At 36.8% G+C, this 115,570-nt stretch overlaps 2 protein-coding genes across 2 annotated transcripts; both read left to right on the top strand.

The window, feature by feature from the left end:
* The first annotated feature begins 1,647 nt into the window (after nucleotides 1-1,647).
* LOC121423027 (myocardin-related transcription factor A-like) lies at nucleotides 1,648-41,825 on the top strand. Its single transcript, XM_041618298.1, has 7 exons — nucleotides 1,648-1,711; nucleotides 9,002-9,060; nucleotides 30,709-30,784; nucleotides 31,305-31,466; nucleotides 31,846-33,893; nucleotides 34,212-34,320; nucleotides 34,697-41,825. Exons 1-7 carry the CDS (start codon nucleotides 1,705-1,707, stop codon nucleotides 35,503-35,505), a joined length of 3,270 nt encoding a protein of 1,089 aa, XP_041474232.1. The 5' UTR covers nucleotides 1,648-1,704; the 3' UTR covers nucleotides 35,506-41,825.
* Nucleotides 41,826-49,432: 7,607 nt separating this feature from the next.
* On the top strand, nucleotides 49,433-94,640 carry LOC121422652 (4-aminobutyrate aminotransferase, mitochondrial-like). Its single transcript, XM_041617812.1, has 15 exons — nucleotides 49,433-50,302; nucleotides 50,907-51,007; nucleotides 61,428-61,460; nucleotides 63,724-63,841; nucleotides 70,201-70,250; nucleotides 80,391-80,471; nucleotides 82,457-82,549; nucleotides 83,162-83,224; nucleotides 86,880-86,943; nucleotides 87,740-87,888; nucleotides 89,384-89,521; nucleotides 90,465-90,632; nucleotides 91,552-91,698; nucleotides 92,214-92,325; nucleotides 94,171-94,640. Exons 1-15 carry the CDS (start codon nucleotides 50,227-50,229, stop codon nucleotides 94,287-94,289), a joined length of 1,512 nt encoding a protein of 503 aa, XP_041473746.1. The 5' UTR covers nucleotides 49,433-50,226; the 3' UTR covers nucleotides 94,290-94,640.
* Nucleotides 94,641-115,570: the final 20,930 nt, after the last annotated feature.

The raw sequence follows: 115,570 nt of genomic DNA on the forward strand, positions 1-115,570 counted from the left end.
AGGCCCAGCCCAGCCATAAATTCAACTTTAAGTTGTACTCTTAGGCCGATATAAATCACTATTTCATACGCTTCATTTCCACTGGCTCCATTGGCTATCATAACTGTTTTGACAGGCCGGTTTTAACGAGGCTTGAATAGGGCAGCCCCCCAGTCGTGATCCAAGCGTGGAAGACTTTTAATTGGTGGAGAGCTCGAAGAATAAGGGGGTTAGCTTGAGTTACGAAATATGAAACCCGAGATTATGATGATGAATCTCTTTTATCATTCGCTTTGACCTTTGACATGACACTGTATGGTGAAAGGATTTTGTAAGGTGACCCTTTTCCTTGAGGATACCATACATCTGCTACTCAATTTAAAGATCCTCCCATCCATTCCACTGCATGGATATGAGAAATACAAAACTATACTGAAATATACCAATATGGTATTAGTTATGTTGTCAGTAGAGTTTTCACTTTCATTTCCAACATGCTCAATGACAAACTTCTTCAAATTTCTTTTTTTTTCTCAAATACCTTTTGTCATCATTGATCTATTAAGTTATATGTGAATATTGCATGGTATTATTGATATTATATAAGACAGACTTAACTCTCAGCTTTCATTTGCTAAAGAAAAAAGAAATCATTTTAACTTTACCTTCATTTCCCATTTCTGAAAGATATGGGGTTTATGACGGGCTGCATTCCTAGACATTTTGATTTTTTATTGTACGCTTAAAGCTTAATCCATTTTCAGATGATTCTTATATTCTCAGAAACCTTTTCTTGGTTGACAACCTTGTAAAAGGCTGTTAAACTATCACCTTTTGACTTTATCATACCCTTTCATTACTAGCAGCATCCCATCTCTCATGCATCTTCTGCTATTCTATCCTCTGGTACCCTAGCACCCAGCCGCGCCTTACTTTTACACCTCTCTCCCATTTCAGCCAAGCGCGTGCCAACCCTTAACCTTCCCAATTTTTCAATCAAAGCTTTAAATTAACCCTCCTCTCCAATGTTTTACTTTTTGCCTCGTTTCTACCAGTGCTTCTCTTGTTCCCTCCATTATCTTCCATCAAAGTGGGTTTGTTGTGGCGTTGGTTTCGCCCACGTATTCATCTTTACATCAGTAGCGGCACGCGCTGCAGCTTGCCTGTCCTTCTCCAACCTAACTGAATGTGGCACTGAAGCCCGGGAGACGAGGGGGAAAGAAGAGACCAGGCCGTGGGGTGCCAACAAAAGCAAAAATTAACCTATAATATTGACTCAATTATAGTAACTCCTTTCTCTGTGATGTTCTCTGTTTTCTTTCTTTCTCTTTCTGTTTTGTGGGTCTTTCCATAATGATTTCTGGTTATCTTGGATCTTTGTCTTATCATTTGTTTCAAGTTGAGGTCTTGGAAGCCTCTCACTGTCCACCAGTCTAGAGTTACTTTTGGAGTTTGTCGGGTACAGTTCAATATTTTTGTTGGTTTCTGTCACAGATTTGTAAAGATGTTTTTGTCATTCATTCCATCTTTATTTGATTCATTTGATTTCAGATTTTATAATGTGTATGTACTATGTAGTTTCATGATATGTATCATTTGTGCTTTTATTTGCTTTGAATTGAGCTGATTTTTAATTGTTTGTCCTTTTTTCTCTTTCATTCTGCAGTGCTGGCCCTCCGTCTAAAGTTAAGAAGACCGCGAGAAGAGCTAGTTAGTCAAGGCATCATGCCCCGTAAGTATCTCTCATATTCCTCTTTTTATTATCCAGAAATTCAGACAATTTGAAAATTTTAACAAATATGTAGTCCTACATTTGGGATAACTAGGTATAGGCAGCATCTTTGGGAAATGCAGAATCCTTTGAAACTGAATGAAAAGAGAGTAAGATCAGTTGAAAAGTCATATAACACTAATGTTCTCTCTGATGATTGTATCCTCCTTTATGCATTGAATTTTTATCTTTTTGCTGGTATAAGGGATTAGCATCGTGGTAATGAACATTCCAGCTCTATCTACCAGATTGAAAACAAAAATATATATTTTGTGATTGTTGATTTTTAGGAAGGAATTACTAGAACAACATTTCTAGGAAACAAGCAGAACATAAAAGATAAGGGCGATTTGAAAAAGCATAGAAATATAAGAATAGTTTAAGCTTTGTCCCAAGGGGTTTTCACTTGAGATAATTGAATACGAATAGTGTACACCTGTTTGGTTCTGCATTGAGGACGGGATGCGATCCAAGAAGGAGTTAAGACCGGCATAGGTTGGTCGTCTGGTAAAGAAATCATCAGCGTGACCTTGACATTGACCTGGCTTTGCCAGCAGTGACAGTCCATACAGCATCGCACTAAACCCACGGATCCTTTCTGTCACAACACAGTCTTGTATTGTGTCACCCCCCCCTCCTCCCCCTTCACTACTGAACATGCTGCTTCTGTACCTTGTTGTACTATGCTGTTATAATGCAACTTTCAGGGGTTTTTTCCCAACCCCACCCCCAACAATCACAATTAAATTGTTAACCCACACGGTGGATGGAAATGGACATCCCTTTATTGAATTAGATGTTTGCCCAAAAGAGTTAGAGAGTGGGTTTGGCTTGTATTTGTAGTGGTTTGAATTACTTAAAAAGTGTATATTTACAGATAACTTGATTTTTGAAAGTTTTTTTATTCTGCATTGAACATGCATTATTGAAAGGATGTATTTAAGCTCATTGCTTTCTAATTAGCTGGGACTGAAAAGAACAACAACAATGGAAAGAAATTTGTTAAAAGTCTTTGAACTCATGTTGTGATTTGACGAATTGTTTTGGGGAGGGGGGAGTACAGGGGGCTGAATGAAACTGGAATAAGCTCTATCTCCGTTTGGGTACTTTTTCTAAAATCCTAGGATTTCTTATGATGGGCCGGGAAGACCAGATCAAGAGGGAAAAGATCCTGTCGGTTTCAAACGTGAATCCAAGAGATGAGATTCCAGCATCCAAAATAGATAAAACAGCCCAAATACCGGCAAAGACAAGGATAAATCTGTTAAAAGTTTGTTTAGAATGGGAAGAGGAAGTGAGCGGATTAGGGGCAGAGAAAAGGCGTCATTGTATGGGTTGTCATCGCCAATTAGGGGGCGATGTTCGTCGGGCGATGCGTTGGCCGTTGCGTGTCCAGATTGCCACCTGTACCATCGGTGTCAAGGGCTGGGACTGGGGATGGATGGCATACACACGTGTATGTTACAGTGCTACCTCTGTCTTCTGACTTAACCCCGCCCTTACCCTTCCCTCTACCCCCCCCTACCCTCCTAAAATCACTTAGACTTGGGATCCCTGTTTCAGAAGTTGAACATTTGGTGCAAACATGTAACATAATTCATGCATGTACCATGACCAATTATATCTTATATTTTAAAAGCTATTTTATATTAGGTCTCCTAATCAATGTTGATGATTCAAAATAGAAGTATATATTTGAATAAAAATATTCAGAAAGCGCTATGTTGTGTAACATTTCCTCTTTTTGAAAGCAATAATACAGAGAAATGGTATTAAATGCATAGTGTTCTATATCATGCATGGCTGATCTGTTAGATATTACATTGTATAAGATATATTTGATTGGTCAAGATTACCATATTAATCATCATTGATACATTTTTTTCCTTCCCCAAATTAATAAGACATGATTATGCATTTATTATGTAAGCCAGTAGTTTCATATCTTCAGAAGACCAGTGGACAGCCTTTAAAAGTTCAAAGGTCACCTGTTAATCTACATTGTGCATATACTACAGCTCTGAGATTCAAACAACAAAACACATCATTAAATTGGCAACATTGCAAAATTCATTATCATTCAGGTCTTATATTCAATTTTCAAGCTTTTCAACCACCCTACCCTCATCTGTTTTTAGAGATGTTGGGTAGGGTTTTAATAATTAAGATCTAAGACAGCAGTCTAATTATTGCCAATTTAGTGATGTTGATAATGATTGTTGAGGAAATAATCATGTCAGGTTGTCATATTGTTTTTACGACTGTCCATCAATTTACCCTTGACACATAAGAAGTCATGTCTATTTTCCTATATTCTTTATGGTCAAGTCATATAGTATTTCCCCCTAGTCTGCTTTGACGGAACATGGTATGTGCAATCAACACAAATATTCTACCATGGGATTGGCCAATGCTAATTTTAGTCGTCAAAGTGTCACTCAGAGACTTCAATCAACCTGCCAATCACGGAAGTGAATAAATACCAGGCATGTTTCCTGAACGTCACAATTTTAGCAGCGTTACTTGGAAAACATTTTTTTATGGTTCCAAGAAACCTTCAATGTTGTCATTAAATATTTGTAAACCTGATTTAAAGTAAGATCAGAAAAATGTTTAAAACTTTATATACAATGAAAAATATGTAGACATATATTAGACTCGTAAATATAAGAGGGTACGAAATAGTCATTTTTATTCTTCCATCAGCTTGGTGACGTCTCAGTGGCATTTTTCCTAGGAATTTTTTGTTGCCGTTGGGCAACTCTGTGGGATTAGCACCCTCTACATGTATGTCGGCTACGAATTCCGTCTCGCCAATTGCTACACAGTCGACAACCCTTGGTTAGTCTGGTATTAGGAGCTCCCCTCCATTCCTTTGCAGCCTTTACCAAAAATATGTTAGGAGCTGTATTGGTGGCAGGCATATGTAGACCATTGGAAGATAAAATAGAGCATTAAAAAAGACTCCCATTTGTGGGTAATTTGGCAATTATTTCTGTGACAAAGTCTGAAATTCTTGAAAACTTAGGATTAGTAGGGTTCTGAATTCTCATTTGAAGGGGAAAAGTAGTGATGGAGGACTGGGGTAAGGTTCAGGATTCTGATTTTCCATTCCAAGGGTGTATGACAGTGATCAAGGGGGAAATTCGTTACCAATTTTCGGGGGCAACTATTTGAGCTCAGCAGCCAGAAGTTGCCACACTGTTTTACAGGTTACTTTGAACTGTATGAAAATTTCCAGGGCTTTTTTCGGATGTTTCGGTGTAAATTTGCTCCGTGCCCCGAGTATTTTTTCCCTGGTAGCAGTAGATGGCTAGGGTTAGGATTAGTGTTAAGTTATCTCATTCCAAGGGAGTTTGGTACTGATGGAGGATATGGAAAAAGTTGGCAATGTTCTGATATGGATCGAGATCATCAGTGCTAGTTGGGGAAGGGAGAAAAACACTTTTGGTGGTTTCATAAAATGAAGAAAAGACGTGGAAACCAACTTGTGGATAACACTACAATACCAAGGCTTGCTGTACAATGTAGCTGATAGCTTACCTCAGGATCTGTGATAAAAGGAAAATGATGTATTGATGGGTAGTAGCAGGCAGAAAGTGTATTTATTAGCAATGGTTAAAAGAGTAACACGTCAAGAGGGAGGGGAGTAGAGGACCAGTGAGGATACTACTACAATAGGAGGGGGCTCGGTTGCGACAGACGGTGACGCTATCGCTTTTAGAAAGCTCGGTTTTCATGCTCGGCTTTCCGTTGTATGCCTGTGACGTCATCCAGAGAGCAACATTCCTGACATTGTTACGAGATCCTGAAGATGGGTTAGCTCAGATGCTCATTTTCTTCTCTCAACCACTTACTTTCTCTTCCACTTTCTCTCCGTCCCTTCTCTTTCTGTCTCTTCCTTTCTCCCCCTCTCTCTCCTTCCTTTATCTTTCTGTCTCTTCATTTCTTTCTCTCACTCTTTTTCTTCCTCTCTCTCACTTTTTGTTATCTCTTTCTTTCTCATTATTTCTTTCTCAGGTTGCAATATTAATACTTCAAATTCTCCTCTCTTTCTCTCTCTCTCTATTTCTTTCTGTTGTATTTTGTTCTCTCATGCTATCTTGCTTTTTTCTTATTCTTTCTCTATCTGGTTTTTATTTCTTTTTACTTTTCTCCTCTCTATCGCTCTCTTATTTATCTCTCTTTTTGTTATATTTTTCTCTCTTGCTATTTGTGCTTTCACTATTTCTATCTTTTGCTTGTATTAGTACCTGATTCTCGAACTTTCACTTGGTCTAGTATCAGACACTTTTTGCTGATCTGCATTTGCAATTTACCCCCCATATATATAAGATATGTGTTTCCAAAATATGCAAGTTCTGTATTTCTTACACTTTTAAGTTCAACGTTATATTATCATATTCAGTTACCAACTTTACCTTATCATTGGTTGTTTGACATGCAATCTGTATTTTCACTTGACTAAGGATTTGTAATTTTGAGAAATTGTAATTTGAAAATTATAGTAATGGAATTGGTTACACAAAATGGATAGGATGAGAAATGGAATTTGTTTAGCTCCATTTAGTTTACACCCTATTTTGTTTTGACTTTGGATGACGACTTGAAATAGTGTTTATAGATAATAGGTCTTTAGAGTCAGTAGCATTCACCATAATTCATCAAGGGCATTTCAGTCCATGCTGCTTCGTCTGTATCAATCGCCGTTGCTCGGACCCTTGATAGAGAGGCAAGCTGAATATTTGGCATTTGACGTCATCCCTGGTCCCTCATCATTGCTTTCCGTGTCAGTTTCCTATGTGATTTGTAACTATATTTCTCATAAATAGCGAGTCGGTATCTGGTTGAAGGGAACCGCCCCTCCCCCATCATGCTCTGGCCTTCCCTCTCCCGTTACAATATGTCGTATCCTCTTTCATTCAAGCATGGTCCAGGGGGTTTGCATCTTACATTGCCACTATCTCTGGAACTGTCCATCCGTCTCTCCAGCTTTTCAAATACCTGCGGTAGACGGCATTGATGTCATACTTCGAGGACTCTTGGAGTGACGTCATATTGCTAGCTTGCAAGTAGTCAGGTCCATGATGTTGGCTACCCGTTCATCCTTCTCATGTGATGTCACACAGCATACATACCAGAGACATTTCAGGTCCCTGTGCCCCTTCCCCTCTTCTATCATGCCCCCATCACTCCCTCCCCCTCCCTTCCCCTCCCTTTTAGTTTCCAATCACTCCCTCCATTCGTTCCCTCATTTGTCTTACTCTATTTGCTTTTATTTCTGCTTCACCGCCTTTCACATCCCATCATTGTAATTCTTCAATGTCTTTCTGCTGGAGACCCAGAATACACCCACCCCGCCCCCTCGTCCCTTCTTTCCACCTCCCCATCATCTCAGTTGAATTTCATTTGCAATAGATTTCAACGCTTCTAATGAAGTATCTCAAATCCTGAACATCTTGGCCTCACTTTACTTCACCAACCCCCTTCCCCTGCCCTTCTGAAAGTTTGGCCTCTTAAGTATTCCAATGCCTTCACTGGTGGATCGCATGAAAGGTTCATTAACTTTCACTATCCATTTTCATCTTACTCTGTAAGTTGCTAATCATTTCTCTCTTTCTGCTTTATCTTCCATCCCGCCCCCTCCCTCTCTCTCTCTCTCTCTCTCCGGCCTAGTTGTTGCACACTCGCCCAAGTCATCACTCCAGATGATAAATAATAGCCTGATATTAATGACTCCAGCTATGATATCATGATGATGATGATGCACTCTTAGGCATCCCGGCTTCTATCTTCGTCTCCATCTCCTTTTCTCTCTCCGAATACCACACCACTTACCATCTGCAAGGAATCTCCCCTTTATTATTTTGCCATCTCTCTGTCCTCGTCTCTTTGCATATTTTATATCTTCTTCTCCCATTACCCCCACCATCCTCACGCTTACCCTCATGAAGAATCCAATGGCATTCTCTTGTACCCCTTTCGTACCCCCTCATACCCCTCTCATCAGCCCCCACTGTCTCTGGTAATGAATCTTCATGGCATCTGCACCCCCTCTCTACCTTTCTCTCTTCTCTCCTTCTTAACCCGCATCACTTTACATCCATCAAGAATTTCTCCCGCATTCTCCTCCAAGATGTAGCTTCACCAGGAAGAGTTTATCTTGTTGAGGGGAATCTCTAGCGCTACCACCACCAACCACCGGCACCCGCTCCTCCTCCTCACCTCAATCTCCACCACTTGCAGCCGTTGGACAAGTTCTTTACAATCTACCAAAGATAGCAAGTCCCTTTGGAACATCTGCTTACACTTACTTTGGGCTAGAAATTGAGGACCCACCTTTTCTTGCTGCTTATGTCTCTTCCGTCCCTTTAACAAGCTGGATGCCTTTGGTATTAATCAAGCACCTTTTTGGAGGATTGTTGGTATATCCTGGACAGGAGTTGAAAGAATGTTGCCCTGATGTCTTCTGCTCATTGATAATTCAAATCCGTCTGATGACTTTATAGCCATGCAATAACTTATGGTGTGGAAATGTTAGGATGATCATTTAGTTGTATGTTAAGAAATCTTTGGAATATACCAATGTGTATTATCATCACCCATCTGCTCCTGTTGTTCTCTTGATGGGCACTGGTGTCGGCTGTGTTCTCTTTGAAGAATTCAGACAGCCGTTTTAATTCCCTGGACCTTGTGGTTATGTTCTCGTTGAGGATACCATATTATTGGATTACCTCATGGTTTAATGGCTGCCCGTCCTGCCACATCTCTTGATTGTGATGGATTTTAAGATCAGCCTTCATCTCCAAATACCAGAGGAAAGTGAGTAATGGAAGAACAGTGCATCCCAGTGTTCAAAAATATGATGCTAAATCCTAATTAGTGATGATGAAACTGCTTATATCAGCAATATCTGTAAATGTTTTCCATCCAATGTACTTTCAATTTTTAGAGTAAGCATTTATATTTAACTAATCATATGCCTATAGTTTGATGTTGGAAAATAATTGCTATTCTTGCCAAACAAGCCAGTATTTAATGTGGACTTCACGATTCAAGATCAATTCTTGTACTTCACAATACATGCGCAACTAACGTTGCTGAGACGTGAAGGAGTCTGTAAGGGCTTATTTTGTGCCTTGGTATTATGGAATGCACAAATGTATAAACTTAATCTGTTGCATTGATTAGGATGTTGGATTGCCTTGTATAAACCAAAGTTTGATGTTGTTTTAATTCCTTTCTTTACAGCCCTCAAAACCACAACACCAGCATTCCATGAACAGAGACAGAGATTAGAGAGAGCAAAGGTAAGGAATATAATTTCTCAAATATGATTCACATAAAATGATGATCATCATCACAGTCATCACCATTATGATTATCATTGTTGTCTTCTACAACATCATCATGATGGTGATGATTATGATGATGATTATAAACAGCACCACTGTAAACCTGAGGATTCCATGATCATCATTTCCCTAAATTATCAATACCGTCATCATCGTCACTATCATCAAGTCATTGTCATTATCGCATCTTAATCATCATGATCATCAACAATATAACCACCACTAACATCATCACAATTATCATCATCATTATTATCATCACCATGATAATCTTCATTAGCATGATCTCCATAAAAACCATCACTTCCCTAAATCATCAATACCGTCATCATCGTCATTGTCACTATCATCAAGACATCGACATGATCGCATCTTCATCATCATGATCATCAACACTATAACCACCACCACTACCATCATCAAGTGTCATGATCATCATAACTAACCATCATTATCATCATCATTACTATCATCATCATAACCATCATCATCATCACCATCATCACCATCATCATAACCATCTCCATCACCATCATCATTACCATCATCATCATCACCATCATCATCATCATAACCACCATCATCATCACCGTAACCATCTCCATCACCATCATCATTACCATCATCACAGCTGTCAATACTCTCCCTATCAACATGATTTAACTCCTCAGGAGGGAACTTTCTTTCCTATTTGGAAGTATCCACATCCTCTTTATAAACCAAGGAGTAACCAACAACTGGTAACTCCTCCTTGGTCTCACTTCCAATGTTTCTTTTCTGTCCATATCACCCCAACTCCATCAGTCATCGCTACATGTGCTGCTTGTGCTGTAGACGCACACTCGTTGAGCGTTGGCATGCTTTTAGGGTGCTTTCTGGAGGAGGAGAATAAAAATGAGAGAAAAATAGAATTGTATATCCGGTAGTCCATCCTTCTATACACACCCAAATACATGATGTAGGCATCACCACACTTGTATCCATCAGAGACTAACTAGTCTTGTTTACCAGACTTGTATTTCGGTTTGTTAAATGGAATGCCGCTTTTCTTTGTTGTAATATCAATGTTTATAAATGACAAGTGGAGCATATTCCATATTGCTCAATTAGAAGTTGATTAAACAGTGCATGCCACATGTGTCACATATATAAGAATTATAGAGTATAAGTGATAATGGATTAATATACAGGAACTAAGTTCAATCAAAAATATGTAGATTGCTTCATTGTGTAGTAAATGTAGTAAATAATAAATGCCTTCTAATACAGATCAATACAGCAAATGATAAGTTGGAAAGTATATCAAGCACTTGCTGCCCAGCTAAACTATCCCTTCTGTGATTGTGCTTAGAACTTCAATAAAAGTCTTTGAAATAAAATTGATAATTTCAAGTAGTAAATCAAGTCCCACTGAAGCTTGCCAAAAAACACAAGTTGGCTTCATCTGTGTGAAGTTTGAAGGACTCCACTCTGATAGGTTTAGGATTGCAGAACGGGGAGCTTACATCCGATTACTGTAACAATAGTATAGCCCAGAGTCAAGTGCAACAGAGTTTATCCGGGGTATGTTTTGGAGCACCCTTCACCCATCCTTGGGCAACTGCAACTGGTGAGGATACTGACAGATCCTGAAGGACACGACCAAGGAATGCAAACATGCTCTGGGCTTATGTCTCTCCATCTCATTCTCTTCCTTCTTTTCCCTCTTCGGTCTTTACATTCTATCTCTCCTGTCCCGCTTTGCCTTTCCTTTTTTGTCTTTTACACATTCTATATCGCCATCATCATCAGTTTTTTTTTAATAGGAGATGGGGCATGATTGCCAAATTCAGATTGGATTTGGAGCATTTGGGGAGAGCATAAAATAATGTTTTCTCCCATGTATTGCCACACCTTATCCACTCCCTCTCCTCTATAGCTATAGACATCTTTATCCATTCTTTTCATTCACTATGTCTGTATTACTTTTTTGTCTGTATTGCTATTTTTAGACCAGCAGACCATCATCCTTCCTGCGTCTTTCCTTTCATATCTTTCCTTCATAAGGCTTTGATTATCAACTTTCTTTTCTTTTTTGTTGAAATCTTTTATTTCTTTATTATGACCATCTCTCTGCTTCTCTTCCCCCTTTTTCATTGTTTTCCCCCCTTAATTATTCTCTTATTTCTACCCTCCTTTTTTCTCTCTTTTTCTTTCTCTCCTTCTTCCAATGTTTTTAGAAAATTACAGACCTGACTGGAGGTTTGTTTCCTTGCTATTTTGCCAGTTGGATTATATTTTGCTTCTGGGCTGTTTGGATGTATTTTTCTTTGTTACAGGTGGGCAGTTGCTTGTGCTACTGACAGTCATGGATTATGGGACTTAAGTTCGAAGTACTGGTGCTTTATTAATGCAGACAGTAGGTCTTAAGGTCTGGAATGTAGCGTAGGGGTATCTTGTAAAGCAAGGAACTAGTTCAGAAACTTTTCAACTTTTGGAGAATTAATGTCCTTTTGGATTTACATTCATGAAATCAAAAGTTTTATGGTTATATTATTTTCAAAGTTGAAAAAACAACAAAATTGCCCACTATGGAATAGTCTTTTAGCTACTGTAATGATACAGTTTAGTATAGCCAGGCTACATTGTACCAAAATATTGGATTCAAGTATGTAGTGCCTAGCAGCCATTGCACATGATGGGTACTACAGTCACAAGCAGGCACGCAATCTAATGAAGTTCAACTTCAAATGACAGAATTCCACCCTTTTCAAACTTGTGGAAGTTCTAGAGATGGGAGGAAAAGACATTATTTAGGAGGACGGAGCTCCCTTTTCAAGGCCGGTCGGGGGAGTCCAAGCGCTGAAAACAGCGGCTAAAATAATTTGCAGATGACGCACCGAGCAATCGCGATATTTGGGTGGTTAATCACGAGTATTGGCCACCAAAAATCAGGCTGGGACGAAGTGCAGCTGACACACGTAGACTGTTTTTTGAGGCAGGTTTTCCATCTGTGGCGGAATAGTTCACCCCATATTCAAGGAAGAATTCAGTTTATCGTAAAGATTTCTTCAATTTCCTGCAGATGGTGGGGACATCGATTTGAAGCTAAATGCAATCTGCATGTACAGTCAAGTTGTTTATTATGCTGCCTGTGAACTGTTGCTCTTGTTGCGATGGAACGCTTGTACCAGTTGCATTAAAAATTCCTGACTCAATCTTTTGCTTTAAATATGGAAGGATAATTAATTTCTTGAAAATACTACAATCCTTTTCTGGCCATCAATGACATACAAAATCGACTTTACTTTGCACTTCTCTGCTACTATGTTAATGATATATTAATTTCACAAAGATTCAAGGCTGATTAAATCTTTCGACCTAAGTGTAAAACAATGCACAATCCAGTAATATAACCAACAACTTTGATGCAGCTCCTATTCTTGAGGCTTTCGTTTTTGAGTCACCTATTTAACCAGATGTTGAAGTCATCTCTATACTGGATAATTCTATTGCCCTGTAATGAGCTTTATAACTCTGATTGGTTCAACAGAATAAAGGATTGGGGTCGGAGCATTTTGAATTCCCATTGTTTTTGTTTTTTCACAGAGGAAGGGGTTGTTGTTATTAAAGAAATTAAGACTTATGATTGGTGTAATTATATTTTAATTTCTCAATATTTTACAATGACACAATTGGTCTGTGGGAAGTTTGTTTTGATTGTATCATGAGTGTATACCTGCACTGTAAAAACGCTGTTGAAAATTAACTTAAAGGACAAGTCCACCCCAACAAAAACTTGATTTGAATAAAAAGAGAAAAATTCAACAAGCACAACACTGAAAATTTCATCAAAATCGGATGTAAAATAAGAAAGTTATGGCATTTTAAAGTTTTGCTTATTTTCTACAAAATAGTTATATGAACGAGCCAGTTACATCCGAATGAGAGAGTTGATGACGTCACTCACTCACTATTTCTTTTGTATTTTATTATATGAAATATGAAATATTTTGATTTTCTCATCATTGTCATGTAAAATGAAGTTTCATTCCTCCCTAAACACGTGGAATTCCATTATTTTAACATTTTGTGCTTCAGGCAAGGAGGTCCTAATTGTCAAATTCGTAAAAATTGAAATATTGTATAATTCAAACAATAAAAAAACAAAAGAAATAGTGAGTGAGTAAGCATTGTGCTTGTCTGATTTTCTCTATTGATTCAAATCAACATTTTTCTGAGGTGGACTTGACCTTTAATCAGGTTGTGTAAGCTTGTCACAACTATTTTCCAATTTTTTTTAAACAAGTTGTTTTTATAAGTTAAAACTAAAAAGTTTTTTAACAAGTTTAACTTAAATTTGTATACATGTTAAGATTAAATTTAACTTTTAAACAAGTTGTTAAACAAAGTTTGCACTATCGTTTAAAAGGTGACAGTAGTTGTTGAATTCATATAGCGAATTTAGAGTGTATGGCCTGTATAGTATGTAAGTTCATGTCTTTATATCTATAATAGCTGTGACTTTGAGATACAGTTTAATATTGTATCTATACTGGATGGGCTTTCATATTGATCTGAAGAGCGATAGAGAGTGAGCAGTGGGAAGCCAACAGGTGACATACTCAAGACAGACTTGCTATTTCTAGAAGACACCTCCTGACTTGTAGGTCAGACAATGGGCGGAACAAGGAGGCAGTGCAGGGTCTGCCCATATGGAAGTAGCAGGGGTGAATCTGATCTATCCTTCCCGTCCGTGTGGCGTTGGCTGCACATGGAGAGAGCCATTGGCACCCGATTCGTTGGAAGCAAGTCCTGTTGAACTCTTCATTATTTTGTCAGTAACATTATCATCATCATTATCACCATCACCATAATCACTACCTCCATTATCATAATAGCCATCATCATCTTCACCAACACCATCATCATCATTAGCATTCTTGAAGTGACTGCAGAAAACGTAAGCCTACATATCTCAGGACGAGTTATGTCTGCCTTCTCAAGAAACTACCCAATGCAGGACCCATGTCCATTTTACTCTGCACTTCAGAGCTTTGCATCAGAGAAGAGGTTGGGTATTATTAACTTTGAACTACATGATGTGGGTATCGTTCAGAAAGAATAAGAAGAGCGGGGCTTTTAAGCTACTCCTGTAGCTTTACCCAAGTGTTTTGTTACGGATATAAATTGATTTCTCTCCCACAATTGTGTTAAGAAATCTGTCATATACATCTATATGAGGGGGAAACAACTCTGCAACTCTGCGTTATTGTAGCTTCCTATTTCAAATGAAAAGGTTTTAAACCTTGGATGCCACATCATACTTGCTGCAAGTGAGTTATAACAGTAAATGCAGTACTCGTGGCAATATCCTGTATTGATTAATAGCCTAGATTTTTGAAAGACTGGGGCAGGGGGTCACCCCCTTCTGATTTTTTTCAACCAAGTACACATTCTGACCCTGCCCCCCTACCTCTACGGCACCCCAAAAATATCGGGACCAAGGCTAGGGCAGGGGCAAACGAACTCGACTTCGATGAGAGCAGCACAAAGCATTCCGAGAGCTGTGTAAGTCAGCAGGCAAGGTGTTGCTACCGGGAGCCGATCTTAATTCTGTTTCTCATGATTAGGGTCACAGTGGGGCGTTGTGATGGTGTGAGAGACATGATTAAATGTGCTGAGACAAGTGTTGCAGCCGGTTGATTCGCCATGTCATTGTTGTGATAATTTCCATTTTATGTTCCGTCTGTCTATAGAACAGGACAGCAAGTCTCAGGCATGTTCCTCAAGCCCCGCCCCCTGCCCATCCCTCTTGACTTTCTTGAAGATTGTCTTTATTTAATTTGTATACATCTATAGCCAGATAGGATTGCTTTCATTTTATTTGCAGTCATGTCAAAGTTCTTCGACAGTTTTGCTTCATTGGAGGACAAATCTTCAGCCATGTTTATATCCCTATTTATATGTACAATATCAGTCCCCATTGATAGACAATTCAAGAATATCCTTATTAATTTCATTAATTGATTGTCCAGCTTCTCATTTATTAAGAAACAGATGAAAAAAATAACCCTTTAATGCAATGAACAAACACATATATGTCTTTCTTTTTTTTCGTTGTTAGAACTTTGTTGGAATCTCAGATCTCACGTTCAGCAGTATTCCTATCTTCAGTTGTCCATCATATACATCAATATACTTTTAATGCATTTTTGTGTCCACGCTCTTTTGTGATGTTTATTTTGAAAGTTTTGTGATTATCAAGGAAGGCGATACAAATTGACTTATCTACGAATGAGGAGAAGTTAGAAGTGATCACAAAATAATTACCTCCCAAATTGAAATGAAAGACTCTGTCTCGGAATCCGTTTTTATTTTGGTTGAAGCTATGGAGTAGCTGGGAGGATTGTTCAATGTTTTCATGACCCATGCCAGATTTGAATGTCAGCCACTCTCGCCCTACCTCCCTGCCTGCCCCCTCCAAATTGCCATGGCAAATCCTCTGTCGTCGGCCTGTCGCTCCACGCTTATTGTCGCGCAAATCTGAGGCAGTGGGACTACAGGGGAGGGAGGGGAAAAGAGCTGTCATGTTGGTTCGGCTGAATTAAGCATCACTCAGCAGTGGCTCGTGCTGCCAACGCTTCATGGCTGTTAGCGCTTTGCTCCTATAACCGGCCAATTTGAAGAAGAAGGGGGGATTTATCTGAAAGTGAGGCTCGCATTCCATTACAATCCAGTTGAAATGTGTCCATATCTACTTTTAAACATCTGTCTTTTAAAAAAAATGCCCTTCCATTCTTGAATGTAAAGAAAATGGTGTCAGCTCTACAACTCTAGTTTTTTTCACACCCCCCCCCCTCCATTCCCATTTGTATACATGTATTCATATCATCCCCCTTGCTTTCTCTCTCTTTGTGCGTTTGTGTGGGTCTCCCGTTCCCTCCAACTCTGCATCCCATATCTGCATTTCCAAAAAGGAAAATTGGAACCAAAGTCTCTAGGAATACACCCAAGCAGCGTGGCGCTGCCACAAATTCAACGTGGGAATGAATACCAGAAGTGGCATGCCTTACCAATACTATACCAATTTTCCCTCGTCCTCGAAATGAGCCGTTTCCCAATCATTTTCATCTTGCCACTGTTTGCCGCTCTCCGCCAACAGTATTTTGTATCTTTTATCCTTTTTGTCTTATGTTTCTCTGAAATGAAAACCAGGAATGGTCTTCTTTATGCGGATAAGACAGTCCCATAGGTGTCACGATTTTCACTAGATTATGGAATGATCGGTTACATATGCTACCGTTTCTATCCTCTAACTAGGTTGTGTTTTGCATGGGCGACTTGCTGAAATTTGATACTTTTGGGATAGAATATTCTATTGTATTTTTGCTATTAAAGGGATACCAGAAGCATCATAAGACTGGAATTTTGGACTTAAATAGTATTAAATAATCCATGATCAAAAGTGACATTGAAAAAAAAAAGAATTTTGCTTTGAGAATTTTTTTTTAAGTCTTAAAAATCCTTTTGTTTCAATGACAAGGTACATTTCTTTGAAATGAAATTTGATTAGATTAAGCTGAGAACAAAATATTAAGCTAAATTTGATAACGGATACTGTTGCCTTTATGTTGAATTTTATCCTCAAGTGGATGCAATCCATCACATTCTACAATATAAACTATGAAGTCTTGTTGGCCTCTGAACCATCCCAAACCAGAGCGACCAACCCTTACATTTTTGCCATGATTATCACCATTTTTGCAACCAATTTATGGCATCTTTTTTCTTCATAAACTCCAAAATTCAAAATACAATTTTAAGTATCATTGAATACAGTTTCTTATTCCCAGAGGTTGGTAGGTCTGGATTTACGCGTCATTTTGAGAATTTCCCTTTTTTTGGTTGGAATTCCTACTATTTTCCAATATGACTTGCTTTTTTTGGGGGGGGGTTGCGAAAAGTTGTCAGGTCTGCTAAACCCTCACGGCCACCACCATGTCCATCAAAGATGTATCAATGTTCCATTACATATCACTTTGTCTTGTCATCATATTGAAAAAAGAGGCAAGCAGCAAGATAGGCCATTCATCCCAGATTACATCCTAATATTGTTTCACCCAAGTCAGGAATGCTCTAGAAAAGCACCCCCGAAAGCCTATGGATTCCTCTAAAGCTTCAAACTCTTTCTAAGTATCATCCGTAGGGCTAAAACCCATTCTTTTTGCGCCTCATCTCTGCTTTCATTGTATTCACGGTTGCTTGTTTAGTCACTAGTTAACTCTTTGATTTTTCTTGTCAAGTTCGGGAGTTTAGATGAGATTGACTTAAAGTGGATGAAGTTTTAAAAGTTGTTTATTTCCATTATTTACAAGCCTACAGCATCAAATGACAGTCAGATTCATCTTCCTAAATTTGGTGTTTCTAAAATCTTACATACATATAATAACACATATTTTAGCATTTATGTAGCGCTTTTCCATATCAGCATGCTCATAGTGCTTTACAATATAAAACAACAAAGATTAGTTTTGCAAGCTTCAGGTGATTACACTATACAGGAAGAGAGGATGTTAGATAGAAATAGGTTTTTAGTTTGTTTTTTGATGATTGTACTGAAAGACGTGAACAGAAGTTCCTTGGGAGACATTGCCAAAACTCCTTCCTTACCTCTCATATTGTAGATCTAAAATTCTATCATTTCACTAATAAGTTGGAATCATTCATGTGGAATATTCTTATGACACTTATAAAGTATATCCTTGACGACCCATTCAGGGATTCTTCTTTACCTTTAAGTTGACTCTACCCTGACTTCTTGACTCGCTAATGGAGTGTAGATCTGTAGGGAGGGAGCGGTTATATAGCCCAACCCGTTGCTAAGAGCTTTTGGGGTTTGGAACTGGTAGTGACCGTGATCTTTTCTGCAGTGCTGGTAGACTATGCGATCAAGCATTTTGTTCTCTTTTTTCATGAGTGAAAAATATTAATGTCTAATACTTGTACAAAATTTTATTGGTGTGTGAGGGTCGTCTTTGCAGAAGTTCCTGGCGTACCGGTGTCGATCGTTCCCTGAAAAGTATTTGAGATGTAGTCGGAAATATTTTCAAATATGAATACTGCACTAGATAAAATTTACACCCAAGGCAGTGATTGACTATGATGGGAAAAGTTGGAAAGGAAGGACACAACTTTAGAGCTTTGGAAACTATTTCTTTATGGTTTTAAATATATTGCCATCTACTCAAAGACATGTCTTGCCTATATAAATATGATTGATCATTTTTTTATCAAGATGTTCTTGAAAGAAAAAGTGATTTTCTTATCACATAACATAAAATTTTGACACTTTTGGCTTCTCATAATTTTACCATAGAGTTAGACCATGGTCTAAGTTAAACCTGCCTTCAGAATACAGGCCAGTGTGCTAAGAAGAATATCAGTTGGTTCATGCATAGAGCTGTAACTCTATGGTTCATGTTTAAACAGATATCACTCTTCTTTCATCCAGAAGACCGATCAATCACAATTCTTTTCATCATACATTATTTGTATAATGCCTTGACAAGCATCCCCGTGCAGCTAGTCATTCTTGGTTCATCTGTAAGTCAGGTACGATCGTTCGACCGTACCTGGCAGGGATTCTCTGACATTTGCTATGGCATCATCCGCTCCTGTAGAAACTCTGCTAATTAAAGATTAAATGTATATAGAGGAGAGCACATTGTAAAATATTTGGAAACCTTAATACATTGATCCATCAGTGTATCACTGGCAGTGTGAATAGAATGTTATAGCCTTCAGTATATTCTAGTTAGAAAGAAAAACTCTCCCGATTTCTTGCGAATGTTGAAAGAAATTGAATACAGGCATCGTCTAGACTAACGTCGGCATTATAATAAGTGTCCAAACAAGTTAATATCATGTATGAATGTGTATCACTCCTGCTCATAGCACTGCTGCAAAATCCGGATAGATAATATTTACGTTTCCTTATGACTCTAGAGCCTGTGGACATAACCATTCCTCATCTAATATGTGTGAAAACAAAATCAACACTGAATCTTCCTGCTCAAATCAGATAATGGGAAGTTATTATTAAAGGACAAGTCCACTCCAACAAAAAGTTGATTTGAATAAAAGGAGAAAAGTCCAACGTGTATTACACCAAAAATTTCATCAAAATCGGATATAAAATAAGAAAGTTATGACATTTTAAATTTTTGCTTAATTTCGCAAAACAGTTGCACATCCTGGTCGATATGCAAATGAGCAGACTGATGACATCAGCAACACACTTTTTCTTTTGTATTTTATCATATGAAATATGAAAAATTTTCTCCTCATGTCATGTAAAACAAAAAATTATTCCTCCCTGAACTTGTGGAATTACCATTATTTTGACAGTTTATGGTGAAGTCAAGTTTGTTTCTATTGCCAAATCTCTAAAAATTGAAATATTGTATAATTCAAACAAAAAAAACAAAAGAAATTGTGAGTGAGAAACATCGACTGTCTCATTTGCATATCACTGAATTGTGCATATAACTGTTTTGCGAAAAATAAGCGAAGATTTAAAATGTCATAACTTATTTTATATGCGATTTTGATGAAATTTTCAGTGTTTAAATGCTTGTTTGATTTTTGCCGATCGATTCAAATCCACCACTCTCTGGGATGGACTTGACTTTTAATGGAACCTTGATATTCCGCTGGTTTTCCAGAAAGTCAGATTTTTAGGCCTGCTACAGATTTGAACTGTGTTTTATATAAAGGCAAATGTTAAATAATAATCCTACCCTGAAAACTTTGTACACTCCCAGTCCTTCAGATCATTCTGAATTTGAAATCTTTACTCTAATGCCATGTCTCCATAGAATGAAGACTTGAGTACTTGTTTCGGGAGTGAAGAAGGGTTCATCTCTTTGATAGACCCAATGATATTCCTGTCGGGGTGATACCCACCATTAGTTTGACACGATATAGGGAAACCCTAGATGACAGGAACGAGGGCTCGGCTTTCCAGTATGGGCGAAACAAATAGCTGAACTACAAACTTACACCACCATCGTTGTTTAGCCCTAATCAAATTATCCGGCCATCCTATAGAAGGGTAACATGCGTGACCTTTCCTGAAACTATGCGGCAGCGGAGCTCATCTTCAACTACCATTGTTCATTACCATTGATTAGTCTTGACTAATCAGACTTTCATGGTTTCATTGTCCTTTTGAATTACTGCTTTGGATAGGTGATGGAGCAAGGATTAGAAAACGAGTGTGCAAAATAAGATCAAAGAACTAGAAAAGTGTCAGCACGTTCGTCGCTGCATTGTGAGATTTACAGATCACTCTGCCTAAGCTTAAGTTATTGTTACTATGGAAATATATCTGACTTGGAGAAATTTGACTGAAAAGAAGAAGAAGATGTCTTTGTTTTGCATAATCTGGTCTGACATATTACTCTGACTGGGGTGAATATTTGGCTTATAGAAGATCGACTTGTGCAAATCAACCTGTATAGTGTCTGCTGAAATATATCTTCTGGACAATGCCAAAAAATATCTACATCTCACTCCATGGATGTGGGACCTGTCTGTCTCTGATTCCTGGTGGCCATTTCATAGAGCTGTTCGTAAGATAAGAGCGACTTTAAGAACGACTGGTGATCCTTTCTTACGCACTTAGCCATCGCCAATGAATATACCATTTATCACAAGAAAGGATCACCAGTCGTTCTTAAAGTTGCTTTTAACTTACGAACAGCTTTATGAAACACCCACCTGGTTCTTTTTGACAGTCTGCCATGCTCTCAAATGATCATGACTTGGTCAGTTTATGAAGTGAAGTCAAACTTGAGAAAAGTGGAAGTCGGTTGCACCAAAAGATTGATTATTTTATAGAATTACCCTTCCTTATTTGCAGAGTTTGCCTCTCAGAACCTCCAAGCAGGCAGGTTCAAAATGAATTCCAAAATATCTCCTCCCAATCCACTCATTTGTTTCAAAATGGCTTCATATCTACTATGGATTACTTGTTGCATTAACAAGACCTTCTGTAATGAGTATATGTTTCATATTTGCTCATAAAGTCTCATTTTACAATGATAAGGTATTCTTGTTTCTATTTATTACAATACACAATTTGTGTGGATCGTTGTGGCCCAGTGGATTAGTCTCCGGACTTTGTAACAGAGGGTCGTGGGTTCAAATCCCAGCCATGGCGTAGTTTACTTCAGCAAGAAATTTATCCACATTGTGCTGCACTCAACCCAGGTGAGGTGAATGGGTACCTGGCAGGAATGTATTCCTTGAAATGCCACAGCGCTGTATTGGCTGCGGGACTAAAGCCAGGGTAATAATATCCAAGTCCTTTGGAAGCGCATAGAGCTGTTATTTGTAATATGTTATGCGCTATACAAGAACTGACTACTATTATTACAATACGGGCTAATCTGGCATTGGACTGTGCGGAGCCGATACTCCCTCAGACACAATTCTTGGCCCATATTTTGAACTCCAGTTTAATTATAAGCCTCAAACATTTCTCTACACATTATGCTTCATGAGAGTTAAGGAGGTTCTTTTTTATGCTTTAATGGTGGAGAAAACTTTTTTCTATCATTTCAAGATGGTTTGCACTTTTGAGTGCCAGATATGCCGATAAGTTGGCCATGTACACATAGTTAGAGAGCTCTGCATCACATTAAGCTCCCGGTTAGCCCACTTTAGTACATGATTAAACCAGAGTTCATACACAATGCAGGCCAGTGAGTGCAAACCAATATTGTGTTATGATTATACTGTTAGTTTATACACCGTCTTTCATGTCCTGTTCGTTTGCCATAGCATCAACCAGCTCCTGCCCCCCCCCCCTCTCCTAAGTTTGTATCATCAACATGGTTTCGTCATCACCCGATGGTCGGTCGGCCAGCAAAACTCCTCACTGGAATGCGCTGGATTGGATGACAAATGAGAAAAACGGTTGGTGTGTTTTGCTGCTCCCTTCTACTGGTGCCTAACTTTACATGTGACTTTGTGGCTTAGTTTTCGCTGCTCCCTGCCTCCTCAGGATTGGAAAGAGGTTTAGTGTTTTTGAGGGGAACGAAATACTCTTCTAAGCTATCCAATACAATTGTATGTACATGTAGGAAATTGTGCTCCTATTCTTCTGCAGTACCCTAATGAGCGGCTAATGTACATTAAACCTCGTGGAAATCAGTGCTGTTTATCAAAGGGTGACAACTGTTAAACAGGGGTGCATTTCATGTAAAGAATTGTCAGCGACTTTAGCAGACAAATGTTATAAGCCACTGAAATCCTGGTATCTGATTGGCTCAGAACAAGTTGATCATTGAAAATTAATGACTGTTTGCTTCATGAAACGCTCCCCAGATTCAGAATGGACATTGAAAACTGTGGCTCAGAACAAATTGGTCATTGAAAGTCCATGACCATTTACTTTGTGAAACACTGCTGATTAACAGTAAACATTGAAAACTCTTAATAGGTCTATTTTTTTTCATTTCACTTTTGTTCTTAATTCTTTCAAAATGTTTATAGAACTGAAATATTTCCCTCAGTACCCCTTACATAAGTGGCTCTGACTGTCCTCAACATGCCTGTTCCTTGTGAACTCATGGCTAGCTATTGCATAATGTAGATTGACAGAGCAGTTCTGAATCTCTGCTTGACCCAAGACACCTAAGGTCAGGAGAAAAAGAATTAGATGCACAGCTTGTCTTCCTATTCAATGCTGTAGAGGGTAATATAGAAGCACCAGTGACAAATGTAATTATGCAAGATGATTCGGGGAGAAGCTGTAACAGTTCCTGGTGTCATCCATGAAACTTGGTTTAATGGAAGTAGAAGATGCAGAGGTTTGGAGATAAGTAGATCACTGACTTCCTTTTTCACCTCCAACAATCTTTGGAGCTGGGGTTAGAGTGAGGATGGCAGAGTTGGGAAGATGGTGGAATCTAAATTAGAGTTTGGGTAAGGGTTAAAAGGATGTCAAACAGAGAATTGTTGGTTCCCCATTCTTAACAAGATGGTTTTCTTATTCTCAAGTTCAATGTGTGTGTTAGTAGTCATGTTTAACCAAATTCTTTGGTTTTTTCTAGATTTAAAAAATGGAATAAAAATGAAAGTTAATTTTCAGTTTTATTGTGTTGTTCCTGTTGTACTTGATCAAACTGGTATTTTTCACTAATAGGTAATTTCTTAGGATCAAAATGAGAAATACATGATCATCTTTAGTGCAAAGTTTTAAATCCAGCACTGGCATACTCTCTGCCCTTACTCATAAAGATATAAACATGCCATATGCCCCCTTATTTTGTGCCTTTTGAGTTAGAGTGGTTTCAAATAGGCTGTCAAGTTGTTTGAATGTTAATGATTTAAAAAAAGGACTTTTCTTTTTTTGTTCCTTGCAGAAAGAAATTAACACTTTGTAAAATGTTATCAATTTAGTGATTTGTAAATTGTTATGCAATAGGGGTCATAGTTTTAAACATTTTATCAAGTACTCTAGTTTAGCTATAAAGTCATAACTTTCAGGTGATTTAAACGATAATGACAAAATTTCTTTCATCCAGGGTAGTCTGTTGTAATTATGAGTCATTCAAACTCGTCCAATTCTACCTTTCCCCCTGTATGACCTCTCAAACAATTTTGTAATTTGATTCTTTCCGCATTTCATACTCCTTCATTTCAATCCTCAGAAGGAGGAAAAAATACTGGTAGATAAAAGAGGCATAGTGACAAAAGCCGCTATTGTATCTTGAACTTCCTGTTTGAAGGAATCCAAGCGATTTTGCCTGTCGCCATCTCCCGAAACTTGAATCTTCCCTCGAAAAAAAATCGATTAGATATCTGGATGGAATTGTGTTCTTTTTAGTAGTAGCTTATTAATGATCAGACTCTGCGCCATTCCGCAGAGTTCAAGAAGTTAAGAGAAACCACTTCAGGTATTCTGCTAGAGAGACAGGCTGGTAATAAGAGATGCCCAGAGAGAGAGAGAGAGGGGGTGGTTGTGTTCATACTCTGATCATGTAACTGGTTCTGTGAATGATGAGAGATGCTGATAGGAGATGCCCAGAGAGATAGAGGGGGGGGGGTGTTCATACTTAGGATATTTAACTGGTTCTGGTATTAAAAGATGCCCAGATAAAGGGTGAGACAGTGAGAGGGTGGTCATGTTCATACTTATGACATGTGACTGGTTCTGGAAGTAATAGGAGCTACCCAAAGAGAGTGGTGGCTATGTTTCTACCTTGGACATTTAAGATGTTTCACTGGTTCTGAAAGTCATAGAAGATGCCACAGAAATAGTGAGAGAGACAGGGGGTGGGGTAGTTGTGTTCATACTTTATACACTTTACTGCTTGTGGAAGATGTCCACAGAGAGAGAAAGGGGGTGGTCACATTTAGCTGGTTCTGTTCAATTGATGTCATTTGGATTGAGAGCAATGTATGCATGGATATCTAGGGATGATGATACAGCTTCATAGCAATAACAACGACATGAATGATACGATTATTGAAATGCCTTTTTCAGATCAACCAAACTTTTGAACATCAGGAAATGTATTCAATCCACCATTCCTGAATAATCCAAGATGATTCACGATATTTAGAACTTAGTAGCAGTGCTTATGAACTTAAAATGCCTTTATTTGAATGAATAAGCCCAGTTTATTCATCTCATTATAAAATATGTTTGATGATTATTTCAAAGAAAATCAGGCAGGTTTTAAAGGTACACACATGTTCTGTTCACAACTACAACTACTTATTGGACCCTTTAAGTGCATGAACTTCTTTGACGGATGTGAAAAGGGTCGGCAGATGCACTTGTAGGCTGTAAGATGATCGGGGTATCGGAGCTCGCGCCAGACCCGTCAGCACTATATTGTCTTTCTCTGCCACAATATTGGTGCTCTGCCTCTGACGGGACCCTGGGGACGAAGAGGGAGGGGGGGAGTGGGGTGTAGCTCGTGCTTGAATCCAGTCACTAGGATGGCTATATCTAAAGGTCATTTAAGAGTAAGGTAGTGTCTGAATGCCCGAATAATTCTGCTGAAATTTTGCAAAATGAGTACCTGTTTGGTATTTTTTAAAGAGTATGAAACTTGGTTTGCCCCGTTGCGTTGATTTCTTTATTACCATCTTCATTGTATGAATTCTTTATGTTTGAATTCAGATCGGAAGGCTAGATGCATGTAACTTGTAAGGCAATTAAAGGCTACGGGCTGAACTCTTAAATTATGCAGCTGAAAGCTCGTGAAATGAGTACCTGTTCAGTATCTTTAAAAAGTATGAAAATTGTTTGAACTGTTGCATTGATTCATTCCTGTCTCCTCCCATCTTCCAAATTTTTCTTTTCAGATTTCAAGTTAAAGAAAAATATACACTCAAAAACGTCTTATACACTATCAAGACAATTGATATGAAAGTCTACAAGGCTAGCCTTTCTCATATGGCCTATCAGGGGATTTTAAGAAGTAGGTAGAAGGAGCAAGAGGAATCGGTCACAATGTGGTGATACCGAACATGCCCTTTGATAATGTAACATTGAAACATGAACGTGTGTAAACTTGGCAGGACTGGTAACAGAATATGGGTTCATCCTGAGTCTGATGTCACTGCACATTAACTGAATACACATTGTGAGTGAAGAAGGGTTTTGCTACCACTCATTTCCCAATTACAACGTGAACTACGTCCTGTCAGCTGGCATTGAACACCGATCCTGAAGAAACATGACGAAAGAAAGAGAATCTGGCTTTCTCCATCTACTGTTAAGATTGGATGACATACTCTCTTAGTCTGCAGGCAGAAACTTTTGGTTTTTGCTAAGAGCATACTACAGAGTTGACTTGATTTACTCTTATGATGCATGACCACACAGGAGCCTCTAGACAATACCTTGTGAGTCTTGACTGAGGTTATTATTATTTTCCATGCCATGCAGGGACTGAGACAAGACTAGTGTTGAGCCAGTTAATGGACGATGTCTCAATCAATTTTGCCTTCTTGAGTTTGAGCAATTGCTAGTATTCTCTTTTTTATTAGTAACTCAATTTCTGATTTCAACATGTCATATCAAAGCACACCAAACTGTAACAAATGAAAACTAAGATATTCTGATCTTGGGAAAGAATGAAACCAACATTGCAAATTATATATCCCTTCTTCAGCCATCTTGTATTAGCACCTCTCTTCCTACCCCCACTGCCCTGAGCGCCATGATGGCCCACTGTGTGTGCATTAACTGAAGACCGCAGGAACTGAGCAAGCTGCTCTTCTGCACAGGATATCTGTCCTAGTTGGACACCACAAATTAGGTTGAATAAGTCAGGAATGAAAACAGAAAAAAAGTGCCTGGACTAGTATCTTTAAGGACATCACAAATTGCATTTGCTTCTATAGATACGACTAATAGCATCTTATCACATTAGATAGTTCTGTCATGGTCTATTTCCTACAATTGTTCACACCGAACCTTTGTGTTCTCAATGTATTGCTGTGTCCATAGAGATAATTTGGACCTCCCAGCTCGTCTGTCTTGGCAGCACCAACAATTAACTATACATGTACATGCTCAAATTTGAAGTCAATCACAATGCCCCATATTGCTTGCCTTTCTCATTTTCACTCGTTTACTGAGAACACAGTGATTTTCAGTCAAGTGAGAGTTTTTATGAAGGATTTCTTATCAGGCAATTGATATAGTTTGCACAGAATCATATCTCAATATTTGCCCTTGCATTTCAAGTAGGGTATAAAACTTGACCCTCAGATATTGTGCTTTAATATTTGAAATCCTTAGAAACCACTGGCTATGGCTACATACATGTAAATACTCTTAAAAGTTAAGATATGTATCAGGATGAGTGGGAAATAGCAAGAGAGATGGAAAAGAGCAAGATTGATGGATGGGAGGAGAGAGGGAGAAATCAAAAGGAAAAGGAAAGAAAGGAGAAATGAAATTTGGTAGGGTATGGGGAGGGTGGCATAGACGGCATCATCTAGATATAAACTCTGATGATAGTGAATATGATGGTAAATTTTTAAAAGAAAAGGGGGATCCAGAAGTGGAATCAAGCAGATGAGTGGAAAAAAAACAGGCGAGAGCGAAAACTTATTCCTAATCTTAGAGAGAACGATGAAAAATAAAAGGAGAAAAATAAGAAAGACAAGTGAAGATAGGGAAAGTTTGATTAAAGAGAATGAGAAAGTTCATTAGCAAAGAAAAGATTTTAGGGAGAAAAAATGAATACAGGAGTGGAAAGTGGAAGACAAGTTGAAATAAAGGGGAGGAGAGTTTCATGAAAGAGAAAATGGAATAGCAAACAACACAGAAAGAAAAGAGCTAATGCGAAGGACAAAAGAAAGAGATAAAGAGAAGAGGAGTAAGATTGGGGTCAAGGGATAACAACATTGGATGTGTAGGTTTAAGAGAAAAAGGGGGTTAATCCGTTGCCTATCAGCAGAATGTTCTGACTCTCCCGATTAGTCGATCCATGATCGACCACATCAAGAGATAAGAAAACCATCAGGAATGTTCTAATATCTGCCCCTTTCTCCTGTCTTCTTCAACCTGTGACTGGAGGCAATGTCAATGCTGGACCACCAGGGGTGGACCGGACCGCATCAATTGCTCCAACATGTCATTCTCCTCCAGATTTTCACCCGTTTTCCCATCTTTTCCGCTCATCCCAGTCAGCCAGCCTGATGACTTTTGTCTGTGGCTCTCCGTCCATATTTTGATGGTTTATGCCCAGTGTCTCCATGTTGTTTCATGTGTGTGTGTGATGTAAAGGAAGAAAGGAAGATTCCTGTCAAATCCCATCATCGCATCCTCTGACAAGAGATGCAGGAAGTCTTCTTCATTGGTGTCAGTCACAAATATTTTCCTTCAAAAATCCTTTTTTTCAACCTCTCATTCTTTCTGAATGAGAATAAAAACTTTGCCTATAGTATAAAGTTGAATCTTTAGAGAATACAGAAATCTGTTTGACTCAGGAGAAATCCAACTTAGAAGAGGTATAACAAAAGTTTTGCATAATCTGGACACATAATCTAGAGCTCGGTGATCGATGGTGGGGTTGATATAAGTGATCATACAATGTAAATCAATGCAACCAATCGTGGAAATCAGCAGTCAAAAAAAATTACTGTCGACTTGGGCAATTATTGGACTCATGGAAGGCTTACTTATAGGGAAAAAATACATGGGGCGGGGCTATTAAGCCCCCAAAATTCTCAAAAGAGCCATGGATTGGAAACTAACAACAGGGACCCTGAAAATCCCCATTCATCGCAATGTTAAATGTCAAGTCCACCGTAGAAAATTGCTGATTTTAATCAAAAGAGAAAAATAAAACAAGCATAACGCCGAAAATTTCATCAAAATCGGATATAAAATCAAAAAGTTATGACATTTCGCTTATTTTTCACAAAACTGTTGTATGCACATCTCAGTGACATTCAAATGAGAGAGTCGATGATGTCCCTCACTATTTCTTTTGTTTTGTATTGTTTGAATTATATATTATATTAATTTTCACAGATTTGACTATAAGGACTAACTTGACTTCACCATAAACTGTTAAAATAATAAAATAATGGCAACTCCACATTTTCAGGGAGGAATAAAACTTTGTTTCACAGTGAGTGGGTGACATAATCAGTCTGCTCATTTGCATACCGACCAGGATGTGCATATAACTATTTCGTGAAATTAAGCGAAAATTTGAAATGTCTTAACTTTCTTATTTTACATCCAATTTCGATGAAATTTTCAGTGTTATGCTTGTTGGATTTTTCTCCTTTTATTCAAATCAACTTTTGTTGGGGTGGACTTGTCCTTTAAAGCTTGTTTCATGTTGCATATTTAGGCAGTAATTTGTGAAAAGTAGCCCTAGAATATAAAAAAATGACAATCTTTTGCCTGCTTACTTACGCAAGTTAACCTGAACATTAGTTTCACCCTTTTTCTTATTCTTCGGAAACCTTGTCCTCTATGAAGTGATCCCACTGGCTGGTGCCATAAAGGGGAACACCACACCAATATGTGCCCTAGTTGTAGAAAATCCTTAATACTACGGATTAGATGAATGAGAAAGTGAAAGCCCTTATAGCCTGTTAGTTAACAATATCCACATGCCCGATATCATAACTCTGATATGATGTGGATATTATCATGTGGATATCATTATCCAGCAATGGTTCCCAAATGGAAGATGAAAGCGATATTGAGCTTGGAGAGTCTTCCAAGGTTTAGTAGAAGAGAGTAGAAAGCTGACTGGGAACTTTGAGATCATTACTGTAAAGACCTTTCTTTTCTTTTTAATTCCTTTGTATTGTTTCAAATGAGAACCAAGTATGAATCACCGTTTCATCTGTGTGACATCAGAGACAGTCTGTTTTTTCCTTTAATTGTATGACTTGTTAATATTGTGTTTTTGTGTGTGCATGTTAAGCCAATATAACATTTAATGACGAAAATTAAAAATTTATGGAAAGCTTCAATTTGGCTTTCCATAAATTTGTGAACAAGGCAAACTGAAAGCAGTTCATGCACTGTTGCTGATTGGGAGATCATATACTGTCAGAGAGTACAATATAAATCAATCTACTAATCTCTCTCCTCGCGTTCATTTCTTCATTTTTCCATCAACCATAACTGTCACAATCACTACTAACATACCTTTATCTCAAAAGCATTCCATACACATGCCACCAGAAATATCCAAGGCGGGGTATATATAAAAAAAGAGGTGTATATTGATGTTGGGATGATGTAATTTCCGGAGCTATGACGTCCTCACCTTGGTACATTTGAAAGCATGGTTACACCGTGAGAGCGTTTTAAGCATGCCACCCATACGGGACCCCTTTATGTCTATTTACATAACTGGTGGTGTCAGATAACTGATTTGTTGTGCTTGGCTTCAAGATAATTATGGAAAGAAAAATTGTGGTGAGATAAAAATGATAAAACCTAAAATAATGTGCTAATCTGGATGAGGCATGAAGACCTAAAGACTCTATCTCCTTGTTTCTTTTTTTTGTTCTTTCTTCTCTCCCCCCCCCCACTCCTTTCCTTCTCTGCCTTTAGATTTGCACCCCCCCCCACTCATATCCTTCTCTGCCTTTAGATTTGCCCCCCCCCCTTTGTCTGTTTTGCCAATCTTCATTACATAATTGTTTCATCATTAGCATTCTTTAATTTCATTTGTCTTTCATTCCAAATAACTTTATGGCATTAGAGTTATTTTCCATTTCATTTCTTTAATCAGACATCTAAATTTAGTTATTTCCCTTCATACCATTGATAACCATTTAGTTGTGTAAAAAAATAAATGTCTCTCTTTGGGCTTTGTTTTAGATAACCCCTAGATACATTCAAGGAAATTTGTTCATGCATTCAACATGAAACTCCTGAAATTTAAGTCTAGCTTTTGAGTAAAGAATCGTCTGTATTAGAATCGTTGGACTGTGATGATTTCATTATTCTTACCTGCTTTTATAATCACAACATGCCATTTTTTTATCGATGATGACTTTCAATTATCAACATTATTTCTTGTATTTCTTCTCTTTGCCATTGTTCAGGTTGGAGATAGTCTACAGAGGAAAATGAGAATGAGACCAGACAAGGCTCAGCTTGTGCACCAACACATTCTAGAAGGTAGAGTCAAGGATCGCATCTTCTTGGGTGTGGTCTGGGAGATAGAGGTGGTGGTAGTGAGGATGGTGTGTGGGGGAAACGGGTGTGGTCTGGAAGATGGATATTGTGGTGAAGACGGTATATGGATGAAATTAATGTAGTCTGGGAGATGGAGGTGGTGATGGTGGTGCTGGTGATGATGGTGATGATGATGATGATGATGATGGTGGTGGTGGTGGTTTTGGTGGTGGTGGTGGTGTTGGTGGTGGTGGTGATGATGATGTTAATGATGATGATGGTGATGATGATGATGATGGTGGTGGTGGAGGTGAAGGTGGTGGTGGTGGTGGTGGTGGTGGTGGTGAAAATGATGATGATGATGATGAGCAAGATCATATAAATGGCTTGCAGTAATGCTTAATAGGGCTAGTGACCCCACAAAAGGTTTCATGTTTTCATGCAAAGGACATGAAAATACAAGGTAGGACTAAAAAAAAAATCCCTTTTAAAAATATCCAATCACAATCTTTTACTCTTGCAGATACCAATATGGAGCCCATGGTTAGTGCCACACATCAGCGACTAAAGAGGGCCCGGATTGAACAGGACCTGGACTGCAAGATCAAGAACAGACCCGGTCCTCTTGAACTCATCGAAGGCAACATCTTGAAAGCAGAACATTTTGTGGAGCAGGCTGTCAAAGGTAATAATAATAGTAACGGTAATGATAATATAGGGTGCTTGTATAGTGCACATTTCCACCTTGTCAGGTGCTCAAGGCACCCTGACTTTACCCCAGCTAAGCTTGTTTACTGATTCCAATACATGAAAATTCAGGTATGAATTGCCTGGTTCATAACATTTAGAAACAGGTCAATATTATAATACATTGATTTCAGTGGGGCTGTTATGTATTCATTGGGTTATATCTTGGGCCACCATGAACCGATTCCCACCTACCTAACTATGGTATAGAAAATGCTGATTTGGAAAATTTATGAAGTTACACTTCCGTACGCTGTATGTTGCAAGCTAAGAATGACATATTTCTAATTATGGTTTGTGTATGATTGTATTTTCAGATGGCAAGGTCAAGTTTCTGAAGACTAATGAGATGGATACGTGTGATGATTCACCTTATAACTTTGATGAGGACAGTCAAGAGGGGGGTAGCGATGAACCCATGTCACCCCCTCAGCTCTACTCCCAGCAATCTGATAATCCTCCAAGCAGTGTAGGGAGTATACCCTCACCCCCGGACTTTACTTCATACTATGACCATCACATGATTCCTCCTTCAATAACTTCCAGCAGCCCTATTCAAATTAGGATTCCATCGACCACCCCGACGACAATGTCGATGATCACGATAAAGCAGGAGCCAGGTGTCACCAGCCCCCCTCCGATTGTCAGCATGCCGAACACAGTCACGTCATCGTCGCCGTCGAGCAGTAAGAGCGGGTCGTCATCGTCCTCGAGCTCAAAGAATTCTAGGAAGAAACAGACGAAGAGGAATAAGCCAAAGGAGATAAAATTCCACGAGTACAAGCCTCCTAATGAACAGGCAAATAAACTAGCGATTCCACCCAATGCCAGTAACCCTTATAACTTGTTGTTAATGCAGCAGCAACTGCTTCTGCAACTTCAGCTGTTACAACAGCAGCATCACCAGCTTATTCTACCCAATGCTCCAAACATGAGCACGACGACATCCAGCAAATTATCATCAAACAGTAATCAGGGGTCTCAATCTCCAAGCAGTACCACGGTGACGAGCTCGTCCTCACCGACACCTCAAGATAACAAGGCTAATGTGGCCAACTGCACAAAGACAAGAATCCTCTCAAACCTTGAGGATATGAAGGTTTCAGAGTTAAAGATGGAGTTGAAGAATAGAGGACTTCATGTATCTGGCACAAAGCCCCAGCTTGTAGAGCGGTTACGCCCCTATGCGGATGTGTCTATGTCACCCGTAGCGACTGCAAATTCCTCTAATCAAGATGTCACGTCATCGTCAACATGTTCAGGAACAAGTGGTACCAAGGTCACAAGCTCAACTGATGCTGGTCAAGAGGTTGCGAGTGAGACTAGCAGCGCAAGGGCATCTATGAGTTCACCGCCAGTGTCTCCTCCTGACTTCAAATCTCCAGTCTCTGTAGCCACTTCTGAGATGTCTGACCCTGCTTCTCCCGGCAGTGCCTTTGATCCAATGTCCCCTTCCACATTCCAGATGGCACCACCTCCATCGGTCACCACCAATCCCGGTTCAGTTGTCTCGGCATCCTCACCCCCCAGTGTTTTCAGCCCCAGCTCAGAAAGCATACAGAAGCAGCAGGTCCAGACCAATGTGCAGATGCTGAACTCTTTCCAGAATCAAACCTTCCAGATGGAGTTGAACGACAGCAACTCTGTCATGGAGCAGGTGATGGACATGTCTGCTCAGTTGGCTTACAACGATCCGGCGGTCAGCAGCGATATTCTCCGCAAACAACAACAGAAGATCGAAGAGCTCCAGAGGGCTCTCAGGTTATCACAGCTCCAACTGCGCCAACACCAGACAAACTTGCAGTCACCTATCCTGAGTCCACCTCCTGCTCCACCACCTCCACCGGCTCATACTGCAGCCCCTTCTGGAGCAACTGGTGTATCGCCCAAAACGGGTTCTCCGATCAAGCTTGCAAGCATCAATCCGCCTCCACCTCCCCCTCCTCCAATAAGCATGCCATCCATCAACAATCCTCCAGCGACGACCATTTCAACGGCCATCAAACCACCACCCCCTCCCATAACAGCAGTTCACATCAAGTCCCAATCCCCTCCGAAGCAGTCCTCCCCACCTGTGTTCCAACCTCCAGACTTTGCCACATCCTTGAACCAGCAGCAGAGGACCTTTACCTTCACCACACCCTCACCCAACGGTCAACCCTTCCTCTTCTCAAAGACGACTCAAGAAGTCAAACCAGGGGCATTGTCTAATGGACTCTTGCCTGGACAGAAGTCGTCGTCTTTGCCCAGCAGTCCGACCGATCCGGATGCAGTTCTGGGTATCCCCAGTGGGGCCAGTCTACCGGCCTACAACAGTCCACCACCTAACTATGAAGAGGCTGTCAGACAAACCAAGGAAAGAAAGGTATGTGTAACACTCCAACCTTTTTACACTCTTTCTTATTCACTGGGGGTGGGGTGAGGGGAAGTAAAATATCGGCAATCGAAAGATTCTTAGTGGATATGTCTTCACTCTTAAACAAAACTTTGCAGAAATCAAAATATAGGGGTTTTTTTTAATTACTGTAAGATGTATCCATGACTAAAAACTTGTACTTCAAAATTAATGTACACTGTACCATTACCATGTTTAAACTAAAATTGTTTATTTTAGGGTGTATATTGATTATTTTATTTATTTCAGTAATATCATTCTCTCTAAACTTTCCTGTGTCTCTTGTAGGCTCACCTCGGCTCCCTCTTGAATCCTATCAACACGGAGACTGGTGAACCAAGGATGACAAAGAGCCAAGACCTAGATGATCTTCTGGAGGTTCTGGTTGATCATGGATGTAAGTACATCAAGATTTGGGGAAAAAAGAAAAGCAGATCAACTCTGAATCAGATTCATGTTTATGAATTAGGCCTGATTAAATCTTTTGGTGTTGTATAAATATATGGCTATGTGAATGCAGTATTTTTTTAATCAATTTAGTACCTGCAATTAAAAAGAAAATTAGAATTGGTGAAATCTTTCTATCATTACTGACTCATTATTTCTCTGTTCAAATATTAAAGGATGTATTTTATTCAGTTTATTTATGTATTCTCAAGTATGAAAATATTTATAGGAATATGGTCCAGTTGTGGATACTCTTCATATCTTTATTTATATTTTTCTCACTTATTCTCCATAACATTATTTATGTTCTTTATTTCTATCTTCAGATCAAATTCCAGTAACTCCCAAGAACAAGGATGTGATAAACTTGAGTCATACAAGACTCCAGACTCACATCTCACTCCCAAGTTTCTCCATGGCCACGACATCATCTAGCCCAAGATTCTCACAGGCAGGAGTGCTGAACTCTACATCCACCAGCCAACAAGGAATACCACAGAGTCAGATGCCCCATCCCCCTCCACCACCACCTCCCCATCCTCAGCAACAGCCGCAACAACAACAGTCTCAAGAGCAGCAGCAACAACAGCCTCGGCAGCAGGTGAAACAGCAGCAGCAGCACAACCATCCAGTTGCAGCAGCACCCATTGCCATCCCTCATTCTTCTTCTGCTCCTTCCCCATCCCCAATAGAGCTACCGATGGACGTAGACACCGCCGACATGACCCTCAATGCACTGGATGTCGGGAAATCCCAGCCGAGTGTTAGCAAGGAGCAGCATCTGATGTCCTCAGCGACTATGGATGACAAAGACAACGCCAACATCCTCTCGTTTGATATACCGAGCATGCAGGTGGACGGGGACCGAGACAGCTCCACGTTCTGGGCATTCGGAGACCACCCGTCGCCCAGTGCCGGGATGCTGTGTCCGCCATCAAGCAGCGATTCAGACATGAACTGGCTGGATGTTATGATGTCATCGTCTGGATCGGGGCTCACCCCTGTCAGTGTGACCCCACCTACAAACATCGGTGCTGAAGGGTCTCTTGGAACACCACTAGGCAAAGAACCTTTCTCGCTCAATCTTTTTGATTTGAATGATGACGCTTGGGACAATATACACGTCACCGATTGATGACGATGTAAATTATGCTCCAATTTTTTGTACCATCCCAGAGATCTTTACAAGCAAAGCATGTTCCGTTGATCATCATCACTGTACAATTGGAACCATTGGCAAGAGAATGTCCCTGAAGACATCACTGACAGTTACCTATAGTCCAAAGAGGTTAGGAGACATTGGGCAATTTCAAGTTCAGTGTTGACCTTTTAGTGTTGGTGTTGGGTAATTTTTACATAAGCACAGCACCAAACATGAAATGAAGTTGGTCCTGAAAAGTCACTATCGAGGTGTTGAGCGGTCGATGTCGTAATCTGGATCATCTGTGTAAACTCAAAGTAGGGTTTGGAGCTAGGAAACGCAATCCAAATTGTGTTTCTACCACAAACAGCGGAATTGAAATCATCCATTGAATCTGTGAAGAAAAGTATATTCTTGTAATCTGATCTCTGGGATCTCAAGTCTATTATGACATTTCCAAAGGTCCTTCATCGCCATGTTGTCCACTTTTTTTACACCCAGTGCAGGAATCCCCAAAGTCCCTCACGTTTTAGAGGTGAATTTTGGAAGAGATGCGTTGCAAGAACTATTCCGCGCTGGTTAGAAAAGTGTTCCGAATGACAATGCCGAGAGGAAACCTGCAAATTTTATAACGATTCCATGATTGTCATATCCTCATTTTGTGTGATGAATATCTGTAAGGTGTCTTGAAAAAACAAATTGCAGTTGCAATACTAGTATGGTGGCGAAATGTACGCCGTTGAATGGAGTTTAGCTTGTTTAGGTGCCTGGACATGTCAGTGTCAATATACCAAGGAAAGTTCGATTGAAGGAAGATTTGGGGAACTGATACAGCTTCCACGATTGTTGTTAAGAAGGTGAAGGATTCAAGTATTGACTATGTGGAAGCAGAGCATGAATATTTGAATGTATGATACAATGATTATATTTTTGAAAGATGGTGTCTGCAAAGTGTGGAATTTCCCCTGCTTCGGATGAAGGTGGGTGGGGGGAATAATTAAGTATTCATCACATTGAAAAAGAGACTGATCCTATGATTCCTTTGAAATTGTATTTGTTTATTGCTGTTCAGTTTGTCTGCTTGGAACTATGCTGCTACGCAACCATAGAACATAAATGTTCTCAAGGTATTGTCAGAATTTTCGGTGTCGTCGGAGACCTGGAATTCTAAAATCTTGCTACGTTTTGTGGCCTTGATGTTTGTTTATGTCTCAAAGTTTCAGATTTTATTTAGTCACATGTAGCTCTGTGCAGTGAGTGGACGAGTAAAAAAAGAAAACATGTGCACCTCAGATTTTTTTAGATAGTATTTATTTTTGTGGATTCATATTTATGTTCATTAATTAACTCATACGAGGATTTATGTATGGAGTGATATGTTTTTATCAATTTGTGTGGCAATATACCTTTTTAGTTTTCTTTTCGTTGTCATGATTGAATGATATTGTGTTTTCTTTCTAGTGCTTTGTTTTTCAGTTCAATTTTTGGAGAGTATAAGTTTGAAAACACGATCATTATATTTGTGTATTCAGATTCAGTAAAGCCTGCTTAGGCCTCCTTGCGTTACTAAATTCATGAAGATGATGCGTCATATGAAAAAGACGGTTTTTACGTTCGGTGCTTGGGATTTGTGCTTTTGAATTATATTTGACATAGCAAGATGTATGTTTTTTGTTTTGGACTAGATTCATATTACTCTAAAAAAAAACATGTCAGATATGAGCCATATAATATACTAGGCCTGTAAGAGAAGTCTGAGACTGAACGATCATGGTGATGAAGAGAGGGCGCTCTATAATCAGTATTATGTACAGCCAGAATTAACAAGGATTCACATCCGGGCCATGTTTCATAAACTTGTTATCAATATCAAATTACATATTTTGCTGTAAGCAGCTACTGAACTTGTAGGATCTGGAAGACAATATATATATATATATATGAATTTGTCTTTAGTTGTCGATAACACGTTTTAAAGACCTGGAGGGATGTTTCACGGATATTAAAGTTTCACTTAGAATCGCACTCAAATTCCAGCTGCGTGTGGTATATAACGCATCACCGCATTGGTCAGATCACGGTAAGGGGATGCGCACTCCTGCGCATTGATCAATGATATTTCGCATTCAGTAATATCATGTGTGTGCCAACATTTAAGCATGACTTAAGTCACAATCTTTGTGAAACACCCCCCAGTTTGGCAGTCTGAAATCCATCTCAACCGTAGAGTATTTGAAATATTTTGTTTACTAGGTTCAAGATTTGGATGCAACAAACCTGCTTTACGCAGAAGAGAAGATGGTACCTAATTTGACTTTGCGTATATGTCATTCCTATAGAAGATATGACATGAAGTGAAAACTTGTTTTTAACCATAATTCAATTCTTTAAATATTGTTCCCAGACCTAGCCAGTCAAAAGTGAACAACAATTATTGCATCATAACATCCAAAACTAAGTGTGCTCTCTTTAGGGTAAAAAAAGTATTCTACAGCTCAAGCTAGCTGTATTTGACTTTGATCATTGTTAAATCAGTTTCCATGGCAAAGTTATTTAAGTAATTGCTTAATTGTTGGGTCATTCTCAAGAAAATGTCTCACAAGTCTAAATTTCTGGCCCACAGCTCCACCCCAGCAAAAAGTGTTTATGTTGGAAGCCAGTGGAGTAGTATGTTAACTCGATTAGCCCAATGTCTTGGCAATAGAAACTAGCTCAGACCTTAGTTGCCTGTGGATTATTTGTATTTCCTATTTGAAATTTGAATCAACCATATTTTGCATAGTGTAATAACAGAATTAGTCCAGAGACATGTAGAAGCACTCTTTATTTATTGAGAATTAGACATACATGCTCTGATGCCAGTGTCGCACCAACGGAACTGACTCCAGGGCTCCGTAACACAAAGGTTTGCGATGAATCGCAAATATGAAAGAACCACACTGATTGGTTCCCGGTCAGTATTTTTAACTGAATACACGTATAACATTGATCTTGATTGATCAGTCCATTTAGCGATTGATCGCTAATCTTTGTGTTATGGAGCCCAGGACGAACAAATCTATTGCGTTATTACCAATGACATATTATTGGTCTGTTTGGAGTATGTTTCTTTGGTGCGACTGTAGCGTTGTGGCTTTGTAGTTGGTAGCATTAAACTGTCTTTTCTTACAGGCCTAGTAGTTACATGTACTAAAGGCTATCTCCTTTTTTCTTTCCATTGAACTGTTTTAGACAAAAAGCATTCCACCTCCTCTTAAAGAAGTGCGAGGTCACCAACATGTTCTATCAATTTCTTGTGTTCTATTCATCTTTTTTTTTCCTTCTTTTGATTTTCCTTTCTCTCCAAGATGCTTTAATTTGGAATGTAAAAGTTAAAATCAGAACGTACTGGGTTTCTGCCAGAGCTTGAGCGCATTTCAGGTTTGCCTGTGGATTATTTGTTTTATTTCCAGTTTTGTTGATGAAAATATCAGAAATATTTCTATTTAATTTATCTTCTCTTGAACATTTTTTCCAGTCAAGTAGAATACACTAGATTAATGTAAATAAGAGCGAGTATACAAATTGATTATTGATATTTACTATTGGCCATAATTAATATAATTGTAGAGTAAGAATTTGGGGTTGTTTTGTGTAATATGTTGTTGTTAAGCATTTAACGATGTCCCCCATTATATATTAAAGGTGTATATGTTGTTGATATGAATTGTGTAAAGTAAACAAAAAAAATCTGTATGAATATGTACATAGTATTTCTGTGATATAGCGAGTGTGATTTTTCTAACGACTTATGAAGGCCTACCATAACCTGTAGATAGTTGGGTGTTCAAACGCTATGCAAAACATCACGACGTGAATGGGTTACTAAAGTGAAACAATTTGCAGAGTTGTATTGTGTAATGGTCTTCCACAGTTCATTGGGATATATTTTGATTGTCAATTTTCTTGTGTGATAATGTAACATAAAATGTACAATTTGAGAATTGTGTAGAAAAATTGTCGCTTGAATGCACTTTTCATTTGAAACCTAATCAAATTGAATTAAATATAAATTGCATCTTAGATGTATGGAATTTGCATCTTTTCCATTTCTTGTTTCTCTCTCCTCTTCTCTCTGTTGCTCTCTCTCCTCTCCCTCTTCCTCTCATCCATCCGTTCTCCTCTATATCTCTGTCTCTTTTTCATTTGTTAAAAATATATCTGTACCTGGTAGAACTCCCTCCTTAAGTATCAACTTAAAGGGTAGTATAATGTGCTACGTGTGGTATTCAATGTCAACCTCTCAAAATGTCATCTAGGTTTCCCTGGGATATAGAACGTGAAATATGTTGGAAATATGACATGATTTTCCATACAGCATGGCATTTTCCAAGGCCCCAAATAAATTCACAAATTACAGTATTTTGAATATTGAACGTAAATTACACCCCCCCAAAAAAAAAAAAATCCTTAATTATACATTGTGTTATTCAGTTAATGCTCTAATAGGGTATCCTACTCTGGGCCGTAACACAAAGCTTAGCGATCATTGTTGCCAAATTTTTTCACGATAGATTGCATTGACTACAAAGTACAATTAATTGCGAAAATCAAGTGTATTATTAATTGCTAACCTTTGTGCTACAGGACCCAGATTGGTGTAACAAGTGACACAAGTACTTGTACCATTAATTGTAACTGTAGGTCAGTGGGAGACTACGTACAAAGAGTTACAATTAATTGTAGATATCAAGCATATCTTTTTTGATGTGATACCCCCATCTCAGACCTCGAGTGGTATTCTGATAGCCATGGTTTAGTTAAACCTGGGGGGGTGTTTCACAAAAATTTAAGTATGACTTAGAGTCACACGTAAATGCCGAGTTGCCTGCATTATAAATGGCATGACCGCGTTGGTCAGATCATGCAAAGAGGATGCGCACTACTGCGTATTGATCAATTAGATTCGCATAGTATTTCAGATATACGTCAACATTTAAGTACAATTTAAGTCATGCTTAAATTTTTGTGAAACACCCCCTGGGTCAACTTAGAGTACACTTTTATGGAGTGCCACTTGTCAGCTTATTCATCAATTAATATTATTTTCCTGCTGCAATTTTTTTTTCAAAAAAGTAATTCAGCTGTTAAATGAGAAGAATAGGAAAATACACAAACATGATGACTTTGAGTTGTGAAATAATTGAATTTTAACTGATTTGTGTATTATGATTGCCATGAATATGGAACAATGGTGATGAAGTCCAGTATTCCATAAAAGTGTGGTTTGAAATTCTAGTTCAAACTAGGATTAAACCTAGGTTTAATTACCATAATACCATCTCTTCATGGGAGTTTTGTCCACTGGAAGATATTATCAAACAAGAGAAACTTATTGAGAGAGTAATTCTATCAAAAGAAGAAGCCGCAACGGGAGATGTGGGATAATTTCCAGGATTCCTATTTGTCTTTACCTACATGTCCTACTGTATTTCAGTTATCCCAGTCCTGTCATAGCTTAAATATTTGTATTGAACTTTCAATTGTCGTTTTAGTACTAAGAATGACTGTCCTCTTGATATGAGTATTAACTTAGAATGCACAGGGGCATAGCTAGGAAGGAAGGGGAACATGCACCCCACCCAGACACCACTTTGGTTAGGGGGAAGGGCAAATAAATATGGGAAACGAGATATATGAAAATGAGAAATACCTTGAATGTTTCCACTGATGAACAACTCACCATCAGTACCAGAATTTCAAGGAAGCAAGATTTCAGCACCAGCCAGCCCCGCTATTCAATGTTTGTCCCAGACGTTTCTCTAGATATGCTACTGGAGTGCTGAATTATCTAAAAGAATATCCTGTAGTATTTTATGTTTCAGTTACTACATAATTACATATATCCCCCGCACCAAAAATATACTTTAAAAAAATAAACTAAATCAATAAAGGAATTATCATGAAACAAAATATATCTTGTTATTACACCCCCATACTTTGATTTAGTACATTGGATGTTACCTTGTACTTCTTTTGTTTTTATTTAATTTACATTGAAAATTACGATCCCTGTATGTGATATGTGTGTATCAATTTATTCATAGGTCTCTTTATATTATGCATCCTCTGTACTTGTATATTATTTCGAAAAAGGTGACAACTCCTATTTCCTCCTGTAAATTGACTTGAATATTAGAATTTATATGATTGGGCTTAAATATGGGATATTTGGCTAAAGATTGATGATGTAAACCATGTACAGACTAATCTCACTTAATGTCACACAGCTGTGGAATAGTCGCTTATACAATAAAATGCTGTATGCAAGTTAAGGTTTTTTTTATCGTGTTTGGGATTTGTTATGTTTTGTTGAGGTTGAAAAGAGAATGGGGATGATGGTAATGATGGTAGTTATTATGATGATGAGGAGGAGGATAATGCTGAAGATGATGTTAGTTTGTTGGTGACAATGATATGATGATAATAATGATGGTGGTGGTGGTGATGATGATGATGATATGATGATGATGATGGTGGTGATGATGATGATGGTGGTGGTGACGATGATGATGGCGATGATTATGATGATGATGAAAATGATATGGTTATGATGGTGGTAGTGGTGATGATGATGATGAAGATGATGATGGTGATGATGCTTATGACAATGATCAGTTAAATTAAGGCCTATATCATTTAGCTTTATGGTGATGTTTAAATTTTAGATAATAAAATGATATCATTACATTGTAATGATTGTAGCGAGAGGATTGATTTTGGAGTATATAATAATGATGAAAGGAGAATGAGAATAAAACTGAACAGTAAATTTTGTGAATTTATGGCAATGAGTTCTTTAGGTTACAAACAATTTATTATTTATTTGTTTATTCATTCATTTCTTATTTATTTATTCATTCTTTTCACATAAAAAAAATTATCCTGAGTCAACATTTGTTGGTGTTCATCAGATCCCTTGTGATGAACAATAAATCAAAACATTGCATAAATACATCCAGAGTTACTACCAGAACATAATACTGTTGAACAATACAAAGCAAAGATAGAGAAATGACACTGAATATGGGTAAAAACAATTAAATACACCTTTAGATGTGTCATTTATTAGGAAGTTTTCAAGCCATCAAAAGTATTGCTCTGATTTACCGAAAATGATACACATGCATCTTAGTCAGGAAGTGTTCAAAATAACACAGCTATAAAATGTTAGGCCCCTCCAAGGATCACATATCAAATCAACCATGTCAAAGTTGATGAATAAAAGGAAATAAATGTGAACAGCGCCCCCATCTAGACCTTGCATCATGGCTCCATGAGTTCCAAAATTTGTTTGTTTTATGTCAATTTCTTACTCATAATTATATTTTCATAATGCCAACTTTCACGATGAAAATTGTCAAAGATACAAGGTGTAAATCTTTTTCGTTGTAAATCTTTATCTTTGAATTATTAAACTAGTGATTCAATTGCGATGTTTCATTTTGGGAAGGACATTTCGCCAAATTATTAATACAATTCGTGCAAAATAATAAGATTTCAATACAGTTCTGTATAATAAATCGGATGCGAGATTTCCATGCAGATTATACAAATTTTTATGGTTGGATCGCCTGATACAACGTTAAGACAGCAATAAAATCGAGAACAATTAAACACAAAATCATCCAGGAACATTAATACTCATATTGATTTATTGATGACGGATAAATGCAAAAGCTTAAAGTTAGAATGTGGGTCAACTGAAACAAGGACATGAATTATTTAAAGGTAGTCATGAAGAAATCAAATTTATATTTCTTTCTGAAGGGATACATATCAATTGTGATTTAATCATAATTGAATAATCATGGAATGTTTCACTCGGAGATTTCGCTTCATGATTTACTGGCGGATCCAAGGGGGGGCACAGCCGGTCCGTGCCCCCCCCCCCCTTGTGTGTCACAATTAAAATTTTTAATCTAAAATATTATTGCAGTTAAAACAAAAGTGTGCCCCTCCCCTCCTTTTTTTTCATTTTTTTTTCGTGGACGAAATCCCCTTAATTTTTGGTTGAAACCCTCTTTATTTTCGCTTGTCAAATTTTTCCTCAGGAAAATGTCCCCCCCCCCTTCGAAAAACCCTGGATCGGCCCCTTCCCTGAGTAAAGTCTTGAAAGACCAAACACAATTGAATTGGTTTAAAGATCACTGGCATGTTCTGGCTATGAACTTCGTTATTGGATTTACAAAGATAATTATTTTATGAAAAGGGGGCGTGCTATGACATATTTACATACATGTTGGTCATTAACTTTGAAGTAGAAACGTGGATGGTATATATAATGAAAATTTGAAACCATTCTCAAACATTTATAATTTTTATTATCAATGTTAAATTTCGCTTCTACTTTGTTTTGTGGTACACTGGTAGCTAATGCAATTAGTATTTCACTATTTTAAATTAGGGAAAAACGAAATGGTATAAAATTGTCAAATGTTCAGACAATGAAAAGGATAAGGGTTACTTAATAGTTAAGTATTTAAACTTATGCGATATAATTCTAACATCTATTATTATTAGGCCTATCATATTAATCCTCAACCCCCCCCCCCCCAAAAAAGAGGCCTATATCTATAAAGAACTAACAAAATTAAAATTTCAATACGTTTATTAATATTATGAATATTTGTGTTTGTATGCCTAAATGGCCATTCGAAAAGACCTATCAGATTTATCGGTAATATCAGTTCCTGTTCAAGATTTTATTCATTTTTGTTCTTTTATATATTATGTTTAATATGAATTGTCAATTATTCGGGGACATTTTTTTTCCTTTTATCCATAAACATTTTGAAGTTCATTGTTCAGGACATGCAGTATAATAATTATGAAAATCTTTATATTTGTGTTATCAGCGTCAGATTCGGACAGTATATGCGATATGGACAATAACAAGATACATACAAAGGTAATTTATTTATAAGAGAAATAGCAAGGAGGTCAATACTGATCCTTGTGGTATACTCAAACAAGAAACATTTAAGGAAGAAGATATACAACGGGGACAAAATAAAGCGTGTTGCAGTGTTGCACGTATTTATATGATGATAATTTTTTTGTTTTAAATCATATTTATATCTTTCTCATATCACATGTAAAAAATATATATATAACATGACATCATTAAAACTTAATTGTTTCAAGTTTGCACATAAACATTTTAACATGGTGAGAAAAGGAATATATATGAATTTCAAATGTAAACTTAGAATTAATCTGCTCACATTTCTTTAACAACTTATAATCACGAAGGGATAAATACAGAACAGAATCCGGGTACAACAGCAAAAATCTAAATTACGGAAATAAACTTATAATCTGTATATAAAACTCAAGTTAAGATTCTCCATACTCTTCAATCAAACTGATTAATGAGGAAGTTATATTAATAAAAAAAACATACACACAACTTAAAGCCAGACCCTTAGCTACACTTAAACCCCTACCCCCATAAACGACAAATACTACAAATAAAGAATAATAATGGTAATAAATAATAATAATAATAATCCGCTTTTATATAGCGCTTAATCCATCGGAATGACGTTTCTAAGCGCTTTACAGATATATTAAAGAGAGAAAAAAAACCTAAGTGGTGGAAGACTGTGAGGCTGATTCGTCAAAGTGCTCCCATTTTCTTAAATGAAATGCCATAGTAATGATAACGATCATGATAACGATCATGATAATTATAATCCTAATCATAATAATGCTAATGATATTTGTATGTTGTTTTGTACTATTGTATCAAGCACAATTATTAATTGTAAATTGTCGGCCAAATTCAGCCATCATAAGGCTGCTTTGAGAAATGATTTATACCGAAATAAATAAATGAATAAATAATGAATAAATAAATAAACAAATAAATAAATGAATAGATAAACAAATAAATAAATAAAACCATTTAACCCCGAAATTGGTCAGTACAAAAAATAAGAGTATAATTCATATAATCCGCTTTTATATAGCGCTTAATCCATCGGAACGACGTGTCTAAGCGCTTTACAGATATATTATTACCCCGGTCATCGGACTCAATCAGTCATATATAGATTCGAATAGCTTTTTACGCTTGAGATAAATGTAAGCCTAAAGCCCTATATGTAAATGATAAGAAGGAAATAATTATGAAAATCAGGTTTTAAATGATCGCACATGACTGTCAACGTTTTCATCTTTATTTTTGTATTCTAACTTTAGAACTATTACTTTATCAGAAATTAAAGATTGAAAAAAACGGGCAATTAATTTTCTTTTTCTTTTTTACACTCACTGCCGAAGCAGAATATGAAGGTAAAGAAGAAAAGACGCTGGTGTGTATATAGTTTGAGCATATCGCGGACAATAGCAGATAAACATTCATAAGAACAATACCTAACATGGGCAGCGATTGAAATCAAATAAAATACTGATCACAACATCAAATTACCAAACAAATTACCGTGGCGGCGCTGGCCGGGGTATAAGGGGCAACACTAGCATACGGGGGGCAGAGGGGGCAGTCTGCCCCCCCCCCCTGACGAGTCACAACCCATACAAAAGACATATCCCTGCATGCCCCCCCCCCCCGACGAGGTTGAAGGCTTGAAGACCTTTTTTTTGCCTGTGAATTTTTTTTCGGGTACGATTGAAGAACTTTTTTTATTGAAGACCTTGATGGAAGACCACTGAGGGGCAACCAATCCCTATATATTTTTAATTAAAGAAATTGTCAAAAATGGAAGATAAAAATGGAGGGTTTAAGAATTCAAGATCTGCATATAGGTTTTTTTACTGATTTATTTATTTTTGCACTGCCTTGCATTTAAAAAATAATTTTGAGATTTGATTTGATTTATTTATTTATTTCTGCATTCACATCAATATCAGAATTACAAAATACATATACAGTGCGTCCCAGAAAAAACGAAACCGAGATTTAGCGATCATTTATCATTACTTAATCATAAATAAAATAGACAAATGACCTACCAATTTAAAGCTTAGAATCTCCTCTTTCATCTGATATTACTTAGATTATTTCTCATTCACGCATGAGTGAGCAAATGCAATTTGAAGAAAGGATATCAAAAACTCATTTGGCGGGGTATCTGGGTTTCAAAAAGAAAACCACATTTTTGAAAAGTTCAATATCTCCTCTTTAATTTGATACCTAAATTACAGAAAATGGTCACGAAATAACAAAGTTCTGGTCATTTGAAATAAGGCTTGAATTTCAATAATTTCATAAAATGAAGAGGTTCTCCAGGATGGCTTTCAAACTCTCTCGACACTCTGTTTTGTTGACGATCAGCCATGCATTAAATCTTTTGTTCACCATGCGAAAGCTTCTGTGGGAAACCGGTGAAAACACGTTTATCTCATAAAATTATGGAAATACAAGCCTTATTTCAAATGAACAGAACTTTTTTATTTCTTGACCATTTTTTGTAATTTTGGTACCAAATTAAAGAGCAGATATTGAACTTTTCAGAAATGTGGTTTTCATTTTGAAACCCAGATCACCCCCGCCAGATGAGTTTTTGGTATCCTTTCTTCAAATTGTTTTTGCTCACTCATGCGTGAATAAGAAATAACCTAAGTAATATCAGATGAAAGAGGAGATTCTAAGCTTTAAATTGGTAGGTCATTTGTCTATTCTATTTATGATTAAGTTATGATAAATGATCGCTAAATCTCGGTTTCGTTTATTCTGGGACGCACTGTATATACAATATTTACAAAGGTAATACATGATTATAACAAAATAATAACAGTCGCATAGTATAAATATTGTAAATAAATATTCACAAAAAAAAAGATGTGTCATATATTTTTTCAAAACAAGATTATAAATGAATGCAGGAGACCGCCATCGTGAGCGATTAGGCTTGATGATGATGGAGGCCTCATAATTAAAAGGTACGTAATAGTTCTTCATTGATCAAGTGGGTGCTGTGCAGGTGTAGGTGCGGCAGAGAGCAGTTGAGATATTAAGTTTAAGAGGGGGCTGCGTAAGATGTAATAATGTAACGTTTAATATTAGCTTTCAAGGAGTAGATTGTTGAACATGATTTGATATTGTCTGGAAGATTGTTCCAAATATCGGGACCGTAATGTCGAATGGATTTGTGGGTTATTAATAATTTGGGGTTAGTGAGGTGGAGGTTTCCAGAAATGCGGGTTGGGTAGGAATGGACAGACCTGTTGAATCTAAACATATTATTAAAAGACTGTAGAAGTTGATTATTAAAATACTTAAACATAAATATAGCAATTTGAATCTTATTAATATCAAAGATTTTTAATGTTTTGAGTTTGTGAAACAACGGGTCAGTATGAGCCAAGTAATGTGAGCCTGTACACATACGGATAGCTCTTTTTTGTAGTTTAAATATAGAGTTTAGTTTAAAAGAGCCACAGTTTGCCCAAACGATATTGCAGTATGATATATATGGAAGAACTAACGAATTGTATAATAAGAATAAAGTTTTATAAGGAAGAAGGAATTTTAACTTTGAAATGATTCCAATACTTTTTGAAACGCACATTGTAACATGGTGTATGTGTTGGTTCCAAGACAGAAATTCATCCATAATGACACCCCAAAATTTTGAATTGGTTTTCTGTTCTAAAGGCGTGCCGTCAATGTTAATGTAAATCGGTGTGTTGATATTATGAGATTGATGTCTGAAATACATAAAATGTGTCTTTTTTGTATTTAAAGAAAGTTTGTTGGCCTTAAACCAGTTAGACACCTTGTACATTTCACGATTTACTACATTGTTTAATGAATTAAGGTCTTTATGAGAATAAAATGTATTTGTATCGTCAGCAAATAAGACAAATGATAAAATAGAGGAGGTTTTTATAATATCATTAATATAGAGTAAAAATAAAAGAGGACCTAAAATCGAACCCTGAGGAACACCACATTGAACTAAAAGAGAATCAGAGTCATTATTATTAAAAGTGACATATTGCATTCGATTATTCAAGTAATCTTTGAACCATAAGAGAGATTGGCCTCGTATTCCATAATGATTGAGTTTGGAGAGTAAAATATCGTGGTTAAGAGTATCAAATGCTTTACTTAAATAAAAAAAATACCAATTACATGTTCTTTATTTGCCAAGGCATTACTTATTTTGTCATAAATTTGAAGTAAAGCTGAGTCTGTTTAATAATTTTTCCTAAAACCATATTGATTCGAATTTAGAATTAAAATATTGTGTTTGTTGATAAATTTGTAAAGTCTTGTGTATACTATTTTTTCTAGAATTTTTGATATTGTTGGAAGTAAAGAGATTGGACGGTAATTACCTATTTCGTGAGGATTGTCTTTCTTAAAAATTGGATTTACTTTAGCCATCTTAAATAAATAGTAATCTATAAATAGATTATAGTAAGTAGTCAATCAATTCGTTCAGGAAATTTCAAAGTGTAATTATTTTTAGATCATTTCATTATATTTCTTTGAAGAATGAGCAGGCCCAATCGTGACAATGATGATGAAGAAATGAACAATCTTCTTCTTCTTTTTGTTTCCCTTCTTCTTCTTCTCTTCCGCTCCTCCACTTTCTCTTCCTTCCAGCAATAATAGCACGTTGTCTTAGCCCGTCCCTCTAACAAGTTGTTAAAAGTTTTGAACAATTTTTTTTAAGAACTTAAAAAAAAATGAACAATAGTAGTAACAAAGATTTCAAACAGCGTTTTTATAGTGTGGTAGGTTGATAAGTTCATTGCACCATGGACCTATTCCGTAATAGGTCCATGATTGCACAAAATCTGATCCTTTTTTTTCAGTCACCAAAATAACCCACACAAAATGTTGATGATAGAATTGACTTCTAGGGCCCGATTCATAGAGGTCTTAAGATTATATGGTAAACACTCAACCAAGCCAAGATGGCCAAATCATATATTCCGATCATATTGCACTCATTCCATATTTTCATCCAGGCACCTTTTCTGCCCCCGTCCCTCCCCCAACGTGCGAGCGCGCGCAATGATTTGGTCACCTGACAGTATTATGATCAGCTGTTACCAATATACATCTCTAGCTCTATGGCTGTTCCACAGCTCTCGGTTATCGGTAAACATATTCTCTGCGAGTTGATTTTGGTATTCGTTCATGCGGAAAGGTTTATCCATGGTTTCGTTCGCAAACAACCGCAAATTGTGGACTGGACTGGAGCTTTGTCGTTGTTTTTGGATGACGGATCGCATCACCAAGAGCACAATGCGCTTATAAAAATTTAGATTATTTAGAAAATTTAGATTATTATTGTCTACGTGTCGTAGACATTCTCTCAGTCTCAGGGCTATATTGCCTTATTGGTCATCGTGTGGCTATCGGCTATACCGTATATTCTTGCCAGGCTTGTGTCATCTCGCTGTAGTTTCGGGTTTGAAACTGGGCCAACGCCAACGGTCGGTGCATCTTCCATGTCTTCGCTGGGAAGCTGTTTTGGAATCCTAAGACTTGGACAGTGAATTAGCTCTCATCCAATCTTGTATCATCTTTCTGAAATACCTATTTTGATCATATTGATCTGGATTGTGTAATCATAAAATACTCAGTGACAGCGTACAGTTGTAATTTTTGTTTCAAACTCAGCAATTTTTTTGACACTGACAGCTTTGTCGAGCCTCTGTTGTTTAATGTTGTTAGAGTGAAGTAAAGTTGGAATGATGGCATTTTTCAACAGACTGAGTCAAAGCGCAAGGAATGTTGCTGGAACGAGCATCAGGGTATCAACCCCAGGTATGTGGAAATTTATTTTCAATAGTGTACATTTTTTCATCTGCCCAAATTACTGTTTTTGTATAAACTCAAACCGCCATTGCTTTTCTTTTTCATCACGTAGATTTACTTTTAAGTTTTATCAGACAAGCATGAGTTTGATTTATAAATTTGTAAAGTCTAAAGAGTCAACATGGTCAAAAGGCTTCAGCTCTCAATTATGAAGAAAGTCTTAAATTTTTAAAATATTTTCTCCTTTTTTAGCTAGGGGCCATTAAATATATCGCTGTACATATGCGTGACCAAAAAAATGCGTTTATAGGGGTGTTTTTCAGTTTTGGATGAGGTCCACACGTGGACTCGTTAAGGGTATCAAAACACTGATTTTCAAGAAAAAGGGTGGTTTTGAAAGACTGGTCAATTGTCAATCAATCCTCCGCCTTCTCCTAATCATCATCGTCACCACCATCATTCATCATCATCATCACCATTTAACCATACTTATAGAAAAGAACCAAATTGAATCTACTATCTCTGTGAAGATAAGATAACTTTTTCACTATGTATACATGTATATTACACGACATAGTCTACGTTGAATAATTTTCTTCATTTGTGGTTTCAGTTCGTCACAAGGCCTCGGCCAGTGCTGCTGCACCTAAGCTGATCCCTGATGAATATGACGAGCCTCTCATCAAAACCCAGGTTCCCGGGCCAAAGACACAGGTAGGCCACATCAACATCTCTTGCAGGATTCACACCCCCCCCCTCGCCCTTCCATTTTTATGAGAATGATCCTACGTGGAATTCCCAGGTCCAGTGCTGTATACACTACAGACCTATAAAAATGCAGGAGCACCGGAGGCCATGCCTTGGCCTCTGGCACCCTCCACTAAAGCTGGTTGTGATGCCCTCTTCATTTTGATCAAAGTTGAGACCTGGGCCTCGTCTTACAAAGAGTTATGATTGATCCGATCAAACGTAACTATGGAAATTCAATAGTGTCATAATTTTTTTTTCTACAGGAAAATTGCACAATGTCTTTTTGTAAACAAAGAGAGCACAGCTTAAAGAAAATAATGAATGCATGAATATACATCATAGTTAAAAATATTTTGAACAAACATGCATAATAGATGTTGATGTTGCTGGCTTTCCATAGTTGCAATTGATCCAATCAAATGCACCTTTGGAAAGCCAGCAACGTCAACATCTATTAATATGCATGTTTGTTCAAAATATTTTCCAGATATGATGTATATTCATTGTTTTCTTTGTAATTCAGTGTGTTCCCCTTTGTTTATTTTCTTGTATAAAAAATATTTGCAAATTTCCTGTATAAAAAATTATGACCTTGATGGATTTCCATAGAGTTATTTGGCCCAGATATGTGCCCTTTATTAATTTGCTGCCAAGGAGTGTTTTTTTAAAATAATCTTTTGAATAATTTCATATCCCTTTAAAAATGTTCTTGGTGCCCCCTTATACAAAATAAATGACCTTCATAGTGGCCTTGACCCTCCAAATTCACCTCTGTTGAGACCTGGGATTCATATTGTTATGTTTGGAAAATTTCAAAGGTACGTGTGCATAGACTGATTGTAAAGCCTGAATTCACAAAGATGGTTTCAACTGTTGGTTAAAGACTTGTTTACCAAACCATGGTTTTGAATGAAACCATCTAAGTTGTGAAATTTTGCCCAGGAGTGAGAGTACTACTAGTACCATTAAAAGTAGAATACCCCCGAGGGGCCACTTACAATGACGAGTGGATACCATGCGCGACCAAAAAACACGTAAAAAGTATGTCTTTTCAAGATAGGGCATGTTACTTTCGTAACGTGATAAGGGTGTCAAAAACACAAAAATAATCAAAAAAGGGTATCTATTTGCTAGGAAAGATAAGTGTTTAGGGTCAGATTTGCAGGGATGATAAAACAAAATCAAAATGTTTTATAAAGGATGCCCTTTTTGCCCCAACACTACGTGTTTAGAGTCCGATTTGCATGAGCTGTACTGTGGAAGGTGGGGCCGTACTAAACCAAATGATGTGTAAAGGTAAAACTGACGACCGACGGACCCGTGAAAAAAATAAAATATCGCTGTTTTTGTTTAGGGGTTCATACTTGCCAAGAGTATCATTTTGTTTCCAATACTTGTTAAGGGTAGGGTTTAACACGCCAATACTTGTTAAGGGGTGCATTTTCAGAATATGGAAAATACGTGTTTAGGGTGCTTTTCGAGACCCCATGGTCGTGCATGGTATCTACTCGTCAATGGAAGTGGTCCCCCAGGAGAATACCTTCATCATGCTTGCAAGTTTTTAATCCAGTAGGTTTGGTATTTAATTTTTTTAATTTTTGGTGGGGACTGTAACATGTATTCAGCAGAATATTACAACAAAATTTCTGAATTCATAGCTGAATAAATGAGAAAAAAAAATCGTCTTGCAGATCAACAGCTAGATACATGTATTTTGATAAGGGAAAAATGTGCAGTTGAGTGAAAACTGTTGTTTGTGGAACTAAAGAACTCCTCATCTGAGTCTTAAAATGATTGACATGTTATGTTCATGTAGACCTTTGTCCCATGTTAAAAATTATTTTGATGTGCTCTCTACATACATGTACACTCACGCAGCAGGCAGGAATTAAAGCCTGGGTATAGCTTTGGTAAAGGGTCAATAATGTGATTGATAATCGAATATCATCTAATATGACAGTCGTACTGAAGCATAGAGACCGTTAGATATTTTTCCAACTGCACTTCTCTGAGAAAATTTCAAATATTAAATTCTTGGATACATGTATATAGTGCCCTCTCTCGGCGATGCTTGTTTTAAATTAAAAAAATGGGCATTCAAGCACTTATCTTATAAATTTAGTGATTAGATATCCAAAAGTTACAGACAAAGAACATATCTTAAAAGTTTCAGCCCATTCCATGATTTGGAATAGGATTTAATTGCAAGACAAAAACACACAGATATTTTAATTTGATCGGGTGACCCGATGAAGTTAAATTTCCATGTAAAATCGCAAAGTTTCTCCTGTAGAACAGATTTTCATTTCATAACCTCCACATCATAACTGTTATAGGGCATATCCATTCATATTAGCTAGCAATGAATTGGAATAGTGATAGGTGCATTTTGGTGGATTTACCAAAGCTATACACAAGCTTTAACACATTATGTGGACTTGGAAACAATGACTGCACGGCCGTATATTATCTGAAATCTCATTTCATTTTTCACAATGGATTTTTAATCGTTTAATGGGTCCAGTTAGAATGGATTAGGCCTCCCTACACCATTGAATAGAGTCATCTATGAATGCCCAGTATTTCCTCCAATCAATATCTGATTAAAAAGTATGGATGAAAATTTTCCTTGTAAACTTGGTTAGGAAATATTTTGTGTAGCATAATAATGCACAGGTGCATGTATCATACATAAGTACACAGTAACAGTTTTCACATAACTATACACTGATGAATACCTCAGGGTTCTCACAGTCATGGAAAATCCTGGAAAATTTTGTGGTCATGGAAAGTCAGGGAATCTGAAAAATTTGTGAAAAATCATGGAAAAGTCGTGGAATTGCATTTACCCCTTGGCTATGGCAGCTTTCCAGTTTGTCATGTCGTGCAATTCTCATACTCTGCTATTATAATTGGTGTTCATGATTTCCATTTTTCCCAGTTTTGTGACATCCCAATTTCTACATAACCCCCTGGGACGTCACAGGGTCATGGAAAGCAGCAATTTAGTCATGGAATTCTGTTTTCAAATTTCTTTGGAAACCCTGATACCTATTATTCAAACAGATCTAGGTATGTGTACATTCTCCCAAATATTTGATACCATATTTATGTGGTAGCCTATGTGTTAACGCGTGGATGATCAAGAGGTATTCTTTGCAGCGATGTTAATTTTGACTTGTGCCAAATCAAGGCATGACTGCAATGAATGAATCCAGATGCTTTCACCGAAATTAACTTGAACATTGATACTAGAATGTGTTTATTATTGAAACACTTTTAATGTGAATTACTGAAAAGGTATTTTGAAATGAGTAGGATTTATACATGTAGCCTATGACATCTGGATTCATTGATTGAATGATTTGCACTGACTCGATAAAAGGCCTGAAAAAAGTCTTAATTCAAAACGGAATCCCTAATCCTGCACCTTACGCCCGGGGGGGGGGGGCCACTTACATTGACGAGTGGATACCACGCGCGACCAAAAACACACGTAAAAAGGATGTCCTTTTCACGATAGGGCACGTTTCGTACGTAACGTGATAAGGGTGTCAAAAACACAAAAATTATGAAAAAAGGGTATCTTTTTCGCTAGGAAAATTACGTGTTTAGGGTCGAATTTGCGGGGATGATAAAACAAAATTAAAATGTTTTATAAAGGATGTCCTTTTTGCCCCAACACTACGTGTTTAGAGTCCTATTTGCGCGAGGTGTAGAAGTTGGGGTCTTACTAAACCAAATAAGGTAAAGCCGACGACCGAAGGACCCGTAACAATAAAACATTCCTGTACTTGTTTAGGGGTTCATTTCTGGGAATATTTGCCAAGAGTATCGTTTTGTTTCCAATACTTGTTAAAGGAGACACACGAAGAAAATTTCACGAAAGTGATGATTATAGACAAATTATATATGGATGGAAAGGTATTGTCTTTTTATACACAAATATGTCACTAAAAAGTCTTATAGATGTCGTGGAAATGCAAGAAATGAAATTATTAGACACCCTTCTCAGCCCCCCAGACCGACAATCACGCAGCCGAAAACGGTCGAGAATTATGACGTCACACAATCGACGTGCTCATCATCTCTCTGTGCATCATGCACTGAATCACCTTACTGACCTGTTCAATATCTTCCGAATTTACCGTTTTCTTCATGTAATGTGATATTCAATTTCTGTTTTCGACAACTTCAGACCAAACGTGATTCAGAACTGTGTTCCTTTGCCCGTTGTTATTGAATTGTGGACTGTAAAGACCAATTTTGTCCACTGCAGTCGTCATTGTGTTGCTCCACTCCAGTCAGTAAGTGAGTGAGTCGCTGCCCAAATAATATAAGTAGAGAATCTAATCAAGAACTTGAAAATCAAAAGCAGCAATTAAGAAGTAAGATTTAATAAATACAGGACTGAATAGAATCTCACATGAAAATAAAAAGAGAAAAAAGATCTGATAGGAATGGGGAAGGAACATAATTTAAAAAAAAAATCCAGAACCAAAAAAAAATCAAAGAGTTTCGAACCAGGATCCCCGCACTCATAAAAAAAACTTTGTGCATACAGATTTGTCCACAGACCATGTTATTATATGGTCCGTGTTCATAACGATATATGAACAAAGTGCGTTCGCTGCAGTTGCCTCGCAATGCTTCGGCAATCCAAGTGCAATTCCAATCATTTCGCGATCATGTATTGCCGTGTTTTTTTGTGGTTCCTGAACTTGCTACGTAATTAAATTTCATAATTTTTATTCAGTTGTGAAGACGAATGTCTTTGCTTTATATTGATAATAATATCAATGTGGTGCAAGCATGATTTCTAAGTGAAAATATGCTTTGTTTATTCACGTATATTTCTTGAAAACAAATAATTTTTTCTAAGCTAAATATCGGTTACCAAAATATGTTAAATGTGCATTTCATTTTACTGTTCAGAAAATTCAAACTTTTATCTATGTAATAAGACCAATCTTGAGAGGAATAAACTATTCTAAGAGCAAAAAACGCTGATTGGAAAGATCGTCTTCAATGGGCTGCTGTCAGCTCAGCTGCTCACTGCTCGTGGTGTGACGTCACTCAGCTGGAGCTCGCCAGAAGACGGACGAAGGCAGAAATATGCCATGAAAATAAGTCATTTTTGAGAGCTGATTTCTGCAAACTCTAATCACTATTTTAAAAGGTGAAGTTATATATCTGATTAGTAATACTTCCCCTTTACAATGATGACCAAAAAAAGTCATTATAAAATACTTTTGATTCTTCGGTTGTCTACTTTAAGGGTAGGTTTTCACACGCCAATACTTGTTAAAGGAGAAATATATTGATTATAAATGTGGTCTTATTATATATCAATGGAAAGGTAATGATGTGGGGATCATCAGTGGGTCAATCAAAAATACCGAAAATAATACAAAAAGGTGAAAATCGCCGATTAAAAAATGCTAAAATGCCCCTCCGAAATATGCCTCGCATCGGTCTCTGAATTGACTGGAATTTGATGACGTCACTGTCTGTACGAGAGGCGTGATTGGCTCTCCCAAGTGAAGCTCCACTTGCATGCAAAACCTGTTGCGTGGGTACGTACGTTTTCTCCACACTGTCAGTGAATACTTCCATCATGAAATGAAAGAAAACCCAGAATTTTATCTAGATTCGGATTTTCAAATTGATGATTTTAAAGATGAAGAGAATGATGATGAAGTGAACAACACAGTGACGTAGTTCGAGGTAAATTGGGGGAACTATGAGTATGCCGATGATGATGATGAAAATTCAACTTGCCTGACGATCACAAGTCATGTACATGCCGATTCGCTACCAACTCATGCAGCTGCTGCTACAAGTGCTAGCCAAATTAAATCCATGAAAATGAATTACCACATCCAGACAGAGCCTATCATAAGAAGGAAAATAATGATATAACTGTACTTACAAACAAGTGAATAATCCGAACCTGAAGGCAAATCAACTCAACGAATAGCAGCAGACGATATGCACCGACGATAAACTTCATGTGGCTGGGATAGATTGTCACTCGTTCTGTTAGATGTAATTTGTAACTCATTAATTTGACAAAATTACGAAACTCGGGGAATTATTTATATATATAAAAATATAGTACATCTCTTTTTATTTTTTGTATTACGATAAAACCTGTTTTGAAGGAAAACGCTGAGGTAAACTAAAATTACATGTAAAAGATCATCCCCATCTCAAACATGCACGTATTCCTTCCTTGCTCGCCTTGCTGATTGAGAGCTGTGCAACACGTGCATAGATCTATTCTCTAAGCCAAGGCGAGCAAACAATACGGCATGTGTTGTTGTGATGGTTTGTTTACAATCACATAATGCTACACATGATGGGATGATCTTTTACAACTAATTTTACCTCAACGTTTTCCTTCAAAACAGGATTTATCGTAATTCAAAAAATGATAAGAGATGTTACTATATTTTTATATTGATAAATAATTCCCCGAGTTTCGTAATTTTGTCAAATTAATGAGATAAAAGTTACATCTAACAGAACGAGTGACAATCTATCCCAGCCACATGAAGTTTATCGTCAGTGCATATACCATATCGTCTGCTACTATTCGTTGAGTTGATTTGCCTTCAGGTTCGGATTATTCACTTGTTTGTAAGTAGTTATATCATTATTTTCCTTCTTATGATAGACTCTGTCTGGATGTGGTTATTCATGTTCAGCATGAATTCAATTTGGCCCGCGCGGTGTAGCTAGCACTTCCAGCAGCATGAATTGGTAGCGAATCGGCATGTACATGACTTCACTTGTGATCGTGTTGCAAGTTGAATTTTCATCATCAGGATCATCATCATCGGCGTATATTCCCCCAATTTACCTCCAACTACGTCACTGTGTTGTTCACTTCATCATCATTCTCTTCATCTCCAAATCATCAATTTGAAAATCCAAATCTAGATAAAATTCTGGGTTTTCTTTCAATTCGGGATCGAAGTATTCAGTGACAATGTGGAGAAAATGCACCCTTGCAACAGGTTTTGCATGCAAGTGGAGCTTCACGTGGGAGAGCCAATCATGCCTCTCGTACAGACAGTGACGTCATAAAAAATCCCCAATTTCGCGGACGTAATTCTGCGTGTTTGAAGCATTCAGAGAGAGAACTTTAAACTATCAATTAACTGAGTTTCATCGGTCTCCATGATGAATGATGTACACCATCGTGTTCTCCTTATTTTCTCCTTTATTGTGATATATGATTCTCCATTTTTACGATTTTCAATAGAATATGAAAATTACGTGTTTACTGTTTAGGTTGCTTTTCAAGACCCCATGGTCGCGCATGGTATCCACTCATGAATGGAAATGGCCCCCGGGACCTTACACCAGAACCCACATCTTCAATAGCCTAGTGCATAGTGCTTGTGAATATGGAAATATCCTGGTTTATGGTACCAGTACCTGTATGTCCAAACATATGAAATCCCTGTGCAAATCTATGCCATCTTGACAAAATCTATGTTAATGCCTAATGGTGTCCTAGCAGCCTGCCTTTCAAACCTTGTTTAGGGTGGTTTTTCAGGAAGATTCTGAGAGACGCTGTAATGGAAGGGGGGGGGGGGGTCCATAATACTTTGGATCATTGGATGGCATCTTGCAGACAACATGTCATGTTTTTTTATACTCTTTCATTGTTACATGTATAATTGATGATGAATTCAAGCTTTGAAAACATTCCGATAACAACAGGCATTACTGCCCAGAACTTAGTTCAAATATTCTCTTATATAAACCAAAACTTCTTTTCAATATTCCTTGCAGACAGGAAGAAGTCTAGTTAATGTAGAAGAAATTGTGATTGATCCAAATCTACTGCAATATTAACTTAGTAAAAATATTGATATCTGGTGACTATATATTTATTCAAGCTAGGATCTCAAACAGAAGGTTTGATTTGATTTATTGTTTTCTTCTGCATTCTTAACATTCGTATGATTTTCATTACGTAACAAACATATTTGTATGATTTGTAATTGATTTTGGTATGAATCATAGAGAAAAAAAATAAAAAAGTCATTCTTTACAAATATGATCTAATAAAAAAGGAAATTCAAATTTACAGAACTTTTTTTTGCAGGAGAAGGATTGTCATTACAAGCAGATTGCAAGATCTTGTTATATTTTCAGCGTATAGAAGTTTACAAGAGTAAAAGATGACTATCGTCATATTAGGTTGTGTGTATTTGTATATCTGTACATGGATATAATCTCCATTTTCATAGACATTGCGTTGTCATGTTTTATTTTTTTTAACATTTTTGATTATCATTATTGTTAAAATCATTTATATAATTTTGTTCATGTTATTTTATTATATTGATTCAATAAAAAAAATGAGAAAAAATGTTATTAATGGTCACATAATTATGACACAATGAATTGAGAATAGTAATGGAGGCATACATGTACATGAACTGTATTCTTAATATTCGTATAATTTTGAAGTCTATAAATTATGTTGAAGTCTATAAATGCCAGTTTCTCTCCTCTCTTCATGGTTTGGGAATCCTGGGAATGGAAATGTAGGGAGGACAGGTGAGCAAACAAGCGCTTCCATTAGCATTGATCTTCCTTCCTTCCAGGGTTCGTCACAACCCTGGTATTTGATCGGGGTATGGGTGGTGAGTGGGCAAGGGGTATAGGGGGCACATTCTCCCCCCCCCCCTCACCCAAATCGACTGCCATTTATAATCTTGTTGTTGAACCAGGCTTCTTGGTATTATTGATTACCTTTACCGCAAATACTGGAAGAATGCTGTAGCAGCAGTCAAGCTTCCAGCCAATACAGGTCTATCTCTCTCTTGTCAGAGCTATATTTATGCTTTTATAAGTTTAAAGAGGTAAAATTCCTTGCCCTACTGTTGAAATTGATGCCTGAATTTGTAAGCTCTGGTATCATGAATCTTTTTTAACATTGCAAATGTTGAATTAGTATTATTTGATGAATTAATTATTCGCTTATGTATATGTTTGCTTTGATTAATTTATATAATATTCTACATTTCTACATGTATGTATCTCAGTTTACTCTCATTTTTTTTATTTCCATTTTTTTTTCCTGGGGGGCATATTGGCCCTACAAAGTTACATTAAATAGCCCAGGTAATTTGCACAGAAAACAATAAATCTTTGGTCTTCCACCTAGCTAGGATACATTGCACTCTAGCCCTCTCTCTCCCCTCCTCTTCCTATCTATTAGCGATCAGGGGTGGCAATCTGGGGGGGGGGCACAGTGCCCCCCACTTTTTAAACAATGAAAAGGTGCCCTTTCTACTCAAGAAAATTGCCCCCTCACGAATGTGTTCTTAGCACCTTGCCCCTTTCGACTGGGCTTTGTGGCGTGCGCCTGTAATCCAAGCTATGTGGGTACAAATTGATGCAGAGGTTCGAGCCCTGGTCACGTCTTTCGGATGGTGACAGTACAGGTCGTAAATAATCATATCTGATTGATGTACGTCTGACAAAACCCAAATATGCACACACACCTTTCACCTGAGAAGGATCTGTTTTATATGTTAGCAAGGGCCCCTTTGCATTTTGATAGGTGCCCTTTCTTACATGTATATCAATCCCCCCTTTTCCCAAGAAAATAGCCTCTCACAAAAGTGCTCTGTGCCCCTTTTCACATGAGAAGGGCCCATTTTATGTGGTAACAAGTGTCCCTTGCTTTTTTAGAGTGCCCTTAATTTTCTTCAATCAGTGCCAAAAATATGTTACTACTTGTGAAGGAAATACTTTTTAGAATAAACCTACGTGCCTTAAGCTTCATGAGTCGTGTGAGTGGGGTAGATAAGTCATTTTTTCTTTGTTTTAAGATAGTGCTCTTTTCGAAAGAAAAGGTGCCCTTTTTTCCCCTGTGCCCCCCCCCCCCACTTTCAACTTTGCTCCATTGCCCCTGAAAACCTTTGTACTGTCTCTGTAGCATGGAGTTAACCCCTGCCCCTGGTTATTTAGAGTTTCCCACAATGCTTCTCGGAAAATCCTCCTGCCCTTGTTTGCCTGGATGTACTTTGCCAGTAATTTACCAATAATTATGCACCAAAACTTTTGAAATATCTACCCAGTTTTAACACTGCTCAGTACTCAATACTTGTTGTTTTTTTAATCTAAAAGTTTTATTTTTCACGCCATTTTATTTTCCCTGTTGTAATTGTAAAGCCAAAAATAATCTATAACAATGTAAAATGTATTTTCTTTATAGAATACACGTACTAAAATTCTGTCTGGAAATAATTGCTTTAAATTAATGTCAAAACTTCATACTGCTTTTTTCTATTTTGTAATGCAAATAATGACCAACTTTATACGCCACTATATCTTCTCTTTTTATCATCCACAGGAACTCCTGCAAAGAATGGACAACATTACAAAGGTAGGTTTACATCATTCACTGGGGGAAAAAAGAGGAAAATAAAATGTGAAACAAAATTACATTTAGGTGTATTTATTGTCGATTGATCAGTGAGATTATTTCGTAAGATTGCCAGATTTGGTATATTTTGTACATGTAGGCCTACATCAGTGGCGTACCCAGGATTTTCCAAAGGGGGGGGGCAAATTCGTCCGCAAAAAAAGGTCTTCAACCACTAATAAAGGATTTCGTACTAGAAAAAAAAATGACCAGCAAAAAAAATAAATAAAAAAAGATCTTCAAGTTAAAAAAAGGGGGCCACTTGTGGCTCGTCAGGGATCATTTGTGACTCGTCAGGGGGGCAGGGGTACGTCCCTTGCATGGGTTGCGACTTGTCAGGGGGGGCAATCTGCCCCCCCCCCTTAGGTACGCTTGTGCCCTACATGTAATAAACATAATGAAATGAATGAATTTGAAAGTGAAGGTTAGTGGACAAAGCAGGGGGGGGGGCAGTTAAGTGGCCTGTGGTTGATGATTATTAATTTTTGCAAGCTTGGAAAACATTCTTTATTGTCATGTGTATTTTACATTTATTCTTGTTAAAAATTTAAATCTAGTAATCCTCTACCATGTGGTAGTGATGCAATACATATCAGTCACTTACATGTACATACAATGTTTGGTGCTAAACTGCTGTACTATCCCAAAGGGAAAAAAATTATCACATTTATTCTACATGTGATTCATCTACAGAGCATTTGTCGCGAATGTAAGATTTTCATAGATGTACCTCAAAGGTTGATCCATTATAATAAAATGGAAACAGTGCAGCTAGAACGTACATGTTTGAGCGCGCCTGTAGATCTGCATGAATAGGCCTATACGTATCGTGTGAACTATAGTATCAGCCTATACATGCATTATAAAACTGCCCTCAATTTCCATTTATTATTGTGATTAGAATATTCTTTTTATGTACATTGATGCAGGTCTGTGCATGGATGACTGAGTGAGAGTGCGTGAAATTCTACAGATTTGTTTTTTCTATGCTATACCATACAATTTTCTTTTGACCTAGATAACCTCTGCCAGGATGAGCAATCAAGCATTGACCTATATATGAAATGCCCCTGTGGTTTTATTTTTTTGTTATTTTTCAGGGACAAGGCTCTATTTAGACCTATGTTATAGATTTGTTGCACCATCGTTTTTATATCAATGTGGTTTTTCTTTATGGACAATTGCATTGCATTCAATATTCCTGACCGATTTTATATTCTCAGTAGCAAAATGTGATTATTTGATTCCGTGTTTGATAGAAATCTGTAGTTCTCGGACAAAATACTAGTACCCATAAATTTACTAGAATCTGTTCAAGTCTCGAAATAACTGATCATTATTTTTCATTCAGCCCAGAGGCATGGGGACGATTTTCTAAGAGGTGGGGCTAGTAAAGAAAAATTGGGACAAGCATAAAGTAAGATTTTCACTCCAAAATGAAGGTGATCTTAGTCAAGAAATATTTGAGAAACCTACAACCTTAGCAATACCCTGCATTTTTTTTTTAAATTGCATTTACATGTACCTACTTCTAATGAGATGGTATTTTTTTTTGGGGGGGGGATATTTCAAGTATCTTGCTTCCGTATAGGCAAAAATACCTGGTTTTTCTGATCAGGGTTGATCAAGGTAAAAGATATTTTGAGTGACAATGCAGTGATTAAGGATCATGGATTTTAGGTAATTTGGAACAATTTAGAAAGCCTTCAAAGAATTATGAAAAAAGTATATTCCCCCATATTTTTGTGTAAAGTTTTATTTGGAAGGTTAGATATTAGTATCATACAGCATGTATTTGCAATTCTAATGTTGTTTTATTTTTATACATGTCTGTTATTTTTTTAATTGATGTTGATAAACACTGGTTCTGGTAAGAACAGAAAATATAATGACTCACAATATTGAACAAAACTTACTCAGAATTTTGAAACAATAATTTTTTTTCAGGAAAACGTATAGTAAATAATTACAGGCTAATGAGTGAGTGAAGATCAGATACATATCACTGAAAAGTGCCCGACCGTTTATAGTGTAGTCCCATATGCCGTATCATGTGTTAGCTACACCAGGAAAAGCATGTAGTATTAAATGTAATTTCAAGCAAGCCTGAATTATTTTGTTTAAACATTGATCAACTACTTCCCATCGAAATTATACCAGAACTTGAACTTCGCTTTAACTTTGTTAAAATGCTAAAAATCTGATGTATTTATTTATTTCACAGAACACAGGAACTATCCAGCTATTTGCAGACTACAAAGCAAGCAAGGGGAATTTTTTAGTAGATGTTGATGGCAATCGCTACCTGGACTGCTTCAATCAAATCTCATCCGTTCCTCTTGGTATGTTTATTCCTTTTTATTTCTTTCAAATTTAATCAGAGATTAATATACTAAAAAAGCAAAAATATTAGGCTGGTAGGCTGCATTTGTGATTCCCCTTTCCAACGCAATATAACCTACAGTAGGCATATTTAATTGATGGAAGACTTAGGTAACATGGATCCCCCTCATTGCATTGATGCCAAATAGCGACAATGCTTTGTTGTTGTTCATTATTCCTATTCCGCAATCAACTGATTTTTTTTCACCAAAATAATACATAGAGTTTGTAGACCCTGCTCTGGCTCCGTTCCTCATTCAAATTCTCCAAATTTGGTAGGAATGTTCCTCAGGACCCCTAATTGTGCGGTTACACTTCGTAATTCCGAAGGCTCGTAATTCCAAAACACGTAAATTACCTATACCGCGATGATTGTCAATCCGAAAGCGCAAAAGGGTTTGTTAATCCGAACATTTGTGGCATTATTCTGAAGGTTCGATAATCCGAAAAACGAACTTAAGGTTTGTTGTTCCGAAGTTTCGTTAGTCTGAAAACGAAATAAGGTTCCTTAATCATTACATTTTCGGACGAACGAACCTTCGGAATTACGAACCTCATTTCGTTGTCAGATTAACAAACCTTCGGAATTATGAACCTCATTTTGTTTTCGGACGAACGAACCTCATTTCGTTTTCGAACCTACGAAGGTTGGGAATTACGAACCTTCGGAATAACTACATTAACCTTCGGAATATCCGGACCTTCGGAATAACGAAGGTGTGTGTAATTGTGCAACCTGCATTCAGTTTTCCAAAATCACTCATCTATACGTGACCATCCAGGTGCCATTTTGTAAATTTCAAGTCCAGTACCATTCTTTATGCTTCCACACCCTGCATGCTACAGATTTTCTGACAAACTGCTGTAGATTCTATAAGAGTTGCTCTTTTATCAGCAAAACATGTTGTGCCCTTCAAAAAGCCACCTTCATGCCCTAAATTCAAATTCGAATAGTCTTCATTCAAAAACTTCATATTTATTGAAATGCAAAGTCGGAAAATCGTAAAATAGCTATAACTTCCTTGTTTCCATTCAATTTGGTCTCAAATTTTCATGGTTTGGTAATGGTATCATCCCCAAACTTCAATTGTGTTTCACGCATCAGTGACTGTTGCTTTTAGAAATAGCGCCCTCTAATGTTTTGAAAATGTTTATCTTTGAGTGGCCCTTTCTTCGTCATGCAAGGTCAAACCCGCACCATTTTCTTGGTTTTTGGTTCTTTAAGATGTCCTTTCAAGTCATTGACAAAATATATACTTTACTATTAACAAAATATCTTAAAAATACTCCTGAAAATCTCAAAATTCGTAAAAAATGCGCAATGACTTCAACTCGCTCATACGTCTTTATTATTGAAGCGAAACCTTTTTAAATTGGCAGATATCAGGATTGATGTGTACCACAATCGTTCGTCAACCTTTTTGACAGGAACTGACAAAGAGCTGACATCAGCTTTAGATGATCGCGAAAAACCTTCATTTTTAATGTATCACTTAATTTCACTTTATATCCCATTTTCTTCTGCTGTAATGCTTGCGCACAAATAAGGGTCCTAGCATTGTCATCGCAGTGAAATTTCCTTTCCATTGATACTAAATACGACATAGGTTATGACAGAAAATTTTAAGATAACATGTCATACTATACAATGCACACTTTATCAACAACAGAATTGTACACAACATCAATGGAAGAAATCAGTGACACGAGGAAACCTTACTTCACGTATAAATTGTCATAGGAGTTAGTATCATCTAGAGCCTCTCTCTGTCTGTCTCCTTGTGTTTCTTGCCCTCTAGTATTTAATCACATGTGTCAATGCATGCACATCGTTCTGATACGATTGCAATTCTAGTGATAAATTGAACTAATGATCCAATCAAGAGTTTTCTATTTAGAAAAAATGGTAGAAAAGGGGATGTTTCATATGATATTAACATTTAAAATAAAAAGAATAGTGTGTGACATTGGCTCTCCCACACTTCATCCATGTTGTGCTTATAACTGTTTTCTGGAAAATATATAAATCTAAATGATGTTTTTTATGGTCGTTAGTGCTATGCTTGGTTCATTTTGCTCTATTCCTGTAAACCTACCTCTCTTTTTTTTCCTATCAATAGGCGGTTTCAAACCGCCTCGATCACAAGAATCCCCGTTAAATTACGAGAACTTTTTGAGGCTAAAAAATACCCGTTAATTATTCCTGCATTCACACCGCCCCTAAACACATCCTTCGGGATAAGTTCCCGAAGTTACGAGCATGCGCAGTGTGGTCTGATAAGCAGGCAAGGCGGGAGATTCAAAATCTCTAGCCCAGCAGCCACCCACGCCGCCGCGTCCAACGACACGCGTGGATAAAAGTTCCCGTAATTTGCTTTCACATCGCCAAAATACCTGCGACCTTGGAAAAATCCCCACGAAACTTCTCGTAATTTCGCCAAGTACCTACTATTAAGCGGGTATTGTCTTTCGGGGAGATTACGCGTAGTTTGCTTTCACATTACCAAAATACCTGGTATTTTCTGATCGGGGTAAATTTCCTGATCAGAGAATACCTGGAACTGGCGAACTTCGAGGCGGTCTGAAACCACCTATTAAAACACAAATTATTTCAAGATATAAAAAAATGACTCATGATTATAAAGGTGACACGAGTGATGGAACCTACAATAAATCAAGGTAACATATTTTACAGGGCCACATGATTTTATTAATTGGCTTCCCTTATTTTCATTTTCAAGTAGGTAGATGATTTTGTGTATTACCCTGTTCCATTTTGGTAAGGCATTGTCAGAGCTGCCAAGTAGTACTGATTTTCAGTATTTAGTACTGAAAAATGAGAAGAATACTGATGGTTTCATGTAAAATACTGATTTCTAAAGTTGCAGTTTATGTGTTGTCCTATGGTATTCCTGTGAAAATACTAATTTCCTCACCTAAATACTGATTTTCAGCCTTTAAAATACTGAAATATTCTTGTTCAGGTTGGAAGCTCTGCATTGTACTGGCATACTGGGTGAATGTTTTAATGATATCATGATGACCTGTTTTTGTATGTATATAGACATAAATGAAGAAACAAACTAAATATTATTTCACTTACCAAGTACAACAAAATCCTACAGGGATTGAGTTGAATAAAGACCGATATCAGTCTTCTGAATTTAGCACACATGTAGAGCACAGAGTAGTGGCCTCCTCTTTATTTGAGACTTGTTACCAGTCTCTATCCTGCCGCCTTGGAGCATCAAATCTGATGTGATTAAGGTGTAATCAAATTTCGTTCAGGGCACCACGGTTTATAATGCAGTTATCTGCCATAATGAACAGGCTGGGTATAATTTCTTGGGATCCCTGGGAATGTGAACGGCCTTCTTTGTTGAAATAAAAGTTAAAGCTTGCTACATGCATAGAGAATAGCTTCATGCTACATACATGTATGATCTGAATAAGTAAAATTATGATAACAATAATGATGCTAGAAATAATAACGTTTTATTTACCCAGGGTAGCCAATTCAGTTTGAAAACTGCTCTATCAGCATGCCCTGCATAACATGATATATGTTATTATTATCCCTTTTTAATCTAAATGCTGAGCACCCAGCCACAAGGCAGACTGAAGGTCCCGTTTCTATAAAGTCTTTGGTATGACATGACTCGGCCGGGAATTGAACACACGACCTCCCATTCATTAGGTGGACACTCTACCGCTGATCCACCATGCCTGGTTTGACAGTCTGAAACATGTATTAACTGTTTCCTGAAGATAAATCTAGATTGATAAATCACTGTTAATTGAAAAGCTTAAAAATTACTTTATGTATAAAGTGAATAAAAAGATGCAAAAAAAGAAAATTGAATTTGATTTGTTTGTTTGTTTTATTTTATTTCATAAACACTTTGCAGTGCTCAGTATTATTAAAATGAACACAGCTAATATTGCAAAAAGTTCTTTTGCAATAATAATGCAAAAAGTTCTTTTTGCATTTAGATGAAGAATTATTGTCATTGCTATGATAACATAATTACTTACATCATACATGTATCCTTAATGCTATTTTGATGAAAAATGTTTGTCTGTTGTCATTGCTCTATGATAACTTGATTACTCAATTAAGCTTACATAAATCATTTTGTACTCTTCATTATGAAGAATAGAACTTCTATTGTAATTACGCAGTTGCGTATAATGTGCCAGCAATAATCATTTTGATTCTCATGAAGAATCTCATTTTTAGTGTAATTACTCCATTGCATAAATACACCTATAATGATTTTATTTTTCTTCTCTTATTGGAATCCTCAAGGCTACAATGTTCAATGCACAGAGTTGAGAGCAGGTTTGGTTGGACATAAGGATGACGCATGTATACTGATGCATACAGTACTTTACTAGCAGTAGACAGATATTGACCGAATGTCAGGCTGTCCAAACAAACCATATTGGTTGAGTGCACCAAGAGAATAAAATATATATTTAAAGGGGAATGTAACCTTTGGAACAAGTGGGCTTAAGTGGAAAGAGAAAAATCAAAGAACAAGATCAAAGGAAGTTTGAGAAAAATCAGACAAGTAATGAGAAAGTTATGAGCATTTGAATATTGCCATCACTAATGCTATGGAGATCCTCCCTTTGGCAATGTGACAACAGAGATGCCAAGTTCAAAGACCAGCTATGCGTGAGATTTTCTGTGAATCTGAGTGAGATCACAGACATTGTGTACAATGTATATGGGGATAGGCTGTGATAGTTGCGTGAGACAGATACCCTTTTCATAAACCTATCCTCCAATTAGCCGCCTAAGAGTAATGCGGATAATTCAATAAAAATTGCGTTCATAAACTCTGAAAATAAGCCGCATTATTTCTACGAGCGCCCGTCCTGAAAAAGGCGGATAATCGCCATGACAACTGGACACGCCCCCTCCGATGCGGTTGTATTGGAAAAGGGTGACCTTGTGACCGCACCATGGCAATTATCCACATTATTTGGAAATGCGTTCATAAACTCAAAATCTTATCCCGATGCTGCTATTATGCGGATATAGCAGCATCAGAGTAATGCGGATAACTCTTGTCCTCCTCCAATTTTACGACCAAATTATGCTGCTATTAGCGCCTAATTCATTTTAATTGGGTTTATGAAAGGGGTATTAGATTTGAGGGGATGAACAAGAGTCCAAAATGCTTGAGTCTCTTGGTAGCTCTGTGACAAAGATGTGTGATGTCACATATGTGAACTACTTTTCCTGTGATAGATTATAATCCTCCCCCCCAAAAAAAAAATGTATCTTGTTGCTCTCTTATGGTGATACAAACTCTTAATCCATAATGTATTCTTTGAAAATCTGTATTACATGCCTTGATATAGAAAGAATACATGATCTACTGATAGATGTGATATAAGAGGCAGTTTATATAAAGTGAAATACATATATAAAAGTATAAATGGGAAAGATGTTTACATGTGATATCACACATCTGTGTCGCATTGCCAATGGCAGAATCTACATTACAATAATGATCTATTAAGTTTTAAATGCTCATAACTTTCTTATTGTTGATTCAATTTTTCTCAAACTTTAATGATCTGTTTCTTTGATTTTTCTGTTTTCACACATGATATCTTGTTCCAAAGGTTTCATTTTCCTTTAATAGGCAAAAAAGAAAATATGTGGATGATTATCTGGTACTTTGTCTACTCCCTGTATCATACAGCTAATAGCGATTGCATACATTCGTAATTCCGAAGCTTCGTTATTCCGAAGGTTCGGATATTCCGAAGCTTCGTTATTCCGAAGGTTCGTATTTCCGAAGGTTCGTAAGTCCAAAAACGAAATGAGGTTCATAATTCCGAAGGTTCGTTAGTCCGAAAACAAAGTGAGGTTTGTAATTCCGAAGATTTGTTAATCCGAAAACGAAATGAGGTTCGTAATTCCAAAGGTGCGTTAGTCCGAAAACAATGATTAACGAACCTTATTTCATCTTTGGACTTACGAACCTTATTTCGTTTTCGGATTAACGAACCTTTGGAACAACAAACCTTATTTCGTTTTCGGACTAACGAACCTTGGAGCATCAAACCTTATTTCGTTTTCGGAATTACAAAGTGTCACCATAGCGATTGATAGTGGGGTTGATTTCTTTGATTGCATTGATTATTGTATATGATCAATTGTACAAATTATCAGTCCGGTGACCAATCACTGTTTTATGCTACTTGGGCCATGATGATCAAACTATCAAAACTCTTACAGTTGGCTCCTTATTTTTTGATGATTTGACTGTTGATAAGTATGTATTGTTTTCTTTTCTAGGGTACAACCATCCAGCTCTTCTACAAGCTGTATCAAATCCAGATCTCGCTGTAAGTATTCTTTTAAATATTTTTGCCTGGAAGAAGGCTTTTGAAGATGTGTAATACCCCTGGTGTTAACAGCCTTCTTGCTGGTCATGAAAACAGTTCATCATCTTAAATTCATATTCTTCTTTTCCCCATCCTTTATTTTACTTACCTTCTTTTCCCTCATCTATCTGCCTTTCATCACCATCGATTTAGAGTTAGAGCTAGAAAAATTTCATGTAGTAGAGTTTGGTTCTCTCAAGTGTTTTTTGGGGGGGTAACCAAATTATGTCTATACATGGGTTTGATTCCATGTCATGGCGTGTTTTCTTTCAGCAAGAAATTTATCCACAATGTGCTGCACTCAACCCAGTTGAGGTAAATGGGTACCGCCAGGAAATAATTCCTAAAAAAGCTGTGCGCTCCGGAATCGGTAGACTAGCTTAGCCAGGGTAATATAGGAGTATGTGCGCTATACAAATGCTATATTATTATTACATAACATGATTTTGTAAGGATTTTTCCTAAGATTTAATCTAGACTCCACAATGAGACTGCATGAGAATATAGGAGCACACAGCACATCTCAACAGTTTAGATGAAAGGAAAATATATTAGAAATAGACAGGTCCTGGCTCATGCATGTATCTATATTTGATGATTTTTGTAACTTCTGAGAAGATTATACAAATTTATATCTTTCCCAATTTGTCCAATAGATCATCTTCTTCTTTCTCCTCTTCTTCTTCCCCTCCCCTTTCTCCTGTTCTTCATTTTCTCCTTGCTTCTCTTCTATTTCCTCTTCCCTTTCTCACTTTCTTCTTCCTCCTCTTCCTCTTCCCTTTCTTCCTCTTCCTCTTTCTCTTCATCCTCTACTTCCTCTCTCTCCCTTCCTCATCTTCCTTTCTTTCTCTTTTCTGCTATTTACCCTTCCTTTTCCCCATTTCCTCTTCTTCTTCCTCCTTCTTCCTCTTAATCTCCATCTTCTTTTCTTCCTCTTCATCTCCGTCTTCTCTTCTTCCCTGAAGTTTGCTTCTTAATATCCTGAAGATTCTTGTAGAACATTCTGATTCTGTGTACTCCTCTGCAGTCCCATAATCTTGATACTCACCAGTTAATTCACAATAACCGCGCAATCCATTCCCCACTCTTGCTGACACAAGTTCTAAAGGTAACAAAGCCTTTAGCCTTTATATACATCAGTGCCCTTTTTGCACTTACCAGTCAGCACAATACTTCCAGTCCAATCAGGGCTGATCGATGTTAGATCTGTTGTGTGTCTACACCATTGTAGAAAATGAAATGACATATCGTGTTGCAGTCGGCTAAATGCATTAGTGTTCGGCGCAGTTCTACCATTTTTACCCAATCTCTGCCATTTTTATCTTCCTTTTTTTGGGTACCTGCTGAGTCTGTACTATTTGTACATTGCTTAGAGATTTTTCCTCCTTCAGGAGCCGTAGCCTGTATTTCTGTCAGACTGTCTTTCTTACTCCTTTTTTCCTGTTCCCTCTTTCTTCTCTCTATCCTCTCTCTCTCTCACCCTTCCATTTGTTTTCTTCACCTCAGATCAGAGTAGCAATTATAGTAATACAGGGAATAATTTTTGCTTTACAAATTTGAATAGCATTTTTGGTCATTTAAGAGAAAAGCTGTCAACTAAGTGATGTACAGTCCTATGTAAACATATGCTATACAAAAGACTTTTGATATGCATAGCAGTCTTTCAAAAATGAGGAGAAAATTGTGATGCGATACCAGGAAAATTATTCCCTGTAATATATTGGAATAGATTCTGCACTATCCTTTTTGACTATGACACTCTTTTACCAATATCTCGTACTTGTTTCCATTTGACATTTTCTTCCCACAACACATAATTTAACCCTTCCCCTGCCCTTTCATATGTCTCTTTTTTTCTCTATTTTTTTCACCATTTTCTCTTTTGTGCCATTGTTCTTTTAAATCTCCTCCAATCCAGTTGTCATTTGACATAGCACCTTTTCCTTTTGGTTCAATAAGTACTTAAGATTTAATACTGGTACTAAATAAATACTTTAATACTAAAGCTTTAGGCCTATCCACCCTACAATCTTCAATACATCCAGTTAATTTGGTAACTAATTTATGTTATTTTCATCCATGATCCATCTTTAATACAGATTGGCAAAACTGTATTCTTGCTCTTTCCCAACTTCAAGATAAGTGAAAGTAGTTGCAGTAAACACTGATTTCACAAGAAAGTCTGTGATACCACGCTTAATTGTCACTATATCATCTAGGATCTAGATCTGGTACAGTTACATAAACTGAACTTTGTGAAATCTTGAAATCTACGCTGAAAAATGTTCACACTGAAGATCAACAACACAGATAAGCGCACGTGGGACAGTGTATTATTATTGCTTTGAATATCGGCCAGACCCGAATTCCGTGCCTATTTGCTAATTTCTTAGCAATTACACAATTTTTTCCAGAATCCTTTGGCACATATTCTTTATTCATACAAACAGACACTTTGGTGGTCATTTCATTGGATTCTGTACGAACTCATTTTGATATCTTTACCACAAATGGCATTTATCTTTAAACCTATATGTGATTGTGTATGTAATAGAAAAAAATCTACAATTTCTTTCAAGGAATTAATTTCAGATACTCCTCAGCTTTATCCTGTAGTGCTAAGTGATCCTTATTTTTTAGTTCTCTCAAGAATTTATTCCCTCAGCCCAGACCTGCTTTTCTGCAAACATGGATCCATGTTCAAACAAGAATCCATCATCCCTGATACACATATAGAAGGGTAGAAATGTAAATGGAAGCAGCTCCTTTCTGTTCCTTGATGATGGAAAGGGTCAGGTAGACATGACCTTTGTCTGGAGACCTGGGAGAAAAAATACAGTTTCTCTCACGATGGTGAACACAGTACAGTGAAAGCCTTTAAAGGAGACACACGAAGAAAATTTCACGAAAGTGATGATTATAGACAAATTATATATGGATGGAAAGGTATTGTCTTTTTATACACAAATATGTCACTAAAAAGTCTTATAGATGTCGTGGAAATGCAAGAAATGAAATTATTAGACACCCTTCTCAGCCCCCAGACCGACAATCACGCAGCCGAAAACGGTCGAGAATTATGACGTCACACAATCGACGTGCTCATCATCTCTCTGTGCATCATGCACTGAATCACCTTACTGACCTACCTTACTGACCTGTTCAATATCTTCCGAATTTACCGTTTTCTTCATGTAATGTGATATTCAATTTCTGTTTTCGACAACTTCAGACCAAACGTGATTCAGAACTGTGTTCCTTTGCCCGTTTTTATTGAATTGTGGACTGTAAAGACCAATTTTGTCCACTGCAGTCGTCATTGTGTTGCTCCACTCCAGTCAGTGAGTGAGTGAGTCGCTGCCCAAATAATATAAGTAGAGAATCTAATCAAGAACTTGAAAATCAAAAGCAGCAATTAAGAAGTAAGATTTAATAAATACAGGACTGAATAGAATCTCACATGAAAATAAAAAGAGAAAAAAGAGCTGATAGGAATGGGGAAGGAACATAATTTTAAAAAAATCCAGAACCAAAAAAAAAATCAAAGAGTTTCGAACCAGGATCCCCGCACTCATAAAAAAAACCTACGTGCGTACAGATTTGTCCACAGACCATGTTATTATATGAACCGTGTTCATAACGATATATGAACAAAGTGCGTTCACTGCAGTTGCCTCGCAATGCTTCGGCAATCCAAGTGCAATTCCAATCATTTCGCGATCATATATTGCCGTGTTTTTTTGTGGTTCCTGAACTTGCTACGTAATTAAATTTCATAATTTTTATTCAGTTGTGAAGACGAATGTCTATGCTTTATATTGATAATAATATCAATGTGGTGCAAGCATGATTTCTAAGTGAAAATATGCTTTGTTTATTCACGTATATTTCTTGAAAACAAATAATTTTTTCTAAGCTAAATATCGGTTACCAAAATATGTTAAATGTGCATTTCATTTTACTGTTCAGAAAATTCAAACTTTTCTCTATGTAATAAGACTAATCTTGAGAGGAATAAACTATTCTAAGAGCAAAAAACGCTGATTGGAAAGATCGTCTTCAATGGGCTGCTCGTGGTGTGACGTCACTCAGCTGGAGCTCGCCAGAGGACGGACGAAGGCAGAAATATGCCATGAAAATAAGTCATTTTTGAGAGCTGATTTCTGCAAACTCTAATCACTATTTTAAAAGGTGAAGTTATATATCTGATTAGTAATACTTCCCCTTTACAATGATGACCAAAAAAAGTCATTATAAAATACTTTTGATTCTTCGGTTGTCTACTTTAAGAACTCCAGTATTGTACATATTATATGGATTTGAATCATTGGCAACGTTCTCACTACCTTCCTAAAACTAGTTTAGTGGAAACTAGTTTAACGTGTAGTGAGAATGGTCAAAGCGTTCTTCCAAACAGGTTCATAAAACCTCCTTGCGATATAATTTTCAAGGTCTTTGCCTCATTAAACTGGTTTTGGCGTAAGTAAGGACACAACCGTTCTTCGGGAAGTGATCTTCGCACTCCACACGACAGGTGTAGAATGCCTTCGATGCGGTTTCGAATTTCGCGTGAAATTTGTCCCCACACTAAGAACGTTTCCATCCGCAAAGCAATCTTCCAAACTGGTTCCCTGAATCGGTTTTCCAGTAAACAGTTTTAGAAAGCGTAATGAGAATGTCCTCATTGAGACATTTCTGCAGTTGCATTTGGCAGGGAATCAGGATATGTTCAATTGCAAATTCAGCTTTGAAGTCCCAAAATCAAGCATAATTGGGTGTTTCAAGTGAGTTGAGTTGGAATTACACACAAGGCATTTGATCTTATTGATACTTTTCCCCACTGTGTCTGATGATAATAAGATGATATCATTATCAATTCTTGAGGCACTTTACATCTTGGGGAAAATGATAATTTGCAGTCTGTTTAGTAATAATTCAGTGTTAAAAAGTCAACATTTTTTTTGTTGGGGGGGGTTTCAAAAATACCTTGCTGAATGATATAATAGAATGGTCTCTTATTGAATTTTTTTTTTTTGCTTCATCTGCTATCTAGTTCAAGTTAGGATGATTCGCAGACGGTTTTAAAATAATACAGTTCAAAAAGTTGATTAAACATTGAATTTTTTTAGGTTTCAGAAAAACCTGGTTAAAACATAGAATGATAGAATAGAATAATCTGTTATTGAAAAGATTTTCTTTTTGCTTGATCTAGTCATGTGCAGGGCAAGATGTTTATATTGATTTGTGCATTCAGATGAATCCAAGCAGAATGAATTGTATTGCGGTGAGCTTGTACCGACACATAAAAATACTAATGTGAAAACATTCCAAACCACCCAAGGACAAAGCTTTTTCTGATCAAATTGAAGTTCGCGAAGACCGGGTACATTTTTTTATTCTGATCTGGAAATTTACACTGATCAGAAGACAAGTATTTTTGGCGGTATGAAAGAAAATTACTCATAATGTTCTGCGACAAAAAAAATAATAGGTGGGTTTCAAACTGCCTAGGTCACAAGAATCCCCATTGAAGAGCTAGAACTTTTTCAGGTAAAAAAATACCAGATGATTATTTCCACATTCGCACAGCCCCCTTGAACATACCATTTGAAAAAAAGAGAAGTTTTTCAGGTTAAAAAATGCCAGATAATCATTTCACATTGCCCCGAATCATACCCTTTAAAAAAAGTTATTGAAGTTACAAGCATGCGCAGTATGGTGTGATAAGCAAGCAATGCGTGATATTCAAACTTGCTAGCTCAGAAGCCACCCAAGGCGCCCGGGCCCCAACTCCACGCTTGGCTAATTTGCAGACGGTTTTAAAATGATACAGCGCAAGATGTTGATTACACATTGGATTTTTTGAGGTTTCATAAAGACCTCGCTGAAACATGAACGGTAGAATAGAATAATCTGTTATTGAAAAGATTTTCGTTTTGCTTGATCTAGTTTTGAGTCATGTGCAGCGCGCCATGTTCATGTTGTCATGTGTATATTGGTTTGTGCACTCTGCTGTTCATCTTTATTCATATGAATCCAAGCAGAAAGAACTGTATTGTGGTGAACTTGTAATGGCACATATTGTGAAAACATTCCAAATCACGGAAGGACAAGGTTCTTTCAGATTGAATTGAAGTTCATGATCATAAAGCTGAGCATAAGTTAAAGGACAAGTCCACCCCAACAAAAACTTGATTTGAATAAAAAGAGAAAAATTCAACAAGCATAACACTGAAACTTTCATCAAAATCAAATGTAAAATAAGAAAGTTATGGCATTTTAAAGTTTCGCTTCATTTCACAAAACAGTTATTTTAACATGTTGTGTTTCAGGGAGGGAGGTCCCATTCGTCAAATTTGTAAAAATTGAAAATATTGTATAATTCAAACAATAAAAAACAAAAAAATAGTGAGTGAGTGACATCATCAACTCCCTCATTTGGATGTAACTGGCTCGTTCATATAACTATTTTGTTAAAAATAAGCGAAACTTTGAAATGTCATAACTTTCTTATTTTACATCCGATTTTGATGAAATTTTCAGAAATGTTTTGGAAACAGAAAAATCAAAGAATAAGATCAAAGAAAGTTTTGAGAATAATCAGACACATAAGGAGAAAGTTAGGAGCATTTGAAAATTGCGATGACTAATGCAGGGAGATCCTCCCATTGGCAATGCGACAAAGATGTGTGATGTCACATATGAACAATTTTCCCTTTGATGGACTACAAAATACCCCAAAAATGTCTCTCTTTTATCTTTCCTATGGTGAAACAAACTCTTTATCCATAATGTAGTCTTTGCAAATCTGTATGATATGTCCTCCTATAGAACGAATATATGAGCTACTGATGGATGTGATAAAAGAGGCAAGAAAAGCAATGGGAAAGTTGTTCACATGTGAATTCACACATTTTTGTCTCATTGCCAATGGGAGGATCTACATTACAATAATGACCTAGACTTCAAATGGTCATAACTTTATCATTATTCATTCAATTTTTCTCAAACTTTCGTTGATCTAGCTATCTTGTTCCAAAGGTTTCGTTTTCCTTTGATCAGAAGTCTCTATTAAAGCACTCTACAGAAATACAGCATAATTACATGTACCCTTCTTTAGTATAGCTGCCATTACCAAGGAGTTACCGGCAGCGCTGTTACCAGCACTGTTACGCAGTGCTGCGTTTCAAAGAATAAATTCCTCCCAGGTACCCATTCCCTCTATTCATATTTTGCCTCGGGTCGGGTGTTCTATTTTTCCTTCCAGTTCAAATTTCATCTGATACTTGTGCGGGTTTGTCAGTGAAAGCTCTTATGATAATAAGGTTTGCAAACATTCATGATATATACCATGTCTTTGACAGACTAGGATCAAAGATCAAATCCTGTCTGCCTCTATCAATCGATCTGCTTTGTTGTATAATGGACCTACTGGTTGTATGAACCCTGAGCTGAAAAGGCAGTCTGAGAACTGCTTTAAACCAGACAAATCAAGCTGAATGTGCCAGTACCACTTTATGTGCATGAGGACTTGAATTGATCATATTTATTACAAATGCGCAGTTCTAATGTTAAAGGTCAAGTCCACCTCAGAAAAATGTTGATTTGAATCAATAGAGAAAAATCATACAAGGACAATGCCGAAAATTTCATCAAAATCAGATGTAAAATAACAAAGTTATGACATTTCAAAGTTTTGCTTATTTTCTAAAAAAAATTTATATGAACGAGCCAGTTACATCCAAATGAGAGAGTCGATGACGTCACTCACTATTTCTTTTGTTTTTTATTGTTTGAATTATACAATATTTCAATTTTTACGAATTTGATGATCAGGACCTCCTTGCCTGAAGCACGAAATGTTAAAATAATGGAATTCCACATGTTCAGGGAGGAATGAAACTTTATTTCAAGTGACAATGACGAGAAAATCAAAATATTTCATATTTCGAACAATAAAAAACAAAAGAAATAGTGAGTGAGTGACATCATCAACTCTCTCATTTTGATGTAACTGGCTCGTTCATATAACTTTTTGTGTGAAATGAAGCGAAACTTTGAAATGTCACAACTTTCTTATTTTACATCCGATTTTGATGAAATTTTCAGTGTTATGCTTGTTGAATTTTTCTCTTTTTATTTCAATCAGGTTTTTGTTGGGGTGGACTTGTCCTTTAAGTTTACATTACGTACCCTTGCACATCAGAGTTGTCCATAAATTTGAGAGTTAGGTGGTGATTGCAGATTCTTTGCAGAAAATGCCACAATGTATGCACTTTACCGATTCCCATAAAATTGGGCAAACTGGATGGTGTTTCCATAAAGCTGTTCGTAAAGACAATTTTGCGCATGACTGGAACCTGTTCTAAGGTGCTGAATCAGTTGCATAAGGATATATCATTTAGCACAAGAAAGGGTCCCCAGTCGGCGTAAAGTCATTCGTAACTTACGAACAACTTTATGAAACGGGCCCCTGATATGATCTTGGTAGAAATACTGTTTTGGTTTTGTTAACCCCTCCCTCCCCCTTCATTTATTCCACTCTCTATTCCTGTTTTAATACTTCTTACATACCCTTTTCCTCTAAATTTAAGTATGGGAAGCCAAAAGTATCAAAATTTTTATTTAGTTGTACGTTTACTGTGCTCTTTCCTGATTCATCGATGGTGAAGACAATCATTTATTTATACTTCCTGCACAATTATGAATGATTTGAGAGCCGAATGAGCTGTAGTATGATATCTCTACTGTTAGTGATTATGTAACAATTGGCTGTCCATACTTAAACCACAACTTTAAACCCGAGTTTAGTTAAACCTGACTTCAGAATATGGGCCAAGCTGTTCTCTTTTTGTGTGTGATATATTATAGGGCCCTCTGCAGTCTGCACCAGCCCGAGTTTTCATATTAGTGCACTACTTCTGATCCGGCAAATTATCCCGATCTGAATAATCTCGAGATTATTTGTAATGGAGACACAATTATCACACTAGTTTGCTGGATTTATCTTGAGATTGCAATTCCAAGTCAACTTGGGATTGTTTGCAAAATAGCGTGCTATTTTACGAATTATCCCGCTAATAATTCACAGGTGCAGATGCACTTGGGATTATTTATTCACGGCATCACACCATAATGCAACCATGATGCAACAATGTCTCGCTTGAACACAAATCGCTCTTCTTGCGATGGTGGTTTCTTGAATCTCAAGATTGATTGCAAAGAGGGCTGATCAGGCTGAAATCTCGAGATTTAGCAAACTCAGGCTTTTGCTGCACCGCCTTTTGAGCATTTATTCTATTTCACATCACATTGCTTACTTTGATTCACAGATTCTTCTCTCAATAGACGCCTAATTTTCCACAAGCTTTTAGTTTCATTTAGGCTCCCCACTTTAATTACATTGGGTGATTTCAAGTTCAGTGTTATCCTTTTGGTGTTGGTGTTGGGTCAATTTTTACACGATTATAACACCAAACAGAAAATGAGGATGGTCCCGAAAAGTCACTCACTAGTTGCTGAGATGTCAATAATGTGATCTGGATCAGTTTTACAAGCTCTGAATGGGTTTTGGAGCTAGGGGAAGCAACCAAAATTTCAACACTACCACCAACACCAGGGCCAACACCGAACTTGAAATCACCCATTCTGTACTTCATGTCAAATACTCAAGTAATATCAAAACTCATTTGATAATTTGTTTTGTATGTACACACTTATGTTGTTTACTGTAAAAGTGGAAGGATTAAAGATATTAGAATAAGATTTTAAAAATATAATGGAATTTCATGACATATGGAGAAACAAAAAAAGTGTAAAAATCATGTTTTTCTTCAATGAATTTTGACACACTTTAATCGAACCGATTGTCTACTGGAACAAGAAATCAGTTGCTTTAATAACGTTTTTTTCTTTAATTTTTATGTGTTTTTTTTTAAATCAAACCAACTTGATATATCAGGGAACAGGAGACTAGGTTGACCTTCCCTTATAGTGTTCATCTTTTTTTTAAATGAAGAATACTTCAACATTTGATTGAAAGCTTTGATGAGTCATAATAACAAAATATGTATTTTTTTCTCTTTGTAAAACTATTCTCAGACGTCAATGATAAACCGGTCAGCCCTTGGAGTCTTTCCACCCGGGGAATATCCTGGACGGATGGAGGAAGCTCTGCTATCTGTAAGTTAGTCGGGGCAGATTAGAGGTCATAAAAAAATTACCTTGAGGGTGTGTTCAATGCTGAGTTTCAAATTGAGACAGCAACATGAATCATGATTGAAAATTCAATTACAAAGCACAAACATGATAAGCTGTGCATCGTTAATTGTCAAAAATATGAAGCTTTTGATATTTTGATTGTCGTTGAATTTACCTGCTTTCATTATAGCGCAGCTTTATTGCACAGTTTGACCCATCACAAGAAAGGTTAAATCTGGCATCTACTTGTGTATAGGCTTCCACAGGAGCAGCAAATTTAAAGACGTTTTTTAACTCAATCGTGTTCAGTGTCGCATTTGCAATGCTGAAGGTCATATAATCAGAGATGATTGCGTTTACAAATGCATCTTTTTCGACGTTTTAAATTTTCCTTGGAATCATGGTTTAAAAAAGTTTATGTTTACGACTGGGAATGGAAGACAGTGAACACATCTTTCCACGTTTTGTAATCACATTTTCAGTCATGATTCATGTTGCTGTTCAGATTTGGAAACCGATTAAACACACCCCAAGATAAATTTTGTATTCTGTCTTGTAGAATACACATGCAGATCAACTTGTTAATGCACATATACTTGGAGTTCACAGTACATGTATGTGCATAAAAGAAACATGCAAAATACAAAAAAGTTCAATAAAACTCTTACTGCATGAAACGTGAAATGCATAAAATTATTTAATTGAATTCATTCCAGAACCAGTCTCTTTTTTGTGATAGTTGCGGCAGGCAAAACATTGAATTAGAATTTAAAAAATGCTGAGCTATTCATTATTTCAATTGGCTATCAGAGTAACACAATAGCAATTCCAACTGATCAAATGTTTAATCAATGGTTTTGTTATCGGGCATGTCATGTGTCTGGTCAGGAACAATGCCCCAGCTTGGAAAGCCCCCTCTGGACTTTGACTCATGATTGCTTCAATGATGTTTATAATTTGATCAGAATGGATTGATAATGAGTATTCTTCAACATTTTTATGGCGTCATATGATTTATTCATACGTGTAATGCTCCTGGGTTTCAATGCTGTATGTTATACATCTGTTGAGATAAACAAAATCCATTGTGGTTATTGTTAGATTGATAAAGTCGTTGTACTTTGAAATTGCCTTTGTGTGAAATTTGGTACAGGTGTTTAAAAGTTCTACGAAGTATGAAATACAAGGTACAGGTCCATGAAATATCATCTAGCCAACAGAGAAAAAAGAAAATGGGTGCTAGGGGGCAACTTCACCCTCTAAGTGCCCAAGAGAGCCGTGGGAAATGAAAAAAAAATCCTCAAAATTCTCTATTCACTGAAATGTTAATGCTTATCAAATGTTGTAGATATAGGCAGTAGGTTGTGAAAAAGTGGCCCCTATAAATAATCTTTTTTGCCTGAAAAAGAGACCTGGCAGATTATAAAAGAGCCCTAAAAATTCCCTATTCACTGAAATGTTCATGCTTATCCAATGGACCCTGAAATTGAGAATGATTTTTTTTACCTGCTAGCTAGTTCATGTTATTGGAAATTATAAAACTTTTTTTCCTATAATCTGGGTAGGGTATGGGGGAAATAGAATAATGTTGTCTGAATTACGTTAAGGGTCCATTCTTTCAATTTATATTCTTCTTTTTTTTTGAGGAGGGGTATTTTCAAAATAGATATAAAACTACAGTGAATTTAGTTTGCTTTGTTTAAGGTAAAAATCGTTTACAAGAATCATTATGATTTAAAGTGTATTCTTTTTCATATGATAACCAGGAACAATCTCAATAAATTTGACTGATACATGCAGTGATGTGGTACATCTCTATATCCTAAATTACCCATCTATGAATGGATAAAAAAGGTCAATAGACTTTGTAGATTTTGTTTGACATAATTAAACCTGAGTAATCTTGTGTAAAGTCTATCTTTGATATTGATGATAAAATTTTGATATGATTGACGTATTGTTTTTAGATCGCACCCAAGGGTTTAGAATGCGTTCAGACGATGATGTGCGGATCGTGCTCAAATGAGAACGCGCTCAAACAAACTTTCCTACAATATAGGGTGAGTGATAATAATCAATAGTCACAGTTTTATGATGATAATAATGATGTGAATAGTAATTATATGATTGTCCCAACTATCATCATCATGTTGATGATGTTAGTGATGATGATGATGATGAAGATGATGATGATGGTGATGATGATGATGATGATGATTATGATGATGATGATGAAGATGATGGTGATGATGATGATGATGATGATGGTGATGATGATGATGATGATGATGATGATGGTGATGATGATGATGATGATGATGATGATGGTGATGATGATGATGATGATTATGATGATGATGATGACAATCATAATTATGACAGTGATGATGATGTTGATGATGACAATGGTAGTTATGATCGATAATGATAGTCATAGTCATGATATTATTGACAATGACAATGATGATGATGATGAGTGGTACTAATTTTAGTGATTTAACATTGAATTCACATTGAATGATTATCATAAAAATAGACATGTACATTACTATAATATTTATTTGTTTCTTAAATCATTTTGATTTAAAAACTGCACTAGTATACTTGATCAAATTAAATTAAACTAGTAGTTGTAAAAGTAAATACATGTGTTTGTTTATTTGTTTTGTTAGACCAAAGCCAGAGGAGGAGCAATGCCAACACAGGAGGAATATGATTCAGCCATGCATAATCAGGTGAGAAAACATTACCAAACAGGAAAGGTTTCACAGGACAGTCAACTCTAATTTAGAGACCACTTAAAGGGGAAGTTCACTCCTACAAAATCTTTTTGGTAAAAATAACAGAAAATATAATGAGAAATATTTGGGAAGGTTTGAAGAAAATCCATTAAAGATTTTAAAAGGAATTAGATTTTTTAAAGTTTTTGATGTCACATGCGAGGAGCTTTACATTTATTTTGAATTTTAAAAATCAATGAAATGTCATCTTCTCAAAAATAGTTTAATTTGGTTTTATTGTACCTTTAGTGTATCAACAGACAAATTGTTTCACACCCGCTCATGAAGGAAGACAATTTTTTGTCAGCATGAACCTTTTAAAACATTGAAATTAATGCATTTTATATTGCTTAACATATGGGGCAGCTGCTCGTCTATGACGTCACAAATAAAAGAAAACCTAAAATTTTAATAACTTTTTTTAATCTTTAATGGATTTTCCTCCAATAATTTTTTATTATTTTTTTCTGCTTTTTCTTAAATAAATTTTTTGTCGGGATGATCTTCCAATCTAATGTACCTGTACGACTGGTTCAAATGGATCTTTTCCTATTTTCCCTTGAATATATATTTCATTTTTTTGGGGGGGTGTAGAGTCTGCAATATGGGGAACTCGTCTATATTCCATCCCATGACAGTGTGATTTGCTATTCATCACAAAAGTGCAAAGACCCCATCAAGATCATTGATGTATGCGTTTATTGTTCAACATGCCCACCATCGACCAATCAGATCTTTTTAAAATTTGCAATGACCGCCCATCTTTGTGATACTGAGCCCTGGGTGCCTATTCCTACCACTCCCTATTATAATCAGTATTCTAGTAACTTGCAAACAAAGACAGCTTTATTTGGGTGACCCCTTCTTTTAAAGGGGAAGTTCACCCTGAAGAAAACTTTGTTGTGAAAATAGCAGAAAAAATAGTAAAAAATATTGGTGAAGGTTTGAGGAAAATCCTTTGAAGAGTAAGAAAGTTATTAGAGTTCAAAATTTTGGATTTGTGACGTCATAAACGAGCAGCTGCCCCATGTGTTATGTAATATAAAATGTATGAATTTCAAATTTTGTATGGTTCCTGATGACTTAATTTTGTTTTCTTTTCATGATAGGGTATGAAATGATTTGTCTATTGATATACAAAAGTTACAGTGAAAACCATTTTCAATTTTCTGAGAAAATGACATATTGATATTTTACCATTCGCTATGTAGGAATGCTGCTCGCATATGACGTCACAAATCAAATAATTGAAATTCTAATAACTTTAATTATTTGATGAATTTTTCTCAAACCTTCGGCAATATTTTTTATTATTTTTTCTGCTATTTTTACAATAAACTTTTTGTCAGGGTGAACTTCCCCTTTGAAGAAGTAGCAGCTTCTGTCAAATTGCTGGGCATGTTTTATTCTATCTTGTTTACTTTATCTTAAAGTAAATCTACTTAAATTATCTGAGTGCTTACTGGTGTAAGATATGCTTAGACTGAAAAAAATTTGCAGTCTGAAGTGACAATGGGAACTGCACAATCCATTGAATGTCCTACATACATGTAGCATAAAATCTGGGTTAAATCTACGTTACACTTTGTTCATGTTTATCAATCATGCATCACACATTAGAGCATACATGTATACTTACTTTGTGCTTGGGTTCCCCTGTTATTTAAAGAAAAAAAAAGTATTTTGTAACTTTAGATAAATTCATTTGGGACCAAAAACCAGTGGGGATATTTTCTTTAAATCAAGATCAAATTGGGCAAAATAGGTGACTCCATGGGTGGTGTGTAGGGAATAAGTTTGGTTACCAAATTTTATTAGCATTTTTGGATATAAGAATTAGCTCCCAACTACATTTTGTACAGTAATGTAAAACAAAATCTGCTATTAAAAGAGAAGTATTTTCCTGTAGCAGTTTTTAAAAATGTGGAGCAAATTGCAATCGATAACAGAAACATTATTCTCCTTGGTGAGCCCTTGTGATTGAGCTAAAGAGCAGTGCTGTAGTCAAGACTAGACGAAGACGAAATATACTTGTCTGAAGACTGTGCAAGACCAGTCTTGAGACCTCCAACAATGCTATTATATGAGAGCCTGCTTAAAAGCGACTTCCTAAACTTCAACCTTGTAACAAAGAGTATAAAACTCAAAATTGGAGAAAAAAAATTATAGCATGGAGATGTACATTAACTTGGGCTGGTCATTAAGTTACACATATCTTGATAAAAACATGGAAGGTGAAAAATATTAAGGGCCCTGTCTGACAAAGACTTGCGTTTGATCAAATCAGCCACAACTATGGAAAGCCAACAACATCAAATTTGGAAATTCATATTTGTTCAAAACATTTTCTAGATTTGAATGTCTATTCATACATTCATAATTTTCTTGAAAATTCAGTGTGCTTCTCCGTGTTTACCAAGATCATTGTGCAAATTTCCCGAAAAGAATTGTGACGTGGATGGATTTCCATATATAGTACTTGAGGTTGATCAGATCAATCGTAACTCTTTGTAAGACAGGGCCCTGCTGAATTGGAATTCCAAGTTTACTTGATGTTAAAACGTAGGATTACTGAAATAATGTCATTTGTATTGTGACATTTATTATAACTATACTAAAAACCAAAAAATAGATATTGTTTTCACAATAAATACTAATGTGTATACCTGCTCTGTACTGGCCTCACAGAAAGGTTGTTAGCGCTAACCATTCGCTAATAAAAAGAGGCCCGTGATACAACCGGTAATGTCGCAGCTATGCCTCATGTGACAACAATGCATTATATACATCTTGGTTCAATATTTGGCATCACAATCCGAAAGATGTGACTGGGCCGACTGTTACTGCTCTTTTAGCTCTAAGAACTTTTCTGTGCGGCCGCGCAGGTGGATTTTTGCTTGTAAATTTTTTTCTGGGACGAAATATCCATCATTTTTCGGTTAAAATCTTTATCTTTTTTTTGTCGTCAAATTTTTCCTCAAAAAAATGTGCCCCCCCCCTTTTGGGAAATCCTGGATCCACCCCTGTGCAGTTGGTACTAGTTTTTAAACTTGGGGTGTGTTAGGAGTGCGGGGGTGTATGGGTGGGTGTGTGTGTGCTGATGTGATTATTGTTGGCCCAACGATAAACCAGGAAAGTCTCCCTGGATGACCTCAGAATGGTTGTTATTTGTCCAGGGTAGCTGTTTGCATTTCTTTTTCTGAGAACAATGTCTCAGAATGCTGTATTCTGAGATATCCGAAATCTCTCCATGTTATGCGGAATATTTGATCACATTGCTAAGACTGACCTTACAGTGTGCAGAGCGATGGCCTAGATTTTTTGTTTGAAAAGATTAAATTAAAATACATGAATTAAAGGAAAATGAAACCCAGAATCTAATACAGCATGATATCATTAAAATATGTAGGATAATCAAAATTAATCTTCTTATACCCCAGTCCGACTTTCCGGTATGGAGTACCACCTCTTCAAAGTTGGGTTTCTTCAGGTTCGAAGTCTCCGGATGTAATTCAGCCTAGAGCCTGCTATGATCAGGAAATAAACAATACTCCTATTCCTTCTTGAACTACTAATATTTTGATATGATAAATGTGCTTTGATTTTTCAGTTACCAGGTGCGCCAGATCTGTCAATTTTGTCATTTAATGGTGCTTTCCATGGTAGAACTATTGGTGAGGATTTTTACAATTCCTTTTCAAGTTTCATCTCTTTCTTATGTCATTTAACCCCCCCTTCTGTTATATATATATGTTTAAAGGGGTACTCCAGGCTGAAAAAATAGTTTTATTTAAACAGATATAGAAAAGTCAGACCAACTAAACACTGAACATTTGATCAATATCAGACAAGAAATAAAGTTATGGCATTTGAAAGATTTGCATTATTTTGGGTGGAACAGTTCTATGAATGTATTCGGGAATATTCAGTGAGCAAACTGATGATGTCATATCCCCACTTGTTTTTTTTTGTATTTTTGTAAAAGTGATGACAGTAGCCTATGTACAAATGTTCTGTTAAAAATTATTGAATTATTCAGTTTAAATCTTGTATTATTATTATTTTTTTTTGGGGGGGGCCTTTAAAAATTAAAATATATTTTTATTTTGTTAGTCTTTTGTTAAGAATGTGGTTGTATTTTTTTCTAATTATCAGATTTTGATTACATTCTAGTGTTGGTTATCACTATATAAAAGCTTGTATTCTTTATTTTGTGCTCAAATTAAAGAAAGCCTAATTTGTCATAAAAATTGTATACATTGCATGTTTATTTTTTTTACTTGGCACTTATCTCATGCTTTGATGCTCAAGAAAGCCATTATAATTACGATTGTCAAAATTGATGATAACTTTAGAACCTACCTTTAAGATTAGTGTTACTTTTTGCCATCCCTGGTTAAATTGGTAGTGTCAGAGGATTTTTGTAAGATTAACTAGAGTTGATGATGAAACTGTTTTATATGTTTGTAGGGATGCTGTCTTTGACCCACTCTAAACCAATCCACAAGGTGGACATTCCATCCCTTGACTGGCCTGCATCAGATTTCCCAGCTCTCAGGTATCCACTACACCAGTATGAACAGGAGAACAGGGTAGAGGAGGATAGATGCTTGCAGATGGTACGTTAGCTCTTTATATGTAGGGGAAGGCGGGGTAAGTTGAGCATAGGGGCAAGTTGAGCCATGGTAATTCCTATGGTAATGTATCTTAAAAAACAAACAAACCATAAAAATCGATTGAAATGCAGGCTGAAAGGAGCAAATTTACATGACTGCTCTTTTCCTTTTACAGGATGTTAGTATTTATAGAGAATTAGCAAGTGAAAAGACTTTAAACAAAAAATTGACATGCTGGTTCTCCCCCATACATTTTGTACATAGTTTTTGTGGCTCAACTTACCCCAGAAGGTGGCTCAAACTTACCCCATATATGGGGCAAGTTGAGCCATTTGACATCGTTTTTTTCAAAGGTCACGATGACTTTCAGTGTGGGGATAGAAAGTTATATATAGGTGGAAAATATTTCAGAAGAATTAAATTTCAAGGCAAGGTACTTATTTCGACAAGATTATTAATCATATCAATTCTAACATGCAAAAAGCAAAAACTGTCACAACTTACCCCGCCTTCCCCTAATTATACAACTCCCTGGAATGTTCTGTAATCCGATTGGTCCAAATCAGATCACATGATATTAAGTGAATCACACTATTGCATCCAAAATGTACTATCCTGCACTCTAACGTCATACCAAAAGTACTATCCTGCACTCTTGTGTCAGAGTGCACGATAATGCGAGGTCTGGGATTATCTAGAAATATCTAGAATTTAGATCAAATATAGCATTCTGGGCAACTCAGTAACATGGGGAAGGATGGGGTTGTATAAAGCAAACAATGCATGCATGCTTGTGCATTGAGGATCTAAATAATGAACTCTGTGCTCGACTCGCCAAATGGATATACCGCACTCATTCCTGTAGTGCTCGGTTCGGTGTATCCATTGGCTCTTCTCGCACATCGTTCACTATTTTGCCCTGCATGCACGCGCTTACTTGTATTATTTGTATAATACCGAATAGGTATGAGATTTCGCATAAGATGAAATAAAGATGCTCTATTCAACTTTGCAACGCCTCATTGAATAAAGTACTGTGTTTCTTTCTTTCACCAAATGTGAAATGTCGCATCATTGTTTAAATAAGAATATTCTTTTATTTGTGTTGTACAACGGTTCGGAAGTTAGTTAAAATTGGAACAATATTTGATTTTCCCCATGTTTATTTAATGAAAACAAGAAAGTATTATTGAAAGGAAAAAGCTAAATCCCACAAACGCGCATTGTATGTGCAGCAGCAATGCGCATTTAGCAAGTAAGCCCTACGCATATTGCGCCTGCATTTATCACAAGCTTGTGTCTTTATTCTAGGTGAGAGATAAGATAGCGGAGTATGCAGCTAAAGGCAAAACTGTTGCTGCTTGCATCGTGGAACCTGTATCAGCTGTTCAAATTCACCAAAGCAGAAAATAGATCGGTTGTGTCTTCTTGAAGAAAGATAACATAATAATGAACAGTCACATTGATTAATCGCCAGCTTGTTGTGTCTTTGCTTTAGGTGAGAGATAAGATCGCGGAGTATGCAGCTAAAGGTAAACCTGTCGCCGCTTGCATCGTGGAACCCGTCCAAGCAGAAGGGGGAGATCACCATGCTACACCTTACTTCTTCATTCAACTCCAGAAGATCCTTAAAGAGGTACCACTTTAGGGGGCCATTTCATGAAATCTGTTCCAGTAACAAATGTGCAATAATGGTTAAAAGCTACTGAAATCCTTCAGTCCGATTGGCTGATAGTGAATTTGTTATAGAGTTTGTGCATTTGTTATGATAACAAGTCTTTATGAAATGGTACCCAGTGCCCCAGATTCGGAAGCCAGGTTTAACTTAAACTATGAAATCAGTGCTGAAGTTATGAGAATTCAAAAATGTCAGAATTTTGTGTATGTATTGCATACCATATTTCTTCTGTTTTTTGCATTCGTTCTCTATGCATGGATGGTTAATATGAATATAAATATTCTAGTTCTTCTCACACAGCTGAGTGATTGGAGTGTGAAATAAGCTGATGAATTCTTAGAGACTCGTATCACATTTGGCTTTCCATAGTTAAACCACAGGCTTAGACCAGAGTTTTAATTCAAACCTGTGCTCGGAATACGAGCCAGGGACTTTTTTATCATTCTCTCATGGATGCTCCTCATCCCCCAAAACTTTAGGATGTTCATATTTGTACCACCAAACATTTCTCAACTATTACATGTATGTATATAAATTCTTCAGTGGCATAGCATATTGTTTGCAGACCACTTATTTTTCTTTATGGGCTGCCTAAATGTTAAGAGTTTTGCTCTGTGCTCTAAATTGACAGTTAGCATCCTTCCATTTTTCAACATTTATACAAAAAATAAAAATAATAATATTGTAGGGATACATGTAGTTTTATTAAAAAATGACTCATTGCAATAATACTATATCTTGGCTCTCATATCTGCTTGCAAAATTAATAGTTTTAGGCATTGTGACACTTGGCTCACAACAATAATCTATTTCCTCAAATTGAATTCTATAATCTCTTGTATTTGAAATGCAATAATTGAATAATCAGTGGGTTTTAAACCTGAAAATTGAAAATTTGTAGGCTGGAGCAGCATTTGTGGTGGATGAAGTGCAGACGGGAGGAGGTATAGCTGGGACTATGTGGGCCCATGAGCAGTGGAACCTGCCAGAGGCACCTGACGTTGTCACGTTTGCCAAGAAACTCATCACAGGGGGCTACTACTACAAGCCAGAGTTTGCTCCTAAGCTGGTAAATTTCAATATTCATTGAAATATTCATTGAATAAATTTGGGATGATTTTTATATTTAGATGATATTTATTATACTATATTTACAGAGATGCCAACTTCAGAGACCAGCTATGCAAGATATTTTCTGTGACTCAGCGTGAGATCACAAGCACTGTGTGCAATAGGCTGTTTATACATGTATGCGTGAAAGAGAAACTTGAGGGGATGAGAAAGAACCGCACAGAAATGTTGCTAGCCTAACAGAGCACTAAAAGTAAGCCCAGTCACATCTTTCAGATTGTGAAATCAAAACGTTCATTTCTATGTGTCAGTAATGCATTGTCGTAACATTAGGCATTCGCTGCCACATTACTGGTTGTAACAGGACCTCTGTTAGCACACTGTTAATAGCGCTTACGTTTCTGCGTGGTCAGAACAGATTGGACGTTGATGTGTGGAAGTTTCCTTTCCCAAAGCTAACATAGAGGGCCTCCTGAATCCCAATCCTTAGCCCAATGCCAATCCACTCATCGTCCAGCCGCTGTGTTTGGGATTGCGAGTTAGGAGGCCCTCTATTGGGGGAAAAAAGAGCTTCCATACATCAAAGTCAAATCTGGACTCTCGTCCCCAAGGTGCAAGTCTCACTCATGATGCATGAGACCTGGGGAGCGTTTCATAAATATTTTCATCCGACATGTTGTCAGATCTGACATCTTTCCATGATTTTGATTGGCTGAGAGGCACTGTTCCTATGGTAACTGTCAGATAAAATGGGACTTGTCGGATAAATCGTCTGACAAGTCCTTTCATGAAACGCCCCCCTGGCATGTCTGTATTTGAAACAATCGCAAGATCAATGGTAGGACACAGTAAATGGGTGTTATTTGATGATCATGGGACCATGAACCGATTTTTTTTTTTGTTTTCTGTTTTTGTAGGCGTACCAGGTGTTCAATACTTGGATGGGGGAGCCAACCAAGTTGATAATGCTTGAAGCGATCGTTGACACCATCAAGAAGGACAATCTCCTGGAAGTGGTCCAGAACTCTGGCAAGATCATCTTGAGTGGACTGGAGGAGCTGCAGGTCAGAACCGGAACCTGTCAGAACAAGGGTCCCGTAACACAAAACAACACAACACAAATGATCGTAGAACATTTTCTATGATTGATTCCATAGACTACAATGTACAATCAGTCATGAAAATCAAGTGTACAATTTATTGCTAACCTTTGTGTTACGGACCCTGGTTTTGAAAGTATGTGGGTGGGTGTGTGTGGGGGGGGCTTAGTTGAGCCCTTACAGGCAGTATCAATCGGATGTGGTTATTTACGTTCGGGACCAACTTTTAACATCATCATCCAAAAATTGTATATTTCACAGTTAGCTTGGATTTGAGGCTTTATATATATATTTGCATTTCCCAGTTTAAAGGCATTGAAATACAGTATTTAAAAGAGTTACTGGATGATTCTACATCGCTAGTTTCATTACGAAGCTTGATGATATAGAATATACCATATCCAAGAACTTTTTATAAATTTCAAGATACTATTGTATAACTTCTCTAATCTTGTTATAATGATTTGACTTGATACTAGGCCAAGTACCCTCAGTTCCTGTCCAGGGCGAGAGGGATGGGCACCTTTATTGCTGTTGACATCTCATCTCCGGAGACTGCAGGTGATATCGTAACCAGAGGAAGGAAAGCAGGTAAACACACCATTGTGTGCTTTATAGATTCCATCTTTTTAGTCCTTTAAGGACAAGTCCACCCCCAAAAAGTTGATTAGAATAAAAAGAGAAAAATCCAATAAGCATATCACTGAAAATTTCATCAAAATTGGATGTAAAATAAGAAAGTTATGACATTTTAAAGTTTCTCTTTTACAGGTGTATGCACATCCTGGTCTGTATCTAAATGAGGAGACTGATGACGTCATCCACTCACTATTTCTTTTGTATTTTGTTATATGATATAGTCTAATTTTCTCCTCATTGTTGAGTGAAACAATGATTAGTTCCTCCCTGAACATGTGGAATTAGCATTGTTTAATACTATATGGTTCAGTCAAGATGGTCCTCGTCAAATTTGTAATAAATGAAATATTGTATAATTCAAACAATAAAAAACAAAAAGAAATAGTGAGTGATGGACATTGACTGACTCATTTACATGTAACTGAGTTGTGCATATCACTGGTATGTGAAAAATTAGCGAAACTTTAAAATACCATAACTTTCTTACTTTATGTCAAATTTTGATGAAATTTTCAGCATTATGCTAGTTTGATATTTCTCTGTTTATTTAACATTTAACCTTTAAAACCATGCCTTGTCTAGGATTCCTCCCCCATTATGCAGTGGTGCTCAAAAGTTAGTGAACCCAAACCAAAATGAACATATTTTAAGTGTTCAAGTTCTGCCATGTTTTATATAGTTGTGAAGTCGGGTGATAAAATATTAAATTCTTTAAAGTTGGTTTCTTGGGACTTTGCTGAACATTGTAGTGTTGTTGTCTACATTCAACACTCAGTTTGAAGGAGTGCGTTTTGTGGCGGTGTTTGCCAACTCATGTGCACAACTGTATTTCCTTGAGCTGCGAACACGGATAGATATAGGAATTGTGTTAATTAATTATCAATGAGTTTGATGTACAAATGATCTACCATTCATTTTGATTTTGGTAACGAGAGGAAGGAAAACAAATAATCAATACATATCTTTTGTTTTGGGGCCCGTTGAAAGAATTTATAAACTCCAGAAATCAATTGCATCTTGGTTTTGAGCTAATCATACGTGCTTATTTTAGGCAATGCACTTGATTTTTGTTTTTAGATTTCATACAAAACCAATGCAAGTTGATTTGCCAGGGTTTTTTTTACTCTGATCCTTCAGGAATGTGCTCTTTGTACGCACACAGATCATCGTTCTTCATCGTTGAAATGATGTCAAGCTTAATTCTTGACTGTAACACTTGAATACAACTATATAGTTGATTTTCTGCCATGTATGAATATTGTCAACCAGTTTATAAAACAAATAATCACACCCTTTCACCTGTGCATTTGTAAAGAGACCCTTACATTTCAAGGAGTAAATTAAGTATCAGTCATGTGTAAAAACAAAGGTAAAATTTTGTCTCTGGAAAGGACACTAGCAACACTTGGTCTTAAACCCTTAACCACGTGATTAAAAGTCTGTACACTTGGATCATGATGATAAAGGATATTTGTATAGGGCATATATCCACCTTGTTAGGTGCTCAAGGTGCTCCTATATTACCGCGGCGAAGCACGGCAACAGATTCCGGTGTTGTTTTAGGAATTTCTTCCTACCTATTTACCTTACCTGGGTTGAGTGCAGCACATTGCAGTTCAATTTCTTGCGGAAGGAAATTACCCCATGACAGGGATTCCAACCCACAACCTTCTGTTTCAAAGTCTGGAGACTAATCCACTGGGCCACAACGTTCTCATGACATGTCAGCAACCATCCCAGAGTGTTTGGTTTTCGTCAGATACTGCTATTTATAATGATATTTTTCCCCCTCTTCAGGTTTTATCTTGGGTACCTGTGGGAAGCAGTCTCTTCGTCTACGCCCCGCCCTCATCTTCCAGTCTCAGCACGCCGAGATGCTACTGGACGAACTAGATCACATCCTGTCCGAGCTATAGAATGGTCTGATGTGAACATCATCTGCGTAAAAACAGGGATTGGGGATAAATTTTTAAAAAGGCCAAAGAGGAGAAATTTTATTTATGCTCTTGATGACGTCTTGTTAAAGATGTTTCTGATGTGGACATCTTTCTGTACCAAACCAAGGATTTGGGGTAGGGTTAGAGAAAAGGGCAAAGATGAGAGATGTAACATATCCTTTCAGATCTGTAGACTATTCTGGTAGGGACATCTTCTGTATCAACCAAGGATAGGGATTAAGAAAGGTGCAAAGATGGGAGATGTAACAGATCCTGTCAGAAACATAGATGATTCTAATGTGAACATATTCTGTATCAAAACAAGGCTTGGGGTAGGGTTTAAGAAAGGGACAACGACGGGCAATTGTACAGATTCTGTCAGAACCTGAGACGATTCTGATTTGGAGTTTACCTCATATGCCTATTCATGACTTTGTAGAAGATAGGGGTAGGGTTCAAAAGGGTGATACAACATTTGCTCCTGCAACAATCGCTCTGGGTTTTATTTCATCTAGAATTAAGAGTTAGGGTTGCTAAAGGGTTTTATGTTGGGATAAGGGTTAAAGGTGAATGAAACCTTTGGAACAAATAGGCTTGTGTGGAAACAGAAAAATCAAAGAATAAGAATAAAGAAAGTTTGAGAAAAATCGGTCAAATAGTGAGAAAGTTATGAGTATTTGAATATTGCAATCACTAATGCTATGGAGATCCTCATATTGGCAATGCGACAAGGATGTGTGATGTCACTGATGAACAACTTTCCCTTTGTTGGACTATAAAATACCCTCAAAATGTCTCTTTTTGCTTTTTCTTATGATGATACAAACTCTTTATCCATGATGTATTCTTAAAAAAATATGTATTACATGCCCTCATGTAGACAGAACACATGATTTATGGATAGATGTGATAAAAGAGGCAATTCTAGTGAAATATATACTAAAGTAATGGGGAGAGTTGTTCACAAGTGACATCACACATCTTTTTCGCATTGCCAATTTGCTATCTCCATAGCATTAGTGATCGCAATATTCAAATGCTCATAACTTTCTCATTATTTGTCTGATTTTTCTCAAACTTCCGTTGATCTGTTTCTTTGATTTTTCTGTTTTCACACAAGCTATCTTGTTCCAATGGTTTCATTCTCCTTTAAGTTTAGGGTAGGGTACAGTGTTAAATCCAAGCTAGTCACCGGTAAGTGTGGAATTTGTAGCGGAACAATTGTCCCCTGATTATGTCATGGAACTCTCAGAGGAAGGCCGAATTTTTGGAGGTGTTTTTGGTTTACTAATTGCATCCTTTTGGAGCTATAGATGAATTAAATGTTGTGTTTTCAATAAAGGTTTAAAAGCAAGGGGTTAATGGTCAAGGGTGGAGGTAAGGGGTCAAGACGGGAGAAGGCATCATCGGAAGGTATCGCTGGATAACTTTAATCGTACAATGTCGGTGTTGTAAGATTGTTCTGATGTTAAATTCTTCTGTTTCCAAGTTGTTCAGAATGATGAATGTTTATTTGATTTCCTTTTGAAAAGAATGGAATTCACTCTTTTCAAAGAAATGGGATAAAATCTGAAAAAAATGGGATCATGTAATACATTGTGGAATGTAAAAAGAATTTCATATATTCAAAAGCTGAAATCACGTACTTCAAGTGCACATCTGTATTGAGTCAAATGAATGCAAACATGGTTGATATTACTATATTTTCATATATCATCGATACATGTAATTTTTTTGATGCAGTGGAAATATTTTTTGTAGATAGAATATAAAATGCATATAAAGAAAAACAAAAGAAAAGTACTATGTATTCTTTATGCACTTCTATCCATGAAAGCAGATAAAATCATGAAAATGTTGAATTAAACTTGGAAAATGAACATTTGAATTTTTAGACTGATTATACTTGTGCACCTTTGCTGAAATGTAAATGTGAAACATGTCAACATCTTATTTTTGTATTGACTATTACTAGTGCATTTATCATCTGAATAAAAATAATTATTTTGATGATTTTCAAATTGACTGTAGAATAACTGCAAGAGGAACTTGCATTTTAAAGATAGATACATGTACCAGTGTACCAGTTCTGGTAACGATCTCAATATGAGTTCGAACAGAAGCCAATAAAATGACCACCCAAGTGTTGGTATGTATGAATAAAAAAATATGTGGCAAATGACTCTGGGTAAATGCTGAGAAATAAGCACATTCCATAAAATGTCAGGTATTTTTTCATGAGAAATATTAATACACTGTCCCACATGAGCTTTTTTGTGTTGGTTATCAGAATTATTTTTTTTCAGCTAAGGTTTCACGATTTAACAAACAGAAGTTCATTTCGATGTACCAGGTCTAGATCTAAAACATTAAGGTGGCAATTAACCTTGATATTAAAGACTTTTTCAAGAAATAATAGCTGGCTGCAACTTATTTCTCTTACCTTTAATATTTGATTTGAATAAAAATGAAATGTTTACAGATTTCCTCAAGTGAGACCTTAGCATCTTGCCATAATGGTGGTTTAAGTTTTGAAATGTAAAATCATGAAATATAATTAGGAATATTCATGATGTGTTATTTTATTTGATTTCTATTAATGTACAAATTTGTTATCATTACTTGTGCTTTTTATAATTGAAATGTGGGAATATCATTTTTATATAAGGGGGTGCTTGGGGAGGGGGTACTCTGTTGGCCCCTTCAGTTATGCTAGTGGAAGTTTAATCAAATAAGCTTCCAAACATTCTGTCCTTTGATAACATTTGTGTTTCAATTCCTCTGGAGACATCGGGTTGTGATGATTGGGTCTCTGGTTGAGAATGAGGATTAGGATCTGTGTCATGTCTGAAATTGGGAGAGGGGTATGTGGATAGTAATAATAATAATAATAATAATAATAATAAAACATTGCTTATATAGCGCATATAACGATGATAAAATCATGTCTCTATGCGCTTAGAAAGAAGAATAGAAAGAATGGAGAAGAAAGAAAAGCCTGTTCACAGAGGAGCAAATATGTAATCAATTAATGGGTACATGTATATCTTATTTTACGAAAAGGAATGTCTTCAAAAGGGACTTAATTTTTTTTGTTTTTTTGGATAGAGCTACAACATGTTTTTGTTCCCTAACAGGTCAAGGTCAAGTGCTCACTAGTTTCCATACTGTTTTGTATTTCATGTGCATACGGGGATTACTGGTAGATTAATTGTGTCATGGACTGTTTTTACTTTGCTTCAAGGTCATGCATGCGGCAGCGCTCAAAAAGGTCCACCATATCAAATGAGATGAAATAGAATGAGGTGGTTTTGTAACAGTCTACAGGAAAACAAAGTAATACATTCCTTTCTGCAGTACAGTCTACTATTCTTAGTCCAGTGACACAGCATTTGTTTCTGCAACAATCGCTCCAGACTTTATTTTTCTAAGATTTAGAGGTAGGGTTGCAATAGGGTTTTATGTCAAGTTTAGGGTTAAGTTTAGGGTAGGGTTACTGTTAGTGGTAACTCCCGTAGGAACTCGGCAGGACAGCATTTTTTGCTGGTAAACGCCAAGCTGGCATATAACCAATTACCTATGAAACGTTTACGTCTAGGTTAATCAGTCATAGTGGCTGACGTTATAGACGACAGATATCACTCTCGGGCCTTTTTATCAAAGTGGAGACAATGGCAGAGTTGGGATTCGAACTCACAACCTTGCGATTATGAGTCCAATGCTCTAACCACTGGACCACACGACCCGAGGGTGTAGTGGTAAACCCAGGGTTGAAGGTGGAATTTAGAGCATAGCAATTGTCACCAGATCAATGTCACAGAACCCCTAAATCTTTTGATTATTTTTATTATAATAATACCATTGTGATGTAGGATTTCCTATGTAATAGGCTCTTTGTATTTCATTTTTATTCTATCTTTAACATCTAAGTCTGCCGTCTGTATTATTTGTAAATGGATATGTCATATAGTGTAGAATGATTTCCAGGGCTCCGTAACACAAAGAATAGCGATCAATCGCTAATTGAACCGACCAATCAATATCAATGTTACACGCGCATTTGGTTTAAAATACTGACCAGGGACCAATCAGTGCAGTTCTTTCATATTTGTAATCCATCGCAAATCTTTGTGTTACGGAGCCCTGATTAGTTTTGTAGTGCATGGGAGTGAATAATTGTATACATAAAGAAAAAATGAATTTTCATTCTGTTGTATGCTTCTTTCACATATAACTGAGGCATATTATAAGGAAGATACAAATCTGTAGCTACGCAACAAATCCTCCACCCCCCCCTTTATAAAGCAATAATTGTTTGCCCTTTAAACGTTTTCCGGCAGTTATTCACAGTGATTTTTATTCAATTCAGAACCCCCCAATATTTCTGGTGAAAAGAAATAATGCACATACTGCTTTACTGTATGCTTGGTATATGTATCATTTTATGGTATTCTAAAAGCGAACAAATAATATAGCATTCAATCAACAAAGTTGAACTTCAGACATATTTTAAACCGTGTGTAGTGAGTTGAGAAATGGCATATATTAATTGGATCTTGGAGCAATAATAAAAATATATTGTTGCCAAATATAAAATTAGTATCCATTCTATTTATCAATGCAAAGAAAATATATTCTGAATGGCTAATTTGGGAATTCTGTGACTAGATGTGCAAAATGCCAAGGTCATCGAAAGGCTTGTTAAAGTGACTTTTTCTTCTATTTTTTTTATCGTCTTCCTAGTACTAAAGATATTCTTTAATTCAGTATTTTGCTAATCGCTCTATGGGTATTTCTTTTGAGAGTATTAATCACATATCTTTTTTGTACATTATGTATATACCGTACCTATTTTCCTAAAATTTGAAATTGATTTCAGCGGCATTATATCATGGGCTTGTACATAAAAATTATTGTGATTTTCATTGATTCATGTAAGACTATAATTATATCCTGAATAATATATACCTTTAATAATAAAAAACAACAACCTTATAACAACATTTGAAATAAATACAAATATTTGATTTGAAATTGATATGAATTAAGTAGTTTTTAAAGGGCAAAATATATTCTGATAATGAATGTATTGTTAGATATATTTTTGATGTATAACATCTAAAATGAATTGCATTTATATTAATTGGTTTTTAACTTAAAAGTCAGCTGCTTTATGTTTGTTTTGTAATGGAAGAATAAGGATATACCTTTTGGGAGTGGGAAATTATTGATTGAGAAAAATATATATATTAATTGCATAAAATGTGAAGTATGTTTATTAACATGAAGTGTAAGAGATATGAATCTTTGTTTGCAGTTAACAATATAGAACTCCTTTTTTACACAAAGTAATTAAAACTGCTAGTAGTTATATTTTTCCCCACATTGAAGACATGAGGATATGTAATATATCATATGAATTGTGATTTAGCAAAGACAGAGGTTCTAATATCAGGGCGTTTTATTTTTACTATTGCTTTCGAATGAATAAACCCTTTTCCTGCCTTGTTTACGATAATATTCCCACCATTCTCATGCAAAAGATTGCATTCCATGATTTTTGGTTCACTCTTTTCCACTCCTCCCCCCCCCCCCCTCTCTTTCCTTCCTTTTCTCCTCTCTTCCCCTTTTTTCTTCCCTCATTCTCAGTTTCTCCTCATGCCTCATTCCCCTCCATCTCCTTTTCTCCTGTCTCTTGATCTGCCCCCTCTCTCTTCCTCTCCCTCTCTTTCCTTCTTTCTCCCTTTCATATATTTTCCCCTTCTCTTTTCTCCCCCCCCCCCGAATCTATCTCTTTCTCTTATTCTTCCTCAGTTTGGTTAATAAGGTTGATAATTCTGATTGCAATGTACACTGTTCTACTACTTTGGAAGAAGCAAACTCACTTGTGCTGTCACATAAAGAGTATAATCAACGAACATTTTGTGTGAAATTTCTATACATCTAATACTCTGAATGCATTTTTTTCTATTCAATGATAATAAAGGCATTCTTATGTACTAAATCTTTTTCTACAATCTGTTTTATTCTGTTATATTGTGAAGTCGAATCTGCATGTTAGAACTTCACCTCATCAAATTCACCGCAATACAAATAGAAATTTCGAAACAACCCGATGAACAAATAAAACAGACAAACCCAAATAATAGAATGTGTACAGCAGCAACAAGATACGTCCATATGAGCATCAAATTGTCTTGGCGTAAGCTGGATTCTTGAATGATCAGGTCTTGAAAGAGTGCTATTTGGTTAAAGTAATGTGAATGCTAATATGTCAACTTGCTGTTCTAATCTTTATAGAAGTACACCCTGTATTGTGAACGTTGGGGAAGTTACAGAAAGGGAAGGTGGTAGAGAGAGAGAGAGAGAGAAAGCAAAGGATAAGGACAGAACGTGAGATAGACAAAGAAGATGACGAGAAAGACAGAAAGTAAAACAGAAAGGATCAGGATAGGGAAAAGACAAGGATGAGGGACATTATGAAAAGAGGAGGAAAAAGGATAGGGGAAAGAGAGAAGGAGGAAAACACGAAATGGGAGATAGGATAGGAAAAAGATTTTAAATGTGCTCGTAGGAGAGCGCGTGTTCCATTTGATCAGGACCTGGGCCTGTTATTCATTTACTTATTAATATTGATTAATTCATTCATTATTCATTTATGTATTTATTTATTTGTTTGTTGATTTGTTTTTCAAATTATGTGGTCTGCACGCCAGAAGGGTTTTGTGGCATGCAGACCGTCAATATTTGGTACGAAGAGATTAACCGCCGTTAGAAATAATTTTCTTCAGGCTGGTGTGGGCATTTGTATTTGGCTCGATTAACAGGTTTACTCGTTTTGTTTTTTATGTTATTTTTTATCAACGTGTATCAGCACCTTACACGCAGGATAGGCCTAGTAGTGGGTATAGAGGAATCCGACTCCAGATCTCTGCAAATTAAGGCGGCCATCACGATTTTTTTGGATGAGTGAATGATGGTTGATCCAGGATTTCGAAAAATAGGGGCTCAATTTATTTTCATTTAAAGGGATGCAGATGACAAACTTTAGCCCATTTTAATGTCTAATTCTCAAAACACATATGAGGCGCCCCTTAAAGGGGAAGTTCACCCTGAAGAAAACTTTGTTGTAAAAATAGCAGAAAAAATAGTAAAAAATATTGGTGAAGGTTTGAGGAAAATCCGTTAAAGAGTAAGAAAGTTATTAGAGTTCAAAGTTTTGGATTTGTGACGTCATAAACGAGCAGCTGCCCCATGTGTTATGTAATATAAAATGCATGAATTTCAAATTTTGTATGGTTCCTGATGACTTAATTTTGTTTTCTATTCATGATCGGGTGTGAAATGATTGGTCTAATGATATAAAAAAGGTACATTGAAAACCATTTTCAATTTTCTGAGAAAATGACATTTCATTGATTTTTTACCATTCGCTATTAGGAATGCTGCTTGCATATGACGTCACAAATCAAATAATTGAAATTCTAATAACTATTTAATTATTTGATGAATTTTTCTCAAACCTTCGGCAATATTTTTCATTATTTTTTCTGCTATTTTTACAATAAACATTTTTGTCAGGGTGAACTTCCCCTTTAAGCTTAAGATGCTAGTGCATTATAAAATTATAAAATTATTCATTAGCCCTATAATTTTCCAAAAAGCTGTGCGATTTGCAAAATCGGGCTTTTCACTAAACCCGACAGTTCGCGACGAAAATTTCGTGCCTTGAATGGATATGGCACTGCATGAACTTGGCGATTACGTAATGCGCACTCAGGCGGACACGAGCGCACAATGGCGGGAAAATCTGAATCACTCCCGCAGAATAGAGGTACAGGACACGAATAAGCGGTATTCACTCACATGAATAGTATTTGAATGTATTTCGTTTAACCAGAGACTGACATACAAAACAAGTTGTGCTTGATGTAGTAGCGGGTTACATTATTGTAAAGTAAATATTATAAATCGGAGGAAACCTACCGATATGGGCAATTGATGTCGTCAAAAACTCTCAGTTTTATTTTCATTTGTCAAGCGATTGACGCCTGCCTGCAGTGTACAGCATGCAATAAACAACAATAAATGCATGGACTTTGTAGAGGTAAGAGAAATCAGCTGGATTTTTGCCTTTATCATTGGTACAAGATGATACACGTGTAGATCAAACCGAGGGAAATGAGTGTAGCGGTCGACTGTCCTCGAGAGCAGGTTTATGAAAAATAAAATAATTATACTGATTTTTCATCATTTTTTACACTGTTCTCTAAGAAGTCTCCAGGGCTACAGACTTCCCTTCCAATAATTTTTGGGAATAAATAAAATACATGAATAATTTGAACTTCTTAAAATCGAGCGCATGTTAAGAAGTGCAGTGACTCATGAAGATGATATCTCACGAAATAAATGATGCGAGCGCGAAGCGCGAGCTGAAAGTTTCTTATATTCACCACTTTTTAAATCGCTAAGACAAATCGTGAAACTCGAATCACGAGAAGAGTTATATATGGATTTTTAGGAATAGATAATTTATTTATCTCAATCAACAGCCACTGTGAGCGCGAGCGAAATTTTGAATCTTACTAGTATATCACGACCTGAAAGATTTGTGTTTAACTTTGACTGATATTGTTGGGAGGTAACAGTGACTATGTGAGAAAAAAAGTGAAAAGACTGTTTTGGAGTACTTGAGTAGGATAGTTTTGGTAGTATTTGCTATACATTTTTTTCCAGTTTTCAAAAATGGGAGGGGGGGTGCCCCCGTGCCCACAATCCCTTGGTGTCGCCACTGCAAGAAATGACAAATAGAAGGCAAAATACTCATGTTTCCTGACCAACAAACATTTAGAATGATTATGAATCTATTGAATCAGAAATAAATCATTAGATATTTTGCAAACGTAGGTAAATTTCTTCCTGCTAATGATACCCTGACTGATTTTTAGAGATTTTTTTTCAGCAAATTGTTTACCGTTTTAACGATAGTTGCCAGTGAGCACAGCAATTATTTCTGAGATGTTGTCCCCCTAAAAATAATAAATATACAGGAAATCATTATTGGGAGGCGTCAAGGCGACATAAAAGTGACAGAAGTTTAACCCCTTACTACCCCCCCCCCCCATTATAAAAATGAATTGTCATTTCTTGATTATCATTTTCTTCTCGATCGGCTGTAAAATGGAATAGGCCTGAAGATCTAGACCATCCATGACGACCAGACCCTCGAAGCTAGACTCCCTTGAGCCCGTGAGACCCTGGAGGGAGCAAGTGATATTCCATGATGACGACGACTACGTCGACGACCACGACTTATAAGATCATTCCGGTACTTCGGTCACCGATGTACTGCGGTGGATCGAGCAGGCCGCGTGGAGCACCGTGAGAGATTATGAACTGGTGGTTTTAATTTTCGTGATGAGATGCGATCAGGGCTTCGTTATAATACTAATATGGTAAAATTGACAGTATGTGGTAACAACAAATAAACTGGTAGAGTTTCCGGGGGCTGGGGCTGGAGACCCCCTCCCCCCACCCCTTCCCCCCAAAAAAGTTTCTCTTAAATTTGACAATAATATTGTCATTTTCAACAGTAGGCCTACAGAGTTAAGCGAATTCGCTTTGATGTTAATTGCAGATTTCGTCATTCCTACATTTTTTCAAAAGATTTGTGGCTCGCTGGTAAGTTTTTCAAAATTATACATAATGTGGAAATTTCAAACTATCAATGTTTTGGCTAATTACGCTAATGATGGTATCACATAGATCTGTGTTTCGATTGGCTGATGATCTCTGTTATCATGGTATTTACCAATTAGCATAGTTGAAATATAGTAGGTCTAATGACTAATTCATCCAATGGGGCAATGTCAACTGGACTCAATCATGTACACATATGGAGTCGTGGAGGGAGGGGGTAGGGGGCAAACACCTTCAGCAATCTCTGTAATCTTCATTATTTGTTAGTTTTTTATTTTGTTCTCTTGTAGCCCCCAAATAGTGCATCATGCATAACGAGCAGTGCAAATCATAGAAAATCATAGAAATTCATTATTATTATTAGCAATTATCGTCAACACAGAAATTCATTCATTCTTGAAGTGCTTATATTATTAAGAGTGAATAAAAATCACGAATTGTCCCTTGCCCTATTTGCAGTATCGATATCCCGCTGCGGGCAAATAAAACCTGTATTGCGCTCAAGCAAAAATACTTGTTCTCCTAAATGTATAATATACTTGTTCTCCTAAATCTAAATTCACGATTCGTGATTCACCAGTATTCCCTACCCCAAACCACCTCCTCTCTCCCGGCGTCCCCCAAAATGTCCCTCTGATATGCGACTAATTATTGCTTCAAAAAATAAGAATTATTCTCTATGAAATGTATAAAACTAGGAAGCTCACCTCATCTAACTTTTATTTAAAAAATGTCATTGTTCTCGCTTCAGTGGTTTTGAATACATAGTCTATTGTGTAACAGTGGTGCTTTTCAGGCCATTCCAAGTTTGCATGCATGCAGCACTACTGTGTGATTTGCACTTTCTAACATATCAACCCCCTTTGACCACTCTGACCAAGGAATTCCCTGATTGCACCAGGGAAATCTCCATGATCTAACCAGGCTCATCAAATCACAAACTTGACCGTTCAGAAGGGCAAAAAAAATTGACAGTCCATTTCTTGTTTGATAACGGGAGATGCACAATGATTTAGACAATGGGTCATGTCTGTTTCATTCCTAATTCATGACTAATACTGAGTTTTTGTTTTTATTACTTTTTTATTTAATAAGCTACTGTGGTAAAGTTAGTTAAATATAACTTTTTAAAAGAAAGAAAAAAAATCGATTTTTTTTTCTTTGGTAAAGTTCCTTTTCGCAAAGGGTAATTGGGTAACTGGTGGATTCCCCTTTATTTTTCAGCTTATTTTACTCATCCATCATTCACATTTTCTTTCAAGGTGGTGCACTGATTCCCTTAGTAATCATCAAACAAACTTAATTTTTTATGTTTCTTGTCCTTCTGAACATGCCCAAGTTTATGATTTGATGAGCCTGAATATGATTAGGGAAATGTCCCTGCTCAGATCCTGGATGTAAAAATGCCTGCATAGACAATGCAGATATGCATCAATGCTGCATACGTGCATGGAATGGGCTAAAGTTCACCACTGTTCGTAACAGAATGTGTATTCAAAACCGCTGAAGCACGGTCAATGAAATTTTCATAGAAGTTAGATCATGAAAGGAGCTTTAGCAAATGACAATATAAATGTCGAAAAATATTTCGGCTTCAGTGAGCACCATTCACTTTTGAAAAGTTAGTTAAAAATGATTTGCGCAGAACCTTGAAATAGTTATGCGAACAAAAGTAGTAGACCTTATCATGAAGAATATGTGAAATATAGCTGGTAAAATTGATTCGGAGATATATCTTACCTTTTTAAACTTCGAAGAGTGCATTGCGCCCCACCCCACTCCGTACACACCGAGCCAGACCGAGGCCATTGTGACGATATTTCCTTTACACTGAGCTGTGATTTACATGAAATGGCTTAGGCTTGATTTCCATTTTGTTAATCACTGTCAAGCTTTGAAAAAGGGGATAAACAGGTATTAAATGTAAAATGAAATGTAAATCCACTTTAAATGATAAAAACTTAGTGAAAAATGTTTGAGATGTCTGATATAAACTTTTGTTCAGAGTCATATGTCCTCAGATCCAGCTGGCACAAAAAGGTAAATCTTGTGCTTACTAAGTGTTGAAATTTCAATTTGGGTGGCAAAATGAATACAAAATGCTTGAATGTATCCTTTTTATTTCAATTAACTAAAAGTGCAAGGAAAATGTATGAGAAATTTTCGCAGGATAAGATTGATTTCGCCCTTTCCCCTTGTCACAGCATGAAAACGAGCATTTCTGCGCAAACAGATCTCTGCGAGCTTTACAAAAATGGACAGTGCTCACTCAAGTGTAACATTCTGTCAAAACTTTTACTTTCATTGGATAGATGAGACCCAACCCATGATTACATGTGAACAAATTTACCCACATGTTGCATATTTTTCAATTCCCAGGGCTTTTTCAAAGTGTAAACTTTTTATTGATACGCACTGTATACTGTATGTGGATAGCCTGACTTACATCAAACTAAATCCCTCAACAGTTCTGCAACTCAAGTTTGAGATATAATTCATGATTATTTATGTAAATTTATTCTTAATATTGGAAAAAATAGGATGTAAAATTTATTGTGCAATACCCAAACCTCATTTTTTTATTAAAAAAAATGTGCAACGTGATCATTTGTATAATGCTCAGGGGACTAAATTTCTGTTCGGATTTAAAGTTTTCACAAACCTTAAATGTTTATCAAACGATGAAACCAACATATTAAAAACGTGTTGATCGTTAGGACTACACTTTTAAATGCTTCATATTTATCAGGACTGCACTTCCCATGATTACTCTAGCAAAAAGCTAACTTATGGCAATAAAAATTTATTACCCATATCAAGTTGCGGAACGTATTTGAGGGATTTATATTTTGCATCAAATCCCCGGGGGGGCCACTTCCATTCACGAGTGGATACCATGCGCGACCAAGGGGTCTCGAAAAGCACCCTAAACACGTAATATCCATATTCTGAAAATGAACCCCTTAACAAGTATTGGCATGTGAAACCCTACCCTTAACAAGTATTGGGAAAAAACGATACTCTTGGCAAATATTCCCTGAAATGAACCCCTAAACAAGTACAGGAATGTTTTATTGTTAAGGTTCCTTCGGTCGTCGGCCCGGGTCGTCGGCTTTACCTTATTCTTTGGTTTAGTACGACCCCACTTCTACACCTCGCGCAAATCGGACTCTAAACACGAAGTGTTGGGGCAAAAATGACATCCTTTATAAAACATTTTAATTTTGTTTAATCATCCCCGCAAATAGACCCTAAACACGTAATTTTCTTAGCGAAATAGATACCCTTTTTTCATTATTTTTGTGTTTTTGACACCCTTATCACGTTACGTACGTAACGTGCCCTATCTTTAAAAAACATCCTTTTTACGTGTTTTTCTGGTCGCGCATGGTATCCACTCGTCAATGTAAGTGGCCCCTCCGGGATCAAATCATATTTCTCATTTGTCATTTGGCAACTCTCAATAAGCCCTCCTTACAGTGACTGAAATTAAGATTTTCGATTTGTATTTTATAATGTTTAGAAATTAACCCTAAAAGGACTGGGCTATTTGAGATGTATTTAGGACGGGGGGGGGCATGATGCCCCCTTCTGATCTTGGCCGTTGTTCGCGCGATCGCGCCGAAATTTGTCACGCACATTCTTTTCCACATAAACTACATATTTATTATGAATAAGATATGCAAATTTATTCATGAAAAAACATTATTTGCAAATTTAACACCCAATTTCACTTATTTTTTTTTCTCCAGATGCCATTTTTAAAATCCAATTTAAAGCTTTCCACACAAAAAAATTGCGAAAGGGAATTTTTCCTTATGTATTTCTCTGTTTTTTATTTCTTGTGTATTTCTTTGTTTTTTATCTTTCGTTTTTCATGTTTTTTTCGATGGGAATAATTACAGACCATTTAACAACTAAATTAAACCCTAAATTAATTAGGCAAACCAATTAGAATGAAAAAATAATCGCCATTTTATGAATTTCATATCCCATAGACGGCTTTGTACACCACACAAAGTATAAAAAACAAGCCATTTTCTGCATGACATCGTCTCCTAAAATGTCACATGGCGTCGCGATGCTATACCCTTATGACGCGAATTTGTCGTAACATTTTGGGGCGTCATCTTTTTTTCGTTTTGGAAATACCGCGCGGAGCGTCGGGGGGGGGATCATGCCCCCAGTCCTTTTAGGGTTAACAGAGGTGCATTGCAGTCGAATATCTGCGATATGTATTTGGCCTTGCACACAGACACACGTTATAATTGTTACTGTAATATTTCTACTGGAAAGAGCGTCCCACAGTTGGTTTGTTCACAGTGTGGAACACAATTGTGAAATTGATTTTTACATTGTTTTATTTGACCGTTTTCACAGTGGGAAACACATTCACACAGTCCGTATTGTGAACACACTGTTGGTAGATTTGAGAATTCTAACAGTGTGAATAACATCTGTGTGACACTGTGACCTTTCCATTAGGACTTTTTCTTAATTAAATAATATTGTTTTTCCTGCTTTGTATTTATTAATCGTCCTTGTACTCTTCAGCCTTTACTCCCCCCCCCCCCCTCTTCTATCTTTCTTGCCTAATCTTTCATTGAATTTGTCATTTTCTGTAACTTTCATTCCAAAGATTGCACAACCCCCCCCCCTCTTACCCCCTCATTCATCATCATTCTCACAATCATACACACCCTGACTGGTTTAATATGCCCCCCCCCCCTTCATCACATACATTCATTTATATTAGTTCGGTTTTATCTTTATTTCCTGGGGCAAGGAGGGGGGCTCTTTGTTTTTAGTTTAACGTCCCAGTCTTTAAACTCCGGACTATTTTTGGAGTATGTTAGCGTTATTCTCCTTTTCCAAAATTATGTACATTACACTTCTCAAACATCATCGCTTTTTTTCCTTACCCATTCGAGGAGAGGGGGTGGCGTTGTTACATTCTTTATCCTTTTCATTCATTTGCGTTCTTAGAATAATTCTCTCTTTTTTTCTAAATATGTACATTACACTTAAGTAGATACTTTTTTGGGGGGTGTACATTTGTTATCCTTTTCCATTTTCCAGCCAAAAGCATTTTTTAATCAGGTTTACTGCTTCGCTTTTTTTCATTAACCATATCATTATACATTTAATCATAATTATACAGAATTCCCACTTAGTTTCTTTTAGAGGGTTTGCACCAATCTACACATTAATTCTACCACTCCACCCCTACCCTCTCTACCCCCCCTCTCTCTCCCCCCTCTCTCTCCCCCCTTTCTATAGTATGTGTTTTTCTTTCGTAAAATATATGAAAAATGTGAACTTCACAAAATGTGTTTAAAATTATTGGAATCTGATAGACTGATTCATATTAAAGCCAATAAAGAATCCGCCTCAATATATCTACACGACTATCGCAATTGGAAGTACTGATTACTCTGTCAAACAACTGAAGCCCCAAAACAATTCTATTCAATTTAGATGATTAAAAAAGATCAACTACAAAACGTCTGGTTTTAAAATTGATTTACCTTGGACAATTATTCGATTTCAACATATCTCTTTTTTGTCTTCATTTTTTGAAGTTCATACTTTTTCCAAACTAAAAAGTTTTGCACTTTTTGTTTGTGTTTGAAGTTTATCATATCAATACTCAATATACCATAAGAAAAAAAAATCGCTCATTCCCCGTTCGCATTGATACCGAGCTTTCATTCTTTAGCAGTTTCCTTTATTCGGATTGGAAGTATAATACATCTAGATTCTGGTCAGAATTCACGTGACCACAACAAAAACACAATATTTCAAACAAAACAAACAATGCAAACCTTTTCATGTAAAATGAATAAACTAGTTTATTTCAAGCAGTTCGCCACCGTTTTCCTGGAGAAGCTCATTTGATTAAGACAACTTGTGTTAAAATGGAAGGAGGGGTACTTGACCTTTTTCATGACTAAGAAAAAAAGGGGAGAAGAAAAAAAATGAAAGGGAATGAGTGCATTTTGTATTTTCTGATTATCTAAAAAAAATCTATTAAAAACACGAACTTTGTATTAGAAAGGTCAAAATGTTTGCTTGCTCGCTTTTAGATTCTTTTTTCTGTCCGTCATCTGGCCCCCTCAAATTCTTTGGCTCATTATGCCACTGATTTAGACCTTCCAAATATTCCTCCAACGGAGAAAATAGAAGGGATCGTTTGGGTTCTAAATAAATGGGCTAATCCAGGAAAATGATGACGATTATGAGAATATAGGGGCGGCACCACTACCGACTTAAAAAAGAAGGTAATTCAAATTTAGAGGGCCAATATTGATGGCATTGGTTAATATTAATTTGACATTCGGTTTTAAAATCTGAGCTGCAAGATCCCATTTGTCACCCATGTCTGTGATGTGTTGTAGATAAAAAAAAAAAAACCCTTGAAATACTGCACCTGAAAATCATTCAGTGACTCAAAAAGTGAAAAATAAGGTGCAACACCGTCTTAAATTTAGTCCCAAGCAGAGATATGATTTTTAAGTGACATATATTTTGGAAGAGTACGAACAAATTTGATTTTCTCTCCTTTAATTTTCTTTCTTTGTCCATATGAACGATCTAAAATACAACACACATCAAAGTCCATAAATTTTGTTTAATAAAAACATTGATTATGTTAACCAATGTCTATAAGTATTTGAAAAGAAAATTGCCAGAATGTGGATGTGCAATTCGTGACATTTTTACTTGTACCTCAATTCTATTCTCGATATCCCTCAAAGTTTTGGCAATGAATGAACGCAGAAAAGGTTGCTTTTCAGATTAATTTATTCAGCCATACATGGTTTAATTGGTAATAATAATAATAATAATAATAGGCATTTATATAGCGCCATCTATCTAGAAATATTCTATTCCGAGGCGCACAAGAAAAGAAAGAATGAGAAAGTTTGGATGAGTGTCAAAGTGCCAATAACTAATACTGTTAGAAAAGATAAGATTTCAGTTTGGATTTAAAGGTCTCCAGTGATTGTATAATTCTTAAATTTAATGGCAAATTATTCCAGAGAGAAGGTGCTGAGGCAGAGAAAGCTCGTGCACCATATGCTACACGTGTCTTGGGAGTCTTAAGAAGTTGCTGGTGTGATGATCTCAGGCTTCTAGCTGGTGCATAAGGCATGACAAGGTCTTGTAGATATTTTGGTGCCAAACCATTAAACACTTTCCAAGTGAGAAGTATTTTAAATTCTATACGCTTCCGGATTGGCAACCAATGTAACTTTTGGAGAATTGGTGAGATGTGTTGATATATTGATGTACCAGTTAAAACCCTGGCAGCTGTATTCTGAGCATAATGAAGTTTATTAACATTGTTATATTAAAAAGAAGAGCATTTCCAACATCTAATCGAGATAGTACAAATGAGTGTATAAGCATAGCAGCAGACTTATGGTCAAGGACTTTCCTCATGCTGTTAACATTATGAATATTATAGTATACTGATTGACATATTTTCTTTACTTGTGCATCCATAGACATATGTTCGTCAAATACGACACCGAGATTTCGAACTGATGACAAGGCTTTAATCAAGGAGTCCCAAACCTGTATAGTCCGGTCCTTAATCAAATGACTTTGTGATTTAGAACTAATAATCAACAAGTCTGTTTTACTTTCATTTAATTTCAACTTATTGTTTAGCATCCATGACCGCATATCATCTATTGTATTTTGTAAACGAAGCCTGGCAGACAACTCACTAGCAGGGTCAGTTGGATCAAATGACACATACAACTGTGTATCATCCGCATACATATGAATGTCTATGCCATGTTTATGCGCAATTTTTGCAAGAGGACTGGAATAGATGGCAAAAAACAATGGCCCGAGCACTGAACCCTGGGGCACTCCAAAAGGAAGTTTAACAGGAGACGACATATTTTCACCAATCTTGACAACCTGTGATCTATCATGAAGATAAGATGAAAACCAATCAAGAACAACTCCTTCTATGCCACAATATTTCAACCGATCCAATAGCAAATCATGGTCAACAGTATCAAATGCTGACGAAAGATCAAGGAGAAGGAGGAAAACAGCCTTCTTGTCATCAACAGCACGAAGAATATCATTTGATACACGAACCAAAGCAGTTTCTACCCCATGACATTTCCTATATGCAGATTGGAAAGGTTCAAACAATTCATTATCCAAGAAATAGTTGGTGAGAGGCACAGCAACAACCTTTTCTAATATCTTTGACACAAACTTTAATTCGAGACAGGTCTATAGTTTTTTAATTCCTCTGAGTCTAACGATGGATTTTTCAAGAGAGGAGTGACAAGCGCTTGCTTGAAATCATGAGGAAAATTACCAGTTTCAAGAGAAATGCTGATAATTTTTGTGATTGGTATGATGAAGTTATCCATACACATGTTAGGAATTGCCTTCTTATTCTGGTAAAATTGCATTTTCAAGTTCTCAACACTAAATTTGGATTACTTTATTTTAATACAAGGTGATTTCAAGTTCTATTTTTATGTAGGTGTTCTGGGGCCTGTTTCATAAAGAGTTGTAACTTTGTCATTATGGCAGCTACCATGGCAACAGGGCTCAGCAGCCAATTAAAATCAAGGTTACCATGATGGCAAAGTTACAACAGTTTTAACTCTTCATGAAATGGGCCCCTGGTGTTGGCTGATTTTGAGATCAGCACAGCACCAAAAAATAAAACCAAGTGTCACTTGGTGTTGAGACATCAAAGTGATCTCGGCCATTGTTATAAACTCTGACAAAGTGTTGGAGCTCTGGAAGACAGCTATCTTTTGCTTCCGACACCAACACTAGCAACTAAATCGAACAGGAAATCACCCAATGTATAACGCCCATATGTTCTCATAGAGGTCCTTTAGCCATCGTAGCCCAGCCCCCCCCATGGAATGGTGCCGCCCCTGTAAAATAGAATAAAGGGTGGGGTTGGTGAGAGGTCGTAAAGGAAGGAATGAAAGAGAGAGAGAGAGAGAGATGGTACATAACTACAATAATCAAAACGAGAGAGCAAGACTATATATTAAATTTCATTATTTTAATATCTCCATTTACAGAACAAACTGAAAAATTCCTTCTTTAAAAATCTTGACAGACAGCCCAAAAGATTCACTCAAGCAAGGAGTCCCAGAGCAAGTGACCAATATCAATGGGGCAAACCCTGACCCTCACAAAATGGCTGCTACCCAGTCTGAGCTGTAGCCTTCCCGCTAGACCCACACAAATCCATGACATCACCACTAAAAGACTCCTTTTTGACAGCGTACAAAGATGCGCACATGACATACATCAAACAATACATGCCCCTGTCCAAGCTAAAGTGCTTTTAATTGTGATTTCTAAGACTAGCCAAGAGTACACAAACAATAGATTGAGATTCTTCTTACTCCTCATGTTATGAATTTCATTCATGCCTCAGAAATGTTTCATGTCTATTTTATATTGTATAGTACTTATATTGATGAAACATATCAGAATAAATAGAAGACAGTAATTTATCTAAAACTGCAAGGACATGCATTTGCAAGAACAAATCAAGTAGCATACAATATGAAAATTTCATCTCATTACACAACAATTATTAATGCACAGTTATAATTATGCAATTATCAACATGATATGCACAATCAATACAGTCATCATTTGACAGACGCATTTTAGGCTTTGTGGTTGTCAGGGAAGAAATATATTGAATTTAATTCCTTTGATTAGACTCATGTTCTGAGTTTATAATGATAGCTCATGTGTTGCTAATATTAAGACCTAGATAAAAATGTACATATGTTTTGAATATTTCAAAAGCAAGCGTTGGAAACGTTTGATACCCCTTTAGAGTATAAGATCAGGTGGTTGCCATATTTTGTTCAAGTGTTAGAAATATTTCTTGGGTAATATAGCTAATACTGTGCTTTATCATTGAAGAGTGTAAATGTACAGATACACAGGAAGTGTCTTTTAGTGATAAGAATGTGTTGATTTATGCACTCATCTGTTATTGAAATTCTATGAATTACTTTATAGAAATTGTACAGTTAGTTCTAGTAACGGTGGGGTATATTGGGGGTTAATTTCAGTAATTCAGGGAGAACCACCTAAGCTAGAATAGGCCACAGATATTAGTATAACCAGTCGAAGTTAAAACGGAGGGACGACGTCGGTGACGAGATAACGACCCCAGCTGCCGCCGGTTCTCCGCCGACATGATTGGTCAAAATTCATGTCATCATTGGGGGCTCGATCTCGTCCACTAATTCGTTGAAGCCACATCTCTCCGATCAGGGGGTTACTCATCAAGGGGCAACACTGCGGAAGCCGAGTGGAAGAGACATCGCAAGCTGAGGAGGCCAGGAACTGAACCGACCACCAGGGCCGAGTGGCGCATGTCAGGCCAGATGAGATGATGGGTTCAAGTTTCTTTTCTTATCAATATTCATGAATATTTTCAATTGTTGAAAAAAAATCAAAAGAAAGATTGAAGAGATATGATTAAATCTTTTAATAACTGTATTCATCAGTTTTACGTATTCCTTATTTGGTGTCAAGCAGCAGTAGGTGAATAAATTTTTTTAAAAAGTCAAACCAACGTGACAGTGGTATACCAAATAAATGTTCATGTCACTAAATCGTTGCCTTTTATAGGAGGTACTCATGGTATATTCGTTGAGGCTTCTCACTGGATATTGCATCGTCTTGTGGAAAGAAACAATGCCCGATATGGTATTCGTGAACAAGGGGTGGACTGGAAGACGGTGCCGATGAGAGCGACGATGCTGACTGTGATTCTGGTGAAGGATTGTGAGTTGCGTAAGCATAATCTTGAGAAACTGTCTGGTATTGATGCAATTGTGAAACAATGCCTTCACAGGGAATATCTTCGTATTGGGCTTCGTTTAGGAAATCAATTGGATCCCCATCCGGACCATATTGAAAATCACTTGGATTCCTCCCCTCGAAAGCAGGATAGGCATATTCACCCACGACGCCTAGTGGCTCAAGAGAAACGCAGATTTCGGTGTTAGGTAACCGTCATCTTCTTGGCGTCGCTGTTTCGTTCAGAATATTTTGGTCTTTGTGCATTCTCTTGGCTTGAACTACCCTGTCTGGTTAATCTACTGACAGCCATCCATAGGAAAAATATCAGCGCGGTGGAACCACAGATTATGACGAATATTGCTAATATCCGAGAGTTTCCTTGAAAGAGCCTTGCTTCTGAAGGTATTGTTGGATTAATAGATAATTGGTGAGTGGAATAACTGCCGATCGAGCTGTCGCTGATTGAAATCTCTTCAAATGTGATCAGAGTTCCAGTCGACACGGTTGAGGTGGGCACTGATGTGGAGTGGACACTTGAAAACAGATGTGTGAAAGTGTCCCACACCCTTGCAATGGTGTCACCTATTAAAACTTCGCACATTACAACACTGAATGATCTTTCAAGTCGGTAGTAAGAATTCGTCTCTCCGTCGAACGTCATGTTTTCCAGTAATCCGACTCTCTGACCATCGACGTACCATGAGAAAGTTGGCTGATACCCCGTC

This window comes from Lytechinus variegatus, chromosome 10 (genome assembly GCF_018143015.1).
Source record: "Lytechinus variegatus isolate NC3 chromosome 10, Lvar_3.0, whole genome shotgun sequence".
Classification (NCBI taxonomy): Eukaryota; Metazoa; Echinodermata; class Echinoidea; order Temnopleuroida; family Toxopneustidae; genus Lytechinus; species Lytechinus variegatus.

What these genes read in the sequence shown, in the direction of transcription:
- LOC121423027 (XM_041618298.1), top strand. An exon ending in TGTGGAGCAGGCTGTCAAAG is followed by an intron (nt 31,467 to 31,845) that starts GTAATAATAATA and finishes TTGTATTTTCAG; the next exon opens with ATGGCAAGGTCAAGTTTCTG. An exon ending in GGTTCTGGTTGATCATGGAT is followed by an intron (nt 34,321 to 34,696) that starts GTAAGTACATCA and finishes TTCTATCTTCAG; the next exon opens with ATCAAATTCCAGTAACTCCC.
- LOC121422652 (XM_041617812.1), top strand. Translation starts at nt 50,227, where the DNA reads ATGATGGCATTTTTCAACAGACTGAGTCAAAGCGCAAGGAATGTTGCT. An exon ending in CATCAGGGTATCAACCCCAG is followed by an intron (nt 50,303 to 50,906) that starts GTATGTGGAAAT and finishes TTGTGGTTTCAG; the next exon opens with TTCGTCACAAGGCCTCGGCC. An exon ending in TCCAGAAGATCCTTAAAGAG is followed by an intron (nt 89,522 to 90,464) that starts GTACCACTTTAG and finishes GAAAATTTGTAG; the next exon opens with GCTGGAGCAGCATTTGTGGT.